Raw genomic sequence first — 144,179 nt, forward strand, 5'->3', positions numbered from 1 at the left:
TCCTTCCTGCATCTAGTCTGTCCAGGCCTGACAGAATTTTATAGGTTTCGATGAGATCCCCTCTCAATCTTCTAAACTCCAGTGAGTATAAGCCCAATCGACACAATCTCTCCTCATACGTCATTCCTGCCATCCCAGGTATCAGCCTGGTGAATCTTCGCTGCACTCCTTCCATGGCAAGAACGTCCTTCCTCAGATAAGGCGACCAAAACGGCACACAATACTCAAGGTGCGGTCTCACCATGGCCCTGTACAACTGCAGCAAGACATCCTTGTTCCTGTACTCGAACCCTCTTGCTACGAAGGTCAACATACCATTTGCCTTCTTAACCGCCTGCTGCACCTGCATGCTTACCTTCAGCGACTGGTGCACAAGAACACCCAGGTCTCTTTGCACTTCCCCTTCTCCCAATCTATTGCCATTTAAAAAATAATCTGCCTTCCTATTTTTGCCACCAAAGTGGGTAACCTCACATTTATCCACATTATACTGCATTTGCCATGTTTCTGCCCAATCACCCAACCTGTCCAAATCGTGCTGGAGTTTCACGACATCCTCCTCACAGCATACCCTCCCACCTAGCTTTGTGTCGTCTGCAAATTTGGAGATATTACATCCAATTCCCTCGTCCAGATCATTAATATATATTGTGAACAGCTGGGGTCCTAGGACCGATCCTTGCGGCACCCCACTAGTCACTGCCTGCCACTCGGAAAATGACCCGTTTATTCCAACTCTTTGCTTTCTGTCCGCCAACCAGTTCTCTATCCAAGTCAATACCTTGCCCCCAATCCCATGTGCCTTAATTTTGCACGCTAATCTCTTATGCGGGACCTTATCGAAAGCCTTCTGAAAGTCCAAATACACCACATCCACTGGTTCTCCCTTATCTATTTTACCAGTTACATCCTCAAAAAATTCCAGTAGATTAGTCAAGCATGATTTACCTTTTGTAAATCCATGTTGACTTTGTCCGATCCTGTCACTGCTTTCCAAGTGCTCTGCTATTACATCTTTTATAATGGACTCTAGCATTTTCCCCACTACCGATGTCAGGCTTACTGGTCTATAATTCCCCGCTTTTTCTCTACCACCTTTTTTGAATAGTGGGGTAACATTAGCTACCCTCCAATCCATGGGTACTGTTCCAGAGTCTATCAAGTTCTGGAAGATGACCAGCAATGCATCTACTATTTCTAGGGCCACTTCCTTAACTACCCTAGGATGTAGATTTTCAGGTCCTGGGGATTTATCGGCCTTCAGTCCCATCAATTTTCCTAACACCATTTCCCTACAAATACTGATTTCTTTCAGTTCCACCCTTTCATCAGACCCTATGTTCCCTATATTACGTCCTATGAAGGCTGTTTGGAGGGGGTTGTTGGCCCAATAATAAGTTCTGTGCTTGCGGTAGTATCACTCCAGGGAAACCTTGCTGACACAGACTCTAAAGCACATAAACAGGCCATTTGGCCCAACTAGTCTATGCCAGTCTTTATACTCCACACGAGCCTCCTCCCACTTTAATGGCCTGTTCCCACCTTGCCTCCATAGCTCTCTATCCCATTCTCCCTCATGTATGCATCAAGCCTCCCCTTAAATATGTAAATGCTCTCTGCTTCAACCATGCTCTTCAGCCCGTACTCTAAGTCGATGAATGGAACAAAATTATATAGTTTTAGAACGCAGATCATGTTGAACTCTACCACAGAAGGCTGTGGAGGCCAAGTCACTGAATATATTTAAGAAGGAGATAGATAGATTTCTCGACAAAAAAAGCATCAAGTAGTATGGGGAGAGAACGGGAATGTGGTATTGAGATAGAGGATCAGCCATGATCATATTGAATGGCGGAGCAGGCTCGAAGGGCCGAATGGCCTACTCCCGCTCCTATTTTTCTATGTTGACATATACATTGGTGAAACAATGGCCGGGAATTTCCTCAGAGATGGGACATTATTTGCCCGATTCTCTAACCCACACTTCCTTTGAGTGCAGCACCCTGTTGGGAGGGCAGGAGTGCTGTATTTACCCTTCCACTTTCTGCCTCCCCCTCTATTTTGCCAGACATTCTGTCTGCCATATAGGGTCCTTGGAAAGGCTGGCGTACATCCCTATTATGTACCGCCCTATAAATTAATAAAGGCTGCAAGAATTTTTATCCCCTGTGCCCCACCCCCTCAATTTTTACCCTGCTGTGAATAATTAATTAGGCCCAACTCAGGAAGCTTCTAGGGGTTGGGCCCAGCAGGCAGTCGGCAATCATTACGATTGTTGCTGCTCTCAGGACCTGCTGCTTTAGTGCTGGGCCCAAGAAAACATCCCTTTGATATGGAAAGAAAACACATAAGTGCTCAGCTGCAACTTTAATTGCCGGCTATTTAATCAACCGAAGCAGCTCGCTTTGGAGCGTATCATTAAAATGGTGTGGGCAAAATGGTTGGAAAGTATGTGGAAAGTTTTATTATACTTTCAACTGACCCAGTTAGTCGTCAGACAGCCACTGCATAATCATTAGTGGAGTGCAATAAATATTCATGCGATATCGGAATCATAAGAGGTCAGTTGTTATTGTTTTCTATTAGGCTTCAGTAAAGTGAGGCAGATACTATGGCAAGTCACTTTTATTACAACAACAACTTGTATTTATATAGCGCCTTTAACATAGTAAAACATCCCAAGGTGCTGCACAGGAGCATTTTAAGAGAAAAAATTTGACACCGAGCCACATCAGGATAAATTAGGGCAGGTGACCAAAAGCTTGGTCAAAGAGGTAGGTTTTAAGGAGTGTCTTAAAGGAGGAAAGCAAGGCAGAGAGGTTTAGCTGGGAATTCCAGAGCTTAGGGCCGAGGCAACAGAAGGCACGGCCACCAATGGTTGAGCGATTATAATCAGGGATGCTCAAGAGGGCAGAATTAGAGGAGTGCAGATATCTCGGGGGGGGGGGGGATAGTGGGGCTGAAGGAGATTCCAGAGATAGGGAGGTTAGAGGGCCATGGAGGGATTTGAAAACAAGGATGAGAATTTTGAAATTGAGGCGTTGCTTAACCGGGAGCCAATGTAGGTCAGCAAGCACAGGGATTATGGATGAACGGGACTTGGTGCGTGTTAGGATACAGGCAGCCGAGTTTCGGATCACCTCAAGTTGACGTAGGGTAGAATGTGGGAGGCCAGCCAGGAGTGCGTTGGAATAGTCAAGTCTAGAGGTAACAAAGGCATGGATTTCGTATAAAGACTGTGATTTTGCTATGCTCTGCTCTCAGAGGTAGATCCTGACTAGCAGTGAGCGGTGATGGGGCTATGGCGCTGCAGCCCTGATGTTGTGGCCTGCTCTCGCCCTGGGAGTGGAGGCTCGTAACATGACCTCCACTTGCACAAAAATACTTCAGGTAGAAGCAGTGCTGTTTGTTCTGGCTGCAGGTGTTGTGGAATCCAACCCTTTACGGTGCGGGACTCATTCTAGTGCATCAACCATAACACAAAAACAGCTGCGGGGGGGGGCGGGGGCAAATGCTACTTTTAACTTTCCCCAGCGGCTGGAGAGGGTCCATTTGGACTAGAATGTGGAAAAACTGCACTGAACAGGTAGGCCAGAAAACAAAATGGCAGCCTGTGGTGTTCAGTGCGGCTGCTGGGAACTCACTTCTTCCACCATTTGTCGCCACCGGTGCATGAGAAGTAAAACAGCCCTTGAGCTGGTATTCGATGCAGGCTGGGCCATTAATGCCATCTCACTTTCATTACAATGCTGCCATTGAAGGTGGAGATGTTGCAGGTGCAAGTGCTGGGAAGTAAATTCAACATCTGTTTGAGTGAGTGTCTTTGAGGATGTGTCTGTCTGGAAGAATTTTTAATTTATTCATTCACAGGGATGTGGTCATCGCTGGCAAGGCTGGCATTTATTGCCCATCCCTAATTGCCCTTGAGAAGGTGGTGGTGAGCAGCCTTATACATCTGAGTGGCTTGCTAGGCCATTTCAGAGGACAGTTAAGACCCAACTTTGCTGTGGGTCTGGAGTCACATATCGGCCAGACCGGGTAAGGGCGGTAGATTTCCTTCCCTAAAGGACATGAGTGAACCAGATGGGTTTTTACGACAATCCGGTAGTTTCATGGTTACCATTACTGATACTAGCTTTTTATTTCAGATTTATTCGTCTCCAGATTACTAGTCTAGTGACATATTCACTATGCTACCGTACCCCAATGCCTCTTAACTGAAGGAAAGCGATAAAGCAAAGAACTTGTGTTTATATAGTGCCTTTCATAGTCTCAGGATACCCCAAAGTCCTTCACAACCAATGGATCACTGTTGTTACGTAGGTCAGCACGGCAGCTAAGTTTATGCCCAGGAAGATCCCACAGATGCCAGATGAGAAAATTGACCAGTTAATCTGCTTTTGGCGGTGTTGTTTGAGGGAGGGATGTTGAACAGGTCACTGGATGAACTCCCTGGTCTTCCTCGCACTGTGCCAAGCGATCTTTTACATCCACCCGAGTGGGCCTCATCTGAAAGACGGAGTACAAATGCAATACGAGAAAGGAATCTGAGGAGAACTGGCAATGTGAAAAAAAAAGGTTGCAACAGGGAAGCTGAGCCTTTGAAAAGATCGAACTCAATTCGGTGTAATTACCATAGCTGCAACTGAAGAGTTTATGTAATCTTTGAAGTTATGAGGCCTGCTAACAGGCTTTGAATAGTTACCGATGGCCAGAATATTTGTTTTACTCGTTTATGGGATGTGGGCGTCGCTGGCAAGGCCAGCATTTATTGCCCTTCCCTAATTGCCCTTGAGAAGGTGGTGGTGAGCCGCCTTCTTGAACCGCTGCAGTCCGTCTGGTGAAGGTACTCCCATAGTGCTGTTAGGGAGGGAGTTCCAGGATTTTGACCCAGCGATGATGAAGGATCGGCGATATACTTCCAAGTCAGGATGGTGTGTGACTTGAAGGGGAACTTGGAGGTGGTGGTGTTCCCATGCGCCTGCTGCCCTTGTTCTTCTAGGTGGAAGAGGTCGTGGGTTTGGGAGGTGCTGCCGAAGAAGCCTTGGCGAGTTGCTGCAGTGCATCTTGTAGATGGTACACATTGCAGCCACGGTACGCCGGTGGTGGAGGGAGTGAATGTTTAAGGTGGTGGATGGGGTGCCAATCACGTGGTCTGCTTTGTCCTGGCTGGTGTCGAGCTTCTTGAGTGTTGTTGGAGCTGCACTCATCCAGGCAAGTGGAGAGTATTCCACCACACTCCTTACTTGTGCTTAGATCAGTTTAATCCCTCACAATGCAAATACTCAGGTTTGAATTTTCATATCACAGCAAAGGATATAAAAACAGTAAAACAGCCATTTAAATGACATATTTATCACTGGTACCAGCACGTACCTGTTCTGTTCATAAATAAATAGACGTTTTCATTATGAACAGCTAGCTTGAGCTGGTCATTTATTCAGCCATGTGGACTAGTGTACAGGCATCCATCTTGACTACTGCCTTGTGGGTAGCCCACTACTAAACATACAGCTCCACCTAGTGTACCATTCTAGAATGACATGTTACTGATCATTACATCCCCCTTCCTTAGAGGTTAAACAAAATCAATATCAATCAATCATAACGACATAAAGATCTTCACAGCGTCAACACATTTTCAAAGCTTTACTTTATGAACTCTAAGCTTTTCATTCTTTTATTATAGTTTTCTTTGTACTCAAAGATTAAGTCTATCAGGCTTTTTTACTTCACGTGTGGATCGTCTCAGCGCAGGTAAGTCTGATGTGTTTTCATGAGAGCCTGTATGTGTGTTTGTGTTAGATTGTTCTGGTGGTGAGTGACAAGATTCAGTTGCGGCATTGTCATCGATTTGCTGTTGGATAGTTTCTTGTGTTTTCAGGAGGGAACGGCAGTTCCTCCTGAGAATCTATCCTTCCTCAGTTCTAACAGTGTATGATCTTGGTCCTACTTCCTCAAGAACTGTAGCTTTCCTGTTCCATGCATCTGGATCCTCAATCCTGACAACATCATCCCTTGTCAATGGTTTCAGAGTTTTGGATGACTTGTCATAGTGTGATTTCTGTTTCAGCTTTAACAGTTGAAGTCTCTGTCTCAGTTCCTTACTCTGCTTTTCTTTTGCACAGCAAGGTGGCGTGGTGCGCAACTTGCGACCCATTAGGAGTTCAGCAGGTGAAGAACCACAGTCTAAAGGTGAGGCTCGGTAGCTCAGCAGGGCGAGATAAGGATCAGACTTGCTTTCTGTTGCTCTCTTCAGTAGCTGTTTGAGAACTTGAACACCTTTCTCTGCCATACCATTCGACTGAGCATACAGAGGACTGGATGTGATGTGTTGAAAGTCATAATGTGCTGCAAACTGTTGCCACTCCTTACAGTTGAAGCACGGACCATTGTCGCTAACGGCAATCCTGGGAATTCCATGTCTGGCAAAGATGGATTTAACATGCATTATGACACTGCTTGCTGATGTGCTTGAGAGCAGCTCCATCTCAGGATAGTTAGAATAGTAGTCAATCACTATTAGATAGTCTTTACCATTCAAATGAAAGAGATCCACGCCAACCTTTTGCCATGGTGCTGTTGGTAAGTCAGCTATCATTGGTTCCTTTGCTTGTTTGTTTTGGTGTTTCTGACATGTCTCACATATGCCTATCATGTTCTCAATGTCCTTATTTATGCCAGGCCGATAAACAGTGTCTCTTGCTCTCCTTTTGCATTTTTTAATTCCGAGGTGTCCCTCATGAATCCTTTTGAGCATGTCTTGACGTAGAGCCTGTGGAATGACTATTCTGTTCAGTTTTAGTAATAGTCCCCTTGCGACACTCAACTCTGACCTGATGTGATAGTACTTTGGACAGGAACCTTTTGGCCAACCATGATGAATGTTCTCCATTACTGTTTGTAACACTGTATCTTTTACTGTTTCTTCTGCTATTTGCTTTGATTTTGTGTCTGACATGGGCAGCGCAGCAGTGACCATACTCACATGAACATCCACGTCTTCCTCAATAGAGCTCACATGACTCATTGTGGGTGCTCGGGATAGTGCATCTGCTAACACTATGTGTTTGCCTGGTGTGTAGATCAGTTCAAAGTCATATCTTTGCAGCTTCATCATGAGTCGTTGAATCCTTGGAGACATCTCATTCAGGTTTTTTTTTATGATGGCAACCAGTGGTCTGTCTCAACTGTGAAGGTGGGAAGTCCATATATGTAGCCATGGAACTTTTCTAGTCCAACTACCAAGCCTAGACATTCCTTTTCAATCTGGGCGTATCGACACTCAGAATCAGTCATAGACCTGGAGGCATAGGCAACAGGCTTCCAATCTTCACCCTCTGCTTGTAGCCTAGGCCATCTTTTGATGCATCCGTTGACACTTTGATTCTCTTTGTTGGGTCAAAGAAGGTGAGTACAGGTGTGGTTGTCAGCACTGTTTTGAGGTTCATCCAGTCTTGTTCATGTCTTTCTGTCCATGCGAACTCATTTGTTTTATGTAGCAGGTCTCGCAGACAGGCTGTCTTGGCTGACAAGTTAGGAATGAACTTTCCAATGAAGTTTATCATCCCCATGATGCATAGCACTCCTTTTTTGTCAGTGGGTCGGGGCATTTTGAGTATGGCGTTTACTTTTTCCATATCTGGCTCTATTCCTTTACCAGATAGATTATCTCCTAGGAAAGTGACTTCCTGGATGCCAAACTGACACTTGGCTTTGTTGAGCTTCAGCCCATTCCGGCGTATGCTCTGTAGCACTTTAGTCAGTCTCTCATTGTGTTCTTTCAGTGTGGAGCCCCAGATGATGATGTCATCAACATAGACACGAACTCCTTCCAGACCTTCAATTATGTGTTCCATCGCTCTATGAAAGATTTCAGATGCAGATATTATCCCGAAAGGCATTCTGAGGAAATAATACCTGCCAAATGGTGTGTTGAAGGTACAGTATTTGGTGCTCTCTTCATCCAGTTTTAGTTGCCAAAATCCTTGTGAGGCATCGAGCTTTGTGAAGTATCTGGCAACTGACATTTCACTGGTGATTTCTTCTCGCTTGGGAATCTGGTAGTGTTCACGTTTTATGTTTGCATTTAAGTCCTTTGGATCCATGCATACTCTTAGATCATTGTTCTTTTTCTTTACACATACCATGGAGTTAACCAAGTCTGTTGGCTCTTCGACTTTCCTGATGACTCCTAGTGTGGTCATTCTGTCCAGTTCTTTCTTGAGCCGGTCATGCAGGGGTGCTGGAACTCTCCGTGGAGCATGTACCATTGGCTGAGCATCCTCCTTTAGCTGGATCTTGTAAGTGAATGGTAGAAATCCAAATCCTTTGAACACATCCTGGAAATTATTCACTACAGAATCCACTGAGTCATCTGGTCTGCTTATGGCACAGTTTATACGGTAAACTCTCTTGACCAGTTCTAAGTCCTCACAAGCTTTGTCACCTAGTAGTGAAGCAAGTCCTTCAGCCACAACAGAAAACATGAGATGATGCACTTTGTCTTTGACTGTCACTTTAAGTCTGCATACACCTAAGCTATCTGTTTTCTGTCCATTATAATCCTTCAGTAGTACTGACTTATTCTGTATTTTGGGCTTTTCTTTCATATTTTTTAATGTCACTCATACTGATTAAGTTTGCTTTTGCCCCAGTGTCTAGTTTCAATGTAACTAATGCTCCATTTACCTGCAGTGGCATTATCCATTTGTCCTCTTTTACTGCATTAACTTTATGTTCAGCATTGTCCATTCCTGAGGGCTGCACATTTTCTGTATCCTTTTCGATATTGTCACATGACACCATTCCTACAAAAAATGTCTCACTTAAATCAGTGTCCTCAATCACATTGACTTGTTGCCCTTTCTTTGTTTTTACTTTTGAAAAGCATTGTTTGGCAAAGTGATTCTTTCCATTACATTTTGTGCACATTTTTCTAAACGCTGGACATTGTCTTGACTGGTGCTGGTAACCACAATGTTTACAATTAAAAATTCCATCCTCCGATTGCTTTGCATTTCTGTTCTGCCCACGTTTCTTCCCCTTGTAGGACACAGCACCGACAGCAGCACTATCACTTACTACAGTCGCATTATTATTAATTTCGCTGAAAGTCTTTGCGTGCTGTTGAGCTAGCTCACTGGCATGGCATATATTCACAGCTTTCTCCAATGTTAGTTCAGTTTCTCTCAACAAATGTTCCCTGACCTTTTTATCATGAATACCAAACACAATCTGGTCACGAATCATGGATGATTTCAGTTCAGAGAAATTACATGTCTGTGCTTTCAGTTTCAGATCGGTCACAAAGCTATCAAAAGTCTCATTTTGCTGCTGTGTCCGTGAACGGAACACGTACCTCTCATAGGTCTCGTTCTTTTTGGGGGAACAATGTGTATCAAACTTCTTTAGCACATCGTCCATTTTTTCTCTGTCCTCCTCTTGATCAAATACAAATGTATTAAATACCTCTATTGCCTGCGGGCCTGCAACCATGAGCAGTAATGCTATTTTCCTTGCGTCTGGCTTCGTACCGAACCCGATGGCAGCAATGTAAAGTTCGAATTGTTGTTTGAAAGTCCCCCAATTGCAGTCGACATTCCCCGTGAGTTTCAAACCCTCCGGTGGCTTCAAATTCTCCATGTCGCGTTTCACAATATTCAGCAGATATTACCAATCCTGGTACCATGTTACGTTCATAAATAAATAGACATTTTCATTATGAACAGCTAGCTTGAGCTAGTCATTTATTCAGCCATGTGGACTAGTGTGCAGGCATCCATCTTGACTACTGCCTTATGGGTAGCCCACTACTAAACATACAGCTCCACCTAGTGTACCATTCTAGAATGACATGTTACTGATCATTACAGTACCATACAACATGAAACATTAAAACTGCCTTACGCAGCTAGCGAAATTTGCTTCAACCTGTTAAACACAATATGAATTAAATAATTAAATTCAGCTACAGGATTGAAAAGACATGGAAGTGATTCACATTTTGATGGAACACCATTTTAAAATGTTTGAATGATATTGCAATGGCAGGGGGGGTCAATTTAAGCTTTACGGGCCTCTTTTAAAAGGAAGAGGTTCATAGGATCATAGAATGGTTACGGCACAGAAGGAGGCCATTCGGCCCGTCGAGCCCATGCCGGCTCTCTCCAAGAGCACTTCAGCTAGTCCCACTCCACCACCCTTTCCCTGCAGCCATGCAATTTTTTTCCTTCAGGTACTTATCCAATTCCCTTTTGAAAGCCACGATTGAATCTGCCTCCACCACCCTCTCAGGCAGTGCATTCCAGATTCTAACAACTCACTGGGTAAAAATGTTTTTCCTCATGTTGCCTTTGGCTCTTCTACCAATCACCTTAAATCTGTGTCCTCTGGTTCTCGACCCTTCCGCCAATGGGAACAGTTTCTCTCTATCTACTCTGTCAAGTCCCTCATGATTTTGAACACCTCTATCAAATCTCCTCTCAACCTTCTCTGCTTTAAGGAGAACAGCCCCAGCTTCTCCAGTCCATCCGCATAACTGAAGTCCCTCATCCCTGGAATCATTCTTCTGAATCTTTTCTGCATCCTCTCTAAGGCCTTCACATCCTTCCTAAAGTGCAGTGCCCAGAAATGGACACAATACTCCATTTGAGGCCGAACCAGTGTTTTATACAGGTTCATCATAACTTCCTTGCTTTTGTACTCTCTTGGGGGACTTTTCCCAGCCCTGAGGAGCCGGGTATGGAGGCGGAACTGCCGGGAAAATGGAAGAAACTGGGAGCGGGTACCAGCCCCGCTCCCAACCCGCCTCCGTGCCATCTTCCCGGGAGGCGGGTTAGGAGCAGGGTTGGTACCCATGCAGGGACCTGTCTCCTCGAGGCGGGAAGGAGATTACAGCCAATTAACTGCCTGTTAACAGGCAGTTTTGAGGCTTTTCCCCATTTTACGCCTGCAATTGTGGGCTTCCCAACGGCTGCGAACCTCGCCAGGGTCAGCGAGGCGAGCAGTGGGTCTGCGGGGGTGAGAGGGGTGGAAATGTCAGCTGTAGAGGTGAGTGATGGGTGCAAGTGTGGACAGGTAAGTATGAGAGGTGAGTGTAAAGTGTTGGAAAAAGTTTCCTTTCCTTTTCTTCTTTCTGCCGGCTTCAACCCTTGGGGATCCGGAGGCTCCTCATCTCAATGGCAGAGATGACAGAATGGCTGCTGCATTCTCAGATGCAGCAGCCATCTGCTTTCTGCTGAGGAGAGAAGTCTTGGTGAGCCTTTGTGCAAGGGCTCACCTTAGAACAGAGATTGTCAGTGTTTGACAGCTTCTCAAAGCTGTCAAACACTGACAATTCATCTGTCAAAATTTTTCGACAGACGAAGCGTCATACGCTGACGTCATCTGTCACCGGCTTTCCCTTCATTGGCCCCAACTCGTCTTGGCTAGCAAAATCCAGCCCTATGCCTCTATATATGAAGCCCAGGATCCCGTATGCTTTTTTTTTACCACTTTCCCAACCTGCCCTGCCACCTTCAATGATTTGTGCACATATACCCCAAGGTCTCTCTGTTCATGCACCCCATTTAGAATTGTACCATTTAGTTTATATTACCTTTCCTCATTCTTCCTACCAAAATGTATCACTTCACACTTTTCTGTGTTAAATTTCATCTGCCACGTGTCCGCCCATTCCACCAGCCTGTCTATGTCCCCTTGAAGTCTATCACTCTCCTCCTCACTGTTCACTATACTTCCAAGTTTTGTGTCATCTGCAAATTTTGAAATTGTGCCCTGTACACCCAAGTCCAAGTCATTGATATACATCAAGAAAAGTAGTGGTCCTAGTTCCGACCCCTGGGGAGCACCACTGTGCACCTTCCTCCAGTCTGAAAAACAACCATTCACCACTACTCTCTGTTTCCTGTCACTTAGCCTATTTAGTATCCATGCTGCCATTGTCCCTAACTCATCCAAAACTCTGCTGTCCGTATCGTAATTTGCGCCAAGTCCCGTTTATCCATCATCCCTGTGCTTGCTAACCTACATTGGCTCCTGGTCTGGCAATGCCTCAAATTTAAAATTCTCATCCTTGTGTTCAAATCCCTCCATGGCCTCACCCCCTCCTCCAGCCCTGCAACCCTCCGAGATCTCTGAATTCCTCCAATGCGGACCGCTTGCGCATCCCCGATTTCCTTCACTCTACCCTTGGCGGCCGTGCCTTCAGCTGTCTAGACCCTAAGTTCTGGAGTTCTCTCTCTAAGCCTCTTGGCCTTTCTAACTCTCTCTTTCCTCCTTTAAGATGCTCCTTAAAACCTGCCTCTTTCACCAAGCTTTTGGCCACCTGTTCTAATAATCTCTTTGTGGCTCGGTGCATGCAAAGTGCCTCAGGATGTTTTTACTACATTAAAGGCGCCTGTTCTGGACTTATGACATGCAGATAGCACCCTCTAGTGGTAGTTAGTGTATAGCAGTGTTATTGTATAGCAGGGTGTTATTTGACCTTGTTCCTGTTTGACCCGGAAGTAGTATTCCAGGGAGTGTTCTGCTGAGTTATGAAGAAAGCCACATGAGAGATTCTCAATCCTGTTGCATCCTTCTTATACGCTAGGCAAGACACAATGTCTGTGAGTATCCTTGTTTAGTAACATGATAACAACCTTGTCAGTGTAGTATTTTGACAATACTTTGTCTATAAGAAGTTATTAGCTGTTAGCTATCGAGGTTTAGCTTCAGTGCTATTTAGTTATACAATTAGTCTATTCTGTTGTCATAAACATGTTTATATCCTATGTAACATCTAATGTATAGTACTCAGCTCTATGTACAAAACATACTTTGGGGGAGAAATTCGGTGGGCTGCACCACCAGTTAGCGCCTAAAGAGGGCACTCAGTGGCTTTAGCGCCACTGGCCACGTCTCCCGTGATATTTAGCTGGGGCGCTAATGGCAGTGTTAGCCTGTTGCGCTGTGCCGCCACCGATGACGTCATCGGTGTGCGCAGCGCCCCGCTACTGCCCCGATCGCGATATTTGGCAGTGACCGCCACTGTAGCGCCGCTCGTTAATCGCGCCCGGTTCACGGGGCCTACCTGTGGCGGCAGTGGTGCAAATTAAGGTGGAGGTGCGGGGCGGCCGTTTTTTTTGGCGGCCGCCTGCCAGCACCTCCGTCCCCGGCCTCCTGTTCTCCCCCCCGCGGCATTGCCGGCTGCCTTCCGAGAGCCCGGCACTTCTCCTCGGAGCCCGGCTCTTTTGCCGGCACTCGCGATCGCTCATCGCGCTGGTGCAGGCCCCTCCCCCTTAAGAATGGGAGGAAGGCCTGCAGTACCGCAGCGCGCCGTGCCGCAGCATGTGGCGCTGCGGCACATTGCGCTGTGATATTCAGTTTCAGCACCCTAAGAGGGACGCGGAGCGCCTCAAGCCTCGCCCCGTGTCCCTCTTGGGGCACTCAAGCTGAATTTCCGGCGATCGCTGCTGCTCCAATCGCAGCGCAAAATCTGGCGCCCAGGCGAGCTTGGCGCCCCGTTTGCGGCTCCACCCAATTTCTCCCCCTTTGTCTTTGTTTACAGTTTCACAAAAATTTTTCAAGTAAAGCTTCAAAACAGCAACCTACTTCTCGAGGAATGATTTGAATGAGTGTTTAGCTGGCTGGATAACTAGATAGGAGTACGTCTAGCGAGACCAGTACAGCGCCGTATAAATGCAAGTTGTTGTAGTTATACCTTTACATTGAGATCTGTTCAGATAAATCTATCTAGTTGAGTGGTTTTTGTTACTGAGCCAAGGTTCATGCCTTCTTAGTTTCCAATGCTTTGCAGTGAGTCAGTTTGGGTTGTCTGAGCACCTCACTGTAAAGGTCAGTGCAGGCCTCTGATTTTTTCATCTTTGAAGGGTAATAAGCCTATGTTAATATGCCAGTGCAACAAAGACCTTTTATCCTGCGATGTCACATGAACAAGATGCTCGTCCTCAATAGGTAGCCTTACAGAATTTCTCATTTCAGACAATGAGTGCCTGTATTTCAAATGTTTAACAATACCAATTGTTACTGATATCCTTTGACCTGATTTGTTTGGGAATTATAAAAATTCATTTATGTTTGTCTTTAGCCAACAGGTATCATGCTGTCCCGATTATAGACCCTGATTATAGACCCCGATTATAGACCCCGATTATAGACCCCCGATTATAGACCCCCCGATTATAGACCCCCGATTATAGACACCGATTATAGACCCCCCGATTATAGACCCCCGATTATAGTCCCCCGATTATAGACCCCGATTATAGAACCCCGATTATAGACCCCCGATTATAGACCCCTGATTATTGACCCCGATTATAGACACCGATTATAGACCCCCGATTATAGACCCTCCGATTATAGACCCCCGATTATAGACACCCCGATTATAGACCCCCCGATTATAGACCCCCCGATTATAGACCCCCGATTATAGACCCCCGATTATAGACTCCCCCGATTATAGACCCCCCGATTATAGACCCCCCGATTATAGACCCCCCGATTATAGACCCCCGATTATAGACCCTCTGATTATAGACCCCCCGATTATAGATCCCCGATTATAGACCCCCGATTATAGACCCCCCGATTAGAGACCCCCCCGATTATAGACCCCCCCGATTATAGACCCCCGGTTATAGACCCCCGGTTATAGACCCCCGATTATAGACCCCCGATTATAGACCCCCCGATTATAGACCCCCCGATTATAGACCCCCCGATTATAGACCCCCTGATTATAGACCCCCCGATTATAGACCCCCGATTATAGACCCCCCGATTATAGACCCCCGATTATAATCCACCGATTATAGACCCCCGATTATAGGCCCCCCGATTATAGACCACCGATTATAGACCCCCCGGTTATAGACCCCCCGATTATAGACCCTCCGATTATAGACCCCCTGATTATAGACCCCCCGTTATAGACCCCCGGTTATAGACCCCCGATTATAGACCCCCCGATTATAGACCCCCCGATTATAGACCCCCGATTATAGACCCTCCGATTATAGACCCCCCGATTATAGACCCCCCGATTATAGACCCCCCGATTATAGACCCTCCGATTATAGACCCTCCGATTATAGACCCCCCGATTATAGACCCCCGATTATAGACCCCCGATTATAGACCCCCCCGATTATAGACCCCCCCGATTATAGACCCCCCCGATTATAGACTCCCCGATTATAGACCCCCCGATTATAGACCCCCCGATTATAGACCCCCCGATTTATAGACCCCCCGATTATAGACCCCCCGATTATAGACCCCCCGATTTATAGACCCCCGATTATAGACCCCCCGATTATAGACCCCCCGATTATAGACCCCCCCGATTATAGACCCCCCCGATTATAGACCCCCCCGATTATAGACCCCCTGATTATAGACCCCCCGATTATAGACCCCCTGATTTTTTGCTCCAAGCTGGGTGTAAAACGGACCACGAACCTAACCCGCCCCTTCCCACTGGAGGTATTCGGTTAAAAGACCCCCGGTGGATTTTTGTCACAGATAAGTTCTCTGACATTGGTGCGCCTATTCTGCCAATGGATTTGCAGGATCTTGCGGAGGCAGCATTGGTAGTACTTCTCAAGTGCTTTGAGGTGCCTGCTGTACGTGATCCATGTCTCTGAAGCACACAGGAGGGCGGGTACCATGGACCATGTATAGCTACCAAAGGACACCCATTTCTGGTTACTCTACAAAAAGCCATCACAGCACCAAATCGTTCTGCTAGTTGTCAGCCGTGGCTCAGTGGGTAGCACTCTTGACTCTGATGCCAGAATGTTGTGGGTTCCAGTCACACTCCAGAGACTTGAGCACAAAATCCAGGCTGACACTCCGGTGCAGTGCTGAGGGAGTGCTGCACTGTTGGAAGTGCTGTCTTTTGGATGAGACGTTAAACCGAGGCCCTGTCTGCTCTCTCAGGTGGACGTAAAAGATCCCAGGGCACTATTTTGAACAGGTGCAGGCTGGATCTTCATGCTGTCCCAGCCAATATTTATCCCTCAACCATTATAACTAAACAATAGGTTATCTGGTCATTATCACATTGCTCTTTGTGGGAGCTTGCTGTGTCCAAATTGGCTGTCGTGTTTCCTGCATTACAACAGTGACTACACTTCAAAAAGTACATCTTTGGCTGTAAAGCGCTTTGGCCGTGACGTCGTGAAAGGTTCTATATAAATGCAAGATTATAGTTCTCAAATGCAATTAAAATTTAGGCACTGAAAATGGGTCTTGGATATTAAGCATTGAGCAATGAGGAGAAGCAGAGAACCCAATTAGAAAAAAAGTTTGAGGAGAAGATGATTTACATAATTAAAATCAAAAGCTGAGAAATACCAAGGGGCAGAAAACGGTAGTGGGAGTTGTATAGAGACCTCCAAACAGTAATGCTGAGGTTGGGGATGGAATTAAATGGGAAATTAGAGACGCGGGCAATAAGGGCACAGCAGTTATCATGGGTGACTTTAATCTACATATGGATTGGGCTAACCAAATTAGTAACAATACTGTGGAGGAGGAATTCCTAGAGTGTATATGGGATGGTTTCTTGAACCAATATGTCGAGGAACCAACTAGAGATCAGGCCATCTTAGACTGGGTATTATGTAACGAGAAAGGATTAATTAGCAATCTTGTTCTGCGAGGCCCCTTGGGGAGGAGCGATCATAATATGTTGGAATTCTTCATTAAAATGGAGAGTGAAGTAATTGACTCAGAGACTAGGGTCCTGAATTTAAATAAAGGGAACTACGATGGTATGAGGCACGAGTTGGCTAGGATGGATTGGGGAACGTTACTTAAAGGGTTGACGGTGGATAGGCAATGGCAAACATTTAAAGATCGCATGGATGAACTACAGAATGTTCATCCCTGTTTGGCATAAAAATAAAACAAAAAAGGTGACTCAACCATGGCTAACAAGGGAAATTAGGAATAGCATAAGATCCAAGGAGAGGACATATAAATTGGCCAGAAAAAGCAGCAAAACTGAGGATTGGGAGCAGTTTAGGATTCAGCAAAGGAGAACAAAGGGATTAATTAAAAGGGGGAAAATAGATTATGAGAGTAAGCTTGCAGGGAACATAAAAACTGACTATAAAAGCTTCTATAGATATGTGAAGAGAAAAAGATTGGTGAAGTCAAGCGTAGGTCCCTTGCAGTCAGAATCAGGGGAATTTATAATGGGGAACAAAGAAATGGCAGACCAATTAAATACATGCTTTGGTTCTGTCTTCACAAAGACAGAAAAACACAAATAACCTCCCAGAGATGTCGGGGGACATAGGGTCTAATGAGAGGGAGGAATTGAACGAAATCAGTATTTGTAGGGAAATGGTGTTAGGGAAATTGATGGGATTGAAGGCCGATAAATCCCCAGGGTCTGATAATCTACATCCTAGGGTACTTAAGGAAGTGACCCGAGAAATAGTAGATGCATTGCTGGTCATCTTCCAAAATTCTATAGACTCTGGAACAGTTCCCATGGATTGGAGGTTAGCGAATGTAACCCCACTATTTAAAAAAGGTGGTAGAGCAAAAATGGAGAATTATAGACCGGTAAGCCTGACATCGGTAGTGAGGAAAATGCTAGAGTCCATTATAAAAGATGTAATAGCAGAGCACTTGGAAAACAGTGACAGGATCGGACAAAGTCAACATGGATTTACAAAAGGTAAATCATGCTTGACTAATCTACTGGAATTTTTTGAGGATGTAACTGGTAGAATAGATAAGTGGTGTATTTGAACTTTCAGAAGGCTTTCGATAAGGTCCCGCATAAGAGATTAGCGTGTAAAGTTAAAGCACATGGGATTGGGGATAAGGTACTGTCTTGGATAAGAACTGTTTGGCAGACAGGAAGCAAAGAGTTGAAATAAACGGGTCTTTTTCCGAGTGGCTGGCAGTGACTAGTGGGGTACCGCAGGGATCGGTGCTAGGACCCCAGCTATTCACAATATATATAAATGATCTAGACGAGGGAACTAGATGTAATATCTCCAAGTTTGCAGACGACACAAAGCTGGGTGGGCGTGTGTGCTGTGAGGAGGATGCAGAGAAACTCCAGTACGATTTGGACAGGTTGGGTGATTGGGCAGAAGCATGGCAAATGCAGTTTCATGTGGATAAATGCGAGGTTATTCACTTCAGTGGCAAAAACAGGAAGACAGATTATTATCTGAATGGCAATAGATTGGGAAAAGGGGAAGTGCAACAAGACCTGGGTGTCCTTGTGCACCAGTCGCTGAAGGTAAGCATGCAGGTGCAGCAGGCGGTTAAGAAGGCAAATGGTATGTTGGCCTTCATAGCGAGAGGATTTGAGTACAGGAGTAAGGATGTCTTGCTGCAGTTGTACAGGGCCTTGGTGAGACCACACCTTGAGTATTGTGTGTAGTTTTGGTCGCCTTATCTGAGGAAGGATGTTCTTGCCATGGAGAGAGTGCAGCGAAGATTCACCAGACTGATACCTGGGATGGCAGGAATGACGTATGAGGCTTGCTACAGTGCAAAGTGTGTGAGGAGGGGAAGAGGAATATTAGGTATTAGGTATGAGTCCTGATTGATAGAGATTGTTGGTAGGTGAGCGATGGGGGTGTGGTGAATTGAGCAGTTTCTGTGGCTAGTGGTGCAGTTGGTAGGATACGGCATTTGAAGATGGATTCACTGACCTTGACCACTCTTGTGAGATCATTAAACTTCTTTCTGCACTGTATCCATGTTCTTATAGCTATACTTCTGACATTGACCGCCGCAGCTATCTCTTGCCCCTGCCTTCTGAGCAAGTGCCTGGAGGCCCTTCTGCCACCTCCCCCTGCCCCACCCCACCTCCCGACGATACAGGACATCTCTCTTCCGTTCCACCTCTTCAACCAAGACCTCCAGTGCAGCATCCAAAAATCTTGGTGCCGGCGCTCTCCCATGGCCAGCCATTCTTCACTCTTTCCCAGGTTAGAATTACTTCTAGAACGACTCCCAGCACCTACTCCAGTCACAATGCACCTCCCCTTTAAGAGGTGTTGGCCAGCTTTAAGTAGTGCCGGCTATCTTTAAGCAATGCTAGTTAGTAGCGAGATTGGGCCCCCTGCCATTGCGTGCAGCCAATGAGCAACGTGGGGAGCGCTAGCTGCACACAGCTATTATGATATGAGCAGGGGGCACAAAGTTGGCGTGCTGCCTGCATTACACTGAACATACCTAATATTCCTTCTCCCATACCACTTCTCCTTCATCCTACAATCTCTTCTGACTTATAAGCTGCAGATAGTGTAGGCACGCACTTCTTACTTTCTCCTCTCACCTCACCACAACACTCCCTTGTCCCTTTTTCCTTTCAGATACCCAAGAACTGCATCCTGACCAGGCAGTGGAGGAAGAGCAAGAAGAAAGTGATGATGAAGACACGCCGTCATTCGATTTCACAGCCACCAGCTCAAATACTGACTCTGCATGTATTTTAGAGGATAGCATAGAGGCAGGATCAGCACCTGGTGAGACACTGGGCAAAAGTGCACTGCAGCCAGGGCAGGGGGAAAGGATAGCGCAGGTGCCAGCTCTGCGGAGGGCGTGGTTTCACACTAGTTCTGCTGTAGAGGACTCAGATGATGACTTGGATAGACCAGGCTACAGAAGAAGACTAATTGGTGTACATACCCAAATGCTTGGTGCATTGGAAAGCCTGTCAGAAAGCCTGTGTTCAATGTCAAGGAGCATGGAGGAGTCTGGCACCAATTTACACAGGGCTTTGCGCACAGCTTGGTGCCCATCCTTTCCAAAATGGAGCATATGGCTACCTCCAGCAGCACACCAGTGGAACCAACTTTCAGTGATTCGTGTACAAGGACACCCAAATCACTGAAAGTTAACATGCAGGTACAGCAAGCAATTAGAGAAGCAAATGGTATGTTGGCCTTTATTACAAGAGGATTTGAGTATAAGAGTAAAGACATCTTACTGCAATTATATAGGGCCCTGGTGAGACCACACCTGGAGTACTGTGTAGAGTTTTGGTCTCCTTACCTAAGGAAGGATATACTTGCCATAGAGGGAGAGCAACGAAGGTTCACTGTCTGGTTCCTGGGATGGGGGGATTGTCCTATGAGGAGAGATTGAGTAGACTAGGCCTATATTTCCTCAAGTTTAGACGAATGAGAGGTGATCTCATTGAAACATACAAAATTCTTACAGGGCTTGACAGGGTAGATGCAGGGAGGATGTTTCCCCTGGCTGGGGAGTCTAGAACCAGGGGTCACAGTCTCAGAATACGGGGTCGGCCATTTAGGACTGAGATGAGGAGAAATTTCTTCACTCAGAGGGTGGTGAATCTTTAGAATTCTCTACCCCAGAGGGCTGTGGAGGCTCAGTCATTGAGTATATTCAAGACAGAAATTGATAGATTTTTGAATATTAAGGGTATCAAGGGATATGGGGATAGTGCAGGAAAATGGAGATGAGGTAGAAGATCAGCCATGATCTTACTGAATGGCGGAGCAGGCTCGAGGTGCCAAATGGTCAACTCCTGCTCCTATTTCTTATGTTCTTATGATGCAGCATCTGATGGCTGATGTCTCAGCTTCCACCCAACATCTGAGTGCTGCCATGGAAGCTCAGACTGCTACCATCATGGCTCTAGATACCAGTGTGCAAAGGGACTTCCAGGATGTCACAGCACATCAGCAATCAGTTCTCCAACAGATCTGCTCCCTAAAGACCCTCTAATGATTTGGCGTCCGGCTGAGGACCTTTCTTCCCCTCCTCCACATAGCCCCTGCTCATTCTCCCAGCTTTCTGGGAGAATGAGCTGATCAACTACCTCAACTCCACTTCCTTGCACTGTCTCCATAACCTTTGATTCCCTTAATATCCAAAAATCTATCGATCTTGAATATACTCAATGACTGAGCCTCCAAAGCCCTCTGGTGTAGAAAATTCCAAAGATTCACCACCCTCTGAGTGAAGAAATTTCTCCTTATCTCAGTCCTAAATGGCCGACCCCTTATTCTGAGACTGTTGTAACATTTGCATATTGAATTATCATTGGCCCACAGGCATCTGTAAGGAATACCTATTATATTCACATGTGATCACATGCTGAGTTGTCATTGGCCTGTAGGCACCTGTAAGGAGTCCTAACTCCATCTTGTCCACACGGTGCTGTATGAGAAAGCTTACGACCTGATGCTTCATTAAAGAATTTAAACTGTAATACTCTGTTGTCCTGCAATTTATTATTTTTGTACAAAGTGTGCAAAACAAGACAACTGTGACCCTTGGTTCTAGACTCCCCAGCCAGGGGAAACATCCTCCCAGCATCTACCCTGTCAAGCCCTGTAAGAATTTTGTATGTTTCAATTAGATCACCTCTCATTCTTCTAAACTTCTAGAATAGGCCTAGTCTACTTGTATTTTCTGTTTCATATAATAGATTTTTTATGGCATCAGAGTGAGTCACATTAAAAATTGAATAGCTTCTATGATTGCATGTTCTTAAACATGCTGTGCCTAATGTGCATAAACGATAGTTAGATAGCTTGAAACTTTAATTTTCCTACTTTAGAAGGAATATATGGTGTGAGTTTGGTGCTTCTCTCGGGGCCCCGACTGTTTACACTGATTTTTACGTTCATACAAACATACGAACAATGGCGGACAGGAAAAGACACTGGTCCAGCCAGCCGGTCCCACACAATGGCGATACCATGTGTATCACAATATATACACTCTCCAGCCCACCCAAAACTGTGTGATCTCCTGGGATTTCAGATCATAACCTCGGCCCCTATCATATATATATTTTTTATCCACACTTTTTGGTTGTCTCTTCTTTTCTTCGCCCCCACAGGGCAGCTGTCTTTCATTCTGCCAGCGCAATTTACACTTCATCTAGAGCCATCCTTTGTTTCTTAACCTGTCCCATTACCATCTCCTTTTGCCTTGAATATCTCTTAATTAACCTCTCCTGCCTTCTATCCTATCACAGACCTTCCCTTTTGTTCTTTCATCCCCTCCCCCCTTTCCCAGCCCCTACACTTGCTTAAAAATCTGTTCCATTTCCTGCTTTTTTCCACTTCTGACAAAGGATCATCGACCTGAAACGTTAACTCTGTTTCTCTCTTCACAGATGCTGCCTGACCTGCTGAATATCTCCAGCATTTTCTGTTTTTATTTCAGATTTCCAGCATCTGCAGTATTTTCTTTTTCTCTTTGCTTTTACATTGGGCCATAATTTGCCGCCCTTATGGGTGCGTACGAGGTGTGTATGTGCCCGTAAGGGTCGCGCAAGTTCTGGGTTTAGGCATGCGAAGCGCACACACGAAAACCCGGAACTTGCGATCTTGACAGATCGTAGCCATCCCCGGGAAAAAGGCATCTGTGGGTGGAGAGCTGGGCTATTTGCCCAACTTCTGCCCAGCAAGTGCCCGTGAAATTCTTACGCCTGGTAAAAGCAGGCGTAAGACCTGCTTTTACCAGTGTAAGAGCTTTAAAAAAATAAAAATAAATTTTTTGCAATCATTTATACATTAAAAAACCTGTGAAATAAGCCAATTTTATTTTTAGCCCCTTTAAAAAACTTAAATTTATTTTTCAAAAAAAATAATTTTTTGTTTTCAGTATTTAATTAAATGGCATAGTAATTAATTTTACATATGTAAATTTTAAAAAAAAATTATTTGATGTGTAGATGTATTTTTGGGGGTATTCCCATTCATGCTTATGGGGTTTCCACACATATGGAATCTCCATAAGCATGAATGGGGATTCCCTTCTTTCGTTGGTTGAGCCGGCCCACGTGATTCATGGGGCGCTTGCGCCCGCGGGTACCCGGAGAGACCCAGGACCGTGAATCTCCGTACCTCCTGGACCACCAGGTATGCAAACATTTTATTTGCGGATTGGAGGCATTTTCCCGTGGGAAGCCTCCGACCATGAATTCAGGGCCAATATATCCCTCTATTTATAAAACCAAGTAGCCCATATGCTTTTTTGACCACCTTAACAACGTGTCCTGCCACCTTTAAGGATTTGTGCATTTGGACACCAAAGTCTTTCTGCTCATCTACACTTTTCAAAAGCATGCCATTTATAGTATGCTCAAATTCCTATCTAGAGATTGAGTTCGATGCAGGCAATCAATCAAAAAGGTTTTTAATGTCAAACTAATGAGTTTAAACAGATTGATGCACGAGAACTATGAATACAGGTCTTAACAGGTCGGAGGCTCCACGAGGACTCCTTAGGCGGTCCCGTGGATGGCATCATCATGTCATCACGTTTTTCCCGCGTTTGGGTGATCACGTGATTAGCGGCATGACGTCATCGCGTTTGCCCGCGCTCTTAAAGGGACCACGCACTGTACATGCAAACAGTATATACAATGGTACAGATTTAGTCTGTAGCTAACACATCGTTAAAGGGAATTATGTACAGTTGCTCTGCCACATGCGCCCCCCCAGAATTGTCTTTAACGGAAAACGTCAAACGGTCTGACAAGCCTGTCGGAACGACTCCTGTATTCCCGAAGCAGAAGTTGTTGGTCGGCGGGCGGACTGGCAGGTGGTTGCACTTGTTCTGGCGTGACGACGGTGGGCGGCCGACCTCGTCTCGGTGGCTGTGCGGTCTCGACGGGACGGTCAAGGTCCAGGTGTGCTGGCTTCAAACGGTCGACTGAAATGTGGTCCGGTTTACCACTGACATCCACCTTGAAGGTTTTGTCTCCTGCCTTTAACACGCGGAAAGGACCAGTGTATGGGGCCTTGAGCGGATCCCGGTGCGCATCATGGCGGATGAACATGCAGTCGGCTTGTTTCAGCTCCGCTGGAACGTGAGAGCCCTGAAACCCGTGATGCGATGTGGGAACCGGCGCGAAACATCTGGCTGCTTCCTGGTGACTGATAAGCTGGTGGTGAGGGCGATGGTGGCTCCTGGTAGCGGGTGCACCAGCATGGTCGCGTTGGCTAAGGCGCTCTTTTTGTCGGTGAATGCCCGGTCCATGTCAATCGTCCAACCTACCGGATCCTTGCCAGACTTGCCCTTGAGGGCCTGCATGAGGCTGCAGGGGCTGCATGAGCAGTGCTGCCTTAGGCACGAAACGGTGGTAAAAGTTTACCATGCCGAGGAACTCCTGCAGGGCCTTTATGTTCTGCGGGCATGGAAAGGATGTCACCGCCTCTACCTTCGCTTGCAAAGGAACCACTCCCTCTGCGGTAATGCGATGTCCCAGGAAATCAATTTGGTGCAGACCAAACTGACACTTGGCTGGGTTGATAATCAGGCCGTGTTGGCTGAGGCGTCGAAAGAGAGTACGAAGGTGAGAGATGTGTTCCTCCTTATTAGGACTGGCAATGAGGATATCGTCTAAGTAGACGAAAAGGAACTTGAGGTCCCGCAGCACGGAGTCCATGAGGCGCTGGAAAGCCTGGGCGGCGTTCTTCAACCCAAACGGCATCCTTAAAAATTCGAAGAGACCGAAAGGGGTGATAACTGCGGTCTTCTGGACGTCTTGCGGGTGCACCGGGACCTGGTGGTAGCCTTGGACAAGGTCAACCTTGGAAAAAACGGTGTTTCCTGCCAAATGGGCAGAGAAATCCTGGATGTGGGGGATCGGGTATCGATCAGGAGTGGTGGCGTCGTTTAGGCGCCGATAGTCACCGCAGGGCCGCCATCCGCCACCAGGTTTCGGAATGATGTCAAGAGGCGAAGACCAGGGACTATTCGACCTGCGAATAATCCCTAAGCGTTCCATTGTTGCGAACTCCGCCTTCGCGACCGCTAGCTTGCCAGGTTCGAGACGCCGGGCCTGCGCGTGGACCGGGGGGCTGGTGGTGGTGATGTGGTGTTCCACACCATGTTTTGTGGCCGTGGAGGAGAACGTGGGCCTGGTCAGGTCTGGAAATTCGCCTAGCAGGCGAGCAAACTCATTCGGAGTCGGGAAAGCGCAGGAGACGGTGCGCGACATGGTGTTACTACGGTGGCAAGGGATAGAGTGAAACGTGGCCATGTTGATCAGCCGCCGGTTCCTTACATCGACCAGGAGGCCGTTGGCGCACAGGAAATCTGCACCGAGAATGGCTTGCGAAACCTTGGCCGTAACGAATTCCCAGAAAAACCGCTGGCCGCCGAAGCACACCTGGACCCACCGTCTGCCGAAGGTCCGAATAGCTCCGCCATTAGCTGCTTCAAGGGAGAGGCCGTGCCTCCCAGCCTGTACATCAAGAGCTGACGCAGGTAGAATGCTGCACTGCGCTCCGGTGTCGCACAGGAACCGACGACCGGAGAGGGTATCTGTGATGAAGAGCAGCTTGCCTGCATTGCCGATTGCCATCGCGGCCGCGGGGCACCTGTTAGACCCGTTTTTCATTGGACGGAGTTGTTTTTTTTTGAGAGAAGCTGCAGGGAGGGCGGCAACATCTCACCTTCGCACCAAACCGCACGTGATAGAAGCACAGCCCCGCGGGCTGAGGAGCTGGGGCGGCGTCTGTGGGGGATGGGCGCCTCGTGACAGCGCAGTACTGTTGCGTAACTGCGAATATTTTGTCTGCCTCGGCAGCGAGCGCTGCGCAGTCTTCGACCTCGGATCTCGCCAAGGCCGATTGCACTTGCGCCGGTAATTGGCTGAGGAATAACTCTCTGAAGAGAAAGCACTCCGGTTCAGAGCCGAGGAGTGTGAGCATTTGGCTCATCAGCTCGGAAGGTTTGGAGTCCCCGATCCTGGGCATAGCGAGCAGCCGACGGGCGCGCTCTGATTTCGTGAGCCCGAAAACCTGTAGCAACCACGCCTTGAGGGTCTCATACTTGCAGTCCGTCAGGGGGTTCTCGAGAAGACTGACGATCCACGAAGCGGTAGAGCCGTCGAGTGCGGAGACCACATATAAGTATCGGGTCTGATCCTCAACGATGCCTCTCAGGGCGAACTGGGCTTCAACTTGGATGAACCACGAGGTCGCTTGTTGCTCCCAGAACTGCGGCAGCTTCAACGAAACGTCGTTTGCCTCCATGCTGTGTTCCTTTTGCGAAATCCGTTCACAAAAGTCGGGGTCACCAATATAGGAATGGTCAAATTCTATTCTAGAAATGAGTTCGACGCAGGCAATCAATCAAAAAGGTTTTTAATGTCAAACTAACGAGTTTAAACAGATTGATGCAAGAGAACTATGACTACAGGTCTTAACAGGTCAGAGGCTCCACGAGGACTCCTTGGGCGGTCCCGTGGATGGCGTCATGATGTCATCACGTTTTTCCTGCGTTTGGGTGATCACGTGATTAGCGGCATGATGTCATCGCGTTTGCCCGCGCTGTTAAAGGGACCGCGCACTGTACACGCAAACAGTATATACAATGGTACAGATTTAGTCTGTAGCTAACACATCATTAAAGGGAATTATGTACAGTTGTTCAGAGTCCCTCAGTGGCTCTGCCACGATACTGTCTTTCCAGATTAGTCCTCTCAAAGTGCATCACTTCATACTTCACCGCATTGAAGTAAATTTGTCATGCTTCTGCCCATTTCACCATCCTGTCTGTCATCCTGAAGCCTATAACTATCCTCATCATCATCTACTACTTTGCCAAGTTTCGTATCACAGAATCACAGAAACCCCACAGTGCAAATAGAGGCCATTTCGGCCCATCGAGCTTGCACCGACACATATCCCACCCGATCCCCGTAACCCCACGTATTTAATCCCCCTAACACTAAGGGTCAATTTATCATAGCCAATCATCCTAACCCGCACATCTTTGGACTGTGGGTGGAAACCGGAGCACCCGGAGAAAACCCACGCAAACACGGGGAGAATGTGCAAACTCCACACAGACAGTCACCCGAGGCCGGATTCGAACCCGGGTCCCTGGCGCTGTGAGGCAACAGTGCTAACCACTATGCCACCGTGCTGCCCTATCATCTGCAAACTTTATAATTCTGCTCCCTACACCCGAGTCTGGGTCGTTTATAAAAATATTAAATGCCTTTAGTTTGCAGAAACATTTTTGCTTACATCTTGTTTGTCTAGGTACATGACCAGTCAACCACCTTGGCTTTTTCTTACCACACTTCCTTCTTTTGACTTCCACAATTTTTATCTTGTTCTTAAAAACTTCCCATTTGTATTCTACATCAGTGTCACCAGTAGGATTAGCCAATTAACCCGTTCCAAATCGTCTGTTGTTTTAGCAAAGTTTGCCCTTCTGAAATCTGGTACAAGTTGTAGCTTCTCAGTACCTTTCGTTTGACCAGCCAATTGAAGCCGTATAATGCTGTGGTATCTGTTGCCCAGATGTTGCCCCACATGGAGGCCTGATACAAGGTCAGGCTCGCAACTAACCACTAGATCTAATACATAATTATCCCTAGCTACTTCACTGACATGTTGAGTCAGGAAACAGTCTTGTATATTTTCAACAAATGTTTCAGCTTCTCTTCCCCCCCCAAAACCATTGTGCCACTGAATTCCAGGAAAATTAAAGTCACCTATCAACCAAAGGTGGCATACATTTGAAGGTTAGGAATCTGTTTCCATCATGGCCGGAATTTTGCCGGTGTTCAGCAGATGGGATGGGTGGCGGGTCAGCTGTTAAATTTTAAATGGTTGACAACGGGTCGGGAACCCGCTGTCAAAACATGCACACTAGACTTTCCTGATGTTGGGTCTGCCAGCGCTGAGCAGACCCGACAGGCAACGGCGGTGGAGGCAATTAAAGTTATTAGTGGCTTGTTTACAGCCACTTAACAATGCTTTTTCCCCCAGCTTTTTGAATTTGACAGGTCACCCACCGGTTTCCTGCTGCGCCTAGACCTCATCTGTGAAGCTGAGGCCATTGTTTCAGCTGATGAGTTGACAAGCTTCAAATGTCAAGTCAAAGCTCCCAGCTGATTGAGAAGTGTTCCCTTAGCCACTAACTTCTCCAATCTGCATTTCCACTACAGATTCAGAATGCTGCAAGTCTTTACACAAGTCTCCATCCAGTCTGACCTCATTACTTTACCCACCATTGACAGATCGCTTCTGTCATCTCTACTTCACCTGCCATCTATTCCATCAGCATGGGTGCCTTTTATACTCCCTCACCTTGGTCCTCATAATCCCACCATGATCAGCCCGAGCACCAGGCACACCAGCAGCACCAACAACAACACCAACCTTCTCCGCAATCAACTGATGCTGCACAGGACACAGTGCATCAGCACACAACCACATTTGTGCCTGGGACGCCAGGGATGGACTCACCATGGCCGCATTTACTTCACTTGACGCTGTACACCCTGGCTGCCACATGATGCGCCAGGTTGGCACCACCCACACCAACACCATAAAGCAGCCCTACAATGCCCAAACCATTTCTTTCACACTCACCACCATTGCAGGGGGTATCGTTATGTCTCACCATTCACTGCAACTCACTAAGCCACTTCCAAAGGAGCACAGAAATCTGTCCAAGAACGCAAAGTGTTGAAAATAATGATTTAAATGTTTGATAGCACAGAAACATTAGCTGAAATACACGAGTGCCTTCCCTTGTGTGTTGTTAGTTGGTATGATTGCACTAGGATGAGGGTGAGTCTGAAGGGTGGCTAGTGCGATGGGGAAGTGAAATTGTAGATAGAGAGGGCTGGGTTGAGGTGCAAGGTAAGTTGGTGTGAGTAAGGAAATGCAGGAGTAGGGTAGGGAAGACAGAGTGATGGAGATATGATGCGTAGCACAGCAGGATGAGGTTGAGTGTGGCTTTGCAGTAACGTTTTGTGATCTACTGAGATCATTGAAAAGTTTGCGCCACTGCAGCCAGGCACTCCTGACCATATCCCTGCTTGTACCCTTCTGTGCAATATGTAACCAGGCTGTGTTGGTCACCTGGGGAGGTCTCTTCCACTCATTGGAAGGGAAGAGAACTTCCCTGTGTGCTGTAACTCCCTCCATAAGTATATAGAAGGAGGCATACAGCAGGGCGGGTATCACTGCTGCTCTGTAGACCATGAGCTTAGTGCCGGGTTTGAGGTCCTGGTCTTCAAACACTCTCTTCCTCAGGCAACCGAAGGCTGCACTGGCACACTGTACAGCAGGACCTGGACCATGTACAGCAGGCACCTCAAAGCACTGGAGAGGTACCACCAACATTGCCTCCACAAGATCCTGCAAATCCATTGGCAGGATAGGCACACCAACATCAGTGTTCCTGCTCAGGCCAACGTCCCCAGCATCGAAGCTTTGACCACGCTCAATCAGCTCCGATGGACAGGTCACATTGTCTGCATGCCCGATACGAGACTCCCAAAACAAGCGCTCTACTCGGATCTCCGGCACGGTAAGATAGCCCCAGGTGGGCAGAGGAAACGCTTCAAGGACACCCTCAAAGCCTTCTTGAAAAAGTGCAACATCCCCATCGACACCTGGGAATCCCTGGCCCAAGACCGCACAAAGTGGAGGAGAAGCATCCGGCAGGGTGCCGAACACCTCGAGTCTCTTCGGCGCGAGCAAGCGGAAGCTAAGCGCAGGCAGCGCAAGGAGCGCACGTCAACCCAAGCACCCCACCCGCCCGCCCCTTCAGCCACTGTCTGCCCCACCTGTGACAGAGACTGTAGGTCCCGCATTGGACTCATCAGTCACCTGCAAACTCATTTTTAATGTGGAAGCAAGTCATCCTCGGTTCCGAGGGACTGCCTAAGAAGAAAATATGGAGGGAGTCATGGGAGAGCCTGGGTGCAGCCGTGCACCTCTGTGCAGTGCTTGTCAGTTTTTGCAGCACCTCAAGCCTGTAGGACACTGACAGCTCAACTATGGTCCCTTTAATGAAATCGGCTGATGACACATCATCGAATGACGTCATCAGACCCGCTCCCTTCAATTGGCCAGCAAATGCGCTGGGCAGGCTTAACAAGCCCAATCAGGGAAAAGTCATGTCGGAGGCCGGGATGGAGACAGGAGCGGGGCCGTGACCCGCCACCGACATCGCCCGCCGTGGACCCGCCGAGGTTAGCAAAATCGCAGCCCATGTTCAGGTTTATGTTAATGAGATTGGCAGGAAACTTGGGTATAAATAGACATTGGCATAATTTCATGTGTGACTTCCCGATTACCTCCAGGTAGGAAATTCTACCCCATAATTTTTAGTTGAGATATATCATTATTGCTAGAAATTAAAATATTTGTGTTTCTTGGTAATGGGGAGTGAGGATCAAAAATCAGGAAGAAATGATGAAGTGTTTGGGGGACTGCAGTGAATCCCTCTAGCCAGAGATACATGGAAGGAATAGACTCTATTATCATCTTCTTTTCATATTTATTTCCTGCATATTATGAGTTCTCGGTGCGTAGAATGTGTCCATGACCTCGCTATACTGACTGAGGTATAATTAAAATCTGAAATACGTCTCCTGGTTGCAGTTGTGTGAAACTGTAGACATCTGGTTTACGTATCTGATTGATAGACACCATAACAATGTTATTTGAACAGATATTTAAGGAAGATTCTGCATGCTCAGGATAAGATGTAGCAGGAATAGTTGATATAGGCATGTCAATCCAGTTACAGAGACTGGATCTAAACACACAAAGTCCTCAGTTACTGGATTAAATACCTTTATTACAACCGGCTAATTACAGGCCAGTTAGCCCATAGTGGGAGGAGTGCTTAAGAACATTCAATGTGTCATGCTACAAATGAGCATCAAGGAAGGCCTCTGAACTCTCTGATCTCGAAGAATCCCGGTATCTTGCGTGCTTAACTCTTCCTTTCCCTTCAGCCACTGTTAACTTTCTATAAAGCCCAAGTCCTTCTAAAACGTTAATCATTGCTCTTATGTCTGAGGAGGCAACCCTCTTGGAACTCCTGGGCTCTCACATTGTCTCCCTGCTGCAACCTTTCTCATTTTTATTTCATTGATACTACTCTGCTCAGTTGTTCCTGACCTTTCCTCCCTTCTTCCTTCAGTCCCAGCCTAGTTCAGTTGGTAGCACTGTTACCTCTGAGTCAGAAGCCATGGGTTGAAGTCCCACTTCAGAACTTTCAGAGTGCATAATCTCAGCTGACATTTCAGTCCAGTGATGAGGGAGGGGGGGGCGCGGGGCGCAGCATTTTCTGAAGTTTCATCCTTCAGCTGAGATGTTAGACTGAGGTCATGTCCGTCAGTAATCAGGGATATGTTAAAGATTCCAGAAAGAAAGACTTGCATTTATATAGCGCCTTTCACGACCACTGGATGTCCCAAAGTGCTTTACAATGAAGTACTTTTGGAGTGTAGTCACTGTTTTAATGTGGAAAACACAGCAGCCAATTTGCACACAGCAAGCTCCCACAAACAGCAACGTGATAATAGCCAGGTAATCTGTTTTTGTTATGTTAATTGAGGGAAAAATATTGGTTAGACACCGGGGATAACACCCCTGCTCTTCTTCAAAATAGTGCCATGGAATCGTTTGCATCCACTTGAGAGAGCAAACAGGGCCTCTATTGACCATCGCATCTGAAAGACGGTACCTCCGACAGTGCAGCACTCCCTCAGCACCACACTGGAGTGTTAAGCTAGATTTTTGTGCTCAAGTCCCTGGAGTGGGACTTGAACCCACAACCTTCCTGACTCAGAGGTGAGTGTGCTACCCACTTTTTTTAAATTATTAATATACTTTATTGAACATTAAGAACATTTACAACATCGTGATCATTTCATTGTATGATACAAATCAATTCCACCGCTCTGCACAGCCATTCTGCCACCACATTTTAACATCAAAAGCTGAAGTTTAATTTGTCTCCTGTAACATATATTAATCGATTGTACTTTAAAAATTGGTTGTAAAATGCTATTGTGGCGGAACCACTGAATGACTCTGGCTAATTGTATATAATTCCCTTTAATGATGTTCTAACACCAGCCTAAGCCTGTACCATTGTGTTAAGCATTACTGGGTTTTGTATATAGAGTTTGCATGTACGGGGCGTGGCCCCTTTAAGAGCGCGGGCAAACGCGATGACGTCACGTCACGTGATGACGTCACGTCGCAATCCACGGGGCTGCCCCTCCGTTGAGTGAAGACCTGCTTCATGGCTCTCTTGTGTCAGTCTCCTGAGTTGTTGGAATTCGTTTATTCCTTCATTAAAAACCTGTTTAATGGCTCTCGTGTCGATCTCAGTTATTAGTTAGGAATTCATCAATTCCTACACTATCCTTAAATTCCTTTCTGAATAAAACATCCACAGAGCCTTATAATGATCTTTTAGCTTATATTTAAAATACTCTTTTAGATTGATTCGCCTCCCCTTAAAAAACAGAGCATTCCTTCTTTGCACAATCACAAATCTAGCCAAACTGAACATTAAATTAATTGCCGCTCCGCTAGACTCGGGCAGACTCTCCTGCAATCCCCATCTCAAAATTGAGTCCCACAGGATTCCCATTCTCGCTCTTCGGTCCCCACCCAGCAAAAAAGCTTCACACAACTATCGAACATAGTACTTAAACTCATTTAACTGCGGACATAACACCAGTAAATGGGACAGAGTCTCATCCCATGTCCCACACACTGGGCAAGTTGCCGCCTCCACTCGTCCAATCTTGCACAAGACCATCATGGTAAAAATCCGGTTATGAGCCAATTTGAAATCCAGTTCAATCCATTCTGGACATTTAAAATTCGCCCACACTCCCTTCCAAATCCTGTTGAAGTCCTGTGGGTATATACTCTGCCAAAACTCCTGACCAGCAGGTGTCTTGAATCTCCATTCTCTAAATACCTCATAGAAATCTCGAGTATTACAGTTGTCAAATTGGATCAACTCTCCCCCTTTCTCCAGCAGAAAGCTTGGAAAAGCAGGACGCATTTTACTTCCTTTGGAGATTTCTGCATTTATTTCTTCCATCCAATCCTGTGGCATTGCCCTCACAATCTTCTCATACATGATCCCTATTGCTTTTTCCTCGACCTCCTGATCCTCCTCCCACACCATGTCCCTCACTATCGCTTCCGGCAACCAACCTGGAATTACCTCGTATAATACATCTTTCACACATATAATCCCAGCTTTTATAAAAGCTTGATTAAATAAAACCTCTCCTTCGATGTTGACCCACCTGTTCAAAAATAAGAGCTGTTCTAAAAATTCCTCAGCCCCCTTGGGCATAAACTGCACACTTTTTAAAAATTGGGCCCAAGTCTCTACAACCCCCTTATAAAACCTAGGGAGAAGTTTAATCGATTTCAAAAACATATTATTGTATTCCATATACAATGGCCCAGAAATTTGGGTCCCAACGTGTGAGTACGGACAGAGTACTCACACATGGACCCGATGGAAGTGCCGGTTTCTTGCATGCACTACGCATGCGCGGGAAACCGGCATTTCCGATCCTCTGAACCAAGGGGTTCAGAGGTCGAACGCGTGCATGCAGGAGTCTGCACGTGCGCGTTGAACTTCCTTTCTTTTTACAAGTTTGCCCGTGCGTGAAGGCCTCTACTTTTTGCACGTTAAAAAAACAGGCGTAAGGACTTTAAAAGGTAAGTGGTCAATTAATTAAAATTAGAACATTTTTTCCACAGGTTTATTATTTTTAAATACTTTAAAGTAAGGTAAGTGTATTTTTAGCCCCGATTTTTTATAAAATTATTTTTTTCAAAAATTTAAATTTTTGTTTAAAATAGTTATTTAATTATTTATAGTTGAGTTAAATAGTGTGATTTTTTTTCAAATTTATTTTAAGGTTAAGTACTGTTTTGGGTGCCCGGAGTTTTCATGAGTTTGACAGTTCTTTCTGTCAAACTCATGAATGGACTTTTCCCTCCTCCGATTGGTTGCCCGTGGCTCACGTGATCCCAGCCGACGCATCGCACTAAGTACGCCGCTGGATCACGCAAGCACAGCGTGCCGGGAGCTGGACCGGGCCACAGACAGGAAATCCACGCAGGCCCAGGCCTCAACTGCCGGCGCGCTAGGTAAGTGTAGGTCGGGGGCTTGCACCCGCGGGAAGCCCCCGACACGAATTTCTGGGCCAATATCCCCTGCCCTCCTATCCCACTTCGTTTTAAAAAAATGCTCAAAACAACTCTTCCAAAAACTTGTATTTGACTTCTGAAGAAATCTCTTCACCCATTTGATTCTAAAGGATTTTTTCTTCAAATCAATATCTGGGAAATTGAGTCCTCCCTGATTTCTCCGTCCAATGATGGTATTGTAAGCCACCAAGGCTGGTTTCCCTTCCCATAAAAACCTCACACAAGCCTCTCGGATGGACTTTTCCGTCCACTCAGGAATATCCTCCACCATCAATAAGTACCATAGCTTAGATAGCAGGAGAGCAGACACCACTGTTGCTCTTCCTTGCACTTTCAACCACCTTCTTTCCCATCTTCCCAAAATCTTTTTAATTTTCATAACCTTCGGTTCCCAATTTAATCGATCCATTTCATCCATGTCTTTCTTGCACCCCATATGCACCCCCAGAACTTCCAAAACCTCCACCACCTTAAAGGGACATTCCCCCAACCATTCCCCCCTACCCCTTCCTGCAACCAGGCATTGGGACTTACTATAATTCACTCTGGCACCTGAAGCTCTACAATATTCCTCCACTACATCCATAGCTTTCCTCACTGACTCCCCATTTCTCAATGTTAAGGTTGTGTCATCTGCATATTGGTGTATCACCGACACCAGCCCAGAACTGTGGACCACAATCCCAACTACATCTTGTTTCTTTCGCATCATGTAACCTAATGGTTCTGCTACCAATGTGTACAACAATGGGGACAGGGGACAACCCCGTCTCACTGATCTCTGTATCGGAAAATACTTGGATAAAAAACCATTACATTTAACGCAGCTAAATATGTTTGAATAAAAAATCCTTATCCACTGAATTAAATTTTCCTTGAAACAAAATGCTTCCAAAACCTTCAATAAAAACTCATGAGAGACCCTATCAAAGGCTTTCTCTTGATCTATCTTTAATACATAAGCCTCCCCCCCGACTCTCTTCCATGAGCTCTATCGCATCTCGGATTGAGACCACAGAGTCTGCGATGTCCCGGCCTATGACTCCATAGGACTGAGAGGGCAAAACTATCTGCGGCAACACCTCCTTCAAACGATTTGCCATAACCCTCACCAAGATCTTATAATCCACATTTAATAATGTGATGGGCTTCCAATTCTTCAGATCCCGTCTATCCCCTTTATTTTTATATAAGCTAAGCTTATAACACCTCTCCTCATAGATGGGGCCAGGCTTCCCTCAATTTTAATTTCCTTAAAAACTTCTAAGAGCAATGGACTTAAAATCTCGAAAAATTCTTTATAAAATTCTGCACTTAGTCGATTGGACCCTGGGCTTTTCCACCCCTTCATTTCACTTATTGCTACTTTTATTTCCGCTAATCCTACTTCTTTGTCACACATGCTTCTCTCATCCTCCTTTAAACACTCTTCAATAAAAGCAGTAACCTTCTCCATTGCCAAATTGGAAATGTCTTCTTTTGTATATAACTCTTGATAAAAGCTGCTAGCCACCTCTAAAATCTCCCCACTTTCATGAATGATCTTCTCCCCAACCTTCAACTCTTCAATTAACGATAATCTCTGTCGCAGCTTCTCTTGCTCTAGAAAATATCTAGTGCATCTTTCACCCTCCAATGCATCTCTAGCCTTTGCATGGAGAATGGCCCCCTTGCATTTTTCAACTTGCAATAATTCCCACTCTTCCTTTAGCACCCGGAACTTAGTCTCCGCTCCCTTATCCCCTCCGTCAACTGCTTTACAGACATCGTAAACCTTTTGTTTATATTCTCTTCTCGACGCCAGTTAGCTGCCGCTCTCTTTTTCCCATAACAAACCGAAAAAACTTTTACCTCATATTTGAAATTGTCCCACCAAACTCTTCTTTCTTTCAAGAACAAAGGTTCCTTCCGAGCATTCTTTATTATATTTATAATCCCTTCTTTATAAGCAATTTCTTTCAGGTATTGATTGTTTAAAATCCACACCCCTGAATCGATCTTAACTCTGCTGTTCCTAATTCTAAGAACCAAAGCCGAGTGATCACTAAAAAATACTTTTTTATAATAAATCTCCATCACCTCAGAACTTAACACTTCCCGCATTAACACAAAATCTATTCGGCTCTGTTTTAAAACATCACCCACCCAACCTGATCTGGAGAACTCCCTTTTTATGGGGTTCCGGTCCATCCATAAGTCTCTCAAATTTAAATTTGCCACATTTTTACAATCATCCCTCTGGAGTTATCATCCTTAAAGGTCATCTGGGCTGAAATGTCCATCCGAGATAAAAATACTTTAAAATCCGCCACTATACAAGGATTTTCCACCTCTGCCGCTTCAGTGAATAACCCCCGAAAAAACTCGCGACACTTGCAATGGTCGTTCGGTGCATAGATATTAAAGAGATCGCAATTAAATTCCTCCATTTTTACCCTTAGCCGTAAAAATCTCCCCTCAGTGTCCTTGTCCACCAAGGCAACGTTCTCTTTTATGGATGGACTCACCAAAACAGCCACCCCTCTACGGTTATTGTTTGCACAACTTGCAAACACCTCTCCCTTCCAAACCTTCTGAACTCTTTCTAGGATATCCTCATGCCAAAAGGTTTCTTGCAGACACAACAAGTCCGTGCCTTTAAAACCCTGCAACAACTGCTGCAATTTCTTCTCACCCCTCAGTCCGTTCACATTAATCGAGACCAATGTAATCATGGCTCCAAAGAAGGGAAGTATGCCTGATAATCTCCCCATCATTTAATCTCTGGCTCCTTCCCAACTTTTTGGCCAGCTGTTGCTTTTTCCTGCAGCCTCCGATTCTTTTTCACCTCCTGTTTGAACCTTCCCTGCTGTTTCAGCCTCTTCCTTGCATTAAGTTTGGGCCAAGGAGCTGCCCTTTCTACCTCCTTCTGCCCCTCACTAACCTTTCCCTTTCCACATGATACCACCCCATCCCCCACTTCCATGTCTCTGTCCCCCTCTAATTCCTCACTCTCAAGCTCTTCTGTAACCCTCTGTGCCTGCTTCCCGTCAGATACATAATCCTGCTCCCCATCAGATACATCATCTCCCATAGAGAGTCTTCCTGCTATCGCGGTTTCTCCAACAGTGCCGCTCCCTTCGACCTCATCTCCACCTCTGACCCTTGCTCCCTGATCCTTCTCTTTATGGGACAATGGCGCACCTATATTGTTCCCTTCTGGTGTCTTTGTCTCGCCGATCCCGTCCTGCTGCCCCTTTAAGGCTCCTGCCTCTTGCACCCTCTCCTTGCCTTGCCCCCTCCTGCTCACCAAGATGTCCGACTCCCCGTCTTTCTTTGGAGTACTTACATTTACCACGCACCCCGCTCCCACCTCTTCCGTGTTAAGGCTCGAGTCTGCACTCGACCCTTGCTGCCCGCTGCTGTCTTTGTTCTTTTCCACTGTACTTGGTGAGTTTTCCACCATCTCCATCCTGTTCTCTGCTCCGCAATTTTCTGCCTCTTCCTGTGCTCTTTTCTCCTTCAATTTACCAGCTGTGTCCTCCGACTGCTCCGTTCCTCCAGCTGTTCCACTCACACCTCCTGCTCCTTCTCCCATCTCCTCATCACTCATGGAGCTTCCTCACAGCGGGTGGGGCCTTTGTGACACACCCCACAGCTCGCCGCCTTGCAGCTCCGAGCAATGTGTCCAGACTCACCGCAATTATAACAGTACAAGTCTGGACAGTTTCTTACAAGATGTTCGTGTCCAAGACAATAATAGCAAACCTTCACTTGGTTATCATGCAGTACTCGAAAGTACTGCACTCCTTCCAGTGCCTCGAATTTCATGCTGTACGGTAATGACCTCACCCCCTCTGGGAACCACACCTTTATGTAACGGGTTCCATCTGCTACCCGTGTTGCTGGGTAGTACCTCCTCTTTATTGCTGAGCAAATTTTAATGTCCCACAACTCCAACTCTTTGATTAGCACATCGTCCTCAATATAAACTGGCAAGTTTAAGAATGAGACCACCACCTCTTCCGAATATTGCAGAGATACCTCCAAGAACTTATCGTCAACTTTCAGATTGAGTAAAAGTCTTTCCACCTCCTCTCGGCCACTGACCGTCACCTCGAACCCAACATTCAACTTTGGTCAGCAAGCAAAGCAGCTTCCCTCACCACAGTCCTCATGTACCGCTTGGATAATATCCCAAGCTCGTATCTCCTTATCCTCACACTGAACCACCACCGTGTTTTCTTTTCCAAACCTCCTGGGGTCCCGGCCCAAATCTTTGGGCCTTTTTCTTTCCCTTCCAACCACAGTTTCTTCCTAAGTAAATTCTTCTTGGGAACACTGTCCTCTGAGGGGCCCGGCATTCCGGACCCCTCAGCAGCCATCTGGCTGTTTTTTGTGGGCCAAAAAGGCCCTAAAACCTGAAAACAAAAACCCCAAAACCCACCACCAACTTTTTACAAACTCACTCCAACTCCCTGCTGAAATCAGGCAACCAGTAACACCTGTTCACTCCTAGCCCCTCCCACCTAGAAAGTGCTACCCACTGAGCCACAGCTGACACTGACAACATTTGAAAAACATGTACTTCTCTTGGTGTCCTAGCTAATGTTCCTACCTCAACCAACACCACAAAAAACAGATTAACTGGTGATTCATCTCGCTGATATTAGTGGAATCACACTGTGCATGAAATAACTTCCTAAATAAAGCAATCACTGTACTTCAAAGTAATTTTTTGTATCTAAATTGCTTAAAGACATTTCTGAGATATATATAATAAATGTATTTTTTTTTACTTTCTACGCCCCAACTATGCTGTCCTCACACTATTCCTACTCCCTACATCTTCATTGCGTTGAAATCAAGACTCAGTTTCCATCTACTTCATCGCCTCTGAGTTAGAAAAGTTGTGGGTTCAAGTCCCACTCCAAAGACTTGAGCACATAATCCAGACTGACACTCCAGTGCAGTACTGAGGGAGCGCTGCACTGGCGGAGGTGCCGTCTTTCAGATGAGATGTTAAACCGAGGCCCCGTCTGCTCTCTCAGCTGGAAGCAAAAGATCCCATGGCACTATTTTGGTGAGGAGCAGGGGAGTTATCCCCGGTGTCCTGGCCAATATTTATCCCTCAACTAAGATCACTAAAAAACAGATTATCTAGTCATTTATTTCATTGTTGTTTGTGGGAGCTTGCTGTGCACAAAATGGCTGCTGGGTTTCCTACATTACGACAGTAACAACACTTCAAAAGTACTTCATTGGCTGCGAAGCGTTTCGGGACATCCTGAGGTCGTGAAAGGTGCTATATAAATGCAAGTCTTTCTTCTTCCTACTTTTCTTACTCATTCTTTCCCAGGATCTCAAAACTACAATGTTGCTCAGTCATTCCTTCCTCCTTTAATCCTCAGGCTTTTTAAAATCCAAGCTTGGTGTCACCCAATGGCGACCTCGTGATTTACATCATTCACTTTTTTCCACCTTGGAGTTGTCATTCACTGTGGATCTCGGCTCTCAACGGAACGGAACCATGGCAACGTGCCTTGCTGAACATTTTTCAACAAAGCTACTTCTTCTTTTAAAAAATAAAAATAAACCAGTCTTAGACGTGACCTTGTAAGATGCAGGGTTTTGAGGTGGTGCGTTCATTTATCATAAGCTAAATACAGGGTCAGGGCCTAAAGAAAGAATCTCCATGCCTACATGATAAGGATAAGGGGTCGGCCACTTAAAACTGAGGTGAGGGGGAATTTCTTCACTCAGAGGGTTGTGAACCTTTGGAATTCTCTGCCCCAGAGGGCTGTGGATGCTGAGTCTTTGAGTATATTCAAGGCTGATATAGATAGATTTTTGGACTCTAGGTGAATCAAGGGATATGGAGATCGGGCGGGAAAGTGGAGTTGAAGTCGATGATCAGCCATGATCTTATTGAATGGCGGAGCAGGTTCGAGGGGCCATATGGCCTACTCCTGCTCTTATTTCTTATGTTCTTATGCTCCAAGTCAGGGATGGCAATGGAAAAGATGGAGCATGTCAAGTCCCTGACACTATGGCATCAAGTTACAATAATGGGTTATGCAAAAAGATGCAGAGAAAGCTACAGAACATTGAACGTTGTACCATGAATCACTATTGTAAACCTCAACACACAAGGCAGCCTTGTCAAGGCTACTTCCTGGAAGTTATTTTCTTAGCGTGGGCTCAAATTATATGGACCAGAAAGGTGGGCAAAGTTATCTTATGATTCAAAGGAACAGGAGGAGGCCATTTAGCCCCTCGAGCCTGTTCCGCCATTCAATGAGATCATGGCTGATCTGTGACCTTAATACCTTTGTTATAATATCCCCAAATACCTTTGTTTTATATGTTATATTGCAGTACTGTTTCGGGATTAAGGTCAAACACATAGGACACGAATTATCACCTGAGCAGGCCACTGAGAGGAAGGTCAGCGTGGAGAGAACCGCGCGACTGTAACGGAGTTTGCCTGGGCCGGCTCTGTCACATGATTGCCCCCACGATTTTCCTCTCTCGTGCACCGCCTAGCCGTTGCTTTGTGCCCAAGTGGTGAAGATAAAAATCAGTTCTGTGCAATTTACCAAGGTGATATCTCAAAATGAATTATATGTTGATCCGAAATTTTATAGGAGAGAGCTTCCTCTGTTGTGTAAGTGGTTTTCTCGGGCGCACCGAAAACACACCTCTTACTACAAGTTCTGGACGATAGGGATTATATGGACAGATTAGACTCGGACACCCGTTTGAGCTCAACCGTATTGTGTTTAATAGGATTTAACAATAACACTCGTAACAGTACAAAACAATACAACCCTGGCTTGTCCAACAAGCCGTACAGTGCTAAATTACCACGGTCTAATAAAAGAACCCTCCCGTGAAATAAACTAACACAGGACCCCAGCACTAAACCCCTCTAAGGTTTGGTTGGGACTTACAATCACCCCCTCATACAGCTAAGTGGTCTTGTGGATGTGTAGGCGCAGGCAATATGCTCACCCCGATTACCCGTTGTCTTGCTTGCAGCTTCTTCCTGTACGTCTTGCTCCTGGTTCCGTACCACCGGCGCAGTATCCAAGTTCCAGTTTGAGTCGAGGTCCGTTGATGAGGGATGAAGAGTAGCGCTCAGCTTCTGGCGGTGTTCCATCGAGCCGAGCCTCACTCGGGAGACTCGCTGTAGACTGATGCCGAGGAGAGAAAAAAACAGCCCCTGAAACGCTCCTGATATACCCAAAACCCATCGCCTTTTCCTCCCGCCAGTACTGATCGATGTATTGATTCAAGTGATCTGTCTGGACCCCCCTGTGGCCTGGGGTGACTCATGAAATCTTTGAAATCTTTGTGAAAAATGATATTCCGTTTCCCCGCTCCCAGGTCTGGCACCTGGAGAGACAATGAGTGCTGAGTACTGGATGTCTGTCGTTTCCTGAGTTGATGGCTCCCATTAGCAGGTAATGGGTTTCAATCTCAAACCGAACTTGCTTAATTGGCTTATCTCCTGGAAGACAATGGCCTGGCCATCTCCTGCCTTCCACCAGCTTCGGTTGGGACTGTGCTTTATTGATAGTGTCTCCGAGTTACCTCTCGGGGTATTGTTCCCAGTAATCATGTTAGATGGCGATGACGTCAATCGGCCTGGGTTCCCTTCCTCCCAGCCTGTCAGTGTGAGATGAAACTCAACGTAAACTCGAGGAACAGCACCTCATCTTCCGATTAGACACTTTGCAGCCTTCCGGACTCAATATCGAGTTCAACAATTTCAGATCATAACCTCGGCCCCTATTACATTTTTACTTATATTTTTTTCCACCCCTTTGTTTTGGGTCTTCCCTTCCACCCCCCCCCTTTCCTTTTTTTTCTCTTTCCCACATGGCAGCTGTCTCTCACCCTGCCAGTACATTTCACACCTAATCTCAGCCGTCTTTTGTCTCCACTGTCCTATTACCATCTCGTCTGGTTTTGAATACCTCTTACTTCTTTTGTTCTATCGCAGCCCTGACTTCGATCTATTTTATTTCCTTTCCAGTTTTGAAAAAGGGTTTCGACCCGAAACGTCAACTCTAATTTCTCTCCACGGATGTTGCCTGGCCTGCTGAGTTTTTCCAGCATTTTCTGTTGTTATTTCGAATTTCCAGCATCTGCAGTATTTTGCTATCGTACTAGTGTGAGATGGCCGTTTGCATATGAATGCACATTAGTCAGGTTGGCCTGGCTTGCAATCCGATTCCCTAAGTCACTCCCACAAGCTTGCCCAACAGTACAGTTCTTTTCTTGGGGTTTTGGATATAAAATACGATTCATAAAAATGGCCAGAAAGCTGGTGCTACAGTTGTCACTAACAAATGTTTTTCTTTCCTGAGAGCTGATTGTGCTGGAATAGCGCTTATCCTTTTCGGAACAATGTGGACTGAATTACAGCCTTTATCAGATTGCATACAGTCATCCTGAGGACTGTCAGTATTGATAATTGCCCCCAGTAGCAACGATATTGGTTCCCTTGTGTTTACTGACAGCCCAGTGACCTGCCAAAATAAACACTCGTCAAACAGAGGCAGAAGCAGATAGCAAGGTACCATGATTTGGTTTCCCATTAAGCTCACAGCTGTTCTGGGCAAATTTCTGTCTGTTTACTTAAAAAAAAAGGTTCGGATGTTTTTAAGTAAGGAATTCTGCTTAACAAAAGAAAGAACTTGCATTTATATAGCGCTGTTCATGATCTCAGGATGTCCCAAAGCTCGATAGACAATGAAGTTCTTTTGAAGTGTAGTCACTGTTGTAATGTAGGAAACGTGGCCGCCAATTTGCACACAGCAAGATCCCACAATCAGCAATGTGATAATGACCAGATAATCTGTGTTGGTGATGTTGATTGAGGGATAGATTTTGGCCAGGACACCGGGGATAACTCCCCTGCTTTTCTTCGAAATAGTGCCATTGGATCTTTTACATCCACGAGGCCTCAGTTTATCATCTCATCCAAAAGACAACACCCCCTCAGTACTGTACTGAGTGTCAGCCTAGATTTTTGTGCTCAAATCTCTGGAGTGTGACTTGAGCCCAGAACCTTCTGACTCAGAGGCAAGAGTGCTACCCCCTGAGCCAAAGCTGACAGTACATCAGGTTGGTATATTATGCAGCCCACCAGGCCAACTGGCTGGTGCTGCTGTTTAGATATTTACTAACAAAGCCATGAGATGGAAGGTAAATTCAAGTTACTGCCTTCAAGCCAGTCTTGATGGCTCAGTGGCTAGATGCACTGCCTACTATGGCCTTGAGAGGATAGGATTAGGTAAGAACATAAGAAGAACATAAGAAGTAGGAGCAGGAGTAGGCCATACGGCCCCTTGGGCCTGCTCCGCCATTCAATAGGATCATGGCTGATCCGAACCTAGACTCACGTCCACTTCCCTGCCCGCTCCCCGTAACCCCTAATTCCCTTATCAGCTAGGAAACTGTCTATCTCCGTTTTAAATTTATTTAATGTTGCAGCTTCCACAGCTCTCTGGGGTAGCAAATTCCATAGATTTACTACCCTCTGAGTGAAGAAGTTTCTCCTCATCTCAGTTTTGAAAGGGCAGCCCCTTATTCTAAGATTATGCCCCCTAGTTCTAGTCTCACCCATCAGTGGAAACATCCTCACCGCATCGCATCCACCCGATCAAGCCCCCTCACAATCTTATATGTTTCGATAAGATCGCCTCTCATTCTTCTGAATTCCAATGAGTAGAGGCCCAACCTACTCAACCTTTCCTCATAAGTCAACCCCCTCATCTCCGGAATCAACCTTCTCTGTACTGTCTCGAGAGCAAGTATATCTTTTCTTAAATATGGAAACCAAAACTGTACGCAGTATTCCAGGCGTGGCCTCACCAGTACCCTGTATAACTGAAGCAAGACTTCCCTGCTTTTATACTCCATCCCCCTTGCAATAAAAGCCAAGATTCCATTGGCCTTCCTGATCACCTGCTGTACCTGCATACTAACCTTCTGTGTTTCATGCACCAGGAGCCCCAGATCCCTTTGTACTGTAGCACTTTGCAGTTTCTTTCCATTTAGATAATAACTTGCTCTTTGATTTTTTTCTGCCAAAGTGCATAAGCTCACACTTTCCAACATTATATTCCATCTGCCAAATTTCTGCCCACTCACTTAGCCTGTCTATGTCCTTTTGCAGGTTTTTTATGTCCTCCTCACTCACTGCTTTCCCTCCCATCTTTGTATCATCGGCAAACTTGGATACGTTGCACTCGGTCCCTTCCTCCAAATCGTTAATATAGATTGTAAAGAGTTGGGGTCCCAGCACTGACCCCTGCGGAACACCACTCATCACTGATTGCCAACCCGAGAATGAACCATTTATCCCAACTCTCTGTTTTCTGTTAGATAGCCAATCTTCCACCTATGCCAGTATATTACCCCCAATCCTGTGATTTTTTTTATCTTGTGCAGTAATCTTTTGTGTGGCACCTTGTCAAATGCCTTTTGGAAGTCCAAATATACCACATCCACTGGTTCCCCTTTATCCACCCTGTTTGTTACATCCTCAAAGAATTCGAGCAAGTTTGTCAAACATGACTTCCCCTTCATAAAACCATGCTGACTCTGTCCGATTAAATTATGCTTATCCAAATGTCCTGTTACTGCTTCCTTAATAATGGACTCCAACATTTTACCAACCACAGATGTTAGGCTAACTGGTCTATAGTTTCCAGCCTTTTGTCACTTCCCTTTTTGAATAAGGGCGTTACATTAGCAGTTTTCCAATCTGCTGGGACCTTTCCTGAATCCAGGGAGTTTTGGAAAATTACCACTAATGCATCCACAATCCCTACCGCTACTTCTCTCAAGACCCTAGGATGTATGCCATCAGGTCCAGGGGATTTATCCGCCTTTAGTCCCATTATCTTACCGAGTACCACCTCCTTAGTGATTTTAATCATGTTTAACTCCTCCCCCCCCTATAGCCCCCTGTTTGTCCAGTGTTGGGATATTTTTAGTGTCCTCCACTGTAAAGACTGATACAAAATATTTGTTCAGTGTTTTTGCCATCTCCATGTTCCCCACCACTAATTTCCCAGTCTCATCCTCTAAGGGACCAACATTCACTTTAGCCACCCTTTTTCTTTTTATATAGCTGTAGAAACTCTTGCTATCTGTTTTTATATTTTTTGCTAGTTTACTTTCATAATCTATCTTCCCTTTCTTAATTAATCTTTTAGTTATTCTTTGCTGGCTTTTAAATGCTTCCCAATCTTCTATCCTCCCACTAGATTTGGCTACTTTATATGCCCTTGTTTTCAGTCGGATACTGTCCTTTATTACTTTACTTAGCCACGGATGGCTGTCTTTTCTTTTATGCCCCTTTTTCCTCTGTGGAATATATTTTTCTTGAAAGATGTGAAATATCTCCTTGAATGTACACCACTGCTCATGTACCGTCTTACACCTTAATCTATTTTCCCAGTCCACTTTAATCAACTCTGCTCTCATGCCTTCATAGTCTCCTTTATTTAAGCTTAGTACGCTGGTTTGAGATCCAACTCTCTCACCCTCCAACTGAATTTGGAATTCAACCACAGGAAGCCTATAGACTACGCCCACTAGTGACGTTTACCCCCTATTATTCCTTATCTCCACCCAAACCATTTCACTATCCTGATCCTTTGACCCAATATCATTTCTCACTGTTGCAGTGATTCCATCCTTTATTAACATAGCCACCCCACCTCCCTTTCCTTTCTGTCTGTCCTTCCTAATTGTCAAATACCCCTGGATGTTTAGTTCCCAGTCATGGTCACCTTGCAGCCATGTTTCTGTAATGGCCAGCAGATCATACCCATGTGTAGTTATTTGTACCGTCAACTCGTCTATTTTGTTACGAATGCTGCGTGCATTCAGATAAAGAACTTTTAAATATGTTTTGTGACAATTTATTCCTGCTTTTCCTTTATCTTTATACATTCTGTCTCTTCCTGACACGCTCTGGTTTTTAATTCCCCCACTGCTACCCTGCTCTATTGCCTTCTCCGCTGACATTTTTATTTTTTGCTCTCTTGAAACCTCCCCCCCCACTAATTAGTTTAAAGCCCTCTCTACAGCCCTAGTTATTCGATTCGCCAGGACTCTAGTCCCAGCACTGGCCAAGTGAAGCCAGTCCCAACGGAACAGCTCTCTCCTGTCCCAGTACTGGTGCCAGTGTCCCAAGAAGCAAAACCCATTTCTCCCACACCAGTCTTTGAGCCACGCATTTAACTCTCTGATTTTATTTACCCTAGCCAAATTTGCTCGTGGCTCAGGTAGTAATCCAGAGATTATTACCCTTGTGGTTCTGCTTTTTAATTTGGCCCCTAGCTGCTCATACTCCCTCAGCAGAACCTCTTTCCTTGTCCTATCTATGTCGTTGGTACCAACATGGACCACGACAACTGGATCCTCCCCCTCCCACTCCAAGTTTCTCTCCAGCCCAGAGGAGATGTCCTTAACCCTGGCACCAGGCAGGCAACACAGCCTTCGGGACTCTCGCTCTCAGCTGCAAAGAACCCTATCTATCCCCCTAATGATACTATCCCCTACCACTACAACATTTCTTTTTACTCCCCCCACTTGAATGGCCCCCTGTTCCACGGTGCTGTGGTTCAATTCATGCTCTGTACTGAGTTGGCTAATCTGAGCTGAGGCATTCAATGTCCCTCAGGTTAGGGAAAGAAATAAGTGGCTCTTGCTCTAGTTTCTGGTCACCATCCAGTAACCCCCACCCTTCATTACTAAAAGTCTGCTGTGTGTTCACCGGGTGAGGTTGGACTTGGCTGTGATGCTCTGATGGTCAAATAGCCTGCCGACATTCCCTGTCAGCGTATGTCATGTCTTTGAGGAGTGGAATATTATTCTTGTCCGGTGAAAAAAGCAATAATACTTTTGGCATTTCTCCAGCCTTTTTGGCAGCCTTCCCCATGCAGATTATGTTCCGTGCTCTCACAGAGCCTTGCAAAAGATGCAACTGCCCCCAACTCAGTCTTAGGGGAGGAATGCAAAATAAGCTCTTTACACAGTAAATAGTTTATGAAGAAGTTAAGTAATTGAACAAGACACAGACTATTAACTTCCAATGAACTTTTTACGACCTATGCCATTGTTATCAGCGCACACACACACCTCCCTTCATACACCGCTGAACTAGTCCATTGTTTATACAAACTCTCTGCAATTGGAGTATTATTTACAATCAAGTCACAATTGACCAAACTAATGTTACCAGTGCAGTGTACACCAGAAATCCTTGAAAAGCATTTGCAGAGAAAGAGGCAGCCAATCCATCTTATTAAACATGTGTGATGATGGGCAAGATGTTATTGTAACTACGAATAAAGGGTTTGGGGGAAATACAATCTGGATTTTGTTCTTTCACTTGAATCAGTTACTGCGCTGTGTGTCAGGCTCATAGTGTTGTAGTGAGGTTAGGTAGGTGATTTATGTCCGAACATGGCGAATTGCAGAAATAGCTCACAGTTCCTTCATCCTCGTTTGAGTAAAATCCTGGAACTCCCTCCCTAACGGCACTGTGGGAGTTCCTTCACCACACGGACTGCAGCGGTTCAAGATGAAGGCCCACCACCACCTTCTCGAGGGCAACTAGGGATGGGCAATAAATGCCAGCCTTGCCTGTGATGCCCACATCCTGAGAATTAATGTTTTTTAAAGGTTACCATTAGAATGTCAATAGGGGAAAGGGAACATAGGAACAGGAGGAGGCCCCTCGAGCCTGTTCCGCCATTCAATGAGATCATGGCTGATCTGCGACCTAACTCCATATGCCCACCTCTGTCCCATATCCCTTAATACCTTTGGTTAACAAAAATGGAAAGGGAATGCGAAAGAAAGACTTGCATTTATATAGCACCTTTCATGACCACCAGACATCTCAAAGCGCTTTACAGCTAATGAAGTACTTTTGGAGTGTAGTCCCTGTTGTAATGTGGGAAACACAGCAGGCAATTTGTGCACAGCAAGCTCCAACAAACAGCAATGTAATAATGACCACCTGAGAGAGCAGACGGGGGCCTCGGTTCAACATCTCATCCAAAAGACAGCACCTCCAACAGTGCAGCACTCCCTCAGCACTGCACTGGAGTGTCAGCTGAAATTTTTGTGTTCAAGTTCCATGGAGTGGGACTTGAACCCATGCCCTTCTGATTTCAAAGGTAAGGGTGCTACCAACTGAGCCACGACTGACATCATTGGGCTGATGACTAAACGTGGATGCTATAAACATCATTTACTAATATATTTTATATTGTACTATTTAGACTGCAACAAATTCAATCAAGGAAGGTTCCAAACAAATACATTACTAGCAAAAAGTTGATTTGTTATTCTTTACCTAAGTGTCAGCTGTGGCTCAGTGGAAAGCACTGTCACTTCTGTAGTACAATGAAGGTTGTGGGTTCACATCCCACGTTATGAGCCTTGAGCTCAATAATCTAGGCTGACACTCCAGTGCAGTACTGAGGGAGTGCTGCTCTGTCAGAGGTGCCGACTTTCGGGTGAGACGTTCAACCGAGGCCCCGTCTGCTCTCTCAGGTGGACATAAAAGATCCCATGGCACTATTTTGAAGAAGAGCAGGAGAGTTCTCCCTGATGTCCTGGCCAATATTTATCCCTCAATCAACATTACTAAAAAAAAGCAGATTATTTGGTCATTATCACATTGCTGTTTGTGGGCGCTTGTTGTGCGCATAATGACTGCCACGTTTCCTACATTACAACAGTGACTACACTTCAAAAGTACTTCATTGGCAGTAAAGTGCTTTGAGACGTCCTGAGGTTGTGGAAGGCGCTGTACAATTGTAAGTCTTTGGCCTAGAAATTCAGTTAAGGCCCGCCAGCAGGCTAACGCCCAAAAGTTAGCGCTGCGCGCGGAGCCACTTGCGCCCGCCGGAAATTCAGTTTCAGCGCCCCAACTCGAAGGCGGCCGCTATTCAAGGGTTTCGGCGCCCCCGCTTGGGGCGCTGAAACTGAATATCGGCGCGCTAGGTGCCGCAGCGCCACTCACTGCGGAGCGGCAGGCTGCGGTACTGCAGGCCTCCTTCTCTTAAGGGGGAGGTGCCTGCAACAGCGAGATCGCCGCTGGATAGTGCCGGCAAATGAGCCCGGCACCACGGAGAAGTGCCAGGCTCGCGGAAAGCAGCCGGCAATGCCGCGGGGGGGAGGTGGAGGAGGCCGGGGAAGGAGGTGCGGGCCGGCGGCCGCCGAAAAAGCGGCCGGCCGCACCTCCACCTTAAAGCGCCCCAGTAGCGCAGCAGTACGGCCCCGTTTTTCCAGCGCTGTTTGCGGCCGCTGCAGAAGAGGCGGCCACAACTAAATATGGGGTTTGGGCCGGAAGCGGGGCGGAACCGGGGCACTGCGCACACCGATGACGTCATCGGTGTCGGCGCAGCGCTACCGGCTACCGCCGCCATTACCGCGGCGCTGAATATCAGCGCACCCTCTTACACTGGCGCAGAAACCCTATTTGGGCGGTAACTGGGCGCAAAGCCCATTGAATTTCTAGGCCTTTCTTTCTAACAAGTTTTTCTCAGAACAGATAGAAAATGTTAAGATCCATGGCAGTACACACTAATGAGAAAACTCTTGCTATTATCATCTATTCTGGGCCTAATTATCAGTAGATTTAGGGGATTTAGACACTGCCCCTATCGCTTGTTGTGTGCAGCAGGTGATAATTATTATGCTTGTTTATCAGCAGACTTTAGCACACTGTTGTGTCTTGGTGCCACGTTCTATCCTAAAAATACCACATTCAGCTACTTCATCTACCTCATTAACTCTACTGAGACATCTTCACAGAATGTCTTCAAAGCAGTAAGGCCCTGCCCTTTCACCCCATGAGACCTATGCTCAAACCCAGCCCAGGCTGATGGGGTGGAAGTCTCTGTCTCGCTGGTGACTGTTAGGGCTCTGTGTAAAATAACCTCAGGCACTCTCAGCCCGTACCCAAGTGGGCATGGGCTGAAAGACAAAGGTGCTCTGATTTGGCACTAATTGGCCCGGAATTAGCAACCTCACTCAGAGGAGCTATCAGGATGGTTGGTGTGGGAAAAGGAAAGGTGTCAGGCTGGTGCAGTAGGAGCTGCTCTTCTGTGGTTTAGCCTCAGGCAAATTGTAGGGATGATCAGAAGGAGCTTTACACTTCATCTAACTTTACTACACCTGACTTGGGAGTGCTTATTAGTGACATTGCGTGCCTGAAAGAGGAAAGTGCTCCATTTTTCTGCACTAACAGGCCTCACATTGTCAAGCGTAAAATTCACTGGGAAAAAGAAAACAATGGGGGTTGAAATTCGTTTTAGGCCCGTTTGAAATGGAGGCGTGAGGCTGGTCCGAAAACAGGCCTCGGGCCTCGTTAATATTAATTGGCCGTACTGCCTGCATCTGTCGCGCCTCCACAGGCAGCTCACCCATTTGAAGAAAATGAAAATCAGGCCGCTTGCCTCGCCAGCAGAGGCCTAAGGTACGTCCTTGGGGGAGGGGAGGGGAGGCCGACCGTGAGCACTGTGGAGTCTAGCGACCATTCCTGGTTCGCCTGGCACCACAGCAATGATAGAGTTCCCCTTGTCCTCACCTTTCACCCCACCAGCCTCCACATTCAACAGATTATCCTCTGCCATTTCCACCACCTCCAGTGTGATCCCACCACCAAACGCATCTTCCCCTCACCTCCCCTTTCAGCATTCCGTAGGGACCGCTCCCACCGCGACACCCGAGTCCACTCCTCTACCGCCCCCAGCACTCCTTGCCCTTCGCCCGGCACCTTCCCGTGCAAGTGCAGGAGATGCAACACCTGCCCTTATACCTTCCCCCTTCCCACTGTCCAGGGCCCCAAACACCCCTTCCAGGTGAAACAGTGATTTACTGGTACTTCTTGCAATTTAGTATACTGTATTCGCTGCTCACGATGTGGTCTCCTCTACATTGGGGAGACCAAACGCAGATTGGGTGACCGCTTTGCGGAACACCTCTGTTCAGTCCGTAAGGGGGACCCCGAGCTTCCGGTCACCTGTCACTTTAATTCAACGCTCCATTCCCACTCAGACCTCACCGTCCTCGGCCTCTTGCATTGTTCCACGGAAGCTCAGCGTAAGCTCGAGGAACAGCACCTCACCTTTCGATTAGGCATTCTACAGCCCTCTGGACTCAACATAGAGTTCAACAATTTCAGATCATAACCTCGGCCCCTATCACATATATGTATATATTATATATATATGTATATTTTCAATTTCTTTTTAATCCCCACTTTTGTCTGGGCTTTTTTCTTCCCTCCCACGTGGCAGCTGTCCTTCACTCTGCCAGGGCCATTCACACTTCATCCAGAGCCATCCCTTGTTCCTTGAATATCTCTTAATGTCTCTCAATGCCTCTTAATCTCTCCTGCTTTCTATCCTATCACTGACCTTCCCTTTTGTTCTTTCATCCCCTCCCCCGTTTCCCAGCCCCTACTTGCTTCACAATCTATCCCTTTTCCTGTTTTTTTCCAGTTCTGACGAAGGGTCTTCGACCTGAAACGTTAACTCTCTGTTTCTCTCTCCACGGATGCTGCCCTGGCCTGCTGAGTTTTTCCAACGTTTTCTGTTGTTATTAATGATAAATCACCGCCGAAGAATCCTGAGTAGAGCCGGCCCAGCGGCTAGAGCGCCCACCATCCCTATCCTGTTTCAGCAAGGGGGTTTAAGCAGGCGTTGGGCCCTCAGTTGCAAATGTAAGGGGCCTAATGCCTCGTTTAGGCAAACGGCGGGGACGCCTGAAAAATGGCCCAACCCAGTATCGGATTGGACGTCTTTCAGGCTTTGGACCTGGGACGTTGGTGCCTGGAATTGGCCCTCATTGCACTTGTTTTACACCCGTAAAACGGGTACAGCGAAGTCCAATTTCTACCCCAGTGTTTGTAAATGTACGGTTAAGATCTGCATGATGCCAACGTTCATGTTGAGTTTGAGGAAGCCCAAAAGCTCTCTGCTCCCAAATCAGATTTCAGATAAGTTCCTGGGATTCATTGAAATGTCTGTCTTTCCTAACCTATGACTCATAATAAAATTCCACTGGGCTGTGGCCCCTACCTACTGCTCACACCCAAAGAATGTCTGACTGTTGTTCTGGCTGACCCCCTTTTATTCATTGCTCCCTTTCTGCCCCAATATTAAAATCTTATTTCTATGATGCAAAACTGAGAATGTTGGCAAAGCAACACTTTATGAAAAGTCCGCCTTCCTGCACAATACAGGACTGACGAACGAAGACTGATTTTTTTTTCTTCCATTTTAGAGTGCCTGATGTCCCCGCAGATGCGACACTGATATACGAAGTCCAGCTTCTTGATGTCAGAAATGCTCCTGACCCAAAAAAGCTGTCGGCTTCGGACTGCATTCGGATCTGTAAGCAGAAACGGGAGCGCGGAAACTACCACTTCCAGAGGGAAGACTACCACAGTGCCGTGAACTCATACAACCTGGCACTGGAGGTCCTGAATGTTTCCTCAGAACGTAAGAAAAAGAAAGACTTGCATTTCTATAGCGCCTTTCACAACCACCAGATGTCCCAAAGTGCTTTACAGCCAATTAAGTATTGTCACTGTTGTAATGTAGGGAAATGCAGCAGCCAATTTGCGCACAGCAAGCTCCCACAAACAGCAATGTGATAATGGCCAGACAATCTGTTTTTGTTACATTGGTTGAGGGATAAATATTGGCCAGGACACCGGGGAGAACTCCCCTGCTCTTCTTCGGAATAGTGCCATGGAATCTTTTACATCCACCCGAGGCCTCGGTTTAACCACCAGTTCTATAGCAAAATACTGCAGATGCTGGCAATCCGAAATAACAACAGAGAATGCTGGAAAAGCTCAGCAGGTCAGGCAACATCCGTGGAGAGAAATTTGAGTTGAGGTTTCAGGTCGAAACCCTTTTTCAAAACTGGAAAGGAAATAAAATAGATCGAAGGCAGGGCTGCGATCGAACAAAAGAAGTAAAAGAGACGTTAAAAGGTATTCAAAACCAGACGAGATGGTAATAGGCCAGTGGAGACAAAAGACAGCTGGGATTAGGTGTGAAGTGTACTGGCAGGATAAGAGACAGCTGCCAGGTGGGAGAGAGAATAAAAAGGAAAGGCGGGGGGGGGGGAAGGAGGACCCAAAACAAAGGGGTGGGAAAAAAATAAGTAAAAAAGTAATAGGGACCGAGGTTATGATCTGAAATTGTTGAACTCGATATTGAGTCCAGAAGGCTGCAAAGTGCCTAATCGGAAGATGAGATGCTGTTCCTCGAGTTTACGTTGAGCTTCCATGGAACAATGCAAGAGGCCAAGGACGGTGAGGTCTGAGTGGGAATGGAGCGGTGAATTAAAATGACAGGCGACCGGAAGCTCGGGGTCACCCTTACGGACTGAACGGAGGTGTTCCGCAAAGCGGTCACCCAATCTGCGTTTGGTCTCCCCAGTGTAGAGGAGACCACATCGTGAGCAGCGAATACAGTATACTAGATTGCAAGAAGTACAAGTAAATCGCTGTTTCACCTGGAAGGGGTGTTTGGGGCCCTGGACAGTGGGAAGGGGGGAGGTATAGGGGCAGGTGTTACATCTCCTGCGCTTGCACGGGAAGCTGCCAGGCGAAGGGGAAGGGCTGTTGGGGGTGATAGAGGAGTGGACAAGGGTGTCTCGGAAGGAGCGGTCCCTACGGAATGCTGAAAGGGGAAGGGAGGGGAAGATGCGTTTGGTGGTGGGATCACTTTGGAGGTAGCGGAAATGACGGAGGATGATCCGTTGAATGTGGAGGCTGGTGGGGTCAAAGGTGAGGACAAGGGGAACCCTATCGTGGTTCCGGGAGGGAGGGGCAGGGGTGAGGGCAGAAGTGCGGGAGGTAGAACGGACACGGTCGAGGGCCGTGTCAACCACGGTAGAGGGGAATCCTCGGTTGCGGAAAAAGGAAGACGTGTCAGAAGCACTGGTGTGGAAGGTGGCATTGTCGGAGCAGATACGGCGGAGATGGAGAAACTGGGAGAATGGAATAGAGTCCTTACAGGAGGCGGGGTGGGAGGAAGTGTAGTCCAGGTAGCTGTGGGAGTCAGTGGGCTTGTAGTGAATATTGGTCAATAACCTATCCCCAGAGATGGAGACGGAGAAGTCGAGGAAGGGAAGGGAAGAGTCCGAGATGGACCATGTGAAGGTGAGGGAAGGGTGGAAATTGGAGGCAAAGTGAATGAAATTGTCTAGTTCGGGGCGAGAGCAGGAAACGGCACCGATACAGTCATCAATGTATCGGAAAAAGAGGTGAGGGAGGGGACCTGAGTAGGACTGGAACAAAGATTGTTCCACATATCCCACGAAAAGGCAGGCATAGCTAGGACCCATGCGGGTACCCATAGCAACACCTTTGATTTGGAGGAAATGAGTGGAGTTAAAGGAGAAGTTGTTCAATGTGAGAACAAGTTCAGCCAGGCGGAGGAGGGTAGTGGTGGATGGGGACTGGTCGGGCCTCTGTTCAAAGAAGAAGCAGAGCGCCCTCAGGCCATCCTGGTGGGGGATGGAGGTGTAGAGGGATTGTACGTCCATGGTGAAAAGGAAGCGGTTGGGGCCAGGAAACTGGAAACTGTTGAGTTCTTTTTCCGCCGCCTTCGTCTCCATGCCCACTTCTTTGGCCAGGAGCCTTCCCCCCGCACGACTGACCCTTTCTCCACTCTCTCCTCACCTTCACATGGTCCATCTCTGACTCTTCCCTTCCCTTCCTCGAATTCTCCGTCTCCATCTCTGGGGATAGGTTATCGAACAATATTCACTACAAGCCCACTGACTCCCACAGCTACCTGGACTACACTTCCTCCCACCCCGCCTCCTGTAAGGACTCTATTCCATTCTCCCAGTTTCTCCATCTCCGCCGTATCTGCTCCGACGATGCCACCTTCCACACCAGTGCTTCCGACACGTCTTCCTTTTTCCGCAACCGAGGATTCCCCTCTACCGTGGTTGACACGGCCCTCAACCGTGTCCGTTCTATCTCCCGCACTTCTGCCCTCACGACTGCCCCTCCCTCCCGGAACCACAATAGGGTTCCCCTTGTCCTCACCTTTCACCCCACCAGCCTCCACATTCAACGGATCATCCTCCGCCATTTCCGCTACCTCCAAAGTGATCCCACCACCAAACGCATCTTCCCCTCCCCTCCCCTTTCAGCATTCCGTAGGGACCGCTCCCTCTGAAACACCCTAGTCCACTCCTCTATCACCCCCAACAGCCCTTCCCCTTCGCCTGGCACCTTCCCGTGCAAGCGCAGGAGATGTAACACCTGCCCCTATCCTCCCCCCTTCCCACTGTCCAGGGCTCCAAACACCCCTTCCAGGTGAAACAGCGATTTACTTGTACTTCTTGCAATCTAGTATACTGTATTCACTGCTCACGATGCGGTCTCCTCTACATTGGGGAGACCAAACGCAGATTGGGTGACCGCTTTGCGGAACACCTCCGTTCAGTCCGTAAGGTTGACCCCGAGCTTCCGGTCGCCTGTCATTTTAATTCACCGCTCCATTCCCACTCGGACCTCACTGGCCTTGGCCTCTTGCATTGTTCCACGGAAGCTCAAGGTAAACTCGAGGAACAGCACCTCATCTTCCGATTAGGCACTTTACAGCCTTCCGGACTCAATATCGAGTTCAACAATTTCAGATCATAACCTCGGTCCCTATTACTTTTTTACTTATATATTTTTCCACCCCTTTGTTTTGGGTCCTCCTCCCCCCCCCCCCCCTTTCCTTTTTATTCTCTCTCCCACCTGGCAGCTGTCTCTTATCCTGCCAGTACACTTCACACCTAATCTCAGCTGTCTTTTGTCTCCACTGGCCTATTACCATCTCGTCTGGTTTTGAATACCTTTTAATGTCTCTTTTACTTCTTTTGTTCGATCGCAGCCCTGCCTTCGATCTATTTTATTTCCTTTCCAGTTTTGAAAAAGGGTTTCGACCTGAAACGTCAACTCAAATTTCTCTCCACGGATGTTGCCTGACCTGCTGAGTTTTCCAGCATTTTCTGTTGTTACCTCGGTTTAACCATCTCATCTGAAAGACGGCACCTCCGACAGTGCAGCACTCCCTTAGCATTGGCACTAGAGTGTCAACTTAGATTATTGTGCTCAAGTCTCTGGAGTGGGACTTAAACCCACAATCTTCTGACTCCAGAAGTGAGTGTGCTGCCAACTGAGCCACAGCTGACACTAACCGATGGTTATAGCTCCCCCTTCACCAGGCCTCTGACTATTGCTATTGCAGTAATATTTGGTTATTATATTTGAATTGTGTTGTTTCATTATCATTCCCCACCCCCCCAACTACTTAAAATCTCTCTGCTGGCCTTTTGTCCGGCCCAATGATGTTCGATGTCGCCATGGCTCAGTGGGTAACACTCTAGTCTCTGAGTCAGAAGGTCATGGGTTCAGGTCCCACTCCAGAGACTTGAGCACAGTATCTAGGCTGACACTCCAGTGCAGTGCTGAGGGAGTGCTGCACTGTCGGAGGTGCCATCTTTTGGATGAGACGTTAAACCAAGGCCACGCCTGCTCTCTCAGGTGGACGTAAAAGATCCCACGCCACTATTTTGAACAAGAGCAGTGGAGTTTCCCCTGGTGTCCTGGCCAATATTTATCCCTCAACCAACATCACTGAAAAACAGTTCATCCGGTCATTATCTCATTGTTGTTTGTGGGATCTTGCTGTGCGCAGATTGGCAGCCACATTTCCTACATTACAACAGTGACTGCAGTTCAGAAGTACTTAATTGGCTGTAAAGCTGCTTGAGCATTATCAGTTCTGGGCAGCGCACCTCAGGAAGGATACACTGGCCTTGGATGGGGTGCAGCGCAGCTTCACCAGACTGACACCGGGGCTAAAATGCTTAAATTATAAGGACTGATTGCATAGACTAGATTAAGGGGTGATCTAATTCAGGTGTCTTAAGATGATTAAAGGATGATATAGGGTAGATAGAGAGAAATTATTTCTTTTGGTGGGGGGAGTCCAGGACAAGGGTGCATAACCTTAAAATTAGAGCTAGGCCGCTCAGGGGCGATGTCAGGAAGCACTTCTTCACACAAAGGGTAGTAGAAATCTGCAACTCTCGCCCCAAAAAGCTGTTGAGGCTGGGGGGTGGGGGCGCGGGGGGGGGGGGGTGTCAATTGAAAATTTCAAAACTGAGATTGATAGATTTTTGTTAGGTAAGGGTATTAAGGGATATGGAACCAAGGTGGGTAGACGGAGTTAAGATACAGACCATGATCTAATTGAATGGCGGAACAGGCTCAAGGAGTTGAATGGCCTCCTCCTGTTCCTATGTTCCAATTTCACTCCATATTAGCCAATATGGATCAATATTTAGTGGGATGCAATAGGCATCCTTGCTGCTTTGTCTTCAATCGAATGCTGCTTTTCATGGTGCTGACTACCATAGCAACTTTCACATCAAGGGTAGGTGAGTTTGAACATCAGCTGAGTGCTTGGCCTGAGAGGCCATGGGGCCAATTCCCCCTTCCCACTGGGTGTGGGACAAGACGCAGTGTGCCCGAAGTGAGTTGCACCTATCCGGGTTGAGATATGCCCAGGTTTGGTGGGGCTGCGGTTGTGGGACTGTCCACTGGTATCGAGGCCTTCTGGGCAATCTAGCTGCTGTTGTGGGGCACACCAAACATCAGACCTCCAGCCCCAACAATCAATATAATGCCAGCCAAAAAAAAAGTAGGCCACTTACATTCCGGCCTTGTTGCCCGGCCCCCTCATACCCACTGACCCGAGGGGAGCCCAGGTTCAAAGGTCCACCACTAGCTTCTTGGAGCTCCATGGGGGATGGTTGCCCCGGGTTGCAAGCAGAGGGAACGCCCCCTTTCTGCATCATTACCATGATGGTGCTGGGCCTACACCTATTGGAGGCACAGGCCCTACTCCACTCCTCAGAGAAAACCCTGGAAAACTCAGGGTAACATGAAGGAGGCAGAAACTTAGCGGTCAAAGCTTTCTGGCCTGATTTTCCCTGGCCTTTGCGCCTAAGGACTAAGCAATCACATTGCTTTTAGCAAGAACCAGCGACATACACGAACCCTCACATAATCGTTTGTTTATAAATCACTGCGTGATGGCAGATAATGTATCTCACATTGTTCTTTGCAATTCAAGTATTTCACAACACCTAACCCATGGGGCGAAGATGTAATTCAGTTGCAGATCATACAGACCAATAAGCTACTGGAATAATGAGCAGTATAATTTGAATATGTATTAAAATGTGCCTGGAACTGTTGGATGCGTGATGGGACTGGGTTGCTTCACTTTATGTGACAGTTTCAGGTCAAAAGAAAACCTGATTTGCATCTTAACACAGGTACTAACATACCGCAAATTACAATTACATGTCGTACGCATAAACTCACATATTCAAATCACAGATAGTAAGAATATGAAAAAAACCACAAGATTAGTTCAGGCTTGCATGCACCCAGTTTATTTTAACAAACAGACTGGGATTTGGCCAGACCAGTTTGGCACTGAATGTACTTTGCTCTTAAAGAGTTCAAGTCACAGACATTGATGTAAAATTTGCAGTGGGGCTCTCCTGATTTTTGGCAGAAACTCCGGAGAAACAGTGTCAGTAGGAACATAGGAACATTAGGAAAAGGAGGAGGCCATTCAAGCCTGCTCAGCCATTCAATTAAATCGTGGCAGATCGATACCTCAACTCCAATGACCTGACTTTGTTCCATATCCCATGATAACCTTAAGGAGCAAATGTCTCAGTCTTGAAAGCTCCAATTCTTCCAGCACCCACAGCCTTTTGGGGCAGAGAATTCCAGATTTCTACTACCCTTTGTGTGAAAAAGTGCTTCCTGATTTCCTTCCTGAATGGTCTCGTTCTAATTTTAAGATTATGGGGTAGATTTTCCTAAAGCTGTCGGGAAGGAGGCGGGACTACAACTTTTGGGTTTTAGTCCCGCCTACATCGACGTTCGGCCAATCCATGCAGTTTTCCCTTGATTGACCTTGTTAAGCCCGCCCAGCGGGCTCAGCAGGCCAATTAAGGGCCACCCGGCAACAGGTGACGTCACAGACTGAAATTTCATCTGTCAAGAGGTCATGGCAGATGAAATATCAGTGTTTCACAGCTGTTTGAAGCTGTCAAACATTGACAGTCTGATTTCTAACCTGAGTCCTTCTACACAGACTCAGTTAGAAAGGTTAGATATAGGTAAAAAGCGGGATGAGGTCCTAAAAGCGGAATATAGGGAGTTAGGAGGTAAATTTAAAAATAGGACCTCAAAGGTAGTAATCTCAGGATTACTACTAGTGCCACGTGCTAGTCAGAGTAGAAATAGAAGGATATTTCAGATGAATACGTGGCTAGAGGAATGGTGCAAGGGGGAGGGATTCAAGTTCCTGGGACATTGGAACCGGTTCTGGGGGAGGTGGGACCAGTTCAAACAGGACGGTCTGCACCTGGGTAGGGCTGGAACCGATGTCCTAGGGGGAGTGTTTGCTAGTGCGCTGGGGGAGGGTTTAAACTAAAATGGCAGGGGGTTGGGAACCTGAGCAGGGAGACAGAGGAAAGGGAAACAAGGATAAAAGCAAAAGATAGGAAGGAGAAAAACAAAAGTGGCAGTCAGAGAAATCAACAGTTTAAATCAAACATGGCAACAGTAAATAATAATTCTAATAGGTCTAAAAGCGTTAAAAAAACAAGCCTGAAGGCTTTGTGTCTTAATGCGAGGAGCATTTGTAATAAGGTGGATGAATTGGCTGCGCAAATAGAGGTAAACAAATATGATTTGGTTGGGATTACAGAAACGTGGCTCAAGGATGCCCAAGGCTGGGAACTCAACATCCAGGGGTATTCGATATTCAGGAAAGATAGGCAAAAAGGAAAGGGAGGTGGGGTAGCATTACTGGTTAAAGAAGGGATTAACACAATTGTAATGAAGGATATTAGCTCTGATGATGTGGAATCTGTATGGGTAGAATTGAAAAATACGAAGGGGAAGAAAACAGTGGGAGTGGTATATAGACCTCCCAACAGTAAGGCGGAGGTTGGGGATGGCATTAAAAGGGAAATTAAAGAAGCGTGCAATAAGGGCACAGCAGTCATCATGGGTGACTTTAATCTACATATAGATTGGGCTAACCAAATTAGTAACAATACTGTGAAGGAGGAATTCCTGGAGTGTTTACGGGATGGTTTCCTGGACCAATATGTCGAGGGACCAACCAGAGATCAGGCCATCTTAGACTGGGTATTACGTAACGAGAAAGGATTAATTAGCAATCTTGTTGTACGAGGCCCCTTGGGTCAGAGCGATCATAATATGATCGAATTCTTCATTAAGATGGAGAATGAAGTAGTTGACTCAGAGACTAGGGTCCTCAATTGAAATAAAGGAAACTACGATGGTCTGAGGAGCGAGTTGGGTAGGATTGATTGGGGAATGTCACTCAAAGGGTTGACGGTGGATAGGCAATGGCAAACATTCAAAGACCGAATGGATGAACTACAGAATTTGTTCATCCCAGTTTGGCATAAAAATAAAACAAAAAAGGTGACTCAACCGTGGCTAACAAGAGAAATTAGGGATAGCACAAGATCCAAGGAGAGGACATATAAATTAGCCAGAAAAAGCAAAAATCCTGAGGATTGGGAGCAGTTTAGGATTCAGCAAAGGAGGACAAAGGGATTAATTAAGAAAGGGAAAATAGATTATGAGAGTAAGCTTGCAGGGAACATAAAAATTGACTGTAAAAGCTTTTATAGATATGTGAAGAGAAAAAGATTAGTGAAGCCAAGCATAGGTCCCTTGCAGTCAGAATCAGGGGAATTTATAATGGGGAACAAAGAAATGGCAGACCAATTAAATACATATTTTGGTTCTGACTTCACAAAGTAGGACACAAATAACCTCCCAGAGATGCCGGGGAACATAGAGTCTGATGAAAGGGTGGAACTGAAAGAAATCAGTATTTGTAGGGAAATAGTGTTAGGAAAATTGATGGGACTGAAGTCCGATAAATCCCCAGGGCCTGATAATCTACATCCTAGGGTACTTAAGGAAGTGGCCCTAGAAATAGTAGATGCATTGCTGGTCATCTTCCAGAACTCGATAGACTCTGGAACAGTACCCATGGATTGGAGGGTAGCTAATGTTACCCCACTATTCAAAAAAGGTGGTAGAGAAAAAGCGGGGAATTATAGACCGGTAAGCCTGACATCGGTAGTGGGGAAAATGCTAGAGTCCATTATAAAAGATGTAATAGCAGAGCACTTAGAAAACAGTGACAGAATCGGACAAAGTCAACATGGATTTACAAAAGGTAAATCATGCTTGACTAATCTACTGGAATTGTTTGAGGATGTAACTGGTAGAATAGATAAGGGAGAACCAGTGGATGTGGTGTATTTGGACTTTCAGAAGGCTTTTGATAAGGTCCCGCATAAGAGATTAGCGTGCAAAATTAAGGCACATGGGATTGGGGGCAAGGTATTGACTTGGATAGAGAACTAGTTGGCAGACAGAAAGCAAAGAGTTGGAATAAACGGGTCGTTTTCTGAGTGGCAGGCAGTGACTAGTGGGGTACCGCAAGGATCGGTCCTAGGACCCCAGCTATTCACAATATATATTAATGATCTGGACGAGGGAATTGGATGTAATATCTCCAAATTTGCAGATGACACAAAGCTGGGTGGGAGGGTATGCTGTGAGGAGGATGTCGTGAAACTCCAGTACGATTTGGACAGGTTGGGTGATTGGGCAGAAACATGGCAAATGCACTATAATGTGGATAAATGTGAGGTTATCCACTTTGGTGGCAAAAATAGGAAGGCAGATTATTTTTTGAATGGCAATAGATTGGGAGAAGGGGAAGTGCAAAGAGACCTGGGTGTTCTTGTGCACCAGCCGCTGAAGGTAAGCATGCAGGTGCAGCAGGCGGTTAAGAAGGCAAATGGTATGTTGGCCTTCGTAGCAAGAGGGTTCGAGTACAGGAACAAGGATGTCTTGCTGCAGTTGTACAGGGCCTTGGTGAGACCACACCTTGAGTATTGTGTGCCGTTTTGGTCGCCTTATCTGAGGAAGGACGTTCTTGCCATGGAAGGAGTGCAGCGAAGATTCACCAGGCTGATACCTGGGATGGCAGGAATGATGTATGAGGAGAGATTGTGTCGATTGGGCTTATACTCACTGAAATTTAGAAGATTGAGAGGGGATCTCATCGAAACCTATAAAATTCTGTCAGGCCTGGACAGACTAGATGCAGGAAGGAGGTTTCTGATGGCCGGGGAGTCCAGAACCAGGGGTCATAGTCTAAGGATAAGGGGTAAGCCATTTACAACTGAAATGAGGAGGAATTTCTTCACCCAGAGAGTGGTGAACCTGTGGAATTCTCTGCCACAGAGGGCGGTGGAGGCCAGTTCATTGAATATATTCAAGAAGGAGTTGGATATATTTCTTAAGGCTAAAGGGATCAAGGGATATGGGGAGAAGGCAGGGACCGGGTACTGAATTTGGATGATCAGCCATGATCTCATTGAATGGCGGAGCAGGCTCGAATGGCCTACTCCTACTCCTATCTTCTATGTTTCTATGTCTCACCGGCACTCAAAGCTGAAGGCTGTCACTTTTGACAGCTCGCAGCCATTATGCTTTCAGTGCCGGCTGAGTGATGGACTCCCGAAACCTACAGGAAGAAAGGCTGTTAAGGTAAGTACAGGTAATTTAAACTTCTTTACACACTTTAGACACACCAAACACACCTTTGCACTCATGCACCCATCACTCACCTGAACACCGACATCGCGACCCCTCCAAGTCCTTCAACCCGACGGCCCGCCTCCTCTAACCTGGCGTGGTTTGGAGCTGTCGGGAATCCCACACGACACCCCTCAAAATAGGGATTAGGCTAAAAACTGCCTGTTAACAGGCAGTTAATTGGCACTAATCCCTTCCCGCCTCGAGTCGGCGGGTCCCAGTGCGGGGCGGGTACCCGCCTCCCCTGAAACTTACGTGGAGGTGGGTTTTGGGCGGGATGGTGTCGGGACCCCCGAAATCGGGATTTTTCCCCCCCCCCCACACGCCTGAAACCCCGCCTGACGGCTCCAGGAAAACCTACCCCTGTGTCTCCTTGTTCTTGATTGCCACGTCAGAGGGAACAGTTTCTCTGTATCTACTCTATCGAATACTTTTAACATTTTAAACACCTCAGTCAGATCACCCCACAATCTCCCATACTCAAAGGAATACAAGCCAAGCCAATTAAGCTGTTTCTCCAAGGTTTCCAGCAAAGTTATGGCAGGAGATCAGGGTGGGAATTTTGCCTGTTTCATGGGAAGTGCCCCTGACCCTCTCCAAATCTTGAGGTCAGAGGATATTGTGGGAAGTTGACCACACCTAGACAATGACAACAACAACATACATTGATTTATATAGCGCCTTTAACAGCCAAAGGATGTTTTCTATATTAAAGCGCTAGGTAAATACAAACTTTCAGTTTCTCTGACTCCACGCCTCTTTATCATCCCTCCCTTTCGCCCCACCTTCATGGCCCCATGTGTCTCCTGGATCCATTCTTTGGAATTCCCTCCACCTCTCCACCTCCCTCTCCTCATTTGAACCCCTCCTTAAAGCCCAATTCTTTGACTAACCTTTTGGTCACCCCTTCTAATATCTCCTCCTTTGGCTCAGCATCCATTTTTTCTTCTGCCTCTAAGAATTGCCGTAAGACATTTTTCACAGGTGTTTTATATTCTTTTTGTTCTTCTTCTTTATTCAACACAGATAAGTGTGAGGTATTACATTTTGGTAAGAAAAATGAGGCGGTCATGTTGGAAAATAAGAATCTAAATGGGGCAGAGGAGCAAAGGGATCTGGGAGTACAAATACACAAATCACTAAAAGTAGCGACGCAGGTTAATAAGGCCATAACAAAAGCAAACCAAGCACTGGGGGTCATTTCTAGAGGGATAGAATTGAAAAGTAGAGAACTTATGTTAAACTTGTATCCAATCTTGGTTAGACCACACTTGGAGTACTGCGTACAGTTCTGGTCGCTATATTATAAAAAGGATATATTGGGAAGGATATATTGGCCTTGGGGGGAGTGCAGCGTAGGTTTACCAGAATGATACCCGGACTTCAAGGGTTAAGTTGTGAGGAGAGATTACACAAATTAGGAATAACAACAGAAAATACTGGAGACACTCAGCAGGTCAGGCAGCATCGAGGAGAGAGAAACAGAGTTAACATTTCAGGTTGATGACCCTTCGTCGGGTCCCCAACTTGAAACGTTGACCCTGTTTCTCTCTCCGAGGATGCTGCCTGACCTGCTGAGTGTTTCCAGCATTTTCTGTTGTTATTTCAGATTTCCAGCATCCGCAGTATTTTGCTATGACACAAATTAGGGTTGTATTCCCTAGGATTTAGACGGTTAAGGGTTGATCTGATCAAAGTTTTCAAGATATTAAGGGGAACAGATAGGATAGATAGAGATAAACTGTTTCTGCTGGTTGGGGATTCTAGGACTAGGGGGCATAGTCTAAAAATTAGAGCCAGACCTTTCAGGAGTGAAATTAGGAAACACTTCTACACACAAAGGCCGGAATTTTTCAGGGGTCAGGGGGCACGTTTGGTGGTGGGTTGGCTGGAAAAAAAAAATTTTGACCGGGTTGGGAACCCGCCTCCACGCCAGTCTCCCAGATGTCATGTCTGTCATCGCAGAACAGACCTGACACCAAGCGGCGGGGGGAGGCAATTTAGATCATTAGCTGGATTGTTAAGAGGCAATTAAGTATTTTAAGCTCACCTTTAGATTTTTAGAGTTCGCCAACAGCTTCCCCACTGCTCGGGGATCACGTCAGGTAAGGAGGTCGGGTGTTGTGTCAGCATGGGATAATTTCTAAACTTGACAGCTGCAAATGGTCTACAAAAGCTCCCATTTCATAGCTGTTCACTTTCCAAGGTCAGAAGCTGTTGCTTACTGCATTTGGAAGACAGATTGAACTTTATTCAGCTTGCAAGTGTTTGGATCAAACTCACTATCCAGTGTCACCACATTGGAACAACCTCTCTCACCATTGATACATTGCCCTCACATCTCAACCTCACCTGCCATCTATTCCATCAGCATTGGTGCCCTTGAAAAAATTTCACCGTGGTCCTCAGAATCCCACCACGATCAGCCCCAGCACCAGCAGCACCAGGCACACCAGCAGCACCAACAACACCACCAACCTTCTCCGCAATCAGCTGGTGCTGCACAGGACACAGGGCATCAGCACCCGAGCACATTGCTGCCCGGGACGCCAGGGATGGCCTCAACATGGCCACATTTACTTCACTTGACACTGTACACCCTGGCTGCCACATGATGCACCAGGTTGGCACCACCCCACACCAACACCATAAAGCATCCCTACAATGTCAAGCCATTCCTTTCACACTCATCACCATTGCAGGGGTAACGTTATGTCTCACCATTTACTGAAACTCACTAAGCCACCTCCAAAGGTGTACACAAATCTGTCCAAGAACGCAAAGTGTTGAAAATAAAGATTTCAGTGTTTGACACATTAACAGAAACTTCACATGAACATTGGCTAAAACACCCAAGTGGCTACCCTTGTGTGTTGTTAGTTGATTGGACTAGGATGAGGGTGAGTGTGAGGGGTGGCTAGTAAGATAGGGAAGTGATAATGTAGATAGAGAGGGATGGGTGGAAGTGCAAGGTAAGTTGGTGTGAGTAAGGATGTGCAGGAATAGGGTAGGGAAGGCAGAGTGATAGGGATGTGATGGGTGGCACAGCAGGATGAGGTTGAGTGTGGCTTTGCAGTAACGTTTTGTGATCTACTGAGATCATTGAAAGGTTTGCTCCACTGACGACAACTCTGTTTGTATCCTCCTGTGCAATGTGCAACCAGGCTGTGTTGATCTTCTGGGGAGGTCTCTTCTGCCCATGGGAAGGGAAGAGGACCTCCCTGCGTGCTGTGACTCCCTCCATAAGCATATGGAGGGAGTTATGAGAGAGTTGGATGTAGCCGTGCACTTCTGTGCAGTGATTGTCAGTGTTTGCAGCACCTCAATGCTGTAGAACACTGACAGCAGAACTGTCAAACTAAATTTGGGCATGGTCCCTTTAAGAAAACTGGCTGATGATGTGTCATCAAGTGACGTCATCAGACCCGCTTCCTTCAATTGGCTGGAAAATGTGCTGGTCGGGCTTAACAAGCCCAATCAGCGTAAAATTCTTTTCACAGAGCGGGATGGAGCCAGCAGCGGGGTCGCATCCCGGCCACTGACGTTGCCCGTCTCAGTCAGCGAAATCGCAACCAAAGGGTGGTAGAAGTTTGGAACTCTCTTCCACAAATGACAATCGATGCTAGATCAATTTTTAATTTTAAAATCGGAAATTGATAGCTTTTTGTTAACTAAAGGTATTAAGGGATATGGGCCAAAGCGGGTATATGGAGTTAGGTCGCAGATCAGCCATGATCTCATAGATACATAGAAGATAGGAGCAGGAGTAGGCCATTTGGCCCTTCGAGCCTGCTCCGCCATTCAATGAGATCATGGCTGATCATCCAAATTCAGTACCCGGTCCCTGCCTTCTCCCCATATCCCTTGATCCCTTTAGCCTTAAGAAATATATCCAACTCTTTCTTGAATATACTTAATGAACTGGCCTCCACCGCCCTCTGTGGCAGAGAATTCCACAGGTTCACCACTCTCTGGGTGAAGAAATTCCTCCTCATTTCAGTCGTAAATGGCTTACCCCTTATCCTTAGACTATGACCCCTGGTTCTGGACTCCCCGGCCATCAGAAACATCCTTCCTGCATCTAGTCTGTCCAGGCCTGACAGAATTTTATAGGTTTCGATGAGATCCCCTCTCAATCTTCTAAACTCCAGTGAGTATAAGCCCAATCGACACAATCTCTCCTCATACGTCATTCCTGCCATCCCAGGTATCAGCCTGGTGAATCTTCGCTGCACTCCTTCCATGGCAAGAACGTCCTTCCTCAGATAAGGCGACCAAAACTGCACACAATACTCAAGGTGTGGTCTCACCAAGGCCCTGTACAACTGCAGCAAGACATCCTTGTTCTTGTACTCGAACCCTCTCATTGAATAGCGGAGCAGGCTCGAGGGGCTCAATGGCCTACTCCTGTTTAAGAATATAAGAACATAAGAAGTAAGAGCAGCAATAGGCCATATGGCCGTTCGAGCCTGCTCCGCCATTCAATAAGATCACGGCTGATCTGCGACCTCAACTCCACTTTCGCACCCGATCTCCATATCCCTGATTCCCCTAGAGTTCAAAAATCTAGCGATCTCGGCCTTGAACATACTCAAAGACTCAGCATTCACAGCCCTCTGTTTCTATGTTCCTATGATATAGAGGCACTGGAGAGGGTGCAAAAAATATTTACAAGCATGATACCAGAATTGCAAGGTTATACCTATCAGGAAAGGATGAACAGGCTGGATCTCTTTTCTCTTGAAAAGAGAAGGCTGAGGGGTGACCTAAGAGAGTTCTTTAAAATTATGAAAGGTGTGGTAGAGTAGATACAGAGAGAATGTTTCCACTTGTGGGGAAGAGCAAAACTAGAGGCCATCAATATAAAATAGTCACCAAGACATCCAATAGGGAATTCAGAAGAAACTTCTTTACCCAGAGAGTGGTGAGAATGTGGAACTCGCTACCACAGGGAGTGGTTGAAGCGAATAGTATAGATGAATTTAAGGGGAAGCTAGATAAGCACATGAGGGAGAAGGGAATAGAGGGTTATGCTGATAGAGTTAGATGAGGAAAGACGGGAGGAGGCTCGAGTGGAGCATAAACGCCGGCATGGACTGGTTGGGGCGAATGGGTTGTTGTTGTTCTTGTTGTTGTTGTCGTTCTTCTTCTTCTTTCTTCTGTCAGGTTGCATAAAATTAGCTTCCTTCATTACAATGGGCAGGGTCATTCCGTGATGCAGTTGGCTTTTCCCCAACAGTGACATCATGGTACAGCTCTGGAGGAAGAAAATCTCAAAACGGTGGGTCAACCGCAATGACACCACCCAAAGGAACTGAGGACATTTTAATCACGGTAAAAGCTGTAGGGTGACTCCCCGGTCAGGCACTCTAGGTGGCGAGCAGAGCTCACAGGGAGCACTGGTCGGGAAATCACGTGTCTGCAACCCTGATTTCAAATGAATGGGACAGGAAATCAGCGGTTGCAGACACGAGATTACCCAACCAGTTGGCCCTACAAGAACCAGGAACACTCGGTCTGGGAGACAACGTCTGTATGTTTTTCCTGATAGGTACTTTGAACAGAAGGTTCGCCCCTTTAACTTTTCTTCCCCTTTAATACTGTACTTAGCTGCCAAATATCAGCACATAGTAAGCATCAACGGGACAGTTATTCATGAGTAGTTGTTGTTGAAAGAGTTTAACTTGTGCCTCGGTATTTGCAGCTGTATGGGCCCCTGCTAACTAGCCTGACAACCTCTCCGAGGCATTAATATTTTCTATGGCCTGTTGCCCATCCTGTGCCACTGAAGTATTTAACCTGTGTTGCTGCTATTGCTGACAGACTCGGAGTGCTGTAAAATCTTTATTATGAATACAAATGAAAAATGAGACCTAGCGAAAATCTAGCGTGTCTGTTGGTGGGCTTGGTGTCAATAGTTGCTTTTATTCTGTGCCACAGCCCGTGCTAATGGTGCCGGCTGCTGATCCATGGGTCTTGCTACAACCGGAAAATAAAGTTGGCAGGAATCACCGCGGGTCTTCCCAGCTGCCGGCCTCAGCAGATCCTGGCAAGTTTATTTTCAGGGTGCGTCCAGCTTCACAAGACTTGCCGATCATTAGCCGGCACCCCTAGCTCCTACCATAGCTCAATATTGAAAGCTGTTAACGATCCCAGAACAGATCCTCCAGAATTGACAACCCTACTACCGGCAGTTCCCTGTTATTTAATCATAATCCGCACATTGGAAGAACAATAAAGAACCTGCTTAACGAATGGCGCTGAACTAGATAGGGAAGAGATTGAAAGAGATCTGGGAGTAATAAGTAAACTTAACACGCATCGTGTCCAGTCATTGCAGGAGCAGGAATTATCAACAAAAACATAATGCTGAGCAATATTGGCAGGGCAGTAGAGTACAAAGCATTTATAGAGACCTCAGGATGTCCCAAAGTGCTTTATAGCCAATGAAGTGCTTTTGAAGTGTAGTCACTGTTATAAAACTGATGTTGCCACACTCAAGCTTTGGTTCGGACGCACCTTGAATCTGCATTCAGTTCTGGTCATTGAGGCCTGAGGGAAAGATCCAAATCCTGGAAGTAGTTCAAGCCTGATCCCTAGTGTCAGACGGACTGTTATAAGGAAAGACTGGGGCTCTTCAGCCTTGCAAAGCAGTGAATGAGAAGAGCATCATAGAGGCAGGTGAGATACTAAGTGGAATAGAAAGGGTTAATGCTGAGCACTGTTTCAGATTAAACTAGGACCTTGGGACAAAGGAACATAGGTGCAAACTGGTAAAAGGCAAGTTCAGGACACAAGACAGAACTTGCATTTATATAGCGGCCTTCATGTCCCCACAATGTCCCAAAGCACTTCACAGCCAATGACTACATTTTGACGTGTAGTTACAATTGTTACATAGGCAAACACGGCAGAAATCTGCACACAATAATGAGACAAATGACCAGCAAATCTAGTTTTGGTGAGGTTAGCTGAAGGATAAATGTTGATCAGGACACTGCAGCAACAACAACAACTTGTATTTAGTGAGAATGAGAATTTTTAAATCGAGGCGTTGCTTAACCGGCAGTCAGTGAGCACAGGGGCGATGGATGAACGGGACTTGGTGCAATTTAGGACACGGGCAACAGAGTTTTGGATGACCTCAAGTTTACGGAGGGTAGAACGTGGGAGGCTGGCCAGGAGTGCATTGGAATAGTCAAGTCTAGAGGTAACAAAGGTATGGATGAGGGTTTCAGCAGCAGATGAGCTGAGGCAGAGGAGGCGTTGGACAATGTTACAGAAGTGGAAATAGGCAGTCTTAGTGATGGTGCGGATATGTGGTCGGAAGCTCAGCTCAGGTTCAAATATGACACCAAGGTTGCAAACAGTCTGGTTCAGCCTCAGACAGTTGCCAAGGAGAGGAATGGAGTCGGTGGCTCGGGAATGGAGTTTATGGCGGGGACTGAAGACAATGGCTTCGCTCTTCCCAATATTTACTGGGTGAACTCCAACTTCAAATAATGCCTGCAATCTATAACATCCACCTGAACAGGGGCATTGGTTTACAATCTCATCTAACAGGTGGCACCTCTGGCAATGCAGCACTCCCTCAGTACTGTGCCAAAGTTTCAGCCTCGAGTACATGCTTAAGACCTGCAATGGTGCGTGAACCCACAACCATCTAACTCAGAGGCGAGGGTGCTACCACTGAGTCAAGCAGATGCTTGATTTCAGACAGCACTTCAGAAAGAGTGATCAATACGCGGAATGGTCTTCAGTGTAAGGCCGGGGTAGATAAAAGCAAGTTCTGAAATCATTCAAGAGACAGCTGGACGTTGCGCTTGGGTTGTAGATTTCTATGGAAGTGTCAGCTAGATGGGCTGAATGACTTCTCTCATCTGTACTTATTTGTTTAAATCCCTTCATGGCCAGCCCTCCCCCCATCGCTATAACCTCCTCTAGTCCTACCACATTCCCCCCTCCCCATTGAACTCTCTGTTCCTCTGACTCTGACCTCACGCCACCATTGGCAACTTGCCTTCAGTCACCTCAGCCCCACACTCTGGAATTCCCTCCCTCAACCCCTCCACCTCACCCTCTTTTAAAACCATCTTTAAAACTCGCCTCTTTGAAGCCCTCCTAATATCTCCTTCTCCGCTCAGCATCCATTTTTTTTAAACACCTCTGTGAAATGCCTTAGGACGTTTTTCTACTTTAAAGGTGTTATATAAATACCAGTTGTTGTTGTTATCTTTGCAATGAAAATAGTTGGCAGAAATATTTTTAAGACATTTTAAGTGTGATGAATATTTTCTGTTTCAGTCCTTTTACAGGATCTTCAGTGGTGTGGCACATGGGTTGTCAAAGCCAAGTGAATTGGACAGGGCGTACAAACGTAATTCAGACTCCATATTAAAGTCGTACTTTCTGTCCTTATTTTTATGCAATACATCAATTTTATATTATTATTTAGATTCAAAACTTACAGCAATTTGGGAAACAAAGAGAGTTGGTTTCACTGCTGTACTGGCTGGGCAGCTGAGAGATGCCAAACAGAGGCACCACAGTGCCACCTCTGGCAGAAGGGTGTGATTACAGCGTGACAAGTTTACATAGGCAATTTCCATTATAAATGTGACCATTGAAATTTATAATGGGAAAAGTTGACACAAAAGTGTGACAGAAACATGACAACAGGAAGTAGGGTTTTATAGATCAGAAGTGCATATAGATCGGAGTACGTTCCAATGCAGCACTAGTTCTAATTGTAAAGTACATCGCGGTCATTCTAATGTTTGTGCTGGTTTCAAATTGCAGTTAATCCCAGTGCTCAGGAAGCAGAAGAACTGCAGGAAGATGGGCTGAAATGTCTCAACAATTTGGCAGCTGCCCAGCTGAAGTTGGACCTCCACGAAGAGGTGCTTGCTTCCAGTAACGCTGTGCTGCAACTGGACCCCAACAATGTGAAAGCTTTGTTCAGGAAAGGAAAGGTTGAGTATTCCATAACCACATCCAGAATTCTCCCAGGGCTTGAAAGCACTATGCAAATATTACCGTTTGTACAAAATTCTTTTGTCCCCCTCATCTAACAGAAACGTTAACCCATTTATTTTAAACAGATTCATCCCTCCGCTAGGCTGGTGGAAAAAGGAACCGCTTACCAGCACGTTACGTGTTCATACATTAATATTCACCCAGTATAGCTTCAAGACCTTAGTAAGAGTTAAGAATGAATCGAGCAGAGAATGTTAAGAGGAGATTTGATAGAGGTGTTCAAAATCATGAATGGTTTTGATAGAGTAAATAAGGAGAAACTGTTTCCAGTGGCAGAAGGGTTGGTAACCAGAGGACACAGATTTAAGGTGATTGGCAAAAGAACCAGAGGCGAGATGAGAAAACATGTTTTTACGCAGCGAGTTGTTGTGATCTGGAATGCACTGCCTGAAAGGGTGGTGGAAGCAGATTCAATAGTAACTTTCAAAAGAGAATTGGAGAAATACTTGAAGGAAAAAAATTCACAGGGCTATGGGGAAAGAGCAGGAGTGGGGTACGATTAATTGGATAGCTCTACCAAAGAGCCGACACAGGCCTGATAGGCCGAATGGCCTCCTTCTGTGTTGTATCATTCTATGAATCTATGTTTGAGAAAATTTACAGCGTCTTAGGTTCACTTCAGGTTTGGAGGCTTCAGTCACTCGGCCGCCTCCAAAATCGCTTCTGAGCTAATGGGGATTCATCTGGTGGAGAATATCATGCCACACAGGTTTAGTTGATTCCTTTTACCTGTAAAATAATTTCAAACTCTATCCCCAGGAAGGACAACTGAGTGGGAATTTTTTTTTTAACCGTTTAAATGTTTTGTTTTCTCCTGCGTATTGCTAAACTTCACCCTTCCTGATCCAAACGGAGTTTGCACTGCAAAAGCAAAATACTACGGATGCTGGAAATCTGAAATAAAAACAGAAAATGCTGGAAATACTCAGCCGGTCAGGCAGCATCTGTGGAGAGAGAAACAGCGGTAACGTTTCAGGTCGATGACCCTTCGTCAGACCTGGAAAAAGCTGGAGATGGAACAGGTTTTTAAGCAAGTGCGGGGGCAGGGAAAGGAGGGAGGGGTGGAAAGAACAAAAGGGAAGGTCTGTGATAGGATGGATGGCAGGAGAGATTAAGAGACATTAAGAGATGGTGCAAGGCGAAAGGAGATGGTAATGGGACAAGTTAAGAAACAAAAGATGGCTCTAGATGGAGCTCTACATGGCTCTAGATAAATACTTTCCCCATAGCCCTGTAAATTGGAGCCCTAGATGGCTCTACACTGCAGCCTGAGATTGGAAGCTCAGAGCTGGGAGCACCAGGGTGTCGGGGTTTGACAGTCACGTTGGCAGATCAATTGGATCAGTCATTGACCCCGTTAGCACACGACCTTTTGTGTGAGCCACTCTGCAGCCAACCGGAAGAAGGTGGAGTCGAAATTGGATTTTGTTGCTGCCGTTTTACGGGTGTAACGAGGTCCAATTTCAGGCACCAACGTCCTACGTTCCAAGGAAGGCTGAAAAAGTCCAACCAACTACAGGAAACTTTGAGTTATCCGGAGGCGAACCGTCCGGCAAGCTGGAGCCACCGGCAAAAATCAGGAGCTGTTTTTTATTCTTTTCGTTTCTTTTCTTTGCTTTGTTTGAACAGTCAAGCTCTGCAAGGTCTGTAGCTAAGCAACAGCTTCAGCTAGAGACGCTACAGAGACGCTTGCCGACTGTTTAGAGGCTGTTGCTAAGTAACAGGGTTTGTTGATTCATATCTCCGTATCTTTCAACATTAACTCTGGAGTGTCCGGCAGTTTTGAGGGAACGGCAGCAGCTCGGTCCCGTCGGTGCCGGATAGCACAAAGTTTCCTGTATTGGGTTAGGCCATTTTACGATCATCCCTGGCGGCCACCCGAACAGGCGTTCGGTCCCTTACGCATGTAAATAACGGGCTTAATGCCTGTTTTAGGTCCCCTCACAAAAGCTGGCGGTGCGATTAGCCAGACAGGCGTCGGGTCTGCCCTGCTCAGGATTCTTTAGCGGGCCGCTGCGGCTTAAGCAATGTGCGGCAATGAAAGGCATTTTTTTTTTTAAAGGAATTGGCCCCCCTCCCTCTGTCCATCCACCAGCCCCCACTTCCCCCCTCCAACACATCTCCAGGGAGGCAGGCGGCCTTTGAACTTGTTGCGTCGAAAAAGAGCGAGCTGCCCGTGGAGGCTCCCCCAGAATATTGAGAGGAGGCCCGAGGCCCAATTTCAAGCCAGCCTGGAGCTTCCTGGTTTGGCCACACGTTGAATGTGTGCAGACATTGTTATCAAATTATTGCTATGGTAATGACAACGTTGCTGCGTGAAACTTTTATGCTTGAGTTTTCAATTCTCCCTCCCATTTCAAAAAATCTGGCCCTTTACAAATGACAGGACTATAAATTTCTAGGGCTGACGATAGCACCTTTGCAAGACGTTAAGAACGACGGGAGGATGTTTGCCAGTCTTTTTTTAAAGGGGCTGTCGCAATTGGAAAACAATTCAATGAATCTTTTTTTATTTTGGTTTGTTTCCCAGCCGGACAATATGGGCTCATAACTCGCGCTGGAATATCTCATTACATTGGTCAGCACTGCAAAACTCCCCAGCCCCTCTCCCCATCTCAAAATGGTTATGAAGGGAAAGAAGTGGGACAGATGCTAAATTTCCTTACTTCCTAATGGAAAAAAAAATTCCCAATTTAACAGCATTCCACGTCTGCATAGTGTATTCCTAATTTTATTTGAATACGAGAAAGCGTGTAAGTTGTTTACCTTTCTTTCTCCTGTTGTACAATTTGCAGTCCAAAGGTGCAAAACCCTCTCAGCTTTAAGCATGGAACGCTTAAAATTGAATGATAATAAGAAGTTTGTTTGGGGTTGGTGAGGTTACCAAGCACAATGTTATCCAGGATCAATAGTCAAGCGTCTTGCTGCACCTAAATACCAGGTGTGCACTAAAGAGCACACTTACCCCAAATATAAGGAGCTCTCTGTCCCCTCCCAGAGCGCACGTTAAAGAATATTGGATTCTAACAGGTACCTCCGACACATTTCTCTGAAATCCTTGCACAATACAACTGGGTCAATATAATATACCCTGTGTACAAACTTAAATTGGATAGGACAGATGCTCGTGCTCTATAAAGTGCACATTAGCCTACATATTAACCATTCATAATTCTCTGTTGCTGGGAGCCTAGTTGCCATGTGGATGTGCTGCCAGTGTACGTCAGTTTAAAATGACATATGGTTGGGAGGCAGATTGCAGCTTATTGAGCTGTTTATCCTTCAATCTCGGTTTCTTATCTCTGACTTATACGAGCACTCTGACAAATTGATTTGTTTTTGATGAGTTACTTTTCTTCTGTGTTAATCAAAAACAGATGCTCTTCTGGTTCTGCGCTAACTGAGTTGACAGTTCTTTAATAATTTACAGATTTGCATTCATAACGGTCTGATATTAAAAGGGCGCCATAGGCCCTGTAAAATGGTTTGAAGGGGCGTTGGAGGCCCACTAAGCACAACACACAATAACATCATCCATGACTTTTTTTTAACATTCATTCACGGGATGTGGGCGTCGCTGGCAAGGCCAGCATTTATTGCCCATCCCTGAGTGCCCGTGAGAAGGTGGTGGTGAGCCGCCTTCTTGACAACTGGCTCAAATTTTAAGAGTTTGTTCTGGATCTCCTCGCCAGAGGAAATAGGTTCTCTTTATCCACCCTATCAAATTCTATTATTAATTTAAAATATAACTGTAAGTTTTTTACCATAAGATCACATCTGAGGTGCTGCCTTTCAGGACTGAAAAGCCTATGTTATTCCAGTGTTTCCTTACAACTCAGGCCTCCAACATTAGCGATCAGCCTCGTAGTTCTTCTCCGCACTGTCTCCATTGTCGAATGTGTCCGCCCTGTTCCCATTTCCCTTTATCCCCCTTCATTTGAGCACCTATCTAACTTATCCTTGAAAGTTAACATGGTCTTTGCTTCAATCACTAACACTGGCAGAGCGTTCCATAGCCTCACAACCCACTGTGTAATTATAAGTTTCTGATGGGGAATTTAAATTCAATTAATTAAATAAATCTGGAATTAAAAAGCTAGTACCAGTAATGGCTAACCATGAAACTATCGGATTGTCGTAAAAAAAACATCTGGTTCACTAATGTCCTTTAGGGAAGGAAACCTGCCGTCCTTACCTGGTCTGGCCTATATGTGGTTGACTCTTAACTGCCCTCCAAAATGGCCTAGCAAGCCAGTCAGTTGTACACAACTGCTACGAGAAACCATAATAAGAATCAAACTGGACGGACCACCCGGCATCGACCTCAGCATCAGCTACGGACATGGCAACGGCACACCCAGCCCAGTCGACCCTGCAAAGTCCTCCTCACCAACATCTGGGGACTTGTACCAAAATTGGGAGAGCTGTCGCACAGACTAGTCAAGCAACAGCCTGACATAGTCATACTCACAGAATCATACCTGTCAGCCAATGTCCCGAACTCCTCCATCACCATCCCTGGGTATGTTCTGTCCCACCCGGCAGGACAGACCCACCAGGGGTGGTGGTACAGTGGTATACAGTCGGGAAGGAGTGGCCCTGGGAGTCCTCAACATTGACTCCGGACCCCATAAAGTCTCATGGCTTCAGGTCAAGCATGGGCAAGGAAACCTCCTGCTGATTACCACCTACCGCCCTCCCTCAGCTGATGAATCAGTACTCCTCCATGTTGAACACCACTTGGAAGAAGCACTGAGAGTAACAAGAGCACAGAATGTACTCTGAGTGGAGGACTTAAATGTCCATCACCAAGAGTGGCTCAGTAGCACCACTACTGACCGAGTCCTGAAGGACATAACTGCCAGTCTGGGCTTGCGACAGGTGGCAAGAGAACCAACATGAGGGGAAAAACCTGCTTGACCTCGTCCTCACCAATCTACCTGTCTCAAATGCATCTGTCCATGATAGTATTGGTAGCAGTGACCACCACACAGTCATTATGGAGACGAAGTCCCATCTTCACTCTGAGGACACCCTCCATCGTGTTGTGTGGCACTACCACCATGCTAAATGGGATAGATTCAGAACAGATCTAGCAGCTCAAAACTGGGCATCCATGAGGCGCTGTGGGCCATCAGAAGCAGCAGAATTGTATTCCAGCACAATCTGTAACCTCATGGCCCGGCATATCCCTCACCCTACCATTACCATCAAGCCAGGGAACAAACCCTGGTTCAATAAGGAGTGTAGAAGAGCATACCAGGAGCAGCACCAGGCGTACCTAAAAATGAGGTGCCAACCTGGGGAAGCTGCAACACAGGACTAAATGCATGCTAAAAAGTGGAAGCAGCATGCTATAGACAGGGCTAAGCGATCCCACAATCAACGGATCAGATCAAAGCTCTGCAGTCCTGCCACATCCAGTCGTGAATGGTGGTGAACCATTAAACAACTAACAGAAGGAGGAGGCTCTATGAATATCCCCATCCTCCATGATGGTGGAGCCCAGCACGTGAGTGTAAAAGACAAGGCTGAAGCATTTGCAACCGTCTTCAGCCAGAAGTGCAGAGTGGATGATCCATATCGGCCTACTCCTGCGGTCCCCACCATCACAGAAGCCAATCTTCAGCCAATTTGATTCACTCCACGTGATATCAAGAAACGGCTGAGCGCACTGAATACAGCAAAGGCTATGGGCCCTGACAACATCCCAGCTATCGTGCTGAAGACTTGTGCTCCAGAACTAGCCGTGCCACTAGCCAAGATGTTCCAGTGCAGCTACAACACTGGCATCTATCTGACAATGTGGAAAACTGCCCAGGTATGTCCTGTCCACAAAAAGCAGGACAAATCCAATCCGGCCAATTACTGCCCCATCAGTCTACTCGCAATCATCAACAAAGTGATGGAAGGTGTCATCGATAGTGCTATCAAGCAGCACTTACTCACCATTAACCTGCTCACTGATGCCCAGTTTGGATTCCGCCAAGACCACTCAGCTCCTGACCTCATTACAGCCTTGGTCCAAACATGGACAAAGGAGCTGAATTCCAGAGGTGAGGTGAGAGTGACTGCCCTTGACATCAAGGCAGTATTTGACCGAGTGTGGCATCAAGGAGCCCTAGTAAAACTGAAGTCAGTGGGAATCGGGGGGGGGAAACGCTCCACTGGCTGGAGTCATACCTAGCACAAAGGAAGATGGTTGTGGTGATTGAAGGTCAATCGTCACAGCCCCAGGGCATCACTGCAGGAGTTCCTCAGGGCAATGTCCTAGGCCCAACCATCTTCAGCTGTTTCATCAATGACCTTCCCTCCAACATAAGGTCAGAAATGGGGATGTTTGCTGATGACTGCACAGTGTTCAGCGCCATTCACAACTCCTCAGATAATGAAGCAGTCCATGTCTGCATGCAACAAGACCTGGACGACATTCAGGCTTCGGCTGATAAGTGGCAGGTAACAATCGCGCCACACAAGTGCCAGGCAATGACAATCACCAACAAGTGAGAGTCTAACCACCTCCCCTTGACATTCAACGGCATTACCATCGCCGAATCCCCCCACCATCAACATTCTGGGGGGTCACCATTGACCAGAAACTTAATTGGACCAGCCACATAAATACTGTGGCAACAAGAGCAAGTCAGAGGCTAGGTATTCTGCGGCGAGTGTCTCACCTCCTGACTCCCCAAAGCCTTTCCACCATCTACAAGGCACAAGTAAGGAGTGTGATGGAATACTCTCCACTTGCCTGGATGAGTGCAGCTCCAACAACATTCAAGAAGCTCAACACCATCCAGGACAAAGCAGCTCGCTTAATTGGCACCCCATTCACCACCTTAAAAATTCACTCCCTCCTCCACCGGCATACCGTGGCTGCAGTGTGTACCATCTACAAGATGCACTGCAGCAACTCGCCAAGGCTTTTTTGGCAGCACCTCCCAAACCTACGACCTTTTCCACCTAGAAGGACAAGGGCAGCAGGCGCATGGGAACACTACCACCTCCAAGTCACACACCATGCTGACTTAGAAGTACATCACTGCTCCTTCATCGTTGCTGGGTCAAAATCCTGGAACTCCCTCCCTAACAGCACTGTGGGAGTACCTTCACCACACAGACTGTAGCGGTTCAAGAAAGCAGCTCACCACCACCTTCTCGAGGGCAATTAGGGATGGGCAATAAATGCTGGCCTTGCCAGCGATGCCCACATCCCATGAACGAATAAAAAAACCAGTGAACAGCAGCAGTGCTAGAGCAGAACCCTGTGTGGTACCTTGTTAAGGCTTTCCGAAAATCCATGTACACCACATCCACTGCAATTCCCCTGTCCACCATAACTGTCACCTCAAAGAACTCCATTAGCTTAGTCAAGCGCGATCTGCCTTTCTGTAGTCTGTGTTGACTGCTTCTAATGATTTTCTCTTTACCTAGATATTGAGTAAATTCATCTTTAATTAAAGATTTCAAAATGTTTCCTACCACTTATAGCCCAGGCTTATAATTCCCTGGGTTAGCGTTGCCTCTCTTTTTGAATATGGGCATTGCATTGTCCACTCGCCAGCACACATCCTCACTCAATAACACCCTGTGATATCATTTCTCAGGACTCCGCTGTTGCTTCTCCCATTTCCCTCAGGAAGCTTGAATATTTCTCATCAGGTCCCGGCACTCTGCCCCCCTTTAACTTAAGCACTTCCTATATTAAGCATAAATAATCACAACAATGTGAAGCTGTGGGGTGGGTGGTGGTGAGGAGAAAAGAGGATTGCGGTGATTTGCTTCACAGTTTGAACTGGTTGCACTCAACACACAAGCAGCCAACCGGAGAGAAACACAAACTGACTGGAATAGTCAATGACCTTTAGCTCACCCAGGATTATAATCAATCTTGAGTTGTATAGCATTGTGGCACTAAAAGTCCCTTGAAGCCATTATAAATGATTTTTTTAAATTAAATTTCCACACGCATTTAAACAGTCAAACTATTCTGTAAGTCTACCCATCACAAAAAAATAACAAAAACAGTCCGATTTAGTTTTGGCTCCTCAAAATGATTCATTCTGTTTTTGAATTGTGCTGCAGTTGTTATCGGAACAGGGTGACTATGCGGAAGCTATGGAGACACTCAAGAGAGCGTTGAAACTTGAACCCAGCACAAAGGTAAATAAATGCTTTAAACCTCAATTTAACCTTTGCACGTATACATAAGGAAATTAGTATGTGCCTTCAAAGAGGATTACAGATGGCATATTTCAGGGTACAGTTCTAATACAAACAGAAGGTGCTGAGCAGGGATTGAGAAAGTGTATTTGCACAATCAGATTTAATTACGTCAAAGCTCCCTGTACTCTGGGTAATGATGCTGCTTTGCTAGCCATTGAACCAAATCCTCTTGCGTCTGAAGTAACTAATAAAAATCATTTGACTATCTTGGCTCAAGTATCTAATCTGTACCAAAACATTGCTGAAAGAAATCTGCACTGGATTGTGAACTTTTGTAACCCTTTGAGTATTGAATGTTCTTTGTAGCTTGCAGGCGACACCTTTTATTCCTATATACAGGATCTGCAACTACAGCTCATGGAAAAGCAGAATGGTACAGACTTAAAGCAATCTATGAACAAACTAAAAGTGCTGTATTGTTCCTGTTTCGGTGCAATACACCCCCAGCGCTCTTAAACAGAGAGCATTACTTGGTTTGGCTGTACTTAATGTACAAGCAGTCATCTGAGAGACTTCAAGATTATCCACAGGTCGAATTACTGAGCACTTTAATATACCCTGAGACTTGTTGCTACAAATGCACCTTGGAACAAGCAGAGCTAAAAAAAACAGGCATGAAACATTAATCTATTAGTCTACATTCATATTGGATCATTGTTGAAAATATTGTAATAGAGCAGTTATTACCAGACAGGCATTTACCAGACTTCTCATATATTGTGCAAGTCTCTTCAGAACTGTTTTACTGTTTTATTCATTCTCTGGCAATAACGTCTTTGGTTTATTGTGTTGTGTCTGCAGACTGTCTGGCAACAGGCCTGCTGTGCTCTCCAGTCTGGTTCAGGCACTGAGTTCAGACCAAACTCAACAGATCCCCCATTTTAGCCTGACCCCTCCAGCAGGAATGGGGCAGATTCTGGTCAAACGCCCATTCTACACCCCACCTGATTTCTGTCACCACTTATACACTCCCCATCACTGATACACTCCCCATCACTGATACACTCCCCAACACTGATAAACTCCCCATCACTGATACACTCCCCAACACTGATACACTCCCCAACACTGATACACTCCCCATCACTGATACACTCCCCAACACTGATACACTCCCCATCACTGATACACTCCCCAACACTGATACACTCCCCATCACTGATAAATTCCCCATCACTGATACACTCCCCATCACTGATACACTCCCCAACACTGATACACTCCCCATCACTGATAAATTCCCCATCACTGATACAATAGTGAGATGTGCAGACAGGCATTTCTGCGTCTGCAGACGTGACTCCAGGATGATATGTTGCCTCCCTGGTGTCAGGGTCAAGGATGTCACTGAACGGCTGCAGGGCATTCTGAAGGGGGAGGGCGAACAGTCAGAGGTCATGGTTCACATTGGTACCAACGACTTGGGTAGAAAGAGGGATGAGGTCCTGCAACAAGAATTTAGGAAGCTAGGTAGCAGATTAAAAAGCAGGACCTCAAAAGTTGTAATCTCTGGATTACTCCCAGTGCCACGTGCTAGTAAGTATAGGAATAGGAGGATAGAGCAGATTAATGCGTGGCTAAAGAGTTGGTGCAGGAGGGAGGGCTTTAGTTTCCTGGATCACTGGGTCTGCATCTGGGGAAGGTGGGACCTGTACAAGTCGGAAGGGTTGCACCTGAACCAGAACGGGACTAAAATCCTTGCGGGGAGGTTTGCTAATGCTGTTGGGGGGAGTTTCAACTAACTTGGCAGGGGGAGGGGATACGGAGTGGAGCTATAGTAGGGGGTGATGCACAGCCAAATATAGAGGAAAAAACAAGTCAGTCTGGAAGGCAGAGCAAATATGTAACTGCACAAGGGAGTATGGCAAGGCTGGATGGCATTTATTTTAATGCAAGGAGTCTTACAAGTAAGGCAGATGAATTGAAGGTGTTGATGAACACATGGCAGTATGATATTGTTGCTATCACAGAGACATGGTTGAGGGAGGGGCAGGACTGGCAGCTCAATATTCCAGGGTATAGAATCTTCAGGTGAGACAGAGGGGGGTGTAAAAGAGGAGGGGGTGCCACAATATTAATCAAGGAGTCAATTACTGCAGTAAGGAGGGATGATATCTTAGCAGGTTCCTCTAATGAGGCCATATGGGTAGAACTTAAAAACAAAAAGGAGGCAAGCACTTTGCTGGGAGTGTACTATAGGCCCCCAAACAGTCAGGGGGAGATAGAGGAACAGATATGTAGGCAAATCTCAGAGAAGTGTAGAAATAATAGGGCAATAATAGTAGGGGATTTCAACTTCCCCAATATTAACTGGGATAGTCAGAGTGTGAAAGGCTTAGAGGGTGCAGAATTCTTAAAGTGCACCCAGGAGAGCTTTTTGAGCCAGCATGTAGAAAGTCATTCAAGAGAGGGGGCGGTACTGGACCTAGTTCTAGGGAATGTAGCCGGGCAAGTGGTAGAAGTGTCAGTAGGAGAGCATTTTGGTGACAGTGACCATAATTCGGTAGTCATGGAAAAGGACAAAGATGGACCGTAAATAAAGGTTCTAAATTGGGGGAAGGCTGAGTTTAATATGATAAGGCAGGATCTGGCCAAAGTGGACTGGGATCAGCTACTTGTAGGAAAATTCACATGAAAACAGTGGGAGTCATTCAGAAAGGAAATAGAGAGAGTACAGCACCAACATGTTCCCATAAAGGTCAAGGGTGGGACCAACAAGTCCAGGGAACCCTGGATGTCAAGGGATATACAAGAATGGATTAGGAAAAAAAGGGAGGCTTTTGGCAGATACAAAGGACTAAAAACAATGGAAGCCCTAGAGGACTATAGAAAGTGCAGGGGGGTACTTAAAAAAGAAATTAGGAGAGCGAAGTAGTGTACATTAATGATTTAGATATGAATGTAGGAGGTATGATCAGTAAGTTCGCAGATGACACAAAAATTGGTGGAGTGGTAAATAGCGAGAAGGGAAGCCTTAGGCTACAGGACAATATAGACGGGTTGGTCAGATGGGCAGAACAGTGGCAAATGGAATTTAACCCTGAAAAGTGTGAGGTGATGCGTTTTGGGAGGACTAACAAGGCAAGGGAATACACAATGGCCCAGAAATTCGGGTCGGAGGCTTCCCACAGGTGCAAGCCTCCGACCTGCACTTACCTAGCGCGCCGGCCGTTGAGCTGTGGGCCCGCGTGAGATTCCGATCCTGGGCCTCCTCCAACTGCCGGCGCGCAGTGTTTGTGTATCCCAGGGGCGCAGTTAGTTCGATGCGTCCCCTGGGATCACGTGGGCCACAGAGAGCCAATGGTAGCAGGGAAATGCCCATTCATAAAATTGACAGGAAGAGCTGTCAAAACTATAAATACTATAAGCCCCAAAACATCACTAAAACTTCAAATAAATTTTTTTTTAAATCACGTTTTTAAAATAACTATAAATTACATAAAATAATTATTTTTACAATAATTTAAATTTTTGAAAAAATTAATTACATTTTCTAACGGGGCTAAAAATAAACTTACCTTTCTTTAAAGTATTTAAAAATAATAAACCTGTGGAAAAAATGTTTTAATTTTAATTAATTCACCACTTACCTTGTTAAAAGCAGGTCTTGCGCCTGCTTTTTACATGTGTTACTCCTGGAGACTTACCCTCCCGGAGAAACCTGCAAAAGAAATGTAAGTTCCAGGCGCACGCGCTGCCGCTCAGGCATACACGTTCGACCTCTGAACCCCTTCCTTTAAGGGAACGGAAGTTCCGGTTTCCCGTGCATGCGCAGTGCATGCACGAAACCGGCACTTCCGTGAGCAAGGGACCCAGCACCCTGCGGTACACCACTGGACACAGGCTTCCAGTCACAAAAACAACCTTCGACCATCACCCTCTGCCTCCTGCCACTAAGGCAATTTTGGATCCAATGTGACAAATTTTCCTGGATCCCATGGGCTCTTACCTTTTTGACCAGTCTCCCATGCGGGACTTTGTCAAAAGCCTTACTGAAGTCCATGTAGACTACGTCAACTGCACTACCCTCATCCACACACCTAGTCACCCCCTCGAAAAATTCAATCAAATTGGTTAGACATGATCGCCCCCTGACAAAGCCACCTCCTGACTTCCCAAAGCCCTTCCACCATCTACAAGGCACAAGTCAGAAGTGTGATGGAATATTTTCCACTTGCCTGGATGAGTGCAGCTGCAGCAACACTCAAGAATCTCGACACCATCCAGAACAAAGCAGCCCGCTTGATCAGCAGCCCATCCACCACCTTAAACATTCACTCCCTCCACCACCGGCGTACCGTGGCTGCAGTGTGTACTATCTACAAGATGCACTGCAGCAACTCGCCAAGGCTTCTCCGACAGCATCTCCCAAACCCGCAACCTCTTCCACCTAGAAGGACAAGGGCAGCAGGCGCTTGGGAACATCCTGTTGAATTTGTTTTCTGCTGTTCTGTGCCTCCTCTCCTCTATCACTGTCACCTTAAAAGCAGCAAATTGGTTGCCTTTTCCTGTGGCCTACTACCTTAAATCGAAGCTGCAGTGAAACATCACCAGAGTCTACAATCCTGCACTATGCAGAGTGTTGTCACCACCTGTCTTTACACTTGACTACAGGGAAAGTCTTGATGCAACCCAGTTGGCTAGAGCAGAACCCTGCAGGTGCATGGGAACACCACCACCTCTAGGTTCCCCTCCAAGTCACACACCATCCTGACTTGGAAGTATATCGGCCGTTCCTTCGTTGTCGCTGGAACTCCATCCCTAACAGCACTGTGGGAGCACCTTCACCACACAGACTGCAGCGGTTCAAGAACCACCTTCTCGATGGCAACCAGGGATGGGCAATAAATGCCGGCCTTGCCAGCGACGCCCACATCCCAAGAATGAATAATTAAAAAAAGATATTTGCACATTGCCTCTTGCAAATAGTGTGCGTTTTTGGCCGAAAATGACAATTAATTATCTGCACATGAAAAATGCCTGAAATGTAGTGATGAAAGTTCACGGAAAAGAGGGACAGGAAATAGAGCCAGAAACCACCATCACCACCAACCCCCTCCCAACCCCCGGAGGATTATCTTAAAGAAAAATAAATTCTGTAAACAACACTGGAATTTCAAACATCGGGTTGCCTGTCTCTTAAAGTTACATAATATCCAGAGGACGACGGATAGTGAATAACATTCTGTGAATTATAAAAGACAGCAATCGACTCTGGGCTTAAATAGCCTCATAAACCACGGGAGTCATATTTGAACGGACGTCAACTATCAGAATTCCAAGGCTGAGGTTTTCGCCAAAGCTAACTATTCTTTATTATGAATGTGTGATTAGAAATTTTGCTTCTTTTTAACCTTTGCAAGTCTGTGTCTCTGCGGCTATGGCAACAGGGGGTGGCTGCGCTTTCAGTAAGCCCACCATTGACTGGCTGTGTAAAACCTCTCTGTCACATTGGACCTCAAGTAGTGTTCGGACTGTGAGATGATGTCTTGCAGTATTACCAAGTTATTTTTGGCAGTGAATCGTGTATGTATTAGAACACAGGATAATAAAAAATGAAGTGAGATAGTCACATCTTTACTATGTTTTTTTTTCAAAGAGCTTTTCGTAGCAACATGTTTGTACCACGTTTAACTGCAATTAGACATCCAGGTCATGAGCTACAGTCCTGAAGTGGATTGCTATAAACAGTTGTGTTATGAAAGTTTCCGTAAGTGGCTATGGAGTGCTACTGGGAGTAGGTTGAACTGGGGAATAAGAAAGAAATTATACAGCGCCTTTCACAGCCTCAGGACGTCCCAAAGCGCTTACATAGAAACATAGAAAAATAGGAGCAGGAGTAAGCCATTCAGCCCTTCGAGCCTGCTCCGCCATTCAATATGATCATGGCTGATCCTCTATCTCAAAGCCATATTCCCACTCTCTCCCCATACCCCTTGATGCCCCTTGTGTTACAGCCAATGAAGTACTTTTTGAAGTGTAGTCACTCTTGTAATGTAGGAAACACAGCAGCCAATCTGCGCACAGCAAGATCCCACAAACAGCAATGTGACAACAACCAGATAATTTGTTTTTCGTGATGTTGGTGGCGGGATAAATATTGGCCAGCACGCTGGGGAGATCTCCCTTGCTCTTCTTGGAAATAGTGTGGCGTGGGATCTTTTATGTCTACTTGAGAGGGCCTCAGTTTAACGTCTCATCTGAATGACACAGGTGCCAGTCTGGTCTCTGTGGTGGAACTCGAACCCACGACCTTCTGACGGAGGGGCGAGCATGCTACCCACTGAGCCACAGCTGCCTACCATTAGGGGTGGGTGATCTAGTTCTTAAAGGAGAGGAAAATAGGTGGGGGGGGGGGGTGGTGGGAAGAGGTGGAAATTGAAACGGCCACACTTAGGTTCACAGAAGCCAACTTGGAGCAGCTAGAATGTGAAGGAAACACTCATAAAACATTCTTCTTGTACACCACTTAACATCAGCGATTGGGGTACCTCTGATATCCAGAGACTTCTGGCAAGAATTATTAGTTAAGGCTGCCCTCTGCTGGAGATTTTTAAAACTGGAATTCTACATATCTCGGTGAAAACCAGAGAGTTTGTACAGTATGTAGATGTTGCATTGTCAGAAGTTAGTTAGAAGCAAGAAACTCATATTACCAAATAATACTGTCTGCTACCCAATCATCATGTCCTCAACAGTAAACATTGCTACTAATAGATTTTGTTTAATAACAGAAGAGATTTATTCCAGTCATAAGAACGTAACCATGATGTGGAGATGCCGGTGTTGGACTGGGGTGGACAAATGTGAGAAGTCGCACAACACCAGGTTATAGTCCAACAGCTTTATTTGAAATCACAAGCTTTTGGAGCGCTGCTCCTTCGTCAGGTGACCTGGGAGGACTTGTAAAAATCAACATTTCATTGTGCAGTACACACGTCTGCTGCATATATGACAAATAAAATTGAATTGAATAAGTGCATAGTTAAAGTCAAGGAATGCCAATTCTTCGGTATGATTTACACAACAGAGGGAGTCAAGCCAAGTCCTGAGAAGATTGCGGCGATTGCTGAAATGAAACCACCCAAAGACAAGAAAGAGCTGAGGAGTTACCTCGGCTTGGTCCAATACATGAGTTCTTTCATCCCAAACATGTCGGAACATACAACAAATCTCAGAGAGCTAATGAAAGAAGACGCTGAATACCAGTGGTCTGAATCACATGAAAGGAATTTCAAACAACTTAAAGAATTGTTGTGCAAAGAAACAAGTCTGTCATATTATGACAGAAGAAAACCAGTCACTCTGCAAGTAGACGCTTCTACCAGAGGACTAGGGGCAGCTCTGGTGCAGGAAGGAAAGCCAATAGCTTTCGCATCAAAGGCCTTGATGTCAGCCGAGACGAGATACGCCAACATAGAAAGAGAACTATTAGCAGTAGTGTACGGATGTGAGAAATTCCATACATACCTATATGGCAGGCGATTTACAATAGAGAGTGACCATCGTCCACTAGAACAGATCTATAAGAAGAATCTGTGCAAAGCACCTACAAGACTGCAAAGACTACTTTTAAGGCTCCAAAGCTATGACTTCACGCTTAAATATAAGCTAGGAAAGGAAATGGTGCTAGCAGATGCGTTGTCTCGATTGTCACCATATGAGAAACACGAGGTGGAGGGTTTAACAGTAAAAATCCACCACCTAGTGAGTGTTACCCCTACAAAGCTCAGTCAAATCAGAGATGAGACTAGCAAAGATGAGGAATTGCAACTACTCACACAACAAGTGATACAGGGGTGGCCGGAGAGAATCCAGCAGGTACAGGCGACAATTCGTCAATACTGGACGATTAAAGACGATATTGCAGTAGAAGATGGTATTCTCCTTGCTGGATCGAGGATCATCGTGCCAAAGACGATGCAGACACAACTTCTCCATCTAATACATGAAGGCCACATGGGAATGGAGAAATGCAAGCTGAGAGCCAGATCAGCTGTATACTGGATAGGCATGTACAAAAATATCGAACAGATGGTTTCTGCAGGTGGTATATGCCAGAAATACAGAAATGCACAACATAAAGAGGAGATGATACCTAGTGAAATACCGTCAAGACCATGGCACACTGTTGGGGCAGATCTCTTCATGTGCAATCAAGAATGGTATCTCATAGTGACAGATTACTATTCCAAGTTTCCTTTTGTGAGAAGGATGAAAGATCTGAGAGCCACAACTACCACCAGGATTGCAAAGAGCTTGTTTGCTGAACAAGGAATCCCGGAAAAGGTAATCTGTGACAATGGAACCCAGTTCACATCGAGTGAATTCAGAGCTCTGGCAGAAAAGTATGGGTTCAAAATAGTAACCTCATCCCCACATTTCCCAAGGGGACACGGGTTCATCGAAAGACAGATCCAGACTGTCAAGAGAACTCTCATCAAAAGTAGTGAGATGGGGGAAGACCAAGACCTTGCCCTCCTATCACTCAGATCAACACCACTGAAAGCAGACATGAAATCACCTGCGGAATTGCTGAATGGGAGGAAGTTTAAGACTACCCTACCCGCAAAAATACATCCTCCCCAGGACCAGGAGGACTTCAGACAGAAGCTGGCAGAAACACAAGTCGTAGGAAGCAAACATTACGACAAACATGCAAAGACGCTACCAGAATTGCTGAATGGGCAATCAGTGCATGTGCAAGACCTGGTGTTGAAAACCTGGAATCCAGCCAAGGTCATTGGAAAAGCTGATACTCCAAGATCCTACTTCGTAGAGACCGAACCTGGTAACCAATACAGATGGAACAGACTCCACATCAGACCTTTGTAAAGTCTGTGGGTTGTTTAGTTAATTAATACACAGACTCCAAGAGTAACTTAAAACAGGACTTTACTATTCGAAGGTCGGGGCGAATCTGCCCAATAACTCCTGACACAGCACTTATATACCGGTGTGGTCACCGTCGGTATTACAGTATACAGAAGCCAACAAAGTAGTGCAACACCTAAAGTAGTTCTCTTAAAGGTGGACGGTTACATACAATAATTCTCTTAAAGGTAGACTGGTACATACACTACAATCCTCCCTTTTTAGCTTACAACATACTGATTCCCCATTAAACATACATTATAACATATATACAACTTTATGCCAGACAGTTCACAGATTCAGTCTCTCTGGAGGTTTCCGGACTCTGTCCGGATAACGCCTCGGTGGTGTCGTAACTCCCGGCGGGGTAGCAGGTGCTTCTGGCAAGGTCGATTCGGCTTGAAGGACAGTGTCAGGTTCATCTGATTCCAGTATTACCAGATCGGAGGTAGGTGTTCTGGGTATCTCTGTCTCAACATTAACCGTGTAAGGTGGTGGAGTAGGTTGGCCATTTGTGGCTGACCCTATGATCTGGTCAACATGGCACCTTATTATACTGTCCCCAATGTCCACCGTATACATCAACGGCCCTAGCCTTTTTCCAATAGTTCCAGGCTGCCATTTCTCGGTACGGTAGTCCCGGGCCAAAACTTGTTGACCTATCTGAAAAGATCTAGTTGGCCTTTCATTCATGCCCTGGAATTGCCGGTTCTCTACGTCCCTTCTGACGTTTGGCTTAAGCAAATCCAGCCGGCATCTTAGTCGTCTATTAAAAAACATCATGGCGGGAGTTTGATTTGTGACCGCATGTGTTGCATTCCTGTACGCCAACAAGAAGCTATCCACCTTATGTTGTAAGTTAATGGCTTCATTACCCATGGCCTTTATGGCCTTCTTGAAGGTCTGGACAAACCTTTCAGCCAATCCATTGGAGGCGGGATGGTATGGGGCTGACGTGTAGTGCTTAGCCCCATTGCTCTTTAAGAATTTCTTGAATTCTTCGGACACAAATTGCGGTCCATTAACAGAACAGATCTGTTCCGGCAGCCCATTCCTAGCAAACATGGTCCTTAACACTGTGATGGTTTTTTCCGTGGTGGTGGTGGACATCTTTATTACCTCCGGCCACTTGGAGTGTGCATCCACCGCTATTAGAAACATTGAGTCCATAAATGGACCAGCAAAGTCGATGTGTACCCTTTGCCAAGGAGATGAGGGCCACTCCCATGGATGCAGAGGAGCCTGTGGTGGCGCGTTTTGGACCTTCTGGCATCCTAGACAGCTCTTAGTGATTTCTTCGATGTCCCCATCAATGCCTGGCCACCACACGAACGCTCTTGCTAGGTTCTTCATTTTCACTCCACCCAGATGTCCCTCGTGCAGCTCCTTTAACACCTTCTGTTGAAGTTTGGGTGGAATCACCACTCTAGATCCACACATCAGGGTTCCTCGACACACTGACAGCTGTTCTTTTCTCTGCGAAAATGCTGGCAGCGTTGGTTCGCCCTGTGCTGGCCATCCCTCCACCGTTAAATCATAGACTCGTGAGAGAGTCGGGTCATTTCTGGTTTCGTTTTCGATCATCGAATTTGTTACTGGTAGACATTCCACTATGGATGAGTGGAACAGCTCTCCCGGGTCCACTGTAGTCGCTTCTTCTACTATCGGCAATGGCAAGCGCGATAACCCATCAGCATTTCCATGCTGTTTGGACCTTTTGTATTCGATGTCATATTGGTGTGCCCCAAGTAACACGGACCACCTCTGTAACCTTTGCGCTGTCATGGTGGAAACGGCCTTGTTAGGGTTGAATATGGACACCAACGGCTGGTGGTCTGTCAGTAATGTGAACTTCTTGCCCTGCAGGTAATGATTGAATTTCTTTACGCCCCACACAAGGCTGAGGGCCTCCCTATCTATTTGAGCATAATTTCGCTCCACGGAGGTCAATGATCGGGACGCGAATGCCACTGGCCTTTCCGAGCCATTTGGTAACTTGTGTGAAAGTACTGCTCCAATTCCATAGGGGGAAGCATCACAAGCTAGACGAAGAGGTAACGTTGGGTTGAAATGAGCCAACACTTCTTCAGAGGTAATCAACGCCTTGCTTCTGCGAAAGGCCTTTTTACATTCCTCACTCCACTTCCATGGTACTTCTTTCCGCAACAGAGCATTCAGCGGATGCAGCACCGTGGATAGATTCGGCAGAAACTTGTGATAATAATTAATCAACCCCAAGAATGATCTTAACTGTGATACGTTTTCCGGAGCGGGGGCCTTCACGACAGCTTCTATCTTGTCAGGTGACTTGTGCAGCCCCTCTCGGTCAATGACATGACCGCAGTACGAGATCCGTTTTTGGAAGAACTCACATTTCTTGCGATTAACTCGAAGGCCATATTCCTTCAACCTAGTGAGCACCAGTTTCAAATTTGTGAGGTGTTCTTCCTCGTCCTCTCCCGTAATCAGGATATCATCTAAGTAACACTGCGTGCTTGGAATTCCTTGTAATACCTGCTCCATGGCCCTCTGCCAAATTGCTGGAGCCGAAGCTACCCCAAAAACCAGTCTATTATAACGATACAAGCCTCTGTGTGTGTTGATGGTGAGGTACTGACGCGACTCTTCCTTGACTTCCATTTGTAAGTATGCCTGTGCCAGGTCTATCTTGGTGAAGTGTTTCCCTCCAGCCAATGAAGCAAAGATATCTTCAATCCGCGGGAGCGGGTATTGTACCATGTGAAGCACCGGATTCACTGTGATCTTGAAGTCTCCGCAGATGCGGACCTTCCCCGGTCCCCCTGGCTTGTTACTTGGTGAAGACTTCATGACGGGAACAATGGGCGTGGCCCACTCACTCCAGTCCACTTTTGACAGTACCCCTGATCGTTCAAGTTCTTCCAGTTCTGCCTCCACAGCAGGTCGTATCGCGTAAGGTACCGATCTGGCTTTGAAAAATTTTGGGCTTGCATGTTCTGCAATCTTAACCTTTGCTTTAATTCCTCACAGTGTTCCCAGTCCTTGCTGGAATACCTCTTTAGCTTCGTCTAATATTCTGGACAACCGTTCAGGTTTGACATCTACCTTTCCGGAATCTACCGTCATGGTGTTTAGTGAATGCCAGTCTATCTTTATTTTCCTGATCCACTCCCGTCCCAGAAGGTGGACCTCCCTCAGGCAACACATACAGATCCATCCTTTGGTGCTCTTTGTCCTTGTATCTCACCTTGACTTCTATCTTTCCGATGGGGTATACTTTGTGCCCCGTGTATGTCTTCAATACTAGTTCCGTATCCCGTAGGGGAATATGCTTGAATAACTTTTTATAATCATGCTTATTCATGACCGTCAACGCCGATCCGGTGTCCACTTCCATTTTCACTTGGACTTTTGCAATCTGTAGTGTGACCCAGATAGCTTGTCGGTCAGCTTCATTACTCACATTGTGAATTCTCAGACTATCCAGTTCCTTGCAGTTGGAGTGTGAGTCCGAATTCTGTTCTTCCGGATTCTTCCTAGTCACCTCATGTACCTTCCTGTACCTCTTTTGTGGTGACTCATTATTGTTTGTCTTCTTTCCTGACCGGCATACCTTAGCTATGTGACCGAGCTTGCCACATTTCCTACATTCCTGGTTTTTAAACCAGCATTGGTTCTGGTCGTGTGTTGTCTTCCCACAACGATAGCATTTCGTTGTACCCGAAGTAATTTGCTGCACCCTGAGTGCCGCTGCCTTTAGCTGCATTTCCGCCGTTCCTTTCGCTGCGGCTTCGTTCGATGCAGCAATAAGGACAGCCTCCTCAAGTGTAAGATCGTTCTCTTCGAGCAGTCGTTTTTGTGTTTCTTCCTTCGACATTCCGCTCACGAATTTGCCTCGCAACGCCTCTGTCAGATTCCCTCCAAACTGGCAGTATTTCGCTAGTCTACGCAGTTCGACCAAGTATTCTGCGTTGCTTTCGTCTTTCCTTTGCGTTCTCGCATAGAATTTGAATCGTTCCGCCAACATCAACGGTGTGGGGTTCAAGTGATCCTTCAGAACAGTCACAATATCATCGAAAGTCTGATCCGTCGGTTTAGCTGGTGCTAGTAGATGCTTCAAGAGCTCGTATGTCTTCGCGCCCATCGAGTTTAGCAAGGTTATAGCTTTGTCATCTTCTTCTATTTTATTGGCCTCACAATATATCTCAATGCGTTCTACATACGTGGCCCAGTCTTCTGCCTCGGAATTAAAATCGTTGATGTTACCACGCTTAGGCATCTTCCTCTCTTCCTGATAACACCACGAATTATTTCTTTAAATTTTCTTTTTTTTTCCAAGATGGCGGTTTCCCGCGCTTATCTTCTCTCCCCGCCCACTTCAATGGCGGTTTCCCGCTTCTGTCTTCTTCCCCGCCTAATGGCGGCTTCCCGCGTTTCTTCCCTGGCGGGAGGGGTACACTTTCCCCACGGGCGACGGCCGCTGGTTTTCAGGTTCACAGCCTGCGCGTCGGCTTCAGTGCTTTCCCTTTTCTCGCCAGGGCAACCGGCGCTGGGTACACCCCGTTGACGGCAAACAGTTTCAGCCGCTGGGCTGGCTCTCGCTCAGTTCCCCTTGCTCGGGCTCTGTCTCTCTCCCGCTCGCTCGGCTCTACCGGCGCTGGGTACACCCCGTTGACGGAGAACAGTTTCAGCCGCTGGACTGGCTCTCGCTCAGTCTCCCTTGCTCGGGCTCTGTCTCTCTCCCGCTCGCTCGGCTCTACCGGCACTGGGTACACCCCGTTGACGGAGAACAGTTTCAGCCGCTGGACTGGCTCTCGCTCAGTCTCCCTTGGTTGGCTCTGCCTCTCCCGCTCGCTCGGCTCCCAATCGCACCTCCCAGCCCTCTCGCAGTCCGGTGCTTCCCTCCCCGGCTGCGGCTGTGTTTATCTCTTCCCGCACCTACGTTCCCGGTCGCAGCGCTTCGTGGCTTCGGTCGCTGCCCGGCCTTTTTCGCCGGTCGCGGTCTAGCTGTCTCACGACGCCGTTGCGTCCCCCAGCCTGTCTGTACCGCGGCTTCCTTGCTCCACGCTGCCCCAGTCTCAGCGCCTCTGGGCCCGACTTCTGTCCGGCTCCTTTCCCCCTCGACCGTGGTCGAGTGCACCGCCCTTATCCTCCGGTTATTCTTTTTACTTTTCCCTTACTCACAGTCACCGTGGCCGCCTTGCTTCTCGTGCTGATCGGCTCACTCCTCACTGTGGCAGAAGGGACAGTCAGTGCCTGTTGCTGATGGAAGTCTTTGTCTCTAAATTCTTCCTCCTTTCTAGTTCTGCAGCCTCGAGTTTTTTTTTCCAGCAGAACGACGAGGGCAGTTGCCTCTTCTCGACGCTCGTTAACTGCTTCGGAAATATTTGCCGCAGGGTACGATCGGACTCGTCGCCACTGTAAAGTCTGTGGGTTGTTTAGTTAATTAATACACAGACCCCAAGAGTAACTTAAAACAGGACTTAACTATTCGAAGGTCGGGGCGAATAACTCCTGACACAGCACTTATATACCGGTGTGGTCACCGTCGGTATTACAGTATACAGAAGCCAACAAAGTAGTGCAACACCTAAAGTAGTTCTCTTAAAGGTGGACGGTTACATACAATAATTCTCTTAAAGGTAGACGGGTACATACACTACAACCTTCACCTGAACTGGTTAAGCAGCAGACAACATCAGCAACATTGACAACACCAGCTACCACAAGCAGTACAATGCCAGAAACAAGCGCCACAAATCAAACAACCATGAGCATGCACACTCCAACTCCAAGTGCGACAGCAACAACAACAAGAGCGGAACACACCAAAACACCACAGAGAGGAGTGGTCACCACCAAATCCACAAGATGGAGGGACAACATCGAACCACCTGAGCGATATCGCGAATAAGAAAAGAAAACTCACGATTCTTTGTATTTGATAATAATAGTTTAGATATAATATTTTTAAAATTAAGTTAAATTTCATGTTTTAGTTTTTTTGAGAAAGAGGGATGTTACATCGTTATATTATTACATCGTTAAATGGAACTACTTGTTACATCGTTATATGGAACTACTTTGGTTAGTGTATTTATATTGCTATTTGGCACACTGTGAAAGGCAGTGTGCAGTGCAAGGTCGGACATCTTGTATCACTCTGCACCATGCGGCAGTAACATCATAAAAGCAAGAACACAACTGCGTGAAAGTCGTAAACTAAATGAGTTAAAAGTGTCTGTAATAAGAACACAAGGAGACACAACAGGCCATTCGGCCCCTCGAGCCTGCTCCACCATTCAATAAGATTATGGTTGATCAGCGACCTCAACTCCACTTTCCCGCCCGATCTCCATATCCCTTGATTCCCCGAGAGTCCAAAAATCTATCGCTCTCAGTCTTGAATGTACGCAAAGACTCAGCATTCACAGCCCTCTGGGGCAGAGAATTCCAAAGAACCCTCTGAGTGAAGAAATTCCTCCTCATCTCGGTCTTAAATGGCCGACCCCTTATCCTGAGACTAAGGCCCCCTAGTTCTAGACACTCCAGCCAGGGGAAACAACCTCTCAGCATCTACCCTGTCAATCCCCTTCAGAATCTTGTATATTTCATTTTGCAATAACATAATATTGAACACCCATAGGAACATTAGGAACATGGGTCGGCCATTCAGCCCCACAGGCCTGCTCCGTCATTCAATCAGATCATGGCTGATCTGCACCTCAACTCCATTTTCCCGCCTTTGCTCCATATGCTTTGATGCCATCAATAGCAGAATCTTCAGAACAAAACATTTAGATGACGAGCTTGTGACTGTATCTGTTCCAAGCTTTTAGTGTAAACGTAAATGGCATGAAAAGATAATTTAACAAAAATCCCAGTTAGCATTAACAAATTTGCACCCAAGGCAAAACAAAGTGCTGGTAAATGTGGTAAAAGCACATTGGCCCTGAAATTAGGATCGGGAGCTTGCCGCGCGTGCAAGCCCCCGATGTTCACTTACCCGGCGCGCTGACATTTTAATTCTGGCCCGCATTGCATTTCCTCTCACTGGCCCGCTTCAGGTCCTGCCGCGCTGTGCGTGCGTGACCCAGTGGCGTACTTAGTGCGATGAGCCGGCTGGGATCACGTGAGCACAGGGCAACCAATGGGAGGTTGCAAAAGCTCATTCATGAGTTTGACAGTAAGAGCTGTCAAACTCATGAAAACTCCTGGCCCCAAAACACTACTTAAACCTGAAAGAAAATTTAAAAAAAACATTGCACTACTTAAATGAACCATAAAGAACTCTGAAAAAATATTTTAAACAATAATTTTAAAATTTGAAAAAATATTTTATATAAAAAATCGGGGCTAAAACTAAACTTACCTTACTGTAAATTCTTTAAAAATAACAAACCTGTGGAAAAAAAATTCTCAATTGTATTAATAGACCACTTACCTGTAAAACGAAGTACTTACGTGTGGTTTTTCAATGCGTAAATACCGGAGGCCTTTACACACGCGCAACTCTCTAAAAATAGAGGAAATCCAAGTCGCACGCGCTGCCCGATACCGCGCACGCGTTGAGCCTCTTAACCCCTTGGGTCAGAGGACAGGAAATGCCGGTTTTCAGCGCATGCGCTGTGCATGCTGAAAACCGTCAATTCCTCTGGGCACACGTGTGAGTACCCCGCCCTTACTCACGCGTTGTGCCCGGAATTACTGGGCCATTGTGACGATAGTATAGAATGCAGCATGAAGGATGTAAAGTATCATTACATCCCAGGTAATAGGGATAAGTGAACATAGAAACATAGAAGATAGGAGCAGGAGTAGGCCATTCGGCCCCTCGAACCTGCTCCGCCATTCAATGAGATCATGGCTGATCATCCAAACTCAGTACCCTGTCCCTGCCTTCTCCCCATATCCCTTGATCCCTTTAGCCTTAAGAAATATATCTAACTCCTTCTTGAATATATTTAATGAATTGGCCTCAACTGCCTTCTGTGGTAGAGAATTCCACAGGTTCACCACTCTCTGGGTGAAGAAATTCCTCCTCATCTCTGTCCTAAATGGCTTACCCCTTATCCTTAGACTGTGACCCCTGGTTCTGGACTCCCCCGCCATCGGGAACATCCTTCCTGCATCTAGCCTGTCTAGTCCTGTTAGAATTTTATAAGTTTCAGTGAGATCCCCGCTCATTCTTCTAAACTCCAGCGAGTACAAGCCCAATCGACCCAATCTCTCCTCATACGTCATTCCTGCCATCCCAGGTATCAGTCTGGTGAATCTTTGCTGCACTCCCTCCATGGCAAGAACATCCTTCCTCAGATAAGGTGACCAAAACTGCACACAATACTCAAGGTGTGGTCTCACCAAGGCCCTGAGAACATGGTGTATTTTTATTTTCTCGTTCTTGTGATCAAATCTCTCCATGGCCACACCCCTCCCTATCTCTGTACCTTCCCCTAGTCCTACAACCCTCCAAGAACTCTGCTTTCCTCCAATTCTAGCCACTTGCACAGCCCCGATTTCCTTCACCCATCATTGGTGGCTGCACCTTCAGCTGCCTAGTCCCTGAGCTCTGGAATTCCCTTCTTAAACTTCTCCGCCTCTCTATCTCTCCCTCCTCCTTTATGGCGCTCCTTAAAACCAACCTCTTTGACCAAGCTTTTGGTCACCTGTCCCTATATCTCCTTATTTGGCTTGGTGTCAAATTTTGTCTGATAACGCTCCTGTGAAGCGCCTTGGGATGTTTTACTATGTTAAAGGTGCTATATAAATACAAGTTGTTGTTGTGGTCTTAAGGGTAGTTTCTTTCTCTTTATCTCCACATTCTTCTCTTCTCGCATGGGCATGCCCCCAAACCTTTCATTATCAGCCTTTGAACCAATCCCTAAAAGGGTCACACGAGAGTGACCCTGGGATGGCTCTCCTCCTTGTGAGGATGTGGTTGGACTTCACTTAACATAACTGGTCAGAAACTTAACTGTGTGGGGGTACTGTGCATCCAATGCTGTTGTGTCATAGGTGGTTGCTCCAACACTGATCTTGGCCATCTTTTTTAATGAGTTCAGAACACAACAACTTGCATTTATATAGCGCCTTTAATGTAGCAAAATGTCTCAAGGTGCTTCACAGGAGTGTTATCAAACAAAATAATTGACGCCGAAGCCAAAGAAGGAGATATTAGGACAGGCGACCAAAAGCTTGGTCAAAGAGGTAGGTTTTATGGTGCGACTTAAAAAAGGAGAGCGAGGCGGAGAGGTTCAGTGTCAGCTGTGGCTCAGTGGGCAGCGCTCTCGCTTCTGAGTCAGAAGGTTGTGGGTTCAAGTCCCACTCCAGGGACTTAAGCACAAAAATCTAGGCTGACACTCCAGTGCAGTGCTGAGGGAGTGCTGCACTGTCGGAGGTGCCATCTTTCAGATGAGACGTTAAACTGAAGCCCCATCTGCCCTCTCAGGTGGACATAAAAGATCTCATGGCACTATTTCGAAGAAGAGCAGGGGAGTTATCCCCGGTGTCTTGGCCAATAATTATCCCTCAATCAACATAACAAAAACAGATTATCTAGTCATTATCACATTGCTGTTTGTGGGAGCTTGCTGTGTGCAAATTGGCTGCTGTGTTTCCTACATTTCAACAGTGACTACACTTCATTGGCAGTAAAGTGCTTGGAGATGTCTGGTGGTTGTGAAAGGTGCTATATAAATGCAAGTCTTTCTTTCTTTCTAGAGCTTTGGGCCTAGGCAGCTGAAGGCATGGCTGCTAATGGCGGGGGGGGGGGGGGGGGGTGAAGGAAGTCAGGGATGCACAAGAGGCCAGAATTGGAGGAGCGCAGAGTTGTTGTAGGGCTGGAGGAGGATACAGAGATAGGAGAGGAGTGAGGCCATGGAGGGATTTGAACACCAAGGATGAGAAAATAAAAATACACTATGTTCACTTATCCCTGTTACCTATGTTGTGTCTCCTTGTGTTCTTATATATACTATATATATTACAGACACTTTTAGTTCATTTTAGTTAGTGCTTTTACTCAGCTGTATTTTTGCTGTTACAGTGCTGCCGCATGGTGCGGAGTGATACAAGATGTCCGACGCTGCACTGTGCACTGCCCGTGCACAGTGTGTCACATAGCAATATAACTACACCAAACCAAAGTAGTTCCATACCAAAGTAGTTCCATTTAACGATGTGATACTATAACAATGTAACATCTCTCTTTCTCAAAAAACTAAAACATGAAATTTAACAATTTAAATTAACAAATATTATATCTAAACTATTATTATCAACTACAAAGAATCGTGAGTTTTTTTTTCTTATTCGCGATATCGCTCAGGTGGTTGGATGTTGTCCCTCCATCTTGTGGATTTGGTGGTGACCATTCCTCTCTGCGGTGTTTTGGTGTGTTCCGCTCTCGTTGTTATTGCTGTCGCCTTTGGAGTTGGAGTGTGCATGCTCGTGGTTGTTTGATTGGTAGCGCTTGTTTCTGGTGTTGTACTGCTTGTGTTTTTGCTGATGTTGTCTGCTGCTTATCCAGTTCAGGTGAAGGTCTGATGTGGAGTCTGTTCCGTCTGTATTGGTTACCAGGTTCAGTCTCTACGAAGTAGGATCTTGGAGTATCAGCTTTTCCATGGACCTTGGCTGGATTCCAGGTTTTCAACACCAGGTCTTGCACATGCACTGATTGTCCATTCAGCAATTCTGGTAGCATCTTTGCATGTTTATCGTAATGTTTGCTTCCTACGATTTGTGCTTCTGCCAGCTTTTGTCTGAAGTCCTCCTGGTCCTGGGGAGGATGTATTTTTGCTGGTAGTGTAGTCTTAAACTTCCTCCCATTCAGCAATTCCGCAGGTGATTTCATGTCTGCTTTCAGTGGTGTTGATCTGAGTGATAGGAGGGCAAGGTCTTGGTCTTCCCCCATCTCACTACTTTTGATGAGAGTTCTCTTGACAGTCTGGATCTGTCTTTTGATGAACCCGTGTCCCCTTGGGAAATGTGGGGATGAGGTTACTATTTTGAACCCATACTTTTCTGCCAGAGCTCTGAATTCACTCGATGTGAACTGGGTTCCTTTGTCACAGATTACCTTTTCCGGGATTCCTTGTTCAGCAAACAAGCTCTTTGCAATCCTGGTGGTAGTTGTGGCTCTCAGATCTTTCATCCTTCTCACAAAAGGAAACTTGGAATAGTAATCTGTCACTATGAGATACCATTCTTGATTGCACATGAAGCGATCTGCCCCAACAGTGTGCCATGGTCTTGACGGTATTTCACTAGGTATCATCTCTTTATGTTGTGCGTTTCTGTATTTCTGGCATATACCACATGCAGAGACCATCTGTTCGATATTTTTGTACATGCCTATCCAGTATACAGCTGATCTGGCTCTCAGCTTGCATTTCTCCATTCCCATGTGGCCTTCATGTATGAGATGGAGAAGTTGTGTCTGCATCGTCTTTGGCACGATGATCCTCGATCCAGCAAGGAGAATACCGTCTTCTACTGCAATATCGCCTTTAATCATCCAGTATTGACGAATTGTCGCCTGTACCTGCTGGATTCTCTCCGGCCACCCCTGTATTACTTGTGTGAGTAGTTGCAACTCCTCATCTTTGCTAGTCTCATCTCTGATTTGACTGAGCTTTGTAGGGGTAACATTCACTAGGTGGTGGATTTTTACTGTTAGGCCCTCCACCTCGTGTTTCTCATATGGTGACAATCGAGACAACGCATCTGCTAGCACCATTTCCTTTCCTGGCTCATATTTAAGCGTGAAGTCATAGCTTTGGATCCTTAGAAGTAGTCTTTGCAGTCTTGCAGGCGCTTTGCACAGATTCTTCTTATAGATCTGTTCTAGTGGACGATGGTCACTCTCTATTGTAAATCGCCTGCCATATAGGTATGTATGGAATTTCTCGCATCCGTACACTACTGCTAATAGTTCTCTTTCTATGTTGGCGTATCTCGTCTCGGCTGACGTCAAGGCCTTTGATGCGAAAGCTATCGGCTTTCCTTCCTGCACCAGAGCTGCCCCTAGTCCTCTGGTAGAAGCGTTTACTTGCAGAGTGACTGGTTTTCTTCTGTCATAATATGACAGACTTGTTTCTTTGCACAACAGTTCTTTAAGTTGTTTGAAATTCCTTTTGTGTGATTCAGACCACTGGTATTCGGCATCTTCTTTCAATAGCTCTCTGAGATTTGTTGTATGTTCCGACATGTGTGGGATGAAAGAACTCATGTATTGGACCAAGCCGAGGTAACTCCTCAGCTCTTTCTTGTCTTTGGGTGGTTTCATTTCAGCAATCACCGCAATCTTCTCTGGATTTGGCTTGACTCCCTCTGGTGTATAAATCATACCGAAGAATTGGCATTCCTTGACTTTAACTATGCACTTATCTGCATTTAACTTGATGCCCGCCTTCCTGGTACTCTCCATGGCCTCATGTAGGTGCATGTCATGGTCTCTTTCATCTGCTCCATATATCTGAATATCATCAGCTATTCCTATAGCTCCTTCACAGCCTCTGTATGTCTCGTCTATTTTCTGTTGAAAGATATCTTGACTGACCTTTAGCCCGAATGGTAGCCGCAGGAATTTGTAATGCCCAAATGGTGTGTTGAATGTTGTCAATGTTGTTGATTCCTCATCCAACTTCACATTCTAATATCCATTTCTGGCATCTAGTTTTGAGAAAACCTTGGCTCCTGCCAGTGATGGCGTAATCTCCTCTAGCGTTGGGGTGGGATAGTGGTCCCTCTTTATCGCCTGGTTTAGATCTTTGGGGTCCAAACATATTCTGAGACGCCCGTTTGGCTTTTCTCGTACCACAATTGAGTTTACCCAGTCTGTGGGTTCAGTGACCTTTACGATCACTCCCTTTTCTTCCATCTCCTTTAGCTCTCTTTCAAGCTTTGTCTTCAGCTCGATGGGTACTTTTCGTGGAGCATGGATAACGGGCTTTACCTCTGGATCGATGGTGATGTGGTATTGGTAATCTCCGAAGCATCCCACTGTATCATCAAAACATTCCGGATACATGTCTATCAAGTCTTTTTTACTCTTGATTTGTGGGTGGTTCTCCAGTGGGGTGTTGCTGTCTATCTTCAGTGGTATTTCCGTCAGGTCGTGATGCACTGAGATCAATCTCAACTTCTCGCAGCTGTTTAATCCCAGGATCGCTGGCCCCTCAGTGTCGGTGACATAGAACATGCAGTTGATGTTCTTTCTTTTATGTGTCCCTTTGATAAAGGTTATTCCGAGTTGTTTAATCTCACTCCCCCCGTACGCTGTCAGCGTGACATTACTTGCCTTTAAACAACCATTTTTCGGGTAGCCATCTTCTCTCAGGTTTTCGGGAAAGATCTGCTGGTACAGTCTCAATGGGAGAATGTTGCTCTGAGCCCCTGCGTCCAGCTTCAACTTTAAGTTGATGGTTGTGGGCCGACCTTTGACCTTTTTTTTGATTTGGATGATGGTGTGCAATTCTCTCCTCGGAGTATTTTCAGCTCTGGACATCTCGTGAAGCTGTATCTTTATGGTTTCGATGTTTAGTGCATTGTCGTGATCATCATCATCATCCTGCTCATCCATGGCATGGATATTGTGTTTCTTTCTCTGGTTCTGCTGTCCGCCTTTGTTTTTGATGTATGTTCCTTCTTTCTTCGTTCTACACCTCTTTTCCCAGTGGTTTAGTTTGCCACATGCATTGCAGCTTGTTCCATATGCTGAACATTTCCTCTTGTCTGTGTAATTGTGCGGTCTTCCACAATTTCTGCACATTTCCCCCATTGTCATGTGCATGTCTTTGTGTGTTGTACTTTTCTCTCACTGCATCCACTCTGTTGTCCGTCTCAGAAGCCGTCCGCATGTCAGCCGTTTGAGAAATCAGCATTTTCATTTGCTGCTTCATGGCTTCATGAGCTCTCGCAGTATCTATAGCCTCTGTTATTCTGAGCTTTTCTTTTCCTATCAGGGCTTTTTGTACCTCTACATGCGCTGACCCCCATATTAGCTGGTCCACAAGCCTTTCCTCCAGTCCCTTAAATTTACACTTGTTGGCTTTATTTCTCAGCCTTGTCAGGAAATTGTCAGCTGTTTCACCGGGTTCCTGTCTTAGACTCTGGAATTTGTATCTGTGTATACGGTGATTGGATTTAGGCTCTAGATGGTTGCTGAATTTATCAAAAATTTTCGCAGGGTTTTCCTTTTCCTCTTCAGTCAAACTCCAGCTATTATACAAATCTAGACCTTTTTCTCCTGTCCACAACAGAATGTAACTAACCTTTTCCTCGTTGGTAGTACCCTTCAGGAAGCTTTTGAATGTAAGCTCACATTTCTGTTTGAACTTGCGGAATGCTTCTACTATATCGTCGGCTTCCCAGTTCATGAGAGGTTGCATTTGCACAGTCAGTGCAGCGGCAGCCGTCATTTTAGTTTCCCGTATGATTCACTCTCAATCTCTGCAGACACCGGCACTCACAATCAGCTCATAAAATCACTTTTCGTCTTATTCGTAGTTCGTATAGCACAATTTTGTACTCACTTATACCGCTGCCACCATGTTGTGTCTCCCTGTGTTCTTATATACTATATATATTACAGACACTTTTAGTTCATTTTAGTTAGTGCTTTTACTCAGCTGTATTTTTGCTTTGTTACAGTGCTGCCGCATGGTGCGGAGTGATACAAGATGTCCGACGCTGCACTGTGCACTGCCCGTGCACAGTGTGCCACATAGCAATATAACTACACCATACCAAAGTAGTTCCATACCAAAGTAGTTCCATTTAACGATGTGATACTATAACAATGTAACACCTAGGATGGGGCTGCCGGACCGGGAGCCAATGTAGGTCAGCGAGCACAGTTGGGGATGCAAGAAAGGACAGAAATGGAGCCTTCTAAAACTGATCCTGTTGAAGAAACTGCAGAGAATCTAATTGGTTGTTCTAAGCCTGCCACAGGCAATCATAGTTTTTAATCTTTGTGGAAAGATTGAAACATATAAGTTCCTGAGGGGTCTTGACAGGGTGGATGTGGAGAGGATGTTTCCTCCTGTGGGAGAATCTAGAACTAGGGGTCACTGTTTAAAAATAAGGGGTCGCCCATTTAAGACAGAGATGAGGAGAAATTTTTTCTCACAGTGGGTCGTGAATCTTTGGAACTCTCTTTGTCAGGGGGCGGTGGAAGCAGAGTCTTTGAATATTTTTAAGGCAGAGGTAGATAGATTCTTGATAAGCAAGGGGGTGAAAGGTTATCGAGGGTAGGCGGGAATGTGGAGTAATCGGATCGGCCATGATCTTATTGAATGGCGGAGCAGGCTCGAGGAGCCGAGTGGCCTACTCCTGCTCCTAATTCGTATGTTCGTATATTCGGATCACCTTAGAAAACTGGTGATTTCTTTTGAACAAATGATTGGTAAAATATGTACAGAGTTACACCCAACCAATTTTAATAGATTTTTATTCATTACCAGGCCATCCATGCAGAACTCTCCAAACTGGTTAAGAAGCGGACTGGCCAGACAGGACCCCTGAAGCAAAAAGACAGCATGTGCCAGAAACCTGGGGAGAAGCCGGTGCCATTCCTTCCAGCCCCACAGGAGTCGGCCCTGGTATGGAATCTGTCCTACTGTACACGACCTAAACGAAAGTAAGAAGGACATTTCGAAACATCACTGCTTCCTGCCCCTAAACTCCCAACGTTGTGTTGCAGGCTGTCCCGTGGAAGTGGCTTTTTGGAGCTGCGATGGTGGCCATTGGAAGCATGGTGACCACGGTTGTGTTGGCGGCAAGAGGCTAACCAGCGGCAGACAGACAAGACCACACAAAGGCCATTGCACAAGATGGACCCAACTCGGAGGAGTTTGTTCTGGTCATGCCAATGTGTATATATATTCTGATGTTGACAGAAAGAGGAAAAGGTGGAAAATCATTTTAAAATAGCCTCAATGCAGAATTTGCTCAATTAGAGAGTAGAAGCATTTAAATTCAATGCAGAAGCCAATTATTTTACCAAACTACATTGAGATATTGCATTGTATGCTGTGGTAATGCAATCATATAATTCACTGTAAATTCCTTTACCGTATTAAACAGAGCCTAATTATTATAACCATGTATAACATATGGCACAATTCAGATATGACAAACGTTTAGAAAAATACCAAGGGTGAGTTTTAACAATGGCGTCCGCCGCACACCTGCCCCTTAAATTAAACATTGGAAGTACCGTCTTTGGAAATATGTCTGTAAACATATATGGCTACTTTGGGAGTTCTCCGTATTCATGTTTAATGGGACTTTAAATTTATAAATTTTGGAGTTATTTTCTGCCGACACAGGCACAATGGGCTGAATGGCCTACTTCTGGGCGATAAGATTCTATGATCACATTCCACTGGGTAGTTTAAAGCAGTTTTTCCAAGTGGCAAGCAGTGACTAGTGGGGTACCGCAGGGATCGGTCCTTGGACCCCAGCTATTCACAATATATATTAATGATCTAGACGAGGGAACTAGATGTAATATCTCCAAATTTGCAGATGACACAAAGCTGGGTGGGCGTGTGTGCTGTGAGGATGATGCCGAGAAACTCCAGGATTATTTGGACAGGTTGGGTGATTGGGCAAAAGCATGGCAGATGCAATATAACGTGGATAAATGCGAGGTTATCCACTTTGGTGGCAAAAACAGGAAGGCAGATTATTATCTGAATGGCAATAGATTGGGGGAAGGGGAAGTGCAATGAGACCTGGGTGTCCTTGTGCACCAGTCGCTGAAGGTAAGCATGCAGGTGCAGCAGGCGGTTAAGAAGGCAAATGGCATGTTGGCCTTCGTAGCGAGAGGGTTTGAGTACAGGAACAAGGATGTCTTGCTGCAGTTGTACAGGGCCTTGGTGAGACCACATCTTGAGTATTGTGTGCAGTTTTGGTCGCCTTATCTGAGGAAGGATGTTCTTGCCATGGAAGGAGTTCAGCGAAGATTCACCAGGCTGATACCTGGGATGGCAGGAATGACGTATGAGGAGAGATTGGGTCGATTGGGCTTGTACTCGCTGGAGTTTAGAAGAATGAGAGGGGATCTCATTGAAACTTATAAAATTCTGACAGGACTGGACAGACTAGATGCAGGAAGGATGTTCCCGATGGTCGGGGAGTCCAGAACCAGGGGTCACCGTCTAAGGATAAGGGGTAGGCCATTTAGGACAGAAATGAGGAGGAATTTCTTCACCCAGAGAGTGGTGAACCTGTGGAATTCTCTACCATAGAAGGCAGTAGAGGCCAATTCATTAAATATATTCAAGAAGGAGTTGGATATATTTCTTAAGGCTAAAGGGATCAAGGGGTATGGGGAGAAAGCAGGGACCGGGTACTGAATTTGGATGATGAGCCATGATCTCGTTGAATGGCGGAGCAGGCTCGAGGGGCCGAATGGCCTACTCCTGCTCCTATCTTCTATGTTTCTATGTTTTCAAATCTTTTCCTTGATTCAACCAAGAAATTCTAATGCAATTCTCATTGAAACATTTAACATTCTGAGGGGGATTGACAGAGTAGATGCTGAGAGGTTGTTTCCCCTGGCTGGAGTGTCTTGAACTAGGGGGCATAGTCTCAGGATAAGGCCATTTAAAACTGAGCTGAGGAGGAATTTCTTCACTCAGAGGGTTGTGAATCTTTGGAATTCTCTGCCCCAGATGGCTGTGGATGCTGAGTCGTTGAGTATGTTCACGGTTGAGAACGATAGATTTTTGGACTCTAGGGGAATCGAGGGATATGGAGATTCGGGCGGGAAAGTGAAGTTGAGGTCGAAGATCAGCCATGATCTCATTGAATGGCGGAGCAGGCTCGAAGGGCCGAATGGCCTACTCCTGCTCCTAATTCTTGTGTTCTTATGTCCTTATACCAATAACCCTTGGCAATTGCAGTACTTTCTTTTGAGGGGGGAGGGATTTGTTGACGTGTCTTATGCTTGTACTCTACAGCCCTTTTACATGCTCTCAGTTATACAGTAACAGAAAGGTCAAACAGAAAGGTTATCAAATAATAATTGGCACTCTGCAAGTATAAATTGTGGTATTTTGAGTAGATCACTTGATAATCATTTACCCTGTGGACTTTCCTTCCATTGCAAACTTTAACACATAATCAATGAATGCAAGAAACGGTGGAAAATAAATTTGATTTTATCTAATTTACGGCATTGCTTTTTGTATCAGGGTATTAAGAACCAGATACCGTTTATCTAGTTGTACATTGTTCTTTATCATTAAATCCATGACTAGATTAGATGAAAGCTTAATTAACACTAACATACAGTCTTATCACCAGCGAGTTTAGACTATAAATATTGCACAGGATACGGGAGCCAATATTTAGGTGGGTACTTCTTATTTTGGAAAGGCACCATGGTTACTGCAGGAAATACAGGCTTGAGGAGCTGAAAGGCCTATTCATGCTCCTATCTTTCTAAGTTCCTAAGTCAGCATCTCTGACAGTGCTGCACTCCCTCAGTACTGCACTGAAATGACAGCCTGGATAATGTGCTCAAGTCTCTGGAGAGGGACTTGCACTCGTGACCTTCTGACTCTGATTGAATAGGTTAGGGAGGACCAGGGGTCACACATTTAAGTTATATAAGGGCCAGATCTAGGTTAGATGTCAGGAGGTGGTTCTTTTCCCAGAGAATAGTGGGCCTCTGGAACAGGCTGCCGTCTGGACGCTGATTCGCTGAATTCCTTCAAGCGAGAGCTGGACCTGTTTCTGGCTGGGGCGGAGATCACCGTTTACAGAAGGTAGGCACTGCAGTGAATTCAGGGCCAGGGTGATCTCCCGGATTAGTTTCGATCACCTAGATGGGTCGGAGAGGAATTTCCCAGATTTTTTTCCCCAAATTGGCCTGGAGTTTAAATCTGGTTTTTCGCCTCTCCCAGGAGATCACATGGTTTCAGGTGGGGTGGAAAGTATGTTGTGATACACAAGGTATCGCAATTGTGTGGGACAGGTTGAATGGACCAGAGGGTCTTTACCTGTCCATCATTGTTCGTATGTTTGTATGTATGATGCGAGACTGCTATCACTCAACCTTTTCAGCCCTATATTCCTATGTCTCTGATTTAATTGCTTGATGTCCATGCGGTCCTGTCCACAAACCTTACCTCTTGTGTCACCATTTTGAGTAACACTTTTACTGTCAACAGTTACAATGGAAACTGCCTGTGTTAACATTCTTAAGGCAATTCCATATAGGGAGAAATTAAAACAGAAAATGCTGGGAATACTCAGCAGATCAGGCAGCATCTGTGGAGAGAGAAACAGAGTTAACGTTTCAGGTCGATGACCTTTCGTCAAAAGTTGTCCCTCAGGGTGTCATTACAGGCCTCCCACCACTAGTGCCACTGTGGCGCCAGTCATCAAGTGAGTTGTCCAGCTTCAGTTGCTATTTTGTTTCCCCTCTCTTCAATTTAAACAATGTTCAGAGTTTGGCTGTTTTAATTTGTAACTTTTTAAGTGTTTCTGTTTTGGGTTCTTGTCTTTCCCTTGGCTTCCTGCTGTTGTCTCGGGCCATGGCCCCAACATTGCTGCTGCCTCCTCTGTGTTGGCTCTGGTCTGCCCATCGCCTTCCCCCTTTGCTTGCTAAGTCCAACATTGCCCTCAGGCTTTGGTGTCAGCCGTGGGTAGCACTCTCGCCTCTGAGTCAGAATGGTTGTGGGTTCAAGTCCCGCTCCAGAGGCTGAGGGAGGGCTGCACTGTCAGAGGTGCTGTCTATCGGATGAGGCCCTGTCTCCCCTCTCAAGTGGACGTAAAAGGTCCCATGACACCATTTGAAGAAGAGCAGGGGAGTTCTCCCTGGTGTCCTGGCTAATATTTATCCCTCAACCAACATCTGGTCCTTATCTTATGGCTGTTTGTGGGATCTTGCACACAAATTGGCTGCCACGTTTCCTACATTAAATCAGTGACTACACTTCAAAAGTACTTCATTGGCTGTAAAGTGCTTTGGGAAGTCCTGAGGTTATGAAAGGCGCTGTATAAATACCAGTTCCTTCTTTCTTTCTTAGCTCCATGATTTCATCTGTTATATCTGGGAGTCTACCCGAGCCGAGCCGGGGAAGCCAGGCCGGCAAACTAGACCGATCTGGAGATGAAAATCACCGCTTACCTTGCACATTGGACAGGACTGCTCCAAGTGTTTTCCTACAGATGCTTGTCCGACATCCAGTAATGGATGAACAGAAATTTCCTCCAACTAAATATTGGGAAGACTGAAGCCATTGTCTTTGGTCCCCGCCACAAACTCCGTTCCCGATCCACTGACTCCATTCCGCTCCCTGACAACTGTCTGAGGCTGAACCAGACTGTTCGCAACCTTGCTGTCATATTTGACCCCGAGATGAGCTTCCGACCACATATCCGCGCCGTCACTAAGGCCTCTGTAATATCGCCCGTCTCCACCCCGCCTCAGTTCATCCGCTGCTGAAACCCTCATCCATGCCTTTGTTACCTCTAGACTTGACTATTCCAACACACTCCTGGCTGGCCTCCCATCTTCCACCCTACAGAAACTTGAGCTCATCCAAAACTCTGCTTCCCGTATCCTAACTCGCACCGCGTTCCGTTCACCCATCACCCCTGTGCTCACTGACCTACATTGGCTCCCAGTTAAGCAACATCTCAATTTTAAAATTCTCATCCTTGTTTGCAAATCCCTCCTTGGCCTCGCCCCTCCCTATTTCTGTAATCTCCTCCAGCCCTACAACCCTCTGAGATATTTATGCTACTCCAATCCTGGCCTCTTGCCCTTCCCCGATTTTAATCACTCCACCATTGGTGGCCGTGCCTTCAGATGCCAAGGCCCTAAGCTCTGGGATTCCCTCCCTAAACCGACTCGCTACCTCTCTTTTCCTCCTTTAAGACGCTCCTTAAAACCTACCTCTTTGGTCATCTGCCCTAATATCTCCTTATGTGGTTTGATGTCAAATTTTGGTTGATAACACTCCTGTGAAGGGCCTTGGGACGTTTTACTATGTTAAAGGCGCTATATGAATGCAAGTTGTTGTTGGTACTGGTTAGTCGTTTTGACCCCTCCACTGGATTTGGCTGATTTCTTCTGGGATGATGGGACACACTGGTTTTCTGCAGGAGTCCTAAGTTTTCTGCTCAGGCAAGATGGTCAGGCATTGGTGTGGATTCACACCAAGGTAGTGACTTTCCATCTTCAGATCTTCCTCTACGTTGAGGATCCCCCCAAAATGGTGAGCACTGACGACAAATTAAGTTAAGAGATGTAACATTTTAAGCAAGTGCAGGTGCGGTGAAATGGGGCAGGGGAGGAAAGAACAAAAGGAGATGGTAATGGGACAGGTAAATAAACAAAGGATGAGTCTTGAAGAGGTGTAAATGGGAATGGCAGAATCATCAACGGCTGCCAGGTGAAAAAATAGGGGCCGAGGTTATGATCTGAAATTGTTGAACTCTATGTTGAGTCCAGAAGGCTGTAAAGTGCCTAATCGAAAGATGAGGTGCTGTTCCTCGGGCTTACGTTGAGCTTCGTTGGAACAATGCAAGAGGCCGAGGACGGTGAGGTCAGAGTGGGAGTGGAGCGGAGAATTAAAGTGACAGGCGACTGGCAGCTTGGGGTCACCCTTGTGGACTGAATGGCGGTGTTCCGCAAAGCGGTCACCCAATCTGCATTTGGTCTCCCGAATGTAGAGGAGACCGCATCGTGAGCAACGAACACAGTAAACTAAATGGCAAGAAGTACAAGAAATCGCTGTTTCACCTGGAAAAATGACTTGTATTTATATAGTGCCTTTCATAGAAATCACAGAAACCCCACAGTGCAGATAGAGGCCATTTCGGCCCATCGAGCCTGCACCGACACATATCCCACCCGATCCCCGTAACCCCTACACCAACACATATCCCACCCTATCCCCGTAACCCCACGTATTTAATCCCCCTAACACTAAGGGTCAATTTATCATAGCCAATCAACCTAACCCGCACATCTTTCACAACCACCAGACGTCTCAAGGTGCTTTACAGCCAATGAAGTACTTTTGGCGTGTAGTCACTGTTGCCTAAGAGTGGGAAACATGGCAGCCAATTGCGCACAGCAAGCTCCCACAAACAGTGATGTGATAATGACCAGATAATCTGTTTTTGTTATGTTGATTGAGGGATAAATATTGGCCAGGACACCGGCGATATCTCCCCTGCTCTTCTAAATAGTCCATGGGATCTTTTACGTCCACCTGAGAGAGCAGATGGGGGCCTCGGTTTAGCGTCTCATCCGAAAGACGGTACCTCTGACAGTGCGGCACTCCCTCAGCGCTGCACTGGGAAGGAGTGTTTGGGGCCCTGGATGGCGGGAAGGGAGGAGGCAAACCGGTTCAAAATATGACCAATTTTGTCACAAGCCTATTAAGACACAGTTCCACATGTTTAGTCTATTGACAATTTTTGCCTCATCCATCAAAGCTGAAACCTCCCGGGGGGGGGGGGAGCCAGATAGGCCGCCAGCCCCGCCCCTAACCCCCTGACCGCGCATGCGCCTCGCAATCCAACCGGCAGGAGGGGTGACGTCATTTGATGGACGTGGCAGGCAGCCATACAGAAAGCGGCTGCGGCCAATCAGGAGCGGGCGGCGGACCGGGGCGAGCTTAGGTTGCGGCGAGGCGAGGTTGGCGCCCGAGGCGTGTCGCGGGAGCGGACTCGGCTGGTCGGGGGGGGAAGAGAAGAGAAGATCGAAGGATGACCCGTGAGTAGCACCGGGGGTGGAGCGGGAGAGAGACCCTCAGCACAGGCGGGCCCGGGCCGCTCCAATCCCGGGGAGAGAGCGAGAGAGGCGCCGGGCCCGGGGGTTTCGGGTCGGCGAGTCTCTCCCTTCCGCCACCGCCGTTTACTCGAGTCCCGCGGGTTAGGCCGAGCCGGGGAGTGAGCGGGGCCCCGGGCTTATGGCGGTCTCCGCCACGTACACACTCGGGCCTCAGGGTAAAAATAGTCGGCTCACACCAGCGGCAGCCATTAAAGGGGCGGTCCGGCCATTAAAGGGACGGGCGGAGGTGGAGCCCCCTGCTGGCCATCAGCAGCTCAGCGCTGGCACTTTGACCTCCTCCATCCACTGATGCTCTGGTCCCAGCTCAGCCCCGAATATCCTTAGGGAAAAAGACAAAGATAGACCAGGAATAAAAGTTCTCAATTTGGGGGGGGTGGGGAGGGAGCCAATTTTGCTAAGCTGAGATGGGATTTAGCTCAAGTGGACTGGAAATGGCGACTTGAAGGTGAATCAGTGTCTGAGCAATTCAAGATGTGGAGATGCCGGTGTTGGACTGGGGTGGACAAATGTAAGAAGTCACACAACACCAGGTTATAGTGCAACAGCTTTATTTGAAATCACGAACTTTTGGAGTGCTGCTCCTTCGTCAGGTGACTTCACCCGATGAAGGAGCAGTGCTCCGAAAGCTTATGATTTCAAATAAAGCTGTTAGACTATAACCTGGTGTTGTGTGACTTTTCACATTTGAGCAATTCAAGGAGGCGATCCTGAGGGTTCAGAGCAAGTTTAAAGAAAAAGGGTGGGACTTACAAATCTAGAGCCCCTTGGATGTCAAGGGACATGCAGGATAGGATAAAGAAAAAAAGGGAGGGTTATGACTGATACCAAGGGCTCAATACTGCAGAAACTTCAGAGGAGTATAGAAAGTGTAGGGGTGTAATTAAAAAGGACATTAGGAAACCAAAGAGAGAGCATGAAAAAGTGTTGGCAAGTAAAGTCAAGGAAAACCCAAAGATTATTTTATAAATACATTAAGAGCAAGAGGATAACTAAAGAAAGAGTAGGGCCTATTGGAGACCATAAAGGTAATCTGTGTGGAGGTGGAAGATGTGGGTATGGTTCTTAATGAATACTTTGCATCTGTTTTTACAAAAGAGAGGTGATGCAGATATTGCAATCGGGGAGGAGGAGTATAAAATATTAGATGAAATAAACCTGATGAAAGAGGAAGTATTAAGGGGTTTAGCATCTTTGAAAGTGGATAAATCCCCAGGCCTGGATGAAATGTATCCCAGACTGTTAAGAGAAGTAAGGCAGAGGTGGTGGTACCGTGGTATACAGTCAGGAGGGAGTAACCCTGGGAGTCCTCAACATTGACTCAGGACCCCATGAGGTCTCATGGCATCAAGTCAAACATGGGCAAGGACACCTCTTGCTGATTACCACCTACTGCCCTCCCTCAGCTCATGAATCAGTACTCCTTCATGTTGAACACCAATTGGAAGAAGCACTGAGAGTAGCAAGGGCACAGAATGTACTCTGGGTGGGGGACTTCAATGTCCATCACCAAGAGTGGCTCGGTAGCACCACAACTGACCGAGCTGGCCGAGTCCTAAAGGACATAGCTGCCAGACTGGGTCTGCGACAGGTGGTGAGGGAACCAACAAGAGGGAAAAACCTACTTGGATCTCGTCCTCACCAATCTACCTGTTGCAGATGCATCTGTCCATGACAGCATTGGTGGAAGTGACCACCGCACAGTCCTTGTGGAGACGAAGTCCCGTCTTCATGTTGAGGATACTCTCCACCGTGTTGTGTGGCACTACCACCGTGCTAAATGGGACAGATTTCGAACAAATCTGGCAACTCAAAACTGGGCATCCATGAGGCGCTGTGGGCCATCAGCAGCAGCAGCAGAATTGTATTCAACCACAATCTGTAACCTCATGGCCCGGCATATCCCTCACTCTACCATTACCATCAAGCCGGGAGATCAACCCTGGTTTAACGAAGAGTGCAGGAGAGTATGCCGGGAACAGCACCAGGCATACCGAAAAATGAGGTGTCAACCTGGTGAGGCTACAACACAGGACTACTTGCATGCCAAACAACGGAAGCAACATGCGATAGACAGAGCTAAGCGCTCACAACCATCGGATCAAATCAAAGCTCTGCAGTCCTGCCACATCCAGTCGTGAGTGGTGGTGGACAATTAAACAGTTAACAGGAGGAGGAGGCTCCAACCTCAATGATGGTGGAGCCCAGCATGTGAGTGCAAAAGACAAGGCTGAAGCATTTGCAACTATCTTCAGCCAGAAGTGCCGAGTGGATGATCCATCTCGGCCTCCTCCTGAGGTCCCCAGCATCACAGATGCCAGTCTTCAGCCCATTCAATTCACTCCACGTGATGTCAAGAAACGGCTGAAGACACTGGATACTGCAAAGGCTATGGGCCCTGACAACATTCCGGCAATAGTACTGAAGACTTGTGCTCCAGAACTAGCTGCGCCCCTAGCCAAGCTGTTCCAGTACAGCTACAACACTGGCATCTACCTGGCAATGTGGAAAATTGCCCAAGTATGTCCTGTCTACAAAAAGCAGGACAAATCCGACCCGGCCAATTACCGTCCCATCAGTCTACTCTCAATCATCAGCAAGTGATGGAAGGTGTCGTCGACAGTGCCTTCAAGCGGCACTTACTCAGCAATAACCTGCTAACTGACGCCCAGTTTGGGTTCCGCCAGGACCACTCAGCTCCTGACCTCATTACAGCCTTGGTCCAAACATGGACAAAAGAGCTAAATTCAAGAGGTGAGGTGAGAGTGACTGCCCTTGACATCAAGGCAGCATTTGATCAAGTGTGGCATCAAGGAGCCCTAGCTAAACTGAAGTCAATGGGAATCAAGGGGAAAACTCTCCATTGGTTGGAATCATACCTAGCACAAAGGAAGTTGGCTGTGGTTGTTGGAGGTCATTCATCTCAATCGCATGACATCACTGCAGGAGTTCCTCAGGGCAGTGTCCTAGGCCCAACCATCTTCAGCTGTTTCATCAATGACCTTCCCTCCATCATAAGGTCAGAAGTGGGGATGTTTGCTGATGATTGCACACTGTTCAGCACCATTCGAGACTTGTCAGATACTGACGCAGTCCGTGTCCATATGCAGCAAGACCTGGACAACATTCAGACTTGGGTTGACAAGTGGCAAGTAACATTCGCACCACACAAGTGCCAGGCAATGACCATCTCCAACAAGCGAGACTCTAACCATCTCCCCTTGACATTCAATGGCATTACCATCACCGAATCCCCCACTATCAACATCCTGGGGGTTACCATTGATCAGAAACTGAACTGGACCAGCCATATAAATACTGTGGCTACAAGAGCAGGCCAGAGGCTGGGAATTCTGCGGCGAGTGTCTCACCTCCTGACTCCCCAAAGCCTCTCCACCATCTACAAGGCACAAGTCAGGAGTGTGATGGAATACTCTCCACTTGCCTGGATGAGTGCAGCTCCAACAACACTAAGAAGCTCGACACCATTCAGGATAAAGCAGCCCGCTTGATTGGCACCCCATCTACCACCTTAAACATTCACTCCCTCCACCACCGGCGCACTGTGGCTGCAGTGTGTACCATCTACAAGATGCGCTGCAGCAACTCGCCAAAGCTCCTTCAACAGCACCTTCCAAACCTGCGACCACTACCAATTAGAAGGACAAGGGCAGCAGACGCATGGGAACATCACCACCTACAAGTTCCCCTCCAAGCCACACACCATCCTGACTTGGACCTGTATCGCCGTTCCTTCACTGTCGCTGGGCCAAAATCCTGGAACTCCCTTCCTAACAGCATTGTGAGTGTACCTACACCATATGGACTGCAGCGGTTCAAGAAGGCGGCTCACCACCATCTTCTTAAGGGCAATTGGGGATAGGCACTAAATGCTGGCCTAGCCAGCCAGCGACGCCCACATCCCATCAATGAATTTTAAAAAAACTAGCAGCTGCTCTGACCATCATTTTCCAATCCTCTCTGGCTACAGGTGTGCCGGAGGACTGCTAACATGGTACTGTTGTTTAAAAAGGGAGAAAGGGATAGACCGAGTAATTACAGGCCAGTCAGCCTAACCTCTGGTGGGAAAATTATTGGAAAAAATTCTGAGGGACAGGATAAATCTTCATTTAGAAAGACACTGATTAATCGGGGACAGTCAGCGTGGGTTTGTTAAGGGAAGGTCGTGTCTGACTAACTTGAGTAAATTTTTTGTGGTGGTAACAAGGAGGGTCGATGAGGGTAGTGCGTTTGATGTAGTCTATCTGGATTTTAGCAAGGCTTTTGATGAGATCCTGCATGACAGACCGGTCATGAAAGGAAAAGCCCATGGGATCCAAGGCAAAGTGGGAAGTTGGATCCAAAATTGGCTCTGAGGCAGGAAACAAAGGGTAATGGTCGAAGGGTGTTTCCAGTGGGGTTCCGCAGGGCTCAGTACTGGGTCCTTTGCTTTTTGTGGTACAGGTAGACTATCCTTTATCCGAACTTCCGAAAACCTCTAAAAACTGAGTTTTTTTGTTCAGCATAAGTCGTGCGCACGACATGACCAGAGTGGCGCATGACTTACGCTGAGCAGGGCAGAGGGTCACAGAGTTCCCTCCTGGGTAGGAGATTGCAGGCCGAGCCGGGCAGTGTGAAGGAGGTACCGGGAGAGTGAACCCAACAATACAGCGGCCCATCCGATATTCTTTTCTCCCGACCCGTCCGATATTCTTTTCTTCCCGACCCCCAACCTGATTTGCGGGCCAGCTTAGTAGGAGTCAGCCAATAGCCGGCTTTCCAGAGAAGCAGGAAGGGGAATGAGACACGGAACAGTCGCAAGAGGTAGCCTGAACTTTTACAATTTATATTAAATACAAATTTCCCAGTCTTATAATAATACCTTCTGAAATCCAAAAACCGAAACTCAGCTGGTCCCAAGGCTTTCGGATAAGGGATAGTGTACCTGTATATATCAATGATTTGGACTTGAATGTAGGAAGTATGATTAAGAAGTTTGCAGATGATACAAAAATTGGCCGCGTGGTTGATAATGAAGAAAGCTGCAGACTGCAGGAAGATATCAATGGACTGGTCAGGTGGGCAGAACAGTGGCAAATGGAATTCAATCCAGAAAAGTGTGAGGTAATGCATTTGGGGAGAGCTAACAAGGCAAGGGAATACACCAATAAATGGTAGGACACTGAGAAGTGCAGAGGATCAGAGGGACCTTGGCGTGCATGTCCACAGATCCCTGAAGGTAGCAGGACAGGTAGATAAGGTGGTTAAGAAGGCATACGGGATACTTTCCTTTATTAGCCGAGGCATAGAATATAAGAGCAGGGAGGTTATGCTTGAACTGTATAAAACACTCGTTAGGCCGCAGCTAGAGTACTGCGTACAGTTCTGGTCACCACGTTACAGGAAGGATGTGATTGCACTAGAGAGGGTACAGAGGAAATTTACGAGGATGTTGTCTGGGCTGGGAAATCTTAGCTATGAGGAAAGATTGGATAGGCTGGGGTTGTTTTCTTTGGAAGAGGAGGCTGAGTGGGGACCTAATTGAGGTGTATAAAATTATGAGGGGCCTAGATAGAGTGGATAGGAAGGACCTATTTCCCTCAGCAGAAGGGTCAATAACCAGGGGACATAGATTTAAAGCAATTGGTAGGAGGTTTAGAGGGTGATTTGAGGAGAAATGTTTTCACTCGGAGGGTGGTGGGGGTCTGGAACTCACTGCCTGAAAAAGTACTTGGATATGCACTTGAAGTGCCGTAACCTGCAAGGCTACGGACCAAGAGCTGGAAAGTGGGATTAGGGTGGAGAGCGCTTTGCTATTTGATAGACAATTCTATGCACAACCAATAAAAACTGTAAATTAAATTAAAAGGAAACTTAACTAATTAAATTTAAATGCCATTCCTTGGGGTGATGATGCACTCCAGTCTCTTCCCCCCCCCCCTTGTGGACACCGCGTGCTCCATCTCTAAGATTATCTGGGTGCGAACGTCGCCAGCAGTCGGACCAAACGACCTGCTCGAACACCCGCTGCCTGGACCTGTTGATGGCCCTGGTTCAAGCTGTCATTGGCATAAACAGCATCAACGTGGAGCAAAGCCACTTTGCACTAATGTAGTTGCAGTGGTGAGCAGGAGGAGGCCATTCGAGCCTCCTTCACCATTCAGTTGGCGTGTCAGCAAGTGGCTCAGGTGGGTAGCACTCTCTCTGCTCTGAGTCAGAAGTTTGTGGGTGAGAGTCCCACTCCAGAGGCTTAGCACAAAAATCTAGGCTGACGCTCCCAGTGAAGAACTGAGGGAGTGCTGCACTGTCAGAGGTGCCGTCTTTCAGATGAGATGTAAAACCGATTCCCTATCTGCTCTCTCGGGTGGATGTAAAAGATTTATTTTGTAAAAGGCACTACAGGAAACTTTGTGATATCCGGCACCGACGGGACCGGCGTGTTGCCGACCTATCAAAACTGCCGGACATACAAAGTTAATGTTGAAGCATACGGAGGTTTTCATCTCCGTATCTGACAACAAACACTTGCTTAGCAACAGCTTCTAAAGAGTTGGCTGCAGCTGCAAGCGTCTGTAGCTGAAGCTGTTGCTATAGCTACAGACCTTGCAGTGGCTGACTGGGGGGGAAAAAAAAGAACGAGATCTAAAAAAACTTAAGAAAACGGCTCCTGATTTTTGCCGTTAGATCGAGTATTCCGGACATAGAACCTCCGGATAAACCAAAGTTTCCTGTATTTCGAAGAAGAGCAAGGGAGTTATCCCTGGTGTCCTGGGTAATATTTATCCCTCAATCATCAACATCAATAAGACAGCTAATCTGGTCATTATCACATTGCTGTTTGTGGGAGCTTGCTGTGCGCAAATCTGCCGCGTTTCCTACATTACAACAGTGACTACACTTCAGAAAGTATTGGCTGTAAAGCACTTTGGGATGTCCCATGGCTGTGAAAGGTGCTATATAAATGCAAGTCTTTTTTTCTCAATTGGCTCATAGCTGATCTGTACCTCCGCTCCATTTACCTTTGCTCCATCCCTCTTGATAACCGTACCTAACAAAACTCCATCCATCTCTGTCTTGACAGCTGCAATTGTCCCAGCATCCACAGCTTTTTGGGGAAGGGTTCTAGATTTTCTCTACCCTTTGTGTGAAAAAAGTGTTTGCTGATCTCTTTCCTAAATGGCCGAGCTCTAATTTTAAGATTGTTTCCCCCATAAGAGGGAGTCATTTCTCTGTATCTACCCTATTGAATCCCTTTTATCATTTTAAAACTCCTCGATTAGATCAACCGTCTAAACTCGATGGGATACAAATCAAATTTATGCAACTATTTGTCATAATTTGACCCATTGAGCCCTGACATTCTTGTGAATCTGTGCTGTACTCCTAATGCACCCTACTTCTGGCTGAAAACTTACATTCCTGCTGGCCTGTCCAGTGATGGGTTCTTTTGCTACGCACTTGATCATTGTACTTTTTGTTGTTGGATTGCTGTTGCTGTCTTGTCAGGGTACTGAATTTGGATGATCTGCCATGATTTCATTAAATGGCGGAGCAGGCTCGAGGGGCCGAATGGCCTGCTCCTATCTTCTATGTTTCTATGCTGAGGGATAGACTGGAGCACGGGTGTGGCATTTGGCTACTAACCTGGCATAGTGGTTAGCACTGTTGCCTCACAGCGCCAGGGACCCGGGTTCAAATCCGGCCTCGGGTGACTCTGGAGTTTGCACATTCTCCCCGTATTTGCGTGGGTTTTCTCCGGGTGCTCCGGTTTCCTCCCACAGTCCAAAGATGTGCGGGTTAGGTTGATTGGCCATGATAAAAAATTGGCCCTTAGTGTTAGGGGGGATTAAATATGTGGGGTTACAGGGATAGGGCTTGGGTGGGATGGCTGTCGGTGTAGGGACCGGGTGCTAGGGTTTGGATGATCAGCCATGATCTCGTTGAATGGCGGAGCAGGCTCGAAGGGCCGAATGGCCTACTCCTCCTATCTTCTATGTTTCTATGTTCCTATCCCCTTTTAAAGATCTCAAGTATGGCCTGTGGGGGCAATGGTCTGAAATAGTGACATGCGGATCATTGTAACTGACTGACTAAGCTGCTGGAGGCAATAATTGTAGTGACCCTTAAATGTCAGGCCAGTCCAGTACTGTACTGTAAAGAAGAGACCATTCTAGTTCTGGGAGACCCTGAGCTGAGTTTCCTGTCCTGCATAGAACTGCCAGTGGGGTATGCACTTGAAATAGTCAGAATTTTTTTTTTTTTGTGTAAACGATCCTAACCCACACTTGCAGGTTAGGTTGTTGCTGCTGGATTTAGTTGTCCAAAACTTTAGTTTGTAGAAAAGCTGTAAAAGTCAGATTGCATGCTAAGAAAGCATCTCCTCTGTTCTGTACCAAGTAGCAAGTGTGTAGTGGATGGATTTAGTTGTGATTTGCATAACCGATCACAAGACCCATCCAGTAACAACATGTGTTGTGTATGTACCTTTAAGGGAATAACTGGTCTCAGACTGCAGTACCGGCAGTGACCACCCCTGTATAAAAGGCCCTAGCAGGCTTCTGTAGTTTCAGTTTCCAGGTTGTCTCCATTCAGTAAAGACTTGTTATAATCAACTCCTGCAGTCCATGTCTCAATTATACACGGACATAATACTGGCGACGAGTAAGAAACGAACTTACCTGCAACTCGGCAGCACCTCAGACGACGTTATTGAAGGTCGAAGCCAGAAGGGAAAAAAAATAATAATCCAAAGAAACTCGAGAAACGGGCGTCGACCGTGGGCAACCGCCCTCCAAATCATCGAATTGAAAAGTGCAGGAGAGACTGTCGAGAGCCAGGCTTGGTTCTCCAGTCTGTGGTTTTCCAGCTAATCGGATTGGTGGCAGGTAGTGCACTGATCCTTCCTGGGCTGCGGCGGGCTAGAGCTCGATCGGGTGGCTCTGCAACGGGGCCGGGCAGCGAGTTGGGAAGCAAAGAGAGAGGGTGGAGCGCACAGCGCGCGGCCGGTGCTTCGAAGCCGGGCAGCGTTCGGACCTAAGAAGAAGGAGGGAAGTGTCCCAGAGGGTCTGCTCCACAACGGGAACGGTTCTTCAATTAACGGAGCAAATATTGAAGCGCGATAGAAAAATAAAAATACCGCGGAGAGCGGCGTTGGCAGCAGCGATCGGGGAGGCGCGAAGACCATGGGGTGTCGCCATTACAGGATAGTAAAATAAATATAATCGCCAGCAACAGCGTTGGCAGCGGCGGGAAAGCGCGGGAGGCGCCATCTTAACTCGGCGGGGAAGAAGGAAAAGCGCGGGAGGCGCCATTTTGATCCATCGGGAACGAAGGCAAAGCGCGGGAGGCGCCATCTTAGATTTTCAAGATGCCAAAGACTGGCGATATCACTGCCTTCGATAATGCAATAGAAGACTGGACCACGTATGTGGAAAGAGTCGAGGTATATTGCGAGGCAAATGAAATAGCCGATGAGAAAAAGGCATCGGTATTGCTAAATTTAATGGGCGCAAGAACGTACGGCCTATTGCGGGACCTGATTACGCCAGCCAAACCGAAGGCGAAGAGTTTTAACGAAATTGTTGCTATCCTACAGGAACACCTAAATCCTACACCGCTGCTGATAGCAGAAAGGTTTAAATTCCACAGGAGAAATCAGCATAAAAATGAGAGCAATGCTGATTACCTTACGGAACTACGCAAGCTATCAAAGCACTGCCAGTTCGGAGCAGGACTGGCAGATACCTTACGGGACAAATTTGTCTGTGGACTTCCTGAGTGAAGGAACCCAGAAGAGGTTACTCTCACAGAAAGAGCTGACGCTAGATAAGGCTTTCAGCGTGGCAGTATCGTACGAAGCAGCAGCAAGGGGAGCTGCGGAAATACAACAAAAGCCACAGGAATACGGCACCCACGAAATGACACGGGGATTTGCAAAATGTTATCGCTGCGGCAGAACAAACCATGACCAGAAGGACTGCTGGTCCAAGGACAAAATATGCAGGCAATGCGGAAAGATGGGACACATTGCACAAGTTTGCAGGTCTGGGAAGAAGACTAACGACAACAAAAAGGCTACTAAGGAACCGTACAGGAAAGTACAAAAGATGACGGACAGTAGTTCCGAAGACCAGATGAGCGATAGTGAATCCGGGAACAAGGGACTAAGCTGTCTCAAACTTCACAACGTAATCGCAAAAGAGGATCACCGAACCATTTGGGTCACCCTCACGATAGCAGGGTCCCAAGTCAAAATGGAATTGGATACAGGATCAGCTCTAACCATCATGAATCGACGAGACTACGAGCGGCTATTCTCACACATACCCTTGAGAGAGACATCCATCGTCTTGACGACGTATACGGGGCAAAAAGTATACCCCAGAGGAAAAATAAGGGTGCCTGTCGAATACAACGGCAAGAAAATACAGAAATTGTATCTCTACATTCTGCAAGATGGTGGACCACCGTTATTGGGATGTGAATGGATCAGAAAGATAAGTTTAGACTGGCACTCCATTCAGGCACTGACGGTGGCTGGTAAAAAGGATGACGACGTCACTCCTGGACGATTGTCAACAATCTTAGCTGATGCCAAAGAGGTATTTCAACAAGAACTGGGCACTCTTAAAGGCGTAACCGCCTTGATAAAAATAGAGGAGAATGCAATTCCCAAGCTTTTCAAAGCAAGACCGGTACCATATGCAATTCGCCCAGCCGTCGAGGCAGAGCTGGAGAATCTGGAGAATGCAGGCTTATTGTCTAAGGTAGACTGGAGCGAGTGGGTGACGCCCATCGTTCCTGTCATGAAGAAAACGTTAAACAATAGGTCTGAGGAGCCAAGGAAGGTTCGCATCTGTGGGGACTTCAAGGTGACGGTGAACCCAGTCCTTCACACAGTACAATATCCTCTTCCAAGGATAGAAGATATCTTCGCATCACTATCTGGAGGGAAGCGTTTTACAAAAATTGACCTAGCACAAGCATATTTGCAGATGGAAGTTGAAGAATCCTCTAGGAAGTATCTCACGATAAACACTCTCAAAGGTCTTTACCAGTATAATCGACTGGTATTCGGAGTAGCATCAGCTCCGGCGATATGGCAAAGAGCGATGGAACAAGTCCTGCAAGGGATTCCAGGGACTCGGTGTTACTTGGACGACACCCTAGTGACAGGTGAAGATGACAGTGAACACCTTGCCAACCTAGAGCAGGTGCTCACTAGACTGCGTGAACATGGGCTATGAGCCAATCGCCCCAAGTGTGAGTTTTGTAAGAAACGGATATCGTATTGTGGCCACGTGATTGATGAAGAGGGGTTGCATAAGTCCCCTGACAAAATTGAAGCGGTAGTTAAGGCTCCAGCGCCTGAAAATGTGTCGCAACTGAGGTCATTCCTCGGATTGGTGAATTACTACCATAAGTTTTTGCCGAATTTGTCCACCATTCTGCATCCACTGAACGCCCTACTACGAACGGGAGTAGCATGGAAATGGAGCAATGAAGAGTAAGGACCTAATCACTTCAAGAGAAGTATTGGCTCACTACAACCCATCACTACCGATAAGACTGGCGTGTGATGCGTCTCCCTACGGCATTGGGGCGGTACTGTCACATAAATTCCTTGATGGTTCAGAGAGGCCGATAGCTTTTGCGTCACGCTCGTTAACTTCAGCCGAGCGTAACTACGCCCAGATTGACAGAGAGGCCCTCAGCCTGGTGTGGGGGGTGAAGAAGTTCAATCACTACCTGCACGGTCAGAAATTTACTCTACTAACTGATCATCAACCTCTCATCTCCATTTTCAACTTTCAGAAGGGCGTACCGATAATGACGGCACAACAGCTACAGAGGTGGTCCCTTTTCCTAGGGGCACACCAATATGACATCGAGTACAAAGGAACTAAACAGCATGGGAATGCTGATGGATTGTCGCGCCTACCGTTGCCGACGGTGGAAGAAGAACTGGCAGTGGATCCAGTGGAGTTATTCCACTCGACTATAGTCGAATGTCTCCCGGTGACGAATGCAAACATAGAAAAGGAAACACTAAAAGACCCAGGAGAGTGTCGGGTCAATGATTTAACGGTGAAGGGATGGCCAGCACATGGCGAACCACTGCTGCCAGCATTCTCGCCGAGAAGAGAACAGCTGTCAGTGTGCAGAGGAACCTTGATGTGTGGATCCAGAGTAGTAATTCCACCCAAATTGAAGGATAGAGGGCTCAATGAGCTTCATGAGGGTCATCTGGGAGGGGTAAAAATGAAGAACTTAGCCAGACCATTTGTGTGGTGGCCGGGAATCGATAGAGAAATCGAAGAGATGACCAAGAGCTGTACAGGATGCCAGAAGGTCCAAAACGCCCCACCACAAGCCCCTCTACATCCATGGGAGTGGCCCTCATCTCCATGGCAAAGGGTGCACATTGATTTTGCTGGTCCCTTTTATGGACTCGATGTTTTTAATTGCGGTGGATGCACAGTCAAAGTGGCCAGAGGTAATAAAAATGTCCTCGATCACCACAGAAAAAACTATCACAGTCTTACGAACCATATTCGCCAGGAATGGGCTGCCTGAACACATTAACATCGAGAGGGAGGAGGTATTGGCGGTTTTAGCAGGCCTAAAAATGGATAAATCCCCAGGCCCGGACGAAATGTATCCCAGGCTGCTGTGTGAGGCAAAGGAAGAGATTGCGAGGGCTCTAACACACATATTCAGAACCTCTCTGGCCACCGGGGATGTGCCAGACGACTGGAGAACCGCTAATGTAGTTCCATTATTCAAGAAGGGGAGTAGGGACAAACCGGGGAACTATAGGCCAGTGAGCCTAACATCAGTGGTGGGAAAATTATTGGAAAAAATTCTGAGGGACAAAATCAGTCTCCACTTGGAGAGGCAAGGATTAATCAGGGATAGTCAACATGGCTTTGTCAAGGGAAAATCATGTCTGACTAATTTGATTGAATTTTTTGAGGGGGTGACTAGGTGTGTGGATGAGGGTAACGCAGTGGATGTGTGTGGTAAACCACTGTTGTTAGTATTGTTGTTCACTGTTAGTACTGTTGTTCACTCTTGCATATTGTTGTACTTGTCTGTGCATGCCTCAGCTGACTCCGCCCCTGGCTCCACCCTCATGGCTGGGTATAAAGGTCGCTGCTCAGAAGCCTCCAGCCCTTTTGGATACCAGGCAACCACAAGAGGCATGCTCTGTTCTTTGGTAATAAAAGCCTGTTTATTACTTTCTCAATCTCCAGTCTTTTGTAGCAATTGATAGTGCATCAATTTTATTACCAAAGTTAAATGTTGGCTGCGGATGCTGATCAACCGATGGCGCAAAACGCTGAGCAGCAGGCGCTGCTGCGAGCCCTCAGACCAACATGCCTGGACCTAGACCCCCAAGAAGCGGGTTCGTCGACTAAATTCGCACAATGGCTGCGTTGCTTTGAGGCGTATCTGGAAGCCTCGACCGTGACTCTTGATGAAAATAAACTGAAAATCCTGGCCTCGAAGGTGAGCCACCAAGTCTATACTTTAATCCAAGATGCGACGACCTACGCGGCGGCTATCGACCTACTGAAAGGACAGTATGCACGCCCGGTTAACACGGTCTATGCCAGGCACCTTTTAAGATCTCGCAGACAGCAGCCCGGGGAATCGGTGGAAGCCTTCCTACGGGCACTGCGGGTACTCGGACGCGGCTGCGACTGCAAGGAAGTATCGGCCGCGGCACATGCGGAGGGATTGATACGAGACGCTTTCGTTGCGGGTCTAAGGTCCGACTACTCCCGGCAGAGGCTGCTGGAGAAGGGTGAAATAGACCTGACAAAGGCAGTGTCCCTCGCGCTCTCGCTCGACGCGGCCCACAGAAATATGGACGCTTTCTCCCCTCATCGCCCTGCGCCGTGGACGCCGCAATCTTGGGCCATGGGACCGCCACCTCCGACTGCTGCAGCAATGTCCAAGGCACAAAAATGCTATTTTTGTGGCCAAGCTAAACACCCTAGAGCACGCTGCCCCGCGAAGAATGCTACCTGCTCCGGCTGCGGGAAGAAAGGTCACTACGTTAGCGCCTGCAAAGGGAAGACCGCTAACGCCAGCAGCGCTGCGTGCGAACCGTGGGCGCAGCCATCTTGTCCGCCATCTTGGGCTCCCCCAGCCGCGTGGGGATCGGGACCGTGGGCGCCGCCATTTTGTCCGCCATCTTGGACGCCTCCGACTTCAACCACGGGGGAGCCGGACTCAACCACCGCCTCATCTGACGACCACATCGACTCGCTCGACCATACGCTGGCCTCCGTGACGCTGGACCAATCTCTCCCTCATCAACTGTCCAGGTCCATGATGGATATTACGGTAAACGGCCGCGCCACTACCTGCCTTTTTGACAGCGGGAGCACGGAGAGCTTTATCCACCCCGACACGGTGCGCAGTTACTCTCTCCCGGTCCTGCCGACGCGCCATCGGATCTCTTTGGCTTCCAAAGCCCAGTCAGCGGACGTCGGTGGCTACTGTGTAGTGACCCTTTCAGTAAGGGGCACAGAATACAAAAATTTTAAACTTCTGGTCCTGCCCCATCTCTGCGCTGCCGTTCTACTGGGGTTGGATTTTCAGTGCCACCTTAAGAGTGTCACATTAGTGTATGACGGACCCCTCCCCCCACTCACAGTCTGCAGCCAGCAGCTTTTAAATCGCCCGCCGTGCACCATTTGCAGCCTCTCCACCCTTAAAGTTCCCCCCCCCCCCCTCCTTGTTCGCTAACCTCACCCGCGACTGTAAGCCCATCGCTACCAAAAGCAGGCGTTACAGTGTTGGGGATAGGAGCTTCATTAAATCCGAGGTAGCGAGACTCCTGAAGGAAGGGATTATTGAAAGTAGCACCAGCCCATGGCGAGCACAAGTGGTGGTAGTGAAGACTGGCGAAAAACAGCGCCTAGTTATTGACTACAGCCAGACGATCAATCGCTACACCCAACTAGATGCATACCCACTCCCCCGCATATCTGACATGGTCAATCAGATAGCACAATACCGGGTGTTCTCGACGATTGATCTGAAGTCGGCATACCACCAGCTCCCCATCAGGGCTGAGGACCGCCAGTACACAGCTTTTGAAGCTGACGGTCGGCTCTATCACTTTCTCAGAGTTCCCTTCGGCGTCACCAACGGAGTTTCTGTCTTCCAACGGGAGATGGACCGGATGGTTGACCAGAACGCGCTCCAGGCCACTTTCCCATATCTAGACAACGTCACCATCTGCGGCCACGACCAGCAGGACCACGACGTTAATCTAGAGAAATTCCTCCGGACGGCCCAGCGGCTGAATCTCACATACAACAAAGACAAATGTATGTTTCGTACTACGCGCCTCGCTATTCTTGGCTGCGTAGTGGAGAACGGAGTCATCGGCCCAGACCCCGATAGAATGCGCCCCCTTATGGAGCTCCCCCTCCCCCACTGCCAGAAAGCACTGAAGAGATGCCTGGGGTTTTTCTCTTACTATGCTCAGTGGGTGCCCAACTATGCGGATAAAGCCCGACCCCTCATCAAGTCCGCCTCCTTCCCCCTGACAGCAGAGGCCTGTGCAGCCTTCACTCTCATAAAAGGAGACATTGCGAAGGCCACAATGCATGCTGTGGATGAGTCCCTTCCTTTTCAAGTGGAGAGCGACGCATCCGACTTTGCCCTAGCTGCAACCCTTAACCAGGCGGGGAGACCCGTGGCCTTTTTCTCAAGGACCCTCCAGGGCCCCGAGATTCGACACTCCTCTGTCGAAAAGGAGGCCCAGGCCATTGTGGAAGCCGTGCGACATTGGCGGCATTACCTGGCCGGAAAACGATTTACCCTGCTCACTGACCAGCGTTCAGTGGCTTTTATGTTTCATAATAAGCAGCGGGGCAAAATCAAGAATGACAAGATCTTAAGGTGGAGAATCGAACTCTCCACCTACAATTACGATATCTTGTACCGGCCCGGGAAACTCAATGAGCCCCCAGATGCCCTATCACGTGGTACGTGCGCCAACGCGCAGGTTGATAGGCTACAGACCCTCCACAATGACCTCTGCCACCCGGGGGTCACCAGGTTCTTCCATTTTATCAAATCCCGTAACCTGCCCTACTCCATCGAGGAGGTCAGGACCATGACCAGGAACTGCCAGATCTGTGCCGAGTGCAAGCCGCATTTTTATAGGCCAGACAGAGTGAGCCTGATCAAAGCCACGCGCCCCTTCGAGCGGCTGAGCATCGATTTTAAAGGGCCCCTCCCCTCCTCTGACCGCAATGTGTACTTCCTCAATATAATTGATGAGTACTCCCGTTTCCCGTTTGCCATCCCTTGCTCGGACATGACCAGTACCACGGTCATTAAATGTCTGAATGACCTCTTCGCCTTGTTCGGTTTCCCTAGCTATATCCATAGCGACAGGGGCTCATCTTTTATGAGCGACGAACTTCGGCAGTACCTGCTCGCGAGAGGCATTGCTACAAGCAGGACCACCAGCTACAACCCCCGGGGTAACGGCCAGGTGGAAAGGGAGAATGCGACAGTCTGGAAGGCAGTCCTTTTAAACTTAAAATCTAAGGGCCTTCCGACCTCCCGCTGGCAGGAGGTCCTCCCTGCGGCGCTCCATTCCATTCGGTCGCTGCTCTGTACACCCACCAATGCCACTCCTCACGAGAGAATGTTCTCCTTCCCCAGGAAGTCCACGTCGGGGATTTCGCTACCAACATGGCTGACTTCTCCAGGTCCCGTCCTACTGCGGAAGCACGTGAGGACCCATAAGGCGGACCCCCTGGTCGAGAGGGTGAGCCTCCTCCACGCCAACCCGCAGTATGCTTACGTGGTGTACCCGGACGGGCGGGAGGACACAGTCTCCATTCGAGACCTCGCACCTGCAGGTGCTCCTGAAACACCCTCTTCGCCACCCACCGCTACTCCTGCCTACCCCCAGGACACAGTCCCCGCACGAGACCTCGCACCTTCGGGTGCCTCTGAGAGACCACCATTGCTACCTCCCATTACCCATGCTCTGACCCCTGTAGACGGCATGCAGCAGCCCCAGGGTCCGCCACCTGCTACAACTCCTCTGAACGAGACACCGGGTTCACCATTGGATGCTGCACCATCACCGCCGCTGCTGCGACGCTCAGGACGGCTTACAAGGCCTCCTGATAGACTTCAGTACACGAATTTTTAGTGCACTTCACCCCGCCGGACTCAATTCTAAACAAGGGGTGAATGTGGTAAACCACTGTTGTTAGTATTGTTGTTCACTGTTAGTACTGTTGTTCACTCTTGCATATTGTTGTACTTGTCTGTGCATGCCTCAGCTGACTCCGCCCCTGGCTCCACCCTCATGGCTGGGTATAAAGGTCGCTGCTCAGAAGCCTCCAGCCCTTTTGGATACCAGGCAACCACAAGAGGCATGCTCTGTTCTTTGGTAATAAAAGCCTGTTTATTACTTTCTCAATCTCCAGTCTTTTGTAGCAATTGATAGTGCATCAATGTGGTATACATGGATTTCAGTAAGGCCTTCGATAAAGTCCCGCACAGGAGACTGGTCAAGAAGGTAAGAGCCCATGGAATCCAGGGTGCCTTGGCACGTTGGATACAAAACTGGCTTAGTGGCAGAGGGTGATGGTCGAAGGTTGTTTTTGTGACTGGAAGCCTGTGGCCAGTGGGGTACCACAGGGATCGGTGCTGGGTCCCTTGCTGTTTGTGGTCTATATTAATGACTTGGATATGAATGTAAAAGGTATGATCAGTAAGTTCGCGGATGATACAAAAATTGGTAGGGTCGTAAATAGCGAGGAGGGTAGTCTCAGTCTGCAGGACGATATCGATGGGTTGGTCAGATGGGCGGAACAGTGGCAAATGGAATTTAACCCGGAAAAGTGCGAGGTGATGCACTTTGGGGGGACTAACAAGGCAAGGGAATACACAATGAATGGTAAGACCCTAGGCAAGACGGAGGGTCAGAGGGATCTGGGTGTGCAAGTACACAGATCCCTGAAGGCGGCGGAACAGGTGGATAAGGTGGTAAAAAAGGCATATGGGATACTTGCCTTCATTAGCCGAGGCATAGAATATAAGAGCAAGGAGGTTATGATGGAGCTGTATAAAACACTGGTTAGGCCACAGCTGGAATACTGTGTGCAGTTCTGGTCGCCACACGACAGGAAGGATGTGATAGCTTTGGAGAGGGTGCAGAGGAGATTCACCAGGATGCTACCAGGGCTGGAACGCTTCAGCTATGAAGAGAGACTGGGCAGATTGGGTTTGTTTTCCTTGGAGCTGAGGGGGGACATGATTGAGGTGTACAAAATTATGAGGGGCATAGATAGGATGGATACTAAGGAGCTTTTTCCCTTAGTAGAAGGGTCAATAACTAGGGGGCACAGATTCAAGGTAAAGGGCGGGAGGTTTAGAGGGGATTTGAGAGAGAACTTTTTCACCCAGAGGGTGGTTGGAGTCTGGAACTCACTGCCCGGAAGGGTTGTGGAGGCTGGAACCCTCAACATTCAAGACGCATTTGGATGAGCACTTGAAATGCCATAGCATACAAGGCTACGGACCAAATGCTGGAATATGGGATTAGATTAGACAGGGCGTGATGGCCGGCGCGGACACGATGAGCCGAAGGGCCTCTATCCGTGCTGTATAACTCTATGACTCTATTTGCTCTGACAATGGACCACAGTTTGTGTCTGAAGAGTTCCGGAGGTTCTTCAAGAACAATGGTGTTAAGCATTACACATCCGCCCCATATCATCCAGCCACTAATGGATTGGCCGAGAGGTTTGTTCAACATTCAAGAAGGCTATCAAGGCAATGTGTAATGAAGATATACCCCTACAACACAAAGTGGATAACTTCTTGTTTGCCTACCGGAATGCGACACATGCGGTTACCAACCAAACTCCAGCCATGATGTCCTTCAATCGAAGACTACGATGCCGCTTGGATTTGGTTAAGCCAAACGTCGGAAGAGATGTGGAGAACAGGCAGTTTCAGAATATGAATGAAAGGCCGACCAGGAGTTTTAAGATAGGTCAACCAGTTTTGCCCGGGACTACCGCACAGAGAAATGGCAGCCAGGAACGATCTGCACACGGCAAGGACCTCTCATGTATACCGTGGATGTTGGAGAGAGCATTGTAAGACGCCATGCTGACCAGATTCTAGAGTCACTGGAAAACGTCAACTCCACACCACGATCTGATACACCTGGCGATGAAACCGAAGTACCAATTGCATCTACCTCAGAATCGGTGATATTGGAAGCAGACGAACCAAACAACGACATTGATCCCGACTCAACCTTGCCAGAAGAACCTGATATCCCAAAGAGGCGTTATCCAGACAGAATCAGGAAGCCTCCTCAAAGACTGAACTTATAATTGCTTAACTTCAACCAATGTATCTAGCAACTGTAATTGTAATTAGTTATTATTTAGTTGTTAAATGAATGTTATGTACTGTTTATCTAAAAGGGGAGGAATTGTGTATGTACCTTTTTAAGGGAATAACTGGTCTCAGACTGCAGTACCGGCAGTGACCACCCCTGTATAAAAGGCCCTAGCAGGCTTCTGTAGTTTGTTTCCAGGCTGTCTCCATTCAGTAAAGACTTGTTATAATCAACTCCTGCAGTCCGTGTCTCAATTATACACGGACATAATAACATGTAGCAGTATTTATGTACAACTTTAGGTTGAAAGTTGTGGGCAAATGGATTCCACCTGGGCAGCATGATGAAAGACAGTGAAAATATGAAGAGCAAAGCAGGTTTATTTTAATGGAACAGCATTTTTGCTAAATTTTGCAACATTGTTGTCCACAGTAGTTGGGTGCACAGGCTGTACCAGAAGCTCTGCTGCTACCCAAAGGGGCATTTTTGTGCCTTGACATTTTTCATGATTGACTTGCTTCGTGCTTCATTGTATAATGTAGCCATCAAATTCCAATATCTGGGTCTCCTAATCACAATTTGCGCCGCTAAATTACGTGCCCAGTTACCAGAGAATGTGGTGGGCAGAGCCACATTTTGTGAATAGGTGTTTTCTGAACCCATTTGAATTTCAGGAAAGCATCCAACTCAACTGAGTATGGGGAAAGAGCACTTGGCAATATGATTTTTAAATCTCCTTTTTGAGAGGACTCCTTGAGTTGTTTGTCTGTTCCTGGAACTAAATGAACTCAACGTTCAATTGTTTGACATTCTGTATCTGTTCTATTTTAGAATGAATGCCAGAGTCTAGTTTGGAGTAGGCTTGTTTGTTTATACTCGCAACCAGAAAAAAATTAGTCATTTGATTGCAAGAGGCCTTTGCTGCCTATTTAGGAACGTAAAAGTTTGTTTAATGCTGGGCGATTATTTCTTGGAACTATTAATGTATGCAAGTTTTCCAACTTCATTATCTAATGGTTGACCCATCAGGGCCATTTTGAAAGCAAGATAATTAATGCTTCAACATAAACCTCACTAATATGAAATCTGCCTTTTGGCATGAAGACACTTCCAAAGCTACTCGTCTATAGTTCATTTAAGTTCAGAATTTTTAGTTTTCAGTTTCTGGAATTGTCATTCTGACTGTGCGGTAGGGAGTAATATTTCTCCCATGTACAAATACCACATTGGGAAGCCTACGCAAGATTGTTTCCTCAAAGCCTTGCAGATTAAGAAATAGTTTCTGAAGGGGTGGATATTTTAACGTCATTTGGACTGAGTCAATCTTTCCTTTCTATGAATTTGTCTCATTCGTAACTTGATGTGTATTTCTACTTTGTGTAGTTGTCTTGCGTGTAAATTTCAGTTTCAGCATGAGCGTAACTATATGACAGTGCAGTATCTACAGCCCTCTGGGGTAGATGGGTGCGAATGATGGACATCCCACATAGTGTCTGGTGCATTATACCAAAATTAAAAGGCAATATAGTCCTGTGGGCTGTCATTCCATTCACAGCACATACAAGGATGCAGGTTGTGGTTTGTAGGAGGTTCGATCCGCTAGGGAAATCACATTTGTACTGCCTAACTTGGCAAATTAAAAAAAATTTATGCCAAAATCTTACTTGTAGAAATTTGGTTTATGGAGTTGAGTCTCTGTATTTTGTACTACAGCATGTATAAAGGTTATATAGCAACTAACGAGGCCATTTAAGCGTTCCCTGCTACTGGCTACAAATCCCTGCAACATTATTCCTGAATTGCCTTTTGTTTTAACTTGCTTTGTTATCAAATCTTTCTCGCTCACATCCACTTCCTTCCCTGGTTTCCTGTATTGTCAGACAGGCTGGCTATGTTTTGTGTGTCTTGTGCACAGTACAAAATATTCCGATAAGGTCTCGCGCCGCATGAACCTACGAGTGTGTCTCTGCCCCCAATATCTGATCTACAGGAAACTTTGTGCTATCCGGCACCGACGGGACCGAGCTGTTGCCGTTCCCTCAAAACTGCCGGACACTCCAGCGTTAATGTTGAAGCATACGGAGCTTTTCATCTCCGTATCTGACAACAAACACTGTTGCTTAGCAACAGCTTCTAAACAGTCGGCCGTACCTTGCAAGCGTCTCTGTAGCTTAGCAACCGCTTCAGAGAGACATTGCAGAGCCTGACTGTTGGGGAAAAAAAGCCACGAAGGGGAAAAAAAAGCCACAAGAAGAAAAAAACCTAACAAAACGGCTCTTGATTTTTGCCGGTGGCTCGAGCTTGCCGAACACTCCGGCTAACACAAAGTTTCCTGTACTGAGCCCAGGGGCCGAACAGAAATTTTTGTCGCTGTATTTCACAAGCCCCTGTTAGTTTCGTAAAGAAAAACTAAGAATCAGACCATGGCTTAGACAATAAACTAACCAAGATTATTAAATATAACAGGCAAAGACGATGCAGATTGTAGTAATTTAGAATATCTATTTCTCATACATAAACTAATAACGGTGACCCTCTGATAATACTTTAGTAATATAGGACCTGGGATAGCAGCAGTGGGCTCTTTGCTTTTTGCCTCATGGAATACATCTGCTTTTCTCGGCCTCCAAGAGCTTGGGAGCATGTTTCCTGACGGCTGTGCGTGATACTCTTTTGAACTTCATCAGGAACAAAGGAAATCAAAAATGTATCACTAACATTAAGCTGCCTTTAGACACGAGGGTCTGGAGTTTCCTCTGTGGGCTGCACCCATTCTGTGGATGTCGCAAAATGCCCAAGTATCCTCCCAATCTCATTAGAATACGCCCAAACTCAATGGGTATAATTTGGCATAAATCAGTGGAAACCAGCGGAAATAATCGAGGCCCAGTCTCTCTTCTTCCTTGAGTATCAAAATTTAGTTTCAACTTATTTAACCATTAGGCACAGCATTATTAAGAACCTGCAATCGAGGCAGCTTTTCAATTTTTAATGTGGTATAATCTCCCATAAAAATGCATTAAAAGAAAGAGAAAATACTGAGCAGGTCTCATTAAGGATACCTTTTTCTTTAAAAAGCTTTAAAAATTGCAATTAATAGACCTGTTTTCTGCTGTGCCTGAAAATCTAGTTGAAATGTTGAGACCCCCCCCCTGAGCTGGAAGTAAGCAGAATCTCGACTCCTTTGTGTAGGTTTCTCCAAGTGAAAGCTTGATCATTAAGTGTAGATAATTAATTTAAACTGTGTTGACTTGCACTTGGGAATAGAGGGAGGATGAAGAGGGATTTTGATCCATATACTTTTAGGCTAGTATAGGTGTCAATTTCTGTGCACAAAATCTGGCGCATCTATATCTATATCTATCTCTCTCTCGCTCTTTCAGCATTGTGCTGCTTTGGGGAAAGGAGAGAAGAAAGCTTCTGAGTTCTAAACTTTACTGATCTTACTGGATGACTATATTCCTGATGGGAAGGGGAAGACTGAGACCAGGTTTTCCCCCCCCCTATAGAAACACCTGTAATCCTGACTGGATCAAAGTCTTAAGCAACTACCGTGAGCGTGCCTTAAAGGAGGATGGGTCGTTGCGGTGCGGAAGAGATGATCAAACTGCTGAAGGTCACCATTGGCTTTTATTCTTCCTAGGTGGTAATCAACGAGAACTTGCTCGTCAGAAAAATGCGAAAAAATCAACTGAGCAAAGTAAACGGAAAAGAAAGGACGATGGTTTATCAGCTGCAGCCAGAAAGCAGAGGTAAACCAAACCACGGCATCAACTGAATCTGTAAACTGAGACAAGCAGTCAAAGAACTGATCATCTGGAGCCAAAATCTTGCAACTCCACGAAGGAATAATGCAGTTATATTTCTGTACATCTGGCTCCTTGGTTTTTTTTGGAGGGTAGGGTGGGGGATGGCTCACGAGAGAGCAGAACAATTAAACAAATAAAATCAGTGCTGGACATGTACAGCAGGTCTGTTGGCCTCTGCAAGGTTAAGATTTTGGGTCTGGCTCTCTTGTCAAAACTGGACATAGATGGGGCTAAATATAATTTTCAGAGGGAGGGGGAGAACAATTTGTGTTGGACTTCTATCACAAAGAAGCAGTTGATAGGTTTGATAACTTGTGAATAATTTCCAAAAAGCTCTCAATTTCTGGATGATTGTACAGAATTGCATGCAGTATTACGGTAGGATTAGTTGTGGAGTAGCTGAATTCAATTGACCTTTTTAAACTGTTGGGAGACACCATTTTTTGTCCCCCAGAGTGGAGTCCAATTGCGAGCCCACTTCACTATCGGCATTAGTTTCTGTACAGAGACTCTAAATTTGTGTTACCACACCATTTACAATGGCTGCCAATCGTTTGTCTCGTCCTGTATATTCACAATAGAACACTTTACCTGAGCAAATGCCTGGATAACCTTTTGGTAAAGTGTTTGTTGGGAAGTGTTGTGATGCGATGGCTTTCCATTTGTGTCCTTGCAGGGATGCTGAAATAATGCAGCAGAAGCAAAAAGGAAATCCAGATCCTGAGCCTGCGGGAGCGAATGCAGGGACTTCAAACTAACGCCCACACCCGTGGTACTCTGCCTAACTTTCCTGGACAGGGTACATCTAACCAGCAACACGGCTTTGTGTCTTCAAATATTGAACATATTTAAAACATTGGGTTCCGATACTTCAGAAAATTGCATTGTTGTATCTTTCCTATGGGATTATGCCATGTTTAATGCTGAAGGAAGGTGTCTTGCTTGTAGAATTGTTACTGATGCAGTATTAGACCTTGTGCTGTAAAGGTGCATTTCCTGCATGAGCATAATTCACCAGCGGTATTTCCAGTATAAGCAGAAAAGATGCTTGCGTTTGGATTTGTGTGACCGGCCTTGTATTTTTGTATCAAAGCTAACCCTTTAAATTCTGTTCTAATAAAGACAGCATTTAAGTTGACAAAGCTGGGTTTAGCTGCTTGTATTTAAGTTGCCACTAAAGCTTTGCCATTCTTGAAGCATCTTTATTCTGCCTCAGTGACCCAGAGGTAGAAGGAAGCCAGTTCCTAACACGATTAATCAAGTTTGACGTTTTCTAGCGAGGTAGGTATTGCTAAAGGGTGAACTACTTTGTGGTTTTATTTTGTGGGGATTTGCCACTGCCTTTCGGTGTTGACTTGTATTAGTTACGCGCGTATCCATTAGACAGTGCACACATACAGAGTAATCATTTTGCTTTGGATGCCTCACAGCATTCTTTGCCAGGGAGGAGTTGTCTTTTTTAAGTGTGGGGTAATGAGTGAAATTGGAACAGAGAAAGATGTGCTGGGTAGAATCCTTGCTAATAAAATGGGTGATTTGCCTATACAATGAAATGTCCTTTTCATAAGGGTTTAAGGCACTTAACGTTGGTTGTTTCCCCTTTATTTGGTTCACTGTTCTACAAAAATCAAGGAAGAAACTGGGTGGTTATTTGGAGTGATCTGGCTGACTTGTTGCCTGGGGTGGGATGTGGTCTCGGCAAGTTATACTAGTTCCCTAAAGACTGGAGAAATCTCGGCTGTTCAGCCTGGAAAGGAGACAGCTGAGAGGATATTTTAAATTGAGTGGGACAAGGGGTCACTGGTTCGAACTAATAGTTCACACAGTGATCAATCTATGGACTGGACTTCTACACCATAGTGGCGGAAAAAAGCATTTAAGAAACTATTGCATAACGCAAGGAGGGAGAAGCTACAGGATCTTGCTGGGTGAATGAATTTAGATGGGCTGAATGGCTGCCTTTATATGCAACTCTCGTGATCTGCCTTCAATTTATCCACCTTGCATGCTATTGTGCTTTATATTCTCTACTTTAACAGTGGAAGGGACTGAAAATTACATGCATATAGTTAAAGGAATCTTATACAGGGTGCTGATTTTGGTTTTAACCGTGGCCAAGGTTGCAGAATTAAAGCCCCAAAGAACCAGTTGAAATCTCAGTTTGACTTATTCAGTCATTGTAAATCAGTGGCTCTGATGTTATGCCCTACACAGCATAAGCATCTCGATATTGTTATCAGTGAGTCCTGAGCAACATCACTGGTGATCTAGTTCTGTAGTATTTCTCCCATACAATCCTTTTACCGAATTTAGGTCCATGATAGCATCGTAAGGGCAGGAAATTGATTTTAGGGTTCCATTTATCTTCAGTCTGAATGGGCTAATTGTTATCCCTAAAAATGTTTTGAGGCCCTACGTGGTTAATGACTTAAAATTAGCGAGAGATGCTAATGCTTTGCCTGCTTAATGGCGCAAAGTGAGTAAATGGGGTGAATTGTGAAGCGTGCCACAAGCCAGAACTACAAATTATACAATGTGATCAAGCATCAATCTTTTTCCAAGCTGGCTGCAGATGCTGAGGAATGCGTATGGTCAATTGTGACATCTGGAATTGCGGGGCAGGCTAGGACACATCATGCTTTGGCCCATCCATTTCAGTTGGTGTTCTTTCCTTCTTGCTGTTCTGTTTTTTAGTGACCTGGCAAAAACTTTGCTCATTTCCAAGTCTATATTTAAAAACTTTTATATCTGTGGACTTCCTGTCAACTTTTTCATTTATAAGTTCTCCTGCCTACTGCCATTTTGCCTGGGTTCTTTACAAGGGTGGCCCAGGTGCCTGCCTGAATCGGGTGGGAGCCTCATTTAATGAATGCAAATCGGAGTCCTTGTTGTACATAGGACCCTAATCACAAGTTTGAAGCACAAATGTCGGGGGGGTGTGTCACATGTGCTCTACCCACGGGACTACTGGATGTCACACTCAAAACGTCCCAGAAAGACACTCTCTGCCAGGAGGAGCAGAATTGGCAAGTTGCTGCAGAGTGCCTGTAACTTGCTGGTGAAATAGAACTGAGGCCCAGGCCTCGCTGCAAAAACAAGGAGCTGCACTCCGCCCATCTCTTCTCTGCTGGTGGTTAAAATGGACCCTATAATTTATTAGTAAAATCTCACTGTCTGTGGAACTTGGAATCATAGTGCAGCACAGAAGGAGGCCATTCGGCCTGTCGAGTCTGTCGGCTCTTTCGAAGAGCAATCCAGTTAGTCCCGCTCTTTTCCCATATCCCTGCAATTTTTTTCTTCAAATATTTATGCAGTTCCCTATTGAAGACGACTATTGAATCTGTATCCACCGCTCTATCAGGCAGCGCATTCCAAATCCCAACCAGTCGTTGCATTAAAAAAGTTTTTCCTCGTGTCGCCTGTTTCTTTTGCCAATCACCTTAAACCTGTGCCCTCTGGTTATCGACCCTTCAGCCATTTGGAAACAGTTTCTCTCTTATTTACTCTAAATTTATAACATTTATGCGGGGAAGAAGAGCTGTGAAATATTTTGATTGGGTGGTAACTCGTCAGTTTGTTTTAATGTGATCGGTCATTGTATTTTGTTGCGTTTAAAAACAAGATTTGGCAAAAGTACAAAGATGGTGCTGCTTCAAAAGAACGCAGAGATTTTACTGGATATTATAAGTTTGTCAGAAATGAGTGTGGAAAGCTTTCTGTTGAAAGCTAGTGATTCAGCCACAAGTATAATGGGAGGGAGGGGATTGGGTTACAGGAAAGTAAACCTATTAAGTGAGGAGCAATTTAAAATTGGAGCCCAAAAGAAGTTATTGGGCTGTAAACTGCCCAGTGGGTTAGTGCATCCCCTTTGCCCCACCATTGGTGGCTGTGCCTTCAGCCATCTTGGCCCTTAGCTCTGGGATTTCCTCCCTAAACTTCTTTGCCTCTCCGCCTCTTCCTTTTAAAACCTACCTCTTTGACCAAGCTTTTAGTCGCCCCTCTCAACATCTCCTTCTCTACCTAGGTGTCAATATTTGTTTGTTTTAATGCTTCTGTGAAGCACCTTGGGACGTTTCTCTACTTTTAAAAGGTACTAAATAAATGCACGTTGTTGGTTTCTTGTAAACCTCCCTTTGTAAATCCGAATATATGATCCTCTGAATTGCTGCTTTGTAACTGAACTGCTAATTCACCCACTCTGATCAAATGCTATCAGTTGCTTAACTATGTCTTTGAATTGCAGAATTTGCATGCTCACCTCAAAATAGTTAGAATTGTATCACTTGTATTTTCCAAATAAATTTTAAAAAGTGACCTGTTGTACACAGTGGATGATGTGTGTACCTGGTGATTTCAACATTAACTTTAATCGAGTTTGCCCTTTTTTTTTTTTGCATTAAAAAAAAAATACCCAGACCCATGCCTTTTCACACAATGCAAGTGCTAAATCAAATACTTCATTGAAAATGGCTAAAACTGTTCACAAACCACTGTCCCATCATCTTCTATATCCTTATGCAACATAGCTTTCAATCCTGGAAAAGAGGATCATTTAGACATTCATTTGCCACCTGTACGGATTTAGTTTCATCATGTCTCTTGTAGAGTTCCAAGTATGAGTTGTGTGTTTTCTGTCACTTGAGCTCGTAGTTGATGCTCTATTTTGCCATCAGCCCACCTATTCTGTAGTCCATATTGGAGTAGAGTGACCAAAAGGATTTCTAATGTATATAAGCTTCTCATGCAGACTTTCCCCTGAAATGCATTCCTTGTCAATTACATGCAAAGCTGTGTTCAATAAACCTCTTTTGGTGCTTATGTCTGATTTTATAGTATTCAATGCCTAGTGGGAGGGGGCTTTAATTGAATTGTGACCTCCCAGGTTTGTCTTAAAAATGAGAACATTGGTTTAGTGATTTTTTTTCTCCCAACTCACCCTCACCAGTGCAAGTACTTTTTTGACTTCTATGAAAGTCTGTCCAAGGTGATTCAAGTTCATAGATTGTGCAAGAAATCTGTTGTAGATGCTGCAATCAATTCCGTTATCAATAAAAACCCCAAAGTGTCATAAAATCACCAATTTAATTATTGGTCTGTGTTGGCCCTTTTTTAGGTTGGAGAGAATTTTGTACCAGTGACTATTGCTGACTTTGAACCTATAATGCAAGGTAATTGGAAAAGGTCTATAATGCAAAATCATTGATACTTGTGAATTGAGGAGTATTTAGTAGTAATATAAAGCAAGAAATGAAACCGTGCATTCTTCCATTCATTCTATGGATGTTTTATAATAGAAATAAATCAACTATTTATTGATGTGTATGGATTCCCTGCAGCTGTTCAGTAGAGAATTGGACAAATTCCTGAAAGGACATCTTAAGTTATAGCAGGTAGCTGTGGGGTAGCTGCGATTAGCGATGCACATGAATTACTGTGGTCTCCTGGAACTTATCTGATTGCTTTCAGGGACCGGAGAGAAGATTCCTAAATTGGCGTCCTGTTTTTTTGCCTTTCGTGCCTGGGCGCTGGGTCGATGGGGCGTGTGCGCACTGCACCATGTTTGGAGGAAATGAACCAGATGATCTTCTGTCCTTTTTCCATCTGTTAAAGCTTTTGATTTTCACTGGAAGATCTGTACCAGCATTACTTGTGGCAAAGAGGAGTTGAGCTAATCCAGTAAGTCAATGGCATGCTTCACACACAGCCGAGTATTTTCACTGCTATGTTTTGGAGGGGACTGGGGAGGGAAGGAAACCATAAAATACAGACTTTATAATCTAGACTTGTTCTTGCCCTATTTTAACTGAATTGCTGCCGATCTCCAGATAGCCTGAAGCCAAGTGGAGGCCAATCTAAAGTAACCTTCACCAGTGGCAGAAAATTCGTTTTTGATTGACCTCAAGATGACCTATTCAGACCATTTCCCCACAGGGAGCAGTTGTCTTTAAAGGGGTGCGGCCAAGTTAGCAACTGAACTGCAGCTCTGCTCCAAATCCCAAACTGCTGGCCACAGGAGGTCACACTCTAACTGTTATTTAAAGGTATGAGAGCCTAGATTCTTTGTAAATCTCCTCTGTACCCTCTTTAGTGCAATCACATCTTTCCTGAAATGTGACCAGAACTGTGCGCAATACTCCAGCTCCGGCCTAACTAGTGTTTTATACAGTTCAGGCATAACCTCCTTGCTCTTCTATGCCTCGGTTAATAAAGGAAAGTATCCCGTATGCTGCCATAACCGCCTTATCTACCTGCCCTGCTACCTTCAGGGACCTGTGGACGTGCACTCCAAGGTTCCTCTGTTCCTCTACACTTCTCAGTATCCTACCATTTAATGTGTATTCAAGTAAAAGATGGTGGTGGTGGTGGGGAAGCTGGAACTAAAAGCAATTGTGCAGTGCAAGTGGTTTAATTGGCCTTGTGTATACTAGAAGCATTGGACTCTGCGCCTTTGTTAGATGACTTGATGTGGTGGAACAAGAGGTCTGGTCCATCATTCATCCTTGCACCATACTGCTACCTCCACCCGTGGACAAAGAAAACAAAACGAGCTTCAGCTTGTTAAAGGAATACTGTTAACCTAATGAAATCTGACACGGTTTACCTGGTTTCGCAATGCACTGTGCTGTGATTTGTGTCACTGTATTTGCACCTCAATTACTTCAAAAATCTGCATGGAAATCACAGTATTTCACATTGTAACTGACCAGTGCATTCACTGTGCTGTCAGCCAGACTGACTTCTCAAATGGAGCTTTCAAAGCAGGTTGCTCTAATCTGCGACAACATTCCCAGTGTCACCACGAGTCCCAGAAGGCATGCGTGTGTGGGGAACAGGCATGGGAGTGCTGACTCGTGAACCACAGTAAGGGGGAGAGGAGGTGAGTGAATCTACTGTCAAAAACATGAGCTGGAAACGGCTATCAAATTGTGCAGAGAAACACTTTGCTGAAGATGCAGAGAAAGCTAGGTGAGCTCCCTCTGCTGGAGTACTGTAAAATAATCTAATGGGGCGGGTTTTTCTTCATAGAATCTTACAGCGCAGGAGGCCATTCAGCCCATCCTGCTCATACTGGCTCTTTGAAAGAGCTATCCAACTTCCATGATCTTTTCCCATAGCCCTGTAGATTTTTTTTTTTCAAGTATATATCCAATTCCCTTTTGAAAGCTACTATTGATTCTGCTTCCACCACCCTTTCAGGCAGTGCATTCCAGATCATAACTACTCCAATGCATTATTATTTTTTTTTAAACTCACATCTCCCCTCTGGTTCTTTTTGACCATTATCTTAAATCTGTGCCCTCTGGTTACTGACTCCCGCCAGTGGAAACAGTTTCTCCCTATTTACTGGTTTTGACATCTGGTGTCAAACTCTAGTGTAACACAAATAATAGTCACCCTCAAAGCATAATGGGGCTATGCAAGTATAAAAATTCGGCAAGTTATTTAATGTGAAATGTGTTCTTGTTAAAGGGATTCAGGAGATGTTCAGGGATTGGTTGTGATATCTGCCTAAAAGCAATTGGAAGTGCGTAATTTCAGTCTCGTGATTTGAGTGTTACGATTAATTTACTGAGATGTAAAAATAAGCAGTAGGATGCGAATAATGTCTGTTGGTGATCACTAAAAAGGTACCAGTGATGAGTACAAAAGCTGTACAGCACCGTTGCACTGCACATCTTTCACTTAAGATAGTCTTCCAGCATATCTTTTTTAGCCCCATGTAATCTTGAGCATATTACTTTAAAACAAGCATCATTTCCACCTTTTACTGAGTTGTCTCAGTCTGACAAGAGCACTCAACATTGAAGGGTCCATTCTGTCCTCATTCTTTAATCAATAGTTTTCACCTGTAAATCTACACAATTTTGGTAATATTGTAAAACCTGACAATCCAAGTCTTACAAAATTCTTCTGCCTGTCACCTGTTTTTCTTCTGCAGCGGTTTTCTAAATGATGAATAATAAATGTACCAAAGAAGCGATCGCTCTCACCCGCCTATATTTCCTTATCAGTAAAACTTTTGTCATGTTTATAAAACAAAATCTCAAGTAACTTTTCTTTCCACTTCCACATCTTGCACAATGCCCTGTAGTGGGGGCACAGCTACTGCCATCCCAGGGCTTCAGCGTCCCCACATAATGAGCTGCTTCTTCACATTCCTAATCTCTGGTCCATTCTTCACTATGCTCCGTTCTATGTAAAGGCAACACATGCAGCTACTCCCTCAGCACACATGTGAATCAGTGCAGCTCGCTGCCCAAGTCTGCTCGATGCTAGAAAATTATGAGGGGCCCAGATAGACTGGATAGGAAGGACACAGATTTAAGGTTTTGGGCAAGAGATACAGGGGGAATGTGAGGAAAAACCTTTTTACGCAGCGAGTGGTGAGGACCTGGAACTCGCTGCCGACAGAAGTGGTGGAAGCGGAGACACTCAATGTTTTCACGGGGAGACTGGATAGGCACTTGAGGGAAATAAACTTGCAGGGATAGAGCAGGGGAATGGGACTGACTGGATTGTTCCACAGAGAGCCGGCACGGACTCGATGGGCCGAATGGCCTCCTTTTGTGCTGTTATGACTCTGACCCATTTCCCTGAGCAGAGAGGTCAAGTGCCAGGGGGCATAGATTTAAAGTAATTGGTAGAAGGATTAGGGGGGAGTTGAGGATGTTTTTCAGCCAGAGGGTAGTGGGTGTCTGGAACTCACTGCCTGAAAGGGTGGTAGAGGCAGAAACCCTCATCACATTTAAAAAGTACTTGGCGATGCACTTGAAGTGGTGTCACCTACAGGGCTACAGACCAAGAGCTGGAAAGTGGGATTAGGCTGGATGGCTCTTTTTTGGCTGGCACAGACACGATGAGCCGAATGGCCTTCTGTGTCGTAAATTTCTAGAATCCTGAACTCTGATATAAAGATACCAAATGTTGATTCCCAAATGAGGACATGTCCCAGCCTTGGGTTCAAACACCTGCACAAAGGAATCAGTGTTCACAAAAGCAACAAAAGCCCTGCTATGCATAGGAGCCTAATGAACAAACACCTGCTTGTTTTAGCAGTGCTGTGGACTGGAGAAGAGAGAGAAGGGACAGAGGGCAGAGGAGATGGAATAAAGAAAAGAACCCCATCTTGAGTGCAGGATGTGATGAGAAACTACATAAATGCACGTTCTTTTTCCGCCTGTACTAACAGTGGGCGGGTTAGTTGTTTGGGAGCGTC

The 144,179-nt window shown here is 46.4% G+C and overlaps 2 protein-coding genes across 2 annotated transcripts; both read left to right on the top strand.

The window, feature by feature from the left end:
* Positions 1–41,007: 41,007 nt before the first annotated feature.
* On the top strand, positions 41,008–105,840 carry fkbp16 (FKBP prolyl isomerase 16). Its single transcript, XM_085968829.1, has 6 exons — positions 41,008–41,449; positions 52,317–52,534; positions 71,605–71,777; positions 79,927–80,004; positions 104,388–104,525; positions 104,627–105,840. The coding sequence occupies exons 1-6, from the start codon at positions 41,433–41,435 to the stop codon at positions 104,711–104,713; spliced, it is 711 nt and encodes a 236-aa protein (XP_085824955.1). The 5' UTR covers positions 41,008–41,432; the 3' UTR covers positions 104,714–105,840.
* Positions 105,841–111,521: 5,681 nt separating this feature from the next.
* Positions 111,522–139,780, top strand: LOC147100116 (small EDRK-rich factor 2-like). The gene is made up of 3 exons (XM_085968832.1): positions 111,522–111,670; positions 134,797–134,905; positions 135,639–139,780. Exons 1-3 carry the CDS (start codon positions 111,664–111,666, stop codon positions 135,718–135,720), a joined length of 198 nt encoding a protein of 65 aa, XP_085824958.1. The 5' UTR covers positions 111,522–111,663; the 3' UTR covers positions 135,721–139,780.
* Positions 139,781–144,179: the final 4,399 nt, after the last annotated feature.

The sequence above is a fragment of the Somniosus microcephalus genome, chromosome 27, assembly GCF_052327205.1.
Source record: "Somniosus microcephalus isolate GS21.2 chromosome 27, FLI_Smic_1.0, whole genome shotgun sequence".
In the NCBI taxonomy this organism is placed as follows: domain Eukaryota; kingdom Metazoa; phylum Chordata; class Chondrichthyes; order Squaliformes; family Somniosidae; genus Somniosus; species Somniosus microcephalus.

Bases quoted from the DNA above. Each gene is read 5' to 3' on its own strand.
- fkbp16 (XM_085968829.1), top strand. The intron at 52,535-71,604 runs GTAAGAAAAAGA...TTCAAATTGCAG, and splicing joins CCTGAATGTTTCCTCAGAAC to TTAATCCCAGTGCTCAGGAA. The intron at 80,005-104,387 runs GTAAATAAATGC...ATTCATTACCAG, and splicing joins AACTTGAACCCAGCACAAAG to GCCATCCATGCAGAACTCTC.
- LOC147100116 (XM_085968832.1), top strand. The intron at 134,906-135,638 runs GTAAACCAAACC...GTGTCCTTGCAG, and splicing joins GCTGCAGCCAGAAAGCAGAG to GGATGCTGAAATAATGCAGC.